The following is a 144,179-nucleotide window of genomic DNA, read 5'->3' as shown; positions in this document are numbered from 1 at the left end:
CATTGGTTTATTTGCATTCTGCTACCTCTGGGTCTTCCTTTGCTGAGAATTCAGTGGTGTTTCAGTCCACTGCAGACCACAAGAGCTCCCAGCACTCACCAGTGGAGCTAAGGAGGCTGAAGCACACTCACTACTGCTTTCATGCTGCCATTTAATGGAATTAGTTTTACATTCATTTCTGGCAAATGAAGTACTTGAGTGTCTGGGGATAGCAAAAATAGTCTCCAGGCCCCTTTTTTAAGTCCATCCACATTTGTGAACAGCAGTTAAGCATATTGATGAAGGAATTAATACCTTTGGGCAGACATTCTGCAAATGCAACTGGGCTGGCTCCAATCACTCTCCAGTTCCACTGCTCTTCCCTGCCCGGAAAAATTAGGCATTCATGTATGTAGGTTAGATTCAGAATATATAATGTGGATAGTTCACACTTTGGCTGGCCCAGTTAAATAACAGTAGATACTGCTCATAAAACCAGGGCTGCTCAGTAGCAATCACTGATTCTTCTGATTGAAGGGTGTATTCCCTGTTTTGATGGGTATACAGTGCCTTCTGAAAAATGCTCCACACTTCAGGCCTCCTGTGGTATCAGCCCGAGTAATGATCACTAGCAACTTCCAAAATCAAGGCTGAGAGGAACAGTTCTTATAAAGAAAATCTCTGAAGTTTACAATCACAGGAATGTTCATTTAAATAGTGCCACATTTTACTCAAAACTGGCAGTGTTTGGTGAATGTCCCTTTTGCTTGTGGCAACTTTCCCTTCTGTTTCTTAGAAATGTCATTCTACTAGCCTGGGTTCTGGCTGGACACATGATGGGGAAAACAAAAATTCCAGCCAAAGAAAACAGAACTGAAAGTAACTGGAGAATCTTTCTCATTTATCTTTTGATCTGTACAATAGATAGATGCATTTCCTTCCAAAGGCTGCATTTCCTTCTAAAGGCTGCATTTCCCAGATGTAAAGCAATGAAGCTCCACCAGTACTTCTGCAATTTCCATCACACAGCTGTGGAGTGTTGTGAACTGATAACATTTGTAAAGAGTAATTGTAAAGTCATAAAAGGAGCTTGAGTGAGTGCCATGAACTGTGGTAAAAGTTTCTGTCCTTGAATTCCAAGCATTTTTCATGTTTTGCAATGTCCTCAAATTACAGTTTATGGTCTGTAATCTTACACGAAATTTGGTTAAATTCCTGGTAGATGAGTAGGAAAGAGTGTATTTGTTTATTATTTCATCAGAAAAGTTGCAGATATATGCCTTAGGAGCAATGCTTTCATCTTTCCTGGTATCTGTCTCTTGCAAGCTCATACTGAAGAACAAGTTTCCATCATGGTTTTCATTTGCTGCTTTTCATTCACACATTTATATTGCCTATAAATGTCTGGATTTGTAATGCCTCAGCTCAATAGCTCTCAAGTTGTATCTTCATGTTGCAGCTCTGCCTAAATGGGCAGACTGTGCATTTCAGATGGTAAGAAATGAACAGGCTTTGCATGAAAAGACCTCTGTAAGGAAAGAAATTATCTCCTGGGTCAATCGCTGTCCTACATCCCACTGAGTGGCAGGAGGGAACTTCTGCTTGTTTTTCCAGCACTTGTTCTAAGTGCTACAGCTTGGCTGGGCACAGTTTGGCCTCTGGAAGCAGGTTAGCTCTGATCATACAAGTATAAGAGTCCTGGGAAGGTGGGGTGAGACCCCTAGACTGCAGACCCAGAAACTCTGCATTGAACTTCAGCATGTCCATGCCTCAGCAGGATGGTGCTCCTGCTGTTGCAGAGCTGACCCTGGTCACCTACTGCCTGGGACAGAAGCACTTCCTGATACCTTTTCCCACCCCCCTTCCTCCCTTCTTCCTTTAGTGTACACAGACCCTGCAATAAAACCTTCTTATTCAGAAGGAAAGGGAACTATTGCATTGAAATTATAAAGCAACAGATGACTTGCACCTGGGAGGTACTGCAGCTGCATTTCATCAGCCAGGAAATGTTGCATAGTCACAAAATGTTGCATACAGGAGAACTGAGACTACTTGTTTTTAACTCTCTGCCTTGTTGGGCATGAGTTTCCAAAGACAGGCTGGGTTTTCTAACTTCCCTAGAACTCAGGGCTACTTCTTTCTGGTCCAAACCTGTTGTTAATTCTAACATTTATTTGACTACTGCAGCTAAGGCTGAATAGTCATTTAACCTTATATCTTGTACTTAGAATATATTCTAGGCAACTTTAATTAGTTCATGTTTTCATCTGAAATACAATTACATTTTTAACATAATATATTTTAACATAGAACACCAATTCAGTATAGTTTTCCTTCCCTCAGTGTTGCTAGTTTGATGTTTATGGAACAATTGTCACTATTTTTTCCATCAGAATCTAATAGGAGAGGCTTGAAGTATTTCTTATCCCTTCAGAGACTTCTTCATTCAATAGAGACATTTTCTTAAAGGGGTATCATTTTTTCAAGCTCCGCCATTTTATCCAGCAGTTTACTAGTGAGATCTTTTGTGGGAATGTGGGTGCTTCAGTTTGGGGACTCAGGCTCAAACCCCTCCCTGGCATGGACTCAAGGACATGCTTCTCAAGCTTATTTTGAAATTAAATTGAAATACCTCACACCACAAACCCATAGAAGGAAACATTCTCTGGTCTTCCTGTGAACTTGCTTTAGTTCACAGAAAGGCTTTCAAGAGCCATTGACCTACAGAAAGAATGGGCCTTGCCTTTAGGCCTGCAGGCTGGGGCTTTGATTTAACAGAGGTGAGCCAGTGACTTCTGTCTCAGCTTCAAATACCACTTCAGTAGCTTGTCTAAGAACTGATTAATGTGCAGTGAGTTAACAGCTCTCAGAGGGGTCACCAGAATCCAGTGTTTCCCAGCCACAAGTGACTCCTCTACATGTTAAATTCTTAAATACTTAACAAATACTCCTCATTCCCTCTCCCTGAGAGGAGACTGCTACTCACTTGTTAGGACAACTGCAAGAAAAGGGAGAAACTGGAGTTTGACTGCTCTCTGCCAAGCAGGGGCACAAGTCTCACTTCTCCACATTCTGAGGAGGTCTAAGTACAAATCAGCTGCCCCAACAATATCCTCTTGGCTTGCTCCATTTTTAAAAGACTGCCTTTCTTCAGAGACCCATTTTTTAACAGTCTCAAGGGAGGAAAAGCTTCAGCTCTGTAGGCAATAGCTCCTCACTGGCTGCTTGCACGGCACACTGGCTGCTTTGGATCTCCTTTCAAAGAAACTCAGCACTCTCAATGTACACCACAGAGGACCGTAAACAGGTCCAGGACTTTGTCTCAGAAACTTCCAACTTTTCTTGGGCAATGCTTAATGTTGTGACACACTTCTTTTCTGGCTTTTAGCCTAATTAACTAGAACAAATTCACCAGGCAGTGTGTTTCAGAGCAGGGCTGAAATCCATGTCCTCATTCAATGCTGAAGCTATTGGCTTGTCTTTCCTTGCTGTGCCTGTTTCCTGATCTGTAAGTGTAAAGCTGGTCCTTGTAAAAGGGTTTGTCACACACAAATGACAAGTGTGGTTTAACCAGCACATCACCTTGTCTTTCACACAGTGATCTGCTCTTGTCACACTTGTGAGAGGAGCAGAGCAGTCAGAAAGACAAAGCACATCTCTGCAGTTTGAATTGCCTTAGAAAAGCCACGTGGGCTTCTTGCAGTCAAACCTTTCCTGTTTGCTGTTGTGAGGTCACTACAACAGAGGGTAATGATTGCTGACAAAGGATGTAAATAATACATACGAGATATAGCAGGGGATGGAGAGGGTGGACACTGCTGAAAATAACTTGGATGATAAAAGAATCAATTGAGAAGATGAATTTTCAACACACTGACTCATTCAGATGGAATAATTTGAACAAATTTGCAGTGATCATCCAAACTCTTCTCTAAAGCATAACTTATGACAGATAATGATAGATAATAATAGAAAGGTGGTAAAGATCTTGTGAACTCTAAGCCTGTAATTACTTGCACAGTAATAAGCTGGAATGCTTTTAGATGTCTTCAGCATGCAGGGATGAAAACAATTTTTCCCTCCAGCAGAGGGGGCTTGGCAGTAAGTTTTCTAAACACAAAACCAAATGATTTCTTCAGAAATTGAGTAATAATAACATTGAAGTGACTTTTGTAGGAACTTGTGTAGTATTATAGGTAAAAACAGAACTTCCTCCAAACGAGAGATTTAAATATAAACAGACACAATTCAAGTGAGTGTTTTTCTGGCTATCTTGGTTTGCCTTATTTCTCAGTGTGGCTTTTCTATTTCAGCAGAAAACCCTTGCAGTTACACCTGACTGGCAGTGTGAAAGTTCCTGTTAAATCTGTCCTGTAAAATACTTCAATACATGCACAAGAAAAAACCAGAGAAGGCACTAAGGTAAAGTCCTGGTGGAAACTTTTCCAAGCCACAACAAAGGTGTGTATTTGAAGGCAGAGCATGTCTTCTGAATAGTCCAGGAGTTTGCAGTACAGTTATTTGAGGCCATAAACAATTGACATAAATCTGGATGGCCAAAGAGACATTGGCAGCCTCACAATATGGATGAGACCAAAACTGTGGATGTAATCCAAGGCTGTACAAAAGCCCATCTGAAGCTAATGCTTAGTGTTAAGTTGCACACACTGTTATGAAAAGACAAAACAGTGACACAAATTTCCCTTTAAATTAAAACAGGCTTGCTAGTCATCTGGTAAATTCCTCTTTTTCATGATTAATTGGACTTGTCCCCCAAGTACTGTTTCCTTGCTTGATTTCAACTCTAATAGGGGAACAGTACAGGCAGGTGCATTTGAATACCTGGGATTATATTCTCTTTATTATTTCTGATGGACAGTCTTACTCCACATGCAACTACTTGAAAATGGCACTGTTTAGAGCTGTTCAAAACCTGATTCTTTTATTTCTAATGAGAACCAGCTGTCAGTTTTAATGACAGATTCTGGCAAATGTAATTTCACCTCTGTGGCTCCAGCTTCTGTTGAAGGAAATATTGAAAATAATGATGCACAGGAGTAACTCAAAATGAAATTCGTGCCATATGTAGCAAAAGGTGCAAATGAGTCACCATGACCAGTAAGGTGCAGCACTTTCCCCCCTGACGTGGGCACAGGCTGTCCTGTCACAGGCACAGGCAGCAGTCACCTTGCAGGATGCTGGGAGGTGCAGCACTCCCAGACTGGGCTCTGCCCACTCACTGCCCTCCCTGGTCATTCTGGTGAGCTCTTCTCAGAAGGCAGGATCACAGCACCCACTCTGCTTGTGGGGCGCCACCCACGTAACCCCACAATCCTCCCTAAGTACTATACTTAAAATGAGAGTATGTGGGGGAGGAAGAGGAGGAGGAGAGTTCTGGTCACCTGGTGAAATAAAATTATCATTTAGCGTGGATATCAGAGTGGTCAGGTTGTCTATTAACCCTCCTATTTGGAAGTGAATGTGGAATGTACTGACACTATTGCTGGTAGAAGAAAAAGAGGTTAGGGCAGTTCATGGGGAGGAAGGGGGATGGGGCAGGTCACTGTGTCCTAGGTCCCCAAGCCAGAGTCTCAGCTGATGGCACCAGCTCTGAAAGATGGTGAGCCCTAGCCCCTCCTGCCTTTGAGTCCCTCATCCATGCCACATCTCCAGCACTTCACCACTGCTGTCAGCTCCCCCTGTCTTTGGACCCGGTGATCTTTGTGTCCCTCACTCCACTTCTCCATTGGCAGGTCCCCAGTGCCAGCTGCCCCTCAGCTCCCTCTGGCCTCTGCAATAATCTGAGTTCCTTCCCCAGCTCCTCAGGTGTACTTGGGCAAACCCTGACTCCTGCTTTTCAGAGGGGAGGGTTGCAAAGCACACCAAGACCTCCATCATTCACTTGGCTGAGGGAAAGCGACTGAGAGCCAGCTTTGGTGAGGCCATGCCCTGCAGAGCACTGCTGTGGGGGGCACTGGAGGGGACTGAGGAAGAGAAAAGAGAAGAAAAGTGGGCAGTTATAGGAATTTGAAAGAAAAAGAAGAATGTACTTTGATGCTAATGACTTGAGTCAGAATACAAGGAGGTTGAACTTCCCAGAAAGGAAGTTCACTAACAAGGAACCACAGACAACCTTCAGATGCCAAACTGAAAACTCTGGAGAAAGTAGACAATTCTCAGAAGGATAAAAGATAAAGCCCTGTACAAACTATACTTAATATAACAGAGAGAGAGAAAGCAAAAGTCCAGCAGACTGGATCTTGAAACTAAAAGAGGTATTTAACAGAAATTAAAGGGTCACTTAGATAACATTGGGCTGGAAAGCAGAAAAAAATCGAGCAGACTAAATTTTAAACCTGGGCCACAGGTATTTGTTCACACAGAGCAAGGTTAGATGGGACAATGTTCCAGCACTATTATGGAGGAAACCAATAAGGAGTAGCTGGAACTAGCACAGAGGGAGTACAATAAATAAAATAAAGGACTGTGGTGGAGAAGAGACAAGGTAGAAACAGAAGTGTAAAGAAAGAAGCAGCATAATAAATATTGTATGGATAAAGAGGGAAAAAGAATAGTTTGTTCTAGGTCAGTTCATGGTAACCTGCAGACCTCCCAAACCTGTTCTATTAATTCCCAATGCCAAGTTTAAAGCTGTGTGTGTACAGAACTTTGAAAAGGCAACTGTCTGTACAAATTCCAAACTGATCATGGAAAGCACTGTCTCAATGGCAAAGGATGTTCCAAAACCATGAGCCCAGAAGAATAAAATGATATGTGACTGCTTCAGACATAAAATATTCTAGTGCAAGTGAGAATTGATGCTGCTGATCTAAAAGCTAGTAGACATTGCTACTGCTGTTACCTTAATATGGGATTCTTCCATCTCAGTTCATCTTTCCATAGGTGTTAATTCTTTGAAGGAACAGTAGGTACATTAGAAAATGTATTATAAACAAATGTATAATTGTCAACAGTCTCCTATTTAGCATATTTACACACATACTCTTAAAAAAAAAGAAGAAAAGTAATTTCTGAATATTCTTGCACATGAAATGAAAGCAAGAAAAATTTGATTTTTAGGCCATCAAGAGATGCATGTAAGAGCCCAGTAAAAGTATGTGAATACAAGTCCTAAGAACTTTCACATGAAGGATCCAAGCAGACACATCATTTTGCAGGTGTGGGTGGGGTCACTGCTAACCAAGAAGTCTGAACAGTCCTGTTGGGTCTACTGTGAGATTGTTACCTTAAGACAATAAAAAGTAATGGGTCATATTTGTCAATTTGATCCCTCCAGGGATGAATGGAGCCCCTCTTGGTATGGTACAAAAAGAGAAGTAAAACCACCCAACCAGAAAGGGTGTCTGTGCCGAGTTCCCAGTGACTGCAAGGGCTGAGTCACAGTGGGTTCTTGGACATGCAGGGGAGTTTTAGCAGGAAACCGCCTACCCTTTATTTACAGCCCTCCTTCAGCTCTGCCATTCCACTCAGCTCAGGAGATGATTTTATCACTCTGCATGTTGTGGATGCAGTTGCACACAGACACTTTCAAAAAGGCCTCATATGTTTAGCGTTGGTTTTTCATGAGGTTTCAATACATTCACTTCAGATGGAAGAAATACTGCCCCTTCTGCCTCCTCTCTATTGACTCAGATTTGTTTGAGTCATCCCTGACCTGCACAGATGCTTTGCATTGCTCAGCTCTGTTTAGAAACCAGCATGCTGGCAGTGTGTGCCTTGTGAGCACAGGCAGATACAGTACCACAAAGGCACTTTTCTTCAACATTTGAACACTTCTGGTGTCTTGTGATTAATTTTAAGTAAAGCAGGAGTTCCAAGATCCAGAAAAGCAGGGGGACCCTCAGTTCTGCCAGCCTATCCTGCCTCTACTCAGTGATTTCCACATTCAGCACCTGGGAGAGTCCTGCACTCCCACGTGCAGCACATTATCTTTTTGGCTATTAACATAATTAAAACAACAGTAAGTTTGTATTAAAAAAACCTGTTCTGGAATGCTAGCAAAGTTTCTTCTTTGTAGAACACAGACTTATCTATAGGAAACCATATTAAAAAAAACTAATTCAAACTCCAGCCCTTAAAATTGAGACAGGGCCTTCCTTGTTTCCTGCCAATTCTGTCCTAGTTTTGTGAGAGTTGAGATCACACATTTCCCCAGCACCCCTGTGTCAGTCAGTGCACACATGTGTGAGTGGGCAGATTTCAGGTTGCATATGCAAATATAAATCTGATATTGCCCAGTTTTTCAGTTCTTGGCTATGTAACCATGGTGTGTGTACCAGGGTACAGGATGGCAGGAAGGCTGTGGTATGTGCTCTACTGAAGTGCAAACTCCTAATTAGGAGAACAGAAGAGGAAATGGGGTAACGATTCTCTGGAAGAGTGATGGGCTCTCTGCACAGCCTCATGACTGCACTGAAATCCCATTTTCAGAGGGGAATGGTTACTAAATCCCCAGTGATGAGGAATTGTCTCCAGTCATGGAGTGCTCCTGAGTGTGGTAAACCCAGAGTAGAAAAATGCACACATCCTCCCAGGTCTGCTTCTGCCTGCACAGGCATGTGTCATATTTCCCCAGCCCTGAGAAGGGGGCTGGGAGGAGATAAGGGAAGAAACAAAACCCAAGAAGATACCCATTTCTGTCTGCATATAGCAGTATGCAGAATAGTTTATGTAAATTAGAATCAGCCACAGGACTTCTGGGAAGTTGGCAGTGACACTGTCAGTGTCTCAAAGTTAAGGTATGAGTGAAATTAGGAGAGGAAAGTCTCTTAAAGCTGTTTCTAAATAACCAGTACAAACATGCAGTTCATTCAGCAAGAATTGCTTTGGCAACCTACACTGGCAGGTTCAGACACTCAGGATCACTTTCTCTTTTTTATGCTGCACAAAACTCTGCTTGTGGGTCACTTTTTGAAGCCAGATTCAGCTTTAGCCCTGCCTTTGAAGGTCACATTTGAGAGATCATCATAGGCAGAGGAGAGATCATCACAGCAGAGGAAGGATGCTGCATGAGTCATGAGAGATGATCTGTTTGCCAAAACCTGCAGGCTGTACCACTCTTAGCATTTTGTGCAGCTGGCCTGTCACATGAAGAGGATTCACACATGCCCTGAAACAACTCAATGAGTGCAACTCCCTAAGAGCCAATGGGTTTTACCTCCCCAGGCTCCAGTCCAGGGTTTCCCTCTCCCCCAGATCACAGCCCTCCTACTCTTCACCCACCATCACAACCACTGAGGGTTCAAAATGAACAGGAAATAGCCACACTCAGATCTGCCTGCCACCCGCTAGAGGAAACTGGGAATTCACTGGAATTCATGGAACTGGAGGCAGGTCACATACACATTATGCCCCTGATGCCACAATTTATCTACACAGTTGATATTTCAGAGTTTCATGTATGTCGTTCAGTTTCCCTGACATTAACTTTTGAAAAAAAGGAAAAAAAAAACAAAGAAAGAAAAAAAAAAAGAAGAAGAAAAACCCACAGCCCTTTGGGGGATCAGAAACCAATTTCAGGAAACATTACCAAGTTTGATGGTAAATGCAGCCACTGAGAGTAAATGCATTCTTGTGTATGTGTGTGTGTGTATTGGACCAAGTTTTTATTGAATTTCCTAGAAACAGAGAAGTAAAAGTGTGGAATGCTATGACTTACTGCTGGAATAAGACAATGCACCATTATCAGTGGTGAGCTATTTTTAGTATGGCCCATAAGCAGGCAACAAGTGAGGGCTTTTTGGATCCAGGCAAGCTGTTTTTTCCAGCCCTGACACCTGGAACCCTCCAGTGCAGGGATCTCTTGGCAGCCCTGCCTGGGGCTGCCCTGGTCTCTGGCCCAATGGTCAATCAATGACTACCCTGGGCAAAATGGGACACTAAGAAAGGAAGGATAAAATATGCAAGGAATAAAAAGCCAGAATTAAACTGGAGGAGTTAGGCAGTGTCCTTTAAGTTAACTCAAAATTTGTAATCCAAGTGTATCTAGAAGAGAGCTTTGAATGTCTTTGTCCTTAATCTCTTCAAAAATAGGCTATTTTTAGCAGTAGATCTAAGGCCAGGACTGCTCTGTTGTGCAATCCTGCTTTTCCATGTTGCTAAAAACATCTCCTTGGAGATGTCTGCCCAACTGCCACGGGCAGCGTTTTGGATGCAGAAGTCAAGTCTGCACGTGAAGTCACATTTGCATTCTCCTATAGCCACAGCACATCCATCACATTCCTCATAACGCAACAGCACCACATACAGAACAAAATGTTCACCGTGCACAACAAAGAAAAGAATTTCTGTGACACTTCCTAAGAACACAGCCACTGTCCTATTGTTGCTGTGTTTATACACCACTGGAACAGGAAATCTTCTGAAGGGCTCTGATGAAACTCCTGCCAAGTCTTCAGCAAAACAGTCTAAACTCGAGGAAATTTCCTCCTGAACAGAGCACAGACTGAGCATGGACTTGGGAAGATACTGGGGCGTTTTTAATGTAGCCAGAAATTCTGGGTGTCTGGCTGGCCTCTGAAGCTCAGCAAACCTCTCAGGATATGCAGGACCTGGTCTGTAGCTGCTCCACCTTTGCCAAAGGTAAGGACCGCATGGTATGAGAATTACAAAGGGTCTAACTGCAAAAAGCAGTAATTTAACCTGTAAGTAATTCAACCTTTCTTACAGATCCAGGAAGAGAGTATGTAAACCTATTTATGTGGGAAGTCATGAGAGAGAGCACAGTATTTAAATTTACATTCATACATTTATTGGTATTTCTTGCCAGTACTGTAGTAGGTGCTTAATTGTATGTATTTGCCTATAAAAGTTCTTGAGGGAAAAGGCCCCAACACTTGGCATGAGAAGAATTATATCTGCTTTTTTTTTACAACTTATCACACAGCTAATCTGAATTTTTAAACTGATGATTAGAGAAATCTAATTATGGAACTTCAGCTTAGATATGGACTAAATCAGCAACTACCTGAGGGCTGTATGAATTTATGTTGGATAAGGCTGCAGTGTCAGCAATATACAGAACATTTTGTTTAGAAGTAAATCCTGAAGGTCACGGACACAGTGTTGGTACTGCCACAAAAACTGAGAGGTAACTCAGTCCATACTCCAGTGGTATAACACAGAGGCAGCACAGGGCAGCTGGAGCAAAGAACTGGGGAGAAATACAAATTTACACTGTTCTCCTATAAGAATAGCTCCAGTTACCTTTCCAAAAGGCTTTTCTGTCAGTAAAGCTGTATTAGAATCACTGAGGGTTTCAGGCAGCACAGGTCACAACCCACATGTCCAGTAAGTTTTAGAAGATAATCTTGGCAAGCTCAATTCAATTAATGTAATTAAGGGTAAGGCTTCCTCCAGACTCATTATCAGAAATTTTGCCAGTATTTTCTTGTGACGTTATTGTGACCTGAAATAGATCTGCAATTGAAATACAGCACAGCACTCATTTCCAGTTTAACACAAGTGACAATAGGACTTCTTGCACTCTCAGAGGACAAAGTGGCCCTGGAAAAGTGAGTCACCACAGACAGAAACCCTCCCTACAAGAGCAACTCTCTCCAGTAAGGTCTCTCCAGAACTCCTGTAGGAAATCCTCCAGGCTGGGCACTCTTCCCACTTTCATATTCTTAATTATCTAATTTACTGATAGAGGACATCAAGGCCTGCATGCTAAGCTACACTAATTTTACATAACATAATATTTCTTCTTAATTAATCCAAAAGTATGTGTGGTGAGGTCTGTATATAACTTATAAAGATATTTCTAAAATTAGAAGATGCTTCATTAATATAGTTGGATGCCAAAATAACATCAGATGCCAAAAATTCTACATTTAAGGGACTTTTTTTATCTTTCATCAGAAACTGTCAGCTTATTCTCCTGATTCCTAGAAATTTTCCTGGAGCTGGAACATGGTGAAACTAATCCATTTTGCACTCAGCTTGTTGAGTTCACATATAAAATTGGCTGAGGTTTGCAATAAATCTGGAGAGGGAAAATGTCTGAAGAAGAAAATCCAATTCTTTTTCCACAAGAGCAATTATGGTGGGGTTTTTTCTTTTTCTTTTCTTGGCAAATGAGGAATTAATATTTGTACTCTGAAGAAAATTATTGATCCACCTATCAGGACTTATCCTTTCTCCAGGGACAGAGGAGGAACAGAAATCTGGATAATTCCTCAATACTTTGAAGAGCAGAAGCCAATAATAAAATCTATATTGGACCAATCTGTACAGTAGAACAAAAGGTGCACATTCAGTAGTTTCTGTTTGTTGGGTATAGGAGTTATTAGATACTGAAGAACCAAATGTATTCCATCATCAGAAGAGTTTGGTGGTTTATGATCTGGGATTTGACTGCAACCATAAAAAATATCTGTCAATGAATGTAGATTACAAACACAGCAGGAATACAGAGGCCAGCATATCATGCCCATGGAAGATCTCTTCTCTGAGTATTAACAGTGATTTATTCAGATTTAGTCATCCATGCTTGATGGATTCAAGTTTTAAAAATCCAACCAAATAATCTGAAAGTGCCTCAGTGAGTCACCCACCTGGATCTGGCTGAGATGCTGCAAAACACTGCTTTGCCATCAGCTTCTCATTTCTCAGTTTCCAGTGTGCTAATTCTGCCTCCTGTAACAGCACCACATCAGTCTTTATTCTCTTTAAGAACAAGACCACTTTTTTCCTTTTAATTTGGACTGTAGAATCTCTGTACATTCAAAGAAATGGAACTGAGATTTGGATCCATTTGACTATATTAAGAATGAATTTTATTCAGTTTCTGTGGACTAAGAACCAAAGATGAGGGAACACTTGAATCATTTCCTTTACCTCACCCCAACCATAAAAATCTCTCCATGTGTTAATTATGCCCAAGAATAAAATGTGTTCCTTTAGCCAGCACTGAAAGCTCTGTGGTCCAGTTCATCTATCTGAAAGCTAAACTAGCTTAATATTCTTCTGCTTTAACATCTCCAGCCCAGTATTTATTGCTGCAGTTCCCCTGAACAGCACGCTGCTACCTCTTCAATTAGCACCTACATTATTTTTAGGGATCCAAAGTTCCTGCATCAGTTGTGGAGTGTGCACATACAGACACACTCACACACAATCCAGCAAGACAAATTTGTCATTTGGATGAAAAAAACCATCACAAAGCAGGCTGCCCTTTCACAATATTTCAACAGCAATTTGAGACTTTCCCTTTTTTTCCCCCCACTCAACTAATTACAAAGAAGGATGTCTAAACTACTGAAATGCAGAAAGCCCAAACCACATTTTCATGTGGTTAAGTGCTCAGCATTTGAATTCATGAGACTAATGTGAATCTTGATTTGACTTAGTTAATATCAACAAGGAACTTCCACTGAACATCAGACGGGATCCATTTAGTCTGGGCTCAAGGAAACCTGAAAAAGTAATTAACACAATTCAAAATAAACAATTCCAGAATAGCCAGCTGAGAAAGAAACCTTTCTCATAGCCTCAGACAGTTAATTTATTGGTTATTTGAAAAACAGCAGTTAATATCTCTTACAGTGAAATATTTCAGACAACATGGACTATTCGAAGGAACTTAAGGGACAGAGAGGCTCAGCTGTTACTCAGCCTTAGTCCACAATTAAGCTTAATTTGCTTACCTTCCAAACCTCACACTTCTCCATTCTAGCCAGCACACACGTGCACATCCTTTTTAGAAAGCAAAACCACTAATTCCTCTCATCCATCCCATCTGGATGGGATCTGACTTGGACATTCTCTGCAAAACAGCACAAATTCCAGTTCAGACAGAATTAATTATTGCTGTACCAACTGGCTTGCCCTTGTCTAGATAGATGCTTACCAAGGCTTGATAACAAATTGATGACATCCTCAAAATGTATTTTGTTCTTGGTATAATGATGAATTTGCTGTGACTGGCAGCCTGGCCAGACATACATTGTTCTTCAGTGATACCTAGCATGATAACCAATACCAGTGTAAAGTGAGTCACATCTGTAGCTGTTTTACCTGGAAGGGTTGACTAAAAGGATAAGAAGATGAGCTGAATTAATCAGGCCCATTTTATTACCTCTTAACTTAGAAAATGATTGATTGGACAGTATGGGAATGGAAATGTGTGAGGCAATGTCACAGTGGCTGTTATCTCTTGGACATGTCCTGTTTAAATGCATCAAACTCTAACCCAAACACTTCATCAAAGTGGGTGACAGGTTCACACCTGGCTCAGTGCTGCTGGTTTCACTGCATCTGAAAGCAGACTCACAGACAGTGTGGTGTCTAATTTACTTGCAAAATCAAAGAATTCCGATTTCAAGGGTTTCGTTTAAATGAAAATTCAGATTCTGGAGAAGAAAACAAAACCCACTAAAACAGGAAGGATGGTATTGTGGTTAAGTTTCTAGTATAGGGCTGTGAAGACCTGAATTATGTTCCATTCCTAGCCCTTCTGCAGATTATCTCACTCTCTGACTTGAAGCAAATCACTGAATCTCTTGGTGCTTCAGTTCCCCTTTTCTAAAGATGATGGTGATTTGATCAGTTTAGACACTGAGCACATTCATGTAAAAGCTATCATGTACAGTATCAGCACAAGAGAGGCTCTAACCTCAAAAGACAAATAGTCAAATATGACTCTATTTACTGAACCATTTCTGCAAGAAAATAGTAATTCTGTATTAATTCCCACACTGATCACCAACTTACTGTACCAAACTCTAAACAACATGCTGTCCTACAGACACATTGGCCTGTCCAGTAATCCAGATTCATAACAGAATCAGTGTCTGCTTCTATTCTCAAAAGCTAGGAAAAAGCTAAAATAGGGAGTGCCTGCTGGTTTCCTAAGCCTTTCAGGTTTTCTGATTTTTTTTTTTTTCTGGAGGACTGTCCCTGCAGTGGGGATGAATTCAGCAGGGTGTGGAATGCCCCATAATGGAATTTATACTGGGGAATATCCCACATGGTATCACAACCTCATCCCTCCTGGTGGTTTCAGATGGTGAGCAAAGGCTTGGAGCACAAATAGAGGAAGCTCTGCCTGCATTATTCTGCTGTTAGCTGGGCTAAGAGTGTGGGCTTTGGAAAACTAACCAACAGGCAAATGTCTCACATATCCCAAACAGAAACAGTACTCTCCCACCTTCAAAACCATCTTCAGAACCACGTTTTATCTCTTACTGCCTCCTGGTAGACCTTGCCTGGCATCCCTATTCCCAGTGCTTTCTAAGGATATTCCCTGTCACCTTTGTCCTGTTTGTAGTCAGTAAGCCATGTTCCTGCTGCACAAGTGCCCAGCAATTCCTGTGAATTTTCTGTCATTTTTCAAAACAATGTTTACAAAATAGGGCTAAGGACTTTCAATTTTAACTAAAGCTGAGTTTGTTCCTTGTCCTAACTTTTGGAGGTTTACTGATACGAACCTTCAGAGCCAAAGCATTTACTTTCCTTCTCTAGAAACAAGGGAGGAAGGAAGATGGGGTGATGTCTCCCAGTAATTTTCTCTCCAGATTTTGCATTTCTTTCCTGAGATCATCAGCAGGGAAAGAAACACAATTTGTTTCACAGGCATTTCACATGGAAGGCTTCACTTACCAAATAGACTCCAAGTCTAATTCACCTTGCAAAAAGCAGCAAGTGCTCCTTAAGCTGCCAGAGCACGGGTCAGAATCACCTGGACTAGTGGCAGGGTTTTTACCTTCAGTCCTTTATCTGGAGCTGTTTCCCTGAGTGCTCTGTCCAGCCGCTGTGCCCGTTCCCCTTTCCGCAGTGCCCTCTGCTGGGTACAGTGACCTGCGGGATCCTGCCGCTCCCGGGGCACAACTGCTGAGGCCGGGGAGAGGATGCAGGAAAGGAAACGGAACGATGGGAATGGAGAGCTGCAAAACCAAAGCATGAGTGGGTAAAACTGAAGATTTCCCAAGAAAGCTCAACTTGTGGGACCCTCACATCTAAACCCTCAACTCCTATCACAGAAACTTCACTCACTGTGCAAATCTCCTTCACACACTACAGCTGAAGCCCATTTCTCCTGGGCAAGCCTTTCTAAGGCACTTCATGGAGCACTCCAGACACTCTCACTGTGGGATGGTGTCAAACTCCATAAGCAGCAGCCTGACACTCTTGGCTTCTGCTGTCCAAGCTGGCAGGTTCACTCCATCACTCTCCTCTGTGACTGGGAGTTCACCTACCCATTCGAGCCTTGCCAAGCTCTGAAGCTTTGCAACAATTATTACCACATTCCTGCTCAATGAACACGACTTATTGGACTGACACTTTGTGAGCTGCACTACTCAGTCCATGGCAGACAGACTGCATGTACACCTGCAGGATCTTTCTTTCCCCTGTGATCTTGCAAAATTAAAAATTACATGAGAGTGAAACAGCTTTCCTGGCACATCTACAGCAACCCTGAGCCAGCTCTGCCTCATGTGAGAAACACGCTCCCCGCTGTGCTGCACTACAGCTGTGAAGGGCTCTGCCCCAAAAGCCACAGGCGGCAGGACAAGGCTGCAGCAGCAGGAGGGAGCTCGCTGGGCGCCCCGGGGGCTGGGGGAGGAGTTAAGAGGCTCTGAGCTGTACTTTTGGTTCTGATTCACTTTATGTTGACAGAGTTAAGCACTTCAGAACCCTTTTCTTTGAAGTGCTGGGGGGAGGAAGGGGACTTTGTCTTGCCTAAGTAGACTTTAAGCTGTTAAGGGCAAGGCCTGGCTGTGCTACCTCTGTGAACACCAACAGTGCCATATCCAGACCAGCCATGGAATCTACTCCTGCATGGAGCACGCTGTGCCAAAGAGTGGCAATACTGCATGTTCAAATTCTAGGGGAAGTTTCAGTTTCAGCAGTCCTTCATGCTTTTGCTATGAGCTTCCCCAGCAGCTTATGCCAAACCTTGACTAAAGCTCTGTTGCTCAAAACTTGAGAGGAGTCTGAGCATAAAGTGAGTCTCTGTGCAAGGTCTTAAAATTAATGGCATACTGCTTCTCCAAATTCATGACAACTATTCTCCTGCATTGCAGAACATAAGCAGTAAACTTTGGTGGCTAAAACATCATGAATATCAAGATTCACCCATTGTACACTGGCTGCACATCACTGTAAGGTGATGTATTGCCATCAGGTTAAGTCAGTCTGTGATCACACTGGATTTTGAAAAGAATATTTAGTCTCAAAGCAAGAAATACATTCCCTGAAGTTCATCCCAACTCACGAGGCATTGCCAGGCCCTCTCCCCTTAATCACTTGACAAAGACAATTCCTTTGCATTGTCACAAAACATCATGTTAACTACAGGGAAACTTCTTGGCCTTTCAGACTTGGTGGTTATTTAAGAAACATCCTCTTTAGAAGAAAGCACACTTTACTGAGCCTGCTGAAGGGAGCACATAAGACACTGGTGTGGTATTTGAGGTTTCAAATCTCCTTCTGGGTGAGCAGGAGAGCATTCAAAGTCTCCTGCACTGGCTGCTGGCAAGGTTATAAATACAGCTGGGATTTGAAAAGCTACTTTTAATTCTGATTACTCTGGAGAAAACCCCAGGGAAATTCTGCTTTAAGAAGTCAAAATCCCAGTGTAACACCTTTACAGTCTTCTCAATGTAAGGATCATAAGCTTTTCTTAATGCTTTTTGCACTTTGAGATTATTGGTCTAATATTTTGTCCTTTCTTTAACATTTAAGTTATACATTAGGTCTTCTTACCTCTTCTGTCCATGCTGACCTGTTAGCTCAAAGGAGAGCAGCTATTTTCACGTCACACCTCCCCGCAGTGGTTGCTTGCTTGCTTTTCCTCCCGTTTCCCCCCACGTTTTGAGGCAGCTGCCATCAGAGCCTCATCCATCACCTACTTCGAATGTCCCCCGACCTCCCTGGGCCCTCAGAGCGCTTCCGTGCTCGGATTTCCCCCGCAGCACCTCTCGACCCTGCCCGCGGCCACCGCCTGCTCCAACGGGGCTGCCCGAAAAAAAAAGCAAAAAAAGCAAAAAAAAGTAAACTCGGATAGAAAAAGACAGGTTGAAGAGCATCCCCAGCGGCGGGGCAGGGAGCTCGCGGGGCGTTCCTCGGCGGCGGCGCCCAGGCAAAGCGAAAGTGAAGGCCAATGTGTTTTCCGAGAAGGAGGGGAGGAGCCGAGGGGAGCTCCGCTTTAAATGCAAAGCCGGCCCGGTGCGCCGCCACAGAGCGCTGGAGGGCCCGGGAGCGCTGGAGGTGCCGCTCGCCCGCCCGCCCCGCGGCAGCCCCGGCTCGCCGCGGCGCCAGGCAGGGGCCCCGCCGGAGGATGCTCGGCCGGCCCCCGGGGCCAGGACCAGGACTAGCAGCGGGACGGGGACTGGCAGCGAGTGCTGCGCTCCGGGGACGGCCCCTACCCGCGGCACCCCGAGGTAAGGGAGGGTGTCTGCCCCGGGGGGGTCGCGCCAACAGCGACGTGCGCCGAGAGGGCTCGGGCGCCGCAGCTCAGATTATCGGAGGAGTTCTGCCAGATGTGCCAAGAGCGCGGTGGCCTCGGGAGTCTTGGCCCTTTATTTTTTTTTTTTAATACATTTTTCCCCTCCCTTTTTGGCTCAGTGCTCGTGCTCGCACAGACCTGTTGTGCCTAGTGTAAAACAGCGGGACAAGCACTACAGGGAGCACGCAGGGGGGTTGCAGGGCCCCGCGCCGGCGGGGGGAGCCGGGGCAGTCCCGGGCCCGCGATGCCCGCTCGGCCGCGCCGCCGCCGGGACCCGCCGGGCAGGGCCGGGACCGGAGCCCGCGGAAGTCTCCGCTCCGCCGCAGTCGTGGCACCCTTGTCCCAGATCCCTGCCTTGGCTTTCGGGCTCCGAACACTGGCGTGTCCCCTATTTGTACGCTTTGGAAAGGCACTCTCGCTTGGCTCCCTACGGCTTCTGCTAGGGAGCCCTTTGATTTTTAGATTGCAGGCTTAGTGCTTATGTCTCCCCAGGGTGTCCTAAAACTAAATTTTTAACTTAAAACACTGAGCGATAATCCTGGCTCAGTAATTGGAAAAAACTGGCATCGGTTTCCGTCTGCTGTGCAAAGCAAGCCGAATGCTACTTTCAGCCTGTTACTTACCAGCTTCAGGATTTTATAACCCTCGTAGGTGCTTGAGGAAGTAATGTGACTTAAATGAAAATAAACATCAAGTTGTTAAATTAGCGCAGACAGGAATCCAGCGGCATACTTTCTTAGAAATTCTCATTAGCATGTTACCCTGAACTGTGAGACGGCTGAGGGATTCATTTCTGAGAATCCTTCAAGGTTTCTCAACAAGCTGCTGCTGCAGATCTATATCTGACTATAGGGATAAATCCTGAAATCTATGCTTGCCAGTAAGGTCAAGGCAGCCAGCGGAGATGTATTGAACCACACTGTCAGAGGCAGACATTTCAGGCCAAACTCATTCCTGGTGCAGCACTGCTAATTCCTTTGAAGTAACACGAGGGATGAATTTAGTCCCTCATGTTGAAAGATATATCAATAGGAAGCAATTTAGATTGGGCCACTTAAAGTGCATGTGATACAAAAAAGAGAGAGAGACTGTGGAGTAATGCTTTAAGGGTTCACAGAGGTTCATTTGTATAAGCTAGTAGGTTGTAGCATTGCTGTCCCAAGGGAAACTTGGGAGAATGGAAATGGCCTTTTATAGCTGAGCCTCAGGTTAACAGGAGAGAGGAAAGAAGTTTTAGGATTACTGTGTAAATTGACCGTGCTACAGGCTGCCCCTCCAAGTTACGCTTTAGTCATACTGTGGCACCTCACCTCACTCTCCTCCCCAGTTATCTGGGAAAACAGCCTTCATCCACTTTCAATTTTTCACACAATGCATGCGCCAAATAACAACACTGTGTACTGAGTTCTGACATTGTAGTTGGGAAGGCAGAAAAAATGGCAATTCATTTGTAAAACCTTGTTGATTTCTTTAAAAACTTGAGAATGGGAGAGGGTGCCCATGAGATGACTTCTCATTGAGAAGTCATTTGAGTTGCTAGGCCTTGAAAGGGCTCATAGCAGGGAAACTTCTTATCTTCTGTAGCTGTTAATGATCCTTGCTAAATATTTTTGGAGCTCTGGAGTTTGCCGTAGTGATAGGCTGCTAATCTTCTCCAACAGAGAGCAGTTGCTTGCCTGGTGCAGACTGCAAAATGTATATTTCATTATTTTATAATGGGTGGGAGGTGTGTCGGTGGAAGAGGCGGTCATTCAGCGATTGCGGCCGCCTGTCCCTGGGGATGGATCTCACATGGTGTCTCTCCTTGGCATTGCAGAGTAGCTGCTGGAAGGCCGCCCCGCCGTAGCCGTGACGCTATGGAAGACCGCATCCGCTGCTCTCGGCTGTAGGATGGTAGCGCACAGCAAGGTGTCAGCAGATAATGCACTTGGAGCAGACCCAAGACGGCTTCTTGACCCTCCGGCACGGGATCGCTCCCAGGCACGAGGCTTCCCGGGCCCCGGCCGGCCCGGCGCTGTGCAGGCACAGGGCAACACGCACTTCAGAACCTTTCGCTCGCAGGCGGATTTCAGCAGCATCACTCGAGCCAGCAGCCTGCTGGATGCCTGTGGCTTCTACTGGGGGCCTCTGAGTGTCAGTGCTGCCCACGAGAAGCTGAAGTCTGAGCCCGAGGGCACCTTCCTCATCAGGGACAGCACACAAAAGAATTGCTTCTTTGCCATCAGTGTTAAGACTGCAACTGGGCCCACCAGTATCCGGATTAATTTTCAGACTGGGCGTTTCAGCCTGGATGGCAGCAAAGAGACTTTTGACTGTCTTTTTAAGCTGCTGGAACATTACCTAAGCTCCCCGAGGAAGGTACTGGTTACCCCGCTTCGCAAGGTCCGGGTGCAGCCGCTGCAGGAGCTCTGCCGGAAAAGCATCGTGAAGACTTTTGGAAGAGAGAACTTAAATCAGATCCCACTCAATCCTGTTTTAAAGGACTACCTGAAATCATTCCCATTTCAGATATAAGTGCAGCATTAACTGTATAGGGACACATTAGACATGTGTAACAAAATCCATCCTCCTGGGTTTTTAATTATGTTTGACAGTGAGCAAACTTATTTTTGTAGCAGTTTACTGTATTTTGTGATGGAACCTGAACACTTGACTTCTTATGTTTACAAAAACTGTTTGCACAAACCTGGGGTTTTAAAACCCTGGCATAATTTTTCTGCCAAGCAGAATATTTTACTATTTTATAATATTTTTAATGATATTAACATAATAAACTTTATTGTCACAGTTTTTAAAAAAATAGCATCTCTGGTTTTAGTTTTAAAGGCTCTGACAGCTATCCTGCTGGCGGATTAACTGCTTAACTGAGTGTGTAAGTGCAGACAGGTCTCCACATGGTGCTGCTTCTTTGCCTTAACAAATTAGTCTTAGTGCTGGTCCAGCAGGCAGAGGATTCCTGCCTGCAAAAGCCTACAACAAAAAAGGGCAAGCAAGTAGAAAATATACTCAGGGTGAATCTGCCCAGGAATCCACCTCTAAACCCATGAGAGCAGAGACAATGTCTTAAGACTGCAGTGGTGCATAGTTTTTGACAGAGTAAATCAAACCCTTGGCTGACCAAGCTGCACCAACACTGGTTTGCCTTATTTCTGTGGAAAGGTGCAAAACCCTGAGCTAGAAGACGTTGCTGTCTGACATAACCAAACCCCATGAACCTCGGTGGGGAAAAATAAAACTGTCCAGAAATGCTCTTCACACACTTTAAAAGTCTGTGAATGCTGTATCATTGTGGTGCATTGGGGAAAGGATAGCTTAGTTCCCTTTGAAAATTTGTATACACAAATGGCAAAGGTGCAGGCATCCTTACACATAAAAAAGACGTTTCTCATCTTAAATTCCTCCTGATTTAAGAGCAGAGATTTGACATGTTAAAAGAATCTATGACTTTGCTCCATGACAGAATCCAGAGAACATAAGCCTCTACATTTGCAGCTGTAATTTCCAGTAGCTAAACTGCATTCAGAGAAAGTTAAACTACGTTAACTGTTCTGTTTCCATCTGCTCATGAAACACAAAAACAGTGCCCCCAGAAACTGCAGCTGTGAATGACTTGAAATGCCTGATTTGGCAAAGTGTCACCTGCATTATGAGAAAGTGATTCTCCTCTCCCCCAAGCATTTCCTGAAATCCATGAAAAGCTGACTTAGAAAAACAGCTGAACCAAATCACTTCAAAGAAGGCACAGAGTCTTTCACAGAAATGTACTCTTATCAGCCTAGATCTACAGGGCTTACAGGAACTGCAAGCAGTAAATGAAGTAATCTTCTTCGGAGTTTGGGAGATAAAAGGTCACTCCCCCTACTGTAATTCACATTCCTTTTAAAGATAAAGCCACTTTTAGGAGACACTGAGTGTATGTTCTATAGTGATCCTTACTGAATCATTTGTTTAATATTTACCAAATCAGCTCTTACTTCATTGACATTTCTTTGGAATAAATAGGTTTCCTCCTCAAACACGACTAAGGATCACTCAGTCAGGACTGGACATGAAAAAAGGGAAAAAGCACACAGGCAGTATCACGTGAGTTTCTGATGTGTTGCTTCCCTAAAAATGTTCTTTGGATCAGTCCTAAAACAGCAGAAAGCATTTCTGCTTAATTCTAAAGCTGGAATTAGTTGTCAAATGATGCATTTTCCCACAGCAGCTGCAAGGATATAAATTTGGGAAGTAGTGAATGCTGTGCTGTGCAGCAGATAGGAGACTGGAGCAAAGTTTCTGCCTGCATGTGAATAGCATTGTTAAATTGGAAAAAAAGTCTTTGTAGGGTGAAGGCTGCCGGACTGGTTTGCTGTCAGCAGGGATTGTTATCCCTTCCCCATACTCTTTCCCAGATCCACACTACTATCTTTTAACCCTTCAGGCTCTGAACTAATGCCTCTTGCCCTGCTATACAGAAGAGTGCCCACATGACAGCATTACTGGTAGAACAAGCACCATGTAACTTAGAAGGTTCTCTGCTACCTCTGAGAAAACCAAGCAAAACTAGACCTAGATATAGAACAAGGGGCTTCCCCCGAGAGGTGTGGAATGAAAAGCATAAGAATTGAGTCAATTTCATTTTCTTCCTGGCAGAAACAAACTGTTTTCTTTCTCTCTTCTATTGCTTTAGAGTAAGTTTAGCAGAAATAAGCCATATCTTCCCACATGAAGTGCGTAAATATCTTCATTTTGTCTTTAGTATGAAATGCAAATATAGGATAACTCAGGATAAAAAAATACATAACCAAAACTAAATAAGGACAAGAAGGTCAGAGTTGTATAAAATGTTTCTTAAGAGGAGACAAAGTTGACTTGTATTTTTAAATTACATTATCTTTACCTGCCTTATTTTTCTTTCCCTTCCTTTCCTTCTCTCTTTCTCCCCAGCATGCAATACAGTGGCCAGGCAGATCCTCTTTCTAATAGGTAAATATGGGTTGCTCCAATGCAGTAAGGAAATCCTAATCACAGGATGTGTGTTCACAATATCACTGTGACTTTCCTTCTATAAGAGCAGGTGGAGGGCTCTCTAAAATGTCTGCTTACCTGTGTACACTGATTTAAGGGTGGTGTCACATCTAAGGAGGACAGCAGGAATCTCCTGAAGATTTCTGTAGTAATTTCAGCTGTCAAATCTCTCATCCTCAGTTTTAATAAAGTAGTAGCAAGGTCAAATAGGGAATTTGCAGTACTCTGCACCTGAAGTAATAGAAACATGCAACAGATTTTACTCCCTCCTGCTAAACAGCACGTGAAGAGTGGTGATTCCAGTCCCTTCCCCTCAACCAGTTCTTTCCTCTGACCTTCTGACTGTGGCTGAAAAGTAAACAGTCAATCTGTTAAAGGACTATGTGAGAATTCGAGCCATGCTCAGGAGCCCAGCAAAGCCATGCTTTGGAAGAGGCTGCAATATTCACAGTTAGTGGGGAAGGACAGCTTTAAGATAATGCCATTTGCACCGTGGCTGTGTGCCCAGAGCAGCAGGGTGGGCTCTGAGCAGGGCCCTGCTCCTGGGACTGCACAGGCTGCAGGACTGAGGCCTCCTCATCCTTTAGGCCGAAACACGTTTTACTTTCTGAGTAGTTCAGTTACATACAATGCAACAGCTGTAAAACACTAATGAGCAAATTAATAGACTTGTAGAAACTCACAAAGCTGTTTTATTTAAGCCGTGGAGAGTTACCGAGTGCTCAGGAGGAGGAGCTTGAACGCCAAGCAGGGCCCGTGTGGTCACACTAATTCTGTTATGATTGAAGTCATTTACAAGAAATGAGGTTCAGCTGCAGTCAGCACTGATGCTATTTTCAACAGACAAGAAAAAAAGTGTCCCCTAGGGCAACACTCTGCCCATATCTAACCATCAACTCTTCACCCTGCTGGTACTGAACCCTCTGTGGAACAGCACATCCACCTCCTGAGCCTTCTCCTCACATCCCGGGGTTGTGCTGGGCTGGCATTCAGGCCCTGCCTCTCCTGCCACCCTCCATTCACAGTGCCAACAGCTGTGAGCAATGCATTCATTCATTGATTCCACTCATTTGAGACAAAGGCATTGTAACAGGGGGTTATTCAGGACTCTCCATGGCTTTCTGTGCCAAGTGTAACAACTGCCTGTGCCCTAAGTTTCCAGGAAGTTTCTCCCAATTGCCACAAAGTGCCATTTTCATTGCCTCTGACTTGTCATATTTCTGCATAACTCAGATCCTGTCACTGTTTCTGTAGTTTTCATCCACAGCTGTTTCCCAGTACAGCAGCCAAATTTGCAACACCCTAGTCTAATTTGTTCCTTGTGTCACCATGGAATAACAGAAACATGGGCCAGCAGGAAGTGTAAAGAGAAGCCCAACTTCTCCCACACAAACCACTGCTCAAGTAGGGCAAACCTGCATAAGCCAGAGTCAGAATATAAACTTCTGACTGACAGACAGCTGAGTTACCCACATGCCAGAAGTATTTCCCCTCTGTCTGCAGCTCAGTGACATGCTTTGGATGTAGCTATTGAAGGCAAGAATGATAGATGATTGTACATAGCAAAACAATTTCTCTATATTCTTCAGCTATGAGAGGAGTACAGATACACTGTGAAGATGGAATATCAGCCAAACAGAATAAAACAAATAACTATCTGCACCATAAGCCCCATTTGCCCAGTTTCTTTCATTCTGCTCTTTTTAGCAAGGCAAAGTAGGATCACCTTTCTGTTGTCATTTTAATCTCAGTTAGTCTTAATTTCATTTATTCTTTGTAGCTCCCAGCCAAGTAAAAGAATGGTAAATCTGGTCATCACTCCTAAAGGGATACAGAGGATACCATCCAAACATCTGTAGCAAAATTTTACGTCCACCAAAATCAATTACCAGGGAATAACCGACTTCTCTGCAGACAGTTTTATTAAATAACAGTAAATATCTTTTTAAAATTAAATGCAAGAGCTATGATTGCATCACAAAGATTTCTTACTTGATAGACCTTCAACAAATTCAGAGGCTGAGAATGGTCTGTTTTGATGCTGTGTGTACATAAGGTTGTGTGCAATTTCCTACCTCTGTTCCTTGCAGCTCTGCAGAGTATTTGCAACCCTGTGCCCTTCAAACTGAAACTGCCCTTCAAATCAAACTTTCCCCAAATCAACTTCCCTACAGCAGAAACTAGTTATTACTGGAATTTGAGTCAGATTGAACTTTCAGGCTGAGATTTTAGGTCTCCTCTCAGGGATTCGAACAACTTCTGGTTCCCAGTCTGAGCACTGAAAACAGAAGATAAAATATTGTCCCCAAAATGTTGCAACATAGACTTGACTGAGGCTTACAGATTTTGTAATTCTCAATGTAATAGTCTCATTTGGCTATTTCTTGACCTGCCTGTGTACCATCACTGTTCAGACTGTCTAGACAGATCTGGAAGTGGAGCTGGTACATCCTAGACTCATGAAACTGAAGTAGGATAGGTATTATTTCTAACATTATCATTAGGATGAATTTGGGAGATAAATCTGCTACCCAACAAGTAAGGTTAGTAGCTATTTTCTTAGCTCTGCCCAGATAAAAAAACAACAAACCTTTTTGCTAGACTTCCAGCATCTATTCTACATACACAATCTGCTCAGAAATAGCTTTGACAAATGTTTCAGAAGTTATTTTGTTTTCTGTCACACATTCTCATTTGCTCTCACCAGCTCAGTTGTTCACACCAGCTAATTTAAACAGCTGAATTAGATTAAAATCAGAAGCTTTCAGAAAGTTACATAACTGCCAGGACCTGCCAACTAGGTGCCTAAAGGACACTGTGTGAACCCTTCCTCACATTTCTCTCTAGTTCCCAGCAAGGCCAGCTATACAAAATAAAATTAAGTGAGCCATGAAAGCTTTACAAGTGTTATATACAACTGCTTTCTGTTTAAAATAAACTGAAACTACCTTTCAGAACCTGGAGCCTTTTTCAGGTTGAGATAGGATCTTTCCTTTACAAGCACAGAATATTCTTTATCTCATCTCTCACAGTCAGTCAACAATGATGTGATTAACGGTAAATCCACCCTGGCCTAAGACTAAATGTGTTATGTATAATTCACTCTCTTATGCAAATACAGGTCTTTTGGTTTTGAAGAAGCAGAAAATACTATGGTTTTGTAGGAAAAGGAGAAAATTCTTGTCCATGTCTGTAAAACTGGCAGTCAACAGAAGTTTTTTCACATTACAACAGCATAGTAGTCCTGAGCACAAGTACACTCCTGTAGCCCAAGCTCTGCAATGTATCACGGACCTGTTATCTCTTGTATGTGTTCAGCATGAACCATATTTGTGTAATTACATGCAAAGTAGATGGTGCCTTTCTTAAAAAAATATTCCAGTTCCAGTATTCTCAGGCCAGTACATTTGACAATGTAATTTTGATTTTCATACAGGTTTCTGGCTACTGTAAATTTTCTCAATACTGTTGCTGCACAGAATAAACTGAGGCTGTGTCAGGCTGAGCTGTGATAACCATACCATCAAACTGCTGCTCAACCTGAGTTTGCTACAGTTTTCCTCTCTAAAGAGCTGATTACAAAAGTTTAGGTGTACAATGGCATTTACAATCAATATTGTTCTGATTTGTCAGCTGTGCTGACAATGATTCCTCTGAGTTTCTGGTCTGTAAAGAAAAGGAGAAAAGGCTGCACTGAGAGAAATGTTTGACCTGGCAGGGAAATCACTGCTGGCCCAGGGGGCAGAGCTATCTAAAGCACCCCAAAACTCATGCAGAGTGTTGGAGCACTCAGTGCTCTGGTGCACGCTCAATACTGGGATGTGCATGTGCTGCTGTAACTCCTCACCTCACTGAACACTTCACTCCTTTCTGGAGTGGTTAACTGAGGCAACAAGAGTCCAGAAGGATGCTCAGAGGTGAGGGTTTGCACACAGGGACAGTGATTCCTCCGTCTTCCTCTAATGCCTGAGAAGTCAGACACAGTTAGCACCTCACAGGGTGGTGTGGGTGACCTCAGCTACCTTGTTTGTCTTTAGGGCCATGGCTATCATGTTCCAGGTCACATTGCCATTTAGGGATGTTGTTAAGGGATTTCTCAATAGGCTACAGTGTCATTTGTCCTTGGGAGTTAAATAAGAACATCTCACCTAATTTGTGTGTTGCAGTTGTAAAAGTCTCAAGCACTGGTGAGACTAAATGTCTTCAACTTTGTGCCAGGGACAACACAGTTCTGAGTACTCCAGCTTAATACAGAACACATGGTAAGTTCTAAAATGCAAAATTGAAAGAGTAGCCCACTCTGCCTTTGAAATTTAGGAATGGGAGCCATGTGCATACTGGTCAGAGGGATTATGTGTGGACCCTAAATGCAAATAAAGGTCAGCTTTTCTTTTAGGAGCAGTGAGAAAGAATGTGAATCAGCAGGGCCTGCTGAAGCTGTAAAGCATAAAGGATGATCCAGTTAGGCACACAAGTACTTGGGACAGGAAAAGAAAATAGGAAAAATCCAGCTCTTGGCTGAAGTGATACTGAAATGAGGCTTAGGACTCTGAACTCCAAACAAGGAAATTTTCTCTTGCCCTGTGATTTTGGAATCTTGCATTATATAGTTTGAGTTTCGTTTTCAACTCTGTCAGCATATTATTCTATACATGATACCGCTTTACTTGCACCAGCTTTTAAAGGGATAATTTAGTCTGATTTTCACAGCACATAACAGAATGTGTACTACCTTTTTATCTTTTTTTTTGGACCCTTAGACAGCACTACAAGTGTCTCAGTAATAGCGTACTCTGTAAAGAGAGGTTTGGCTTTTTTTTTTCCAGTTCATTAAGGCCTATTCTCTTTCTAGTCCTTTTACAGCTGCCCTGCTGAAACAACAGCAAACTTCACATCTTTTTGACAGTAGAATAAAAGTTGCTTGATACAAACCTCCCCATGCATTCACTTCCTTATCAGTGCATGCTCTAGTCCGGGAAGTCTTACTGTAATACACAAATGAATTTAGGAAAAGCCTTTATCTCTAGGGACTAGAAGTAAAAAGAAGTACAAAGGCCAAGCTGGGTATCAAGAAATACTTGCTGATTATTCTCTCATCTATCCAAGTATTATTTTATACCTGCCTTTAAAGCAAATGTGTCTAACAAGGAAGACATTATCCTTGTGAACTGCACTGTGTCTCTTTTTATTATGCTTTAGAACTAATTAAGCCTAGGTAATCTTTCTTCCCAATAAGTGTAATTTATGCACTGTGTGCAAGACCATACTCAACCCTACTGCCAAGGTAAACACAGTGATGATTTCAATCACTGATCCTGAACTAGCTTCCTTCCAAATCTGCATTAAAAGACACAAGTGAAGAGTACAGGTAAAGCTGTTTCTGTATACTGAGTATCAAGGGACGACTACACAGTACAGGGTTGCCTTTCTCAGCTATCTTATTTTCCTCTTGCTCTCCTACATATTTCATTTCCTCTGTAATTCCAATATAGGTTTAAGAAGAGGGTGATTTTAAAATGCAGCATATTTCACATCATTCCAAAATATACATTGGGCCTGGAAGCTCAGATTCAGGTTTTGCCAGTGACATTTCTAACAGGGAAGAACAATCTCTTCTGACCCCCTGGAGTTTAAAATATTACAGTTTATCTGCCAGACATGAACTTCTGATTCATGGTGAGGAAGAGCTGACTGCTGCACACCAATTATTATCTGTTAATGTTGAATATAAGCCCAGCTGAAGCCCAAGGGCAATTGTATATAAAGGCTAAACGCAACCCACATACACATTCCACGCTGGTATAAATAGGCTTTGAGTGAATTTCTGAGTGCATGTGTAATTCCATGAATGTTGTAGCTTGAGTGTTGGTCATAGGTGGAACAAAAAAAAAAAAAAACTGCAGGGCCAGCTTGAAGCAAGTGCCAGGTTTAACTTAGGGCCAGTGGACTTCAGGGTCTAATTAAAGGGGCTTAACTCAATCTCTAATGAAATGAACAGAACTGAGCTGAAAAGTAACTTTGGAAGAAAATATTTTCTTTCTAAAGAAAAAGTCTGTGTGAAATATGGGAAGACTGTAGCATGCCAGAGAAAAGCACTCTGGAAGGCTGTGAAATTTTGGAAGGAGGTCGAGTGTTTGAGAGAGCCAGATAAACTATGAGCTGGGTTTTGAAGGAATTGCACAGGGACTAACAGCTGCAAGGGGATCCAGGTGGTCCTCACAAGTTCTCTCACCAGCTCTAATCTCCATTACAAAAATGGAGTCCTAGGTGCAGAACAGTTCTACACCTAATTTAGAGCTTCTTACTCTAAGATTCAGGCCTGTTAGGTAATCCAGCATAGTCCAAAACTGCTCAGCTTCCACTGACAACAGGGAAAGCCTGAGCCTTTATTGAGGACTTTTATTATTATGTAGACAATTATTTTCCATGCAATTTATGCTACCGTTAGTCCAAATTTTTAAAACCTGAACTGACTGCAAGTCAGTTTTAACAGCCTCTAGTGCTAGAGGTGAAATGAATGTAGTTCCTTTTATTGAAGCTTAATCCACATTAAGGGTACAATTAAAATAATGTGCTGATTGAAGAGGGAAAAAGGAAAAGGAAGAGACACCTTTTAAAGCACCTTCATAAGGAAGCATCTTTTTAAATAACCATTAGCAAAGTATTTATGAAACTCCTCCAGTCTGAGTCATAAAGTGTTTAAGTAGCAGGCAGATTATGAAAATAGCTTGGTCTCAGTAGTTCTAAAACATAACTCAAGTTCTGTTGGGTTATGTGATCATTTGTACATTTGTACTAGAATGGCTCTGGCCAAAAGTAGCTCAGAAAGTTCTTCAAATTAGCACCTTGAAAATTGATTGAGAATCTAGAGCCTTGACCTGTGGAGACCATGTGGTGCCACATCACTAATTAAGAGAAAAGAAACTAAATTCAATGTAAGAGTAGGCACAGGCCACTCACTTTAATTTTCTGCAGGTTTTTCTTTTAGTTAAGTTGCATAATGAGAAGTAAAGATTGTACAGTAAATTACTAGTGCAACAGGCACTGGCATTCAAACACAAGGAAAACAAATCCTTTCCTTTTAATTCAAGTCCATCCGGCTTCCCATGATTTCCTGTTCTCCAGCACAGTTCAGTTCCTAGGAAGACTTGCGCAATACAAATATACTGTTGCCTGTGCTAACAAAATAATTGACGTGCCATGAAAAAACTGGCATAAATATTATCTCCTCCTGGTAACTACTAACAGCTAAATTGCATGTGGTAATCCTTTTTGCTATTAATGTCATTTTAAACAGATATAATGTTTAAAAATCTAAACAGAACAAACAGTAGTATGCCGTATTCCATGCAGGATGTACCATAAATGACACATTTACTGTAAAACAACTATATCAGCATGACCACAGTTAAAGAACATATCTCACAGTCACAGCCATCTAAACTGGCTGGTCAGATATGATTCTCTGGGAAATTAAGGGCTGAGGAGGAAAAGAGCATAATCAAACAATTCTTTCTAATGTTATTGGACTGGGGGGGAGGGGAACAACCATCTTTCCACTGAACTCAGTTTCTGCTTTATGAATCAATTCACGTTTTCTACTCTATATAGTTCAATACAAAGAGGTCTGAGGAGGATAAACTAGTCAATGTTCAAAATCTGGTTCAGTTTTATTAATTTTACTGAAATTAATATACTCATATGAGCAACTTGGAGCTCAGACTAGCAAGCACTAGTCCTGCTTTGGAAATACTCCAGTTTGCGACCTTTGGCTCAGACACTTTAGGAAACAGAGCTGATAACCCAGGAGTAAGTCCAGGAAAATAAATTAAGCATCTGGAAACTGTATAGGAGTGTGCTTATGAGACGGAATAAGAATTTAACAGTAAAAAAATAAAATCCAGAAATATTCCTGGAGCAATGACTAAATCACAGGATTTCTCAGGCACACAGAGCAATTGAAGCACCAGCCTGCAGACCTCCCCTGCTCTCTTCTGCTCAGCCAGAGACGCCCTAGGGATGCCCCACTGTTGCACAGCTTTCAGAGGCCACAGTGCCTTCCCCTCTGCCACAGAAACCTGTGGAGTGCAGGACCTTCACCTCTGAGAGAGGGAACAAGGACTGAAACCAAATCCACTCCTGGCACTGGATCTGTTTGGCTGCTGAGGGAAAATCTTGGCAAATACAACTACTACATCAGGACTGTCATGCTGGATTGTGAAATGCTGTGAAAGGCCAAGCTCATCCATGCACCTAAGACAACCATATCCCAAGACCAAAAGGATGAAAAGGAGAACTTCTCAAGAACTAGCTACTTCCATAAATCTCTGCTTAAGTAGGGGATGTTTTGCTATGGATTGTAGAGGCAGCAAAAGCAGAACTGGGTCACACACGCACACAACAGGTGCTCTCCCTCCTACGACTGGGGAAGAGTCTTGATTTCAGTACAAAGATTTACTCACTGTGTGGCCCATCACATAACATCTCCTGGCCTGCACCAGTCAGTTCTACCTGTGAAATGCCTCTGTAGCTCTGACAGTAACAGAAACAGGGTGCCAGTACTGACAGAAAATTCAGGAGTACAAGAAAGTCAGAAGTGCTTTTTTGCCAATTCTTGCACAGACAGAAAGTGCATGACCTAATTCAGGAGAATCAGTTTGCAGATCAGAACATTAGTCTTCCATTTTCCATTTATCATTCACCAATGATAAACTTGGATGTGGTGGCTCTTATATTCAGGAACTTGCTATTGCTCAGATGCTTAGAGGCTCAGTTCTGATTTTTACCACTTGATATGAGTAACACTGAGATTTCTTTTCAGGATTTTGCTGTTTCCTTTGTTTTATTTTGACAATCCCAAAGGACATAGCTAGAAGCCATAGTCATATCTGGGTCAGGATTTTCACATCTGATTATTGAATCTCTTGGGAAAACTATTTGTCTGGAATTGGAGAGAAATTAATGCATTAATTTCCTTTAATATAGTATAATATCTGCATTTTTGATCAATACCTAGCTACAATTCTTGTGGAAAGGGGCTCAGCTGCTCTACATGAACAAACAGGGCTTTGCAGAGAACTTTCTGTAGAGGCAACACAGGTAAATCATGTCACAACCTCATTCTCTCTTCTCCACCATGTGCCTTCTCTTCAAAACCATGGCACTTAAGGAGTATTTGCACTCACAGACAATCTGGGGGATGGGAGCCTTCTTAAAAAAAACCTCTGCTGGCTTCAGAAGCCTTGTAAAACTCCAACATGGCAACCAGGCTGCAAGTAGGCAAGGAAGTGATAGGAAAAAGTGACAAGTGTGGCTGTCCTGACTCCTTCTCCCTCAAAGAGCTGGAAAATACAGCAGGAGGGCAAGACGATCACGCCCTTTCCCGTAAGAAAAAATTGAGGATTTCCCTCCTTTTGCCAAGGTAAAATCTATAAGGAAACTATTGTGGCATTTCCCCAAATTGCTGTTACACAAGTTGTGGCATCTGCCCTGTCCCCTCCAGTGGGAAGGAGCAAGCACAGACTTGCTGCAGCTGGATGACAGCAAAGGACAGAGGCAGGCAGACTTTATCACCCTGTGTCGTTACTGGCACGAGTAAGGACTTCTGTAGTACAGGAGGAGCTGGTTCTGAGCCAACCTGCTCAGGCTCCCAGCAGGCATTAGTCATTTTGATAATGGTCTAAATGCAGCCACCCAGTTACTGCTTGGCAAGCTTGAATCTCTGCCATGCGCACGCTGATAGAAGGAGCGCCAGGCACCCGTGTCAGCTGAAAGATACTGCCAGTGGCTGGGGGAAAGCCAAACAGAGCAGGTGGGTGTGGTGTGAGCACACAAAGACTCGTGTTGGGTCAATGAATATACTCAGGTAAGTGAGAACCAAAGCAGAGACTGCTGGACTGTTTGACAGTAATGATGGAAATAGTTACCATTGGGAAAGTGGTGCCTGTTCACTCGTTATGATGTTGCTATGTGAAATTTCCATGATTTTCCTTAAAATGGTGTTTGTTACACTTTGAAGTCCTTACTTGGTAGGGCAAATGCATTTACTCACGGAAAGTGAAAAAAGATCTCATTTCATCCAAGGAGCTGTATGGTAATTCCTTTAACCATTCACACATGGCAGATCCTAGTCCTCTTTCTAGCTGTAGCAGATAATTCTTTCCACTTCCCACATAAACATTGCAGTGCCCTCAGTCTGTTCCTGTAACTGAGTGGTTGATCCTCCAAGATGAAAAAAGCTCTGAAAAACCAGACTCATCCATACTGTTCATGTTGTCCCCACCCTTTACCTTACTTTTATGTTTAAAAGTGTTGAAGGTAACCTGAAGGACTTCGACCAAGCAGCTGGGACCCTCAACAGCCAGTAAAACCTTTTTTCAGTTGCTCTAAATGAAAACTGCTCAAGTCTGGTCAGTAAAACCAGTCGCAATCCCTATTTTGCATTTCTGAAAGTTAATTTTTTCTCCATAATTTCATCTATTTTTTTGAGAGCCAGAAACTAGAAGGCTGCTGACTATGTATTTTGCATGATAGAAACGATGCAAGCAGAGCATTTTTAAATAGCTCAAGAGAGTGGTGTCACAGACAGCTGTGACAATCCAGCAGCTTCCCCCTCAGTCTGGAATCTCCATCCCCCTCCAGGGCCATAGAATCCTATGGTGGATCCTTTATGGTGGCTCTTGTGCCAAGACAACTTGTTATTTTATCAGTCATATCACAGTAAGAAGAAAAAGTGGCTAAAAAAAGTCCAAGAAATGTGGGAACTGGTGCAAAGCAGAGCAGGAGCACGTGGCTGGGATGTGCCAGGTCCTGCTTGTTTACAAAATTTGCAAACCCATCATCTGCAGAATATCAATAAAAGACAAACTTCTCATTCCAGACCAGAGTCACTGGACAGCTATTGCAGGAGCCTGCTGTTGAGTTTGGCAGAATCAGACTGGAAATAAAATGCTGAACTGAAAGCACATACCCCGTAGCTGAGAGAAAAATTCAGAGTCTATTAATAATGTGACATGTAGGACCCAAGAAACATGTAAAGTGATTCTGTCACAGAAAGTGCCTTTCTGATATGAAAATCCTGAAGAAAAAGTTGAGTACAAATGTACTATTTCTTAATTCTCTAGGAGGGATAAGTTAAAACTTCAAATACAAAATTTGGATTTCATAGCAAAAAAACCAAACACCCCAAACCCCAACCAACAATCCCAAACTAAAACAAAATGGCTGTAATTAGGGCTGAATACTTATGGAGTAAAATGAAAGACTGCCCAAGAGAAAAAAACATGTCACTGACTAATCAAAGAATATTTCAAATTAGGCAAAATTCTCATTGAATTTGCTGCAGAAAGTTGACAGTGACCACAAAACTGATCTTTAAAGAAATCTCAAAAAAAAAAAAAAAAAGAGTTCTTCCTAAAACATAAGAAATTTCTTTTGTGCAAAAAGTAATTGAGGGGCTGGAGGAAAAGCAGCCAGTTTTATTTGGGTAATTACCCAAATATTGGATTTAATTTGTGATTTCATGGGTAGGGTCACCAGATGTTAACTTTACACAAACCATGCTCTTCTCAAGGGAGAGCTGCAGCTGAGTAAGAGCCCGAGTGTCTGATCCAAAAACTATTGGCAAGGGAGAGAATGTTTCCAATGATCTGTGGAGGTCTAGATCTCAGAAGAGGAAGCAAGAGCAGAGTCTTCTCTGAGTGTACAAAGAACCAAAGCCTCTTGGCCAACAGCAGGCACATGCAGGGGCTAGCACAAGGATTCCTTTGGATGACTGGTACACACACATCATCACTGCTTCAAAGAAGGCATACAGGACAATACTGAGTTCTTGGAAAAATGGGAAGAGGAAGGAAAAAAGGAGGGGAAAAATCAACAGTAATTTTTAACTTACTGGAATCCAAAATTATTTCCACAGAAAATGTGGTTGGTTACTATAATTTGGAAAATTATTTTTGCAATCTGCCTGTTGGTGATTCCTTGAAATGAAAGAGCAGGCTTTAGGCCAGTAGGCTTATTTTCTTGCACAGGAACTGTTAAGTCCTTTCATCTTGCTGCAGAATACTTTTTTAAAACTTTAACTTTCTCAATGTTTGAATCATACATGAGGTAAGAGAGTAGCTCAGGGCAGTAGTTAGTTTCTCCCTGGAGGATGTTCTCCCATGGCAGGGGCTGTGGGCTCAGGCTGGGTGCTGAGCCTGCTGTGCTTTGGTTACTCCTCATTAAATCCACAGCATGGATTTAATGAAGGTTAGAGGGAGAACAAGAGGGGCCATAAACCAACAGCTCTGCTACAACACAGTCTCACCTCAACTCAGTGCAACAGAATCAGCCCTTGGCAGGTCTAGGGCAGGACAAATTAACTTTTTCACTGTTCACTGACTAGCAAAGTGCTTCTGTACCACAGAGACCCCTGCCACGATCATGTGGCTCTGCCTGTAGCAGAACTTGGCACACCTGTGCTTTCTGGAGGTGCTTCAGATGCAGCAGGCACAGCACCAAAGAACTCAGCTGTCCTGGGAAATACTGAGGGAATACACAACAGGGATTTATTTGTTCCCACACATTCACAAAAACACCAGCTCAATCTGCACCAGAAGCAAATCTGAAATGAAAGAGGATATTATGGTGTACATCAACAAACTGTTCCCAGGCATAGTTCTGGAGAAATTATTACTCAGCTAGTAAAAGTATTTTAACGAGATTTGCACAGCTCTTGTCATATATGCTCAAACACGTTTGCAGAGATGCATTCAGTGTGGCACATGCACACTGATGTCAGTTCCAGTGACATGCTCTTTGCACACTTGAATTGCCCTGACAGTACTGTGGCAGCAAGGCTGCGAAAACAGTTGTTTTTAACAGAGGTACAGGAGGTCAGCTCAGCAGAAGTGACTGTAACTTTCAGTAAAGTGCCCGTTTAGTGAACCGAGTCTGGGATAGTTGTGCTTTTGTAGTTCAAAGGGAGCGTCTCTCTACACGTTTGGCTTTTAACACCATCCCTCCATGTGATTAAAGAAAGCCACAAGAAAGAGGTTTCTACATTATTATCTCTTCCTGGAAAACAAACCTGTCTGTTTCCCCGAAGTTTGCTGGTACAGAATTATGCAGCTTTAAACGCAGCCAGACATTTTGGCTGCCCATCCACTTGCTTTCCTTGCAGCTGTCATTATCTCTGTTTTACTTTACCTGAACTTAACAACCCCTCACTCCCTTTCCTCCTCGGTTTCACTAACTCTTCAAAATGAAAATCAATAGTGCTCCTTTTACTCCAAAGTACAGCCTTTCAGATCATCACGTCATATCGTGCAGCAGCTGCTTGGAGCCTGTGTGGCAGAAATAGCCCTTGGATGAAGGGTTTCCAGTAAAAAGCTGCCTTTTTCTAGCATTTCACTCTTAGCCTTTTACATTGTTTTAGATCAACATTGGGTTTTTATCAAGGGATTCAAGTGACATGTTAGTGGCATGGCTAAGACAACTCAGAAAGCTTTTAAAAAGTATTTCATCTAAGAGACACTAAATAAACAAAGATCTGAGTGAGTGGATTCCATTCCTGTCAAATGGTCATTGAATTAAAACAAATTTACCTCAAACCTCTCATTAACAGAAGAACTGCATGTGTAATTTAAGTTTCTGTTTTGCTTTTAACAGTATTGTAAATGGATTATAGTAATCCTACTCCTTTTTAAGAAAGTTGTCCTTATGACAGATACATGAAAGGCCTCAGGAAACCCCCCTCCCTCTTCCTCTAGAAGTGTAAGGTTTGTGAGGAAGAGATGGTATTGCAAAAGTCTGGACATAACGTAACAGATTTTCCCAGCAGACAGGGCAGACCCTGGATCCTCAGGGTGGTCTCCCTGGTGCTGCTGTGCAGATGGGTGGCCTGGTCCCTGCCTGGAAGGGAACAGCACAGACTGAAAGACCTGAGCACTGAAAGCGAAGGTGCTACAGCTGCCAGTTCTCATAATCCAAGTTATCTGAAATACCAGATCACTTCAGAGACAAGCCAGGTTTCTGTCAGCACTGTGGAGTAGCTGACTTCTATAAACTTCTGAAGGAGTTCACAGTATAAGTGACACATGGAAAAGCTGAAAGTGGCAGTTCTGAAAAACACAGTGACAGGGTTGTGGGCAAAGGACTGCAGCAAGGCAAATTTTTGCATTTGTTTTATCTTGAGTCTTTTTTATAAGAAAGTTTGGAATAATTTTTTATACATACATACATACATACATACATACATACATACATATATATATATACACACACACACTACAAATGCTTCTTTTTAGAGACAGTTGCATCCTACAGGAACACTGCAGTTGAGAGTGTGTGAAAGCTTTGCTGCAGCTGCATAGTGACCTCTTTATAACCTTCTTTGTGCCTGCATGAAGGACCAGTCAGCAGCTGTGTCACTCAGCTTGGATTTTAAGATTTCTTCCTTTACATAACCCCAGACAGGTTTTCCCCCATTCCAGAGAAATGTAGCTGGTTTTGTCCCAACTCCCTCCTCCTCACAGACCCTTCCTGTGCAAGCAGACACCCTCATCATGATGCCACTATCAAACAGCAGCAGCTATGACTGCATGGGCTGCATTTGCTTCCTTCCTTCCTTCATTCCCTCCCTCCCTGTGGCAGGCACAAGAACCCTGGATCTCTCTCTCTCTCCCCCTATTATGGTGCTGCCTGGCTGCCCAGGTAATACTTGGTATTTTACTGGGTTTGCAGTGTCTTCTATGGGAAGAAATGACAGAACAGAAGCAAGTGTCCTGCAGGCTAAAGCTGACTCACAAGTGCCCTGTATTACTATTGTAGTAATGTTTCCCTAAGTCCAGAGAAATGAGGCTGAATTCCAGACATGGTGTCCAGGGAGAGCACAGACACTTCATCTTTGTCAAGCAGATGGGAGAAGGCTCAGAGTTGAAAACAATAGAAAGAAAGAGCAAACTTTTCTTTAGCCTACACACAGGCTGGTTGTATGATCTGATATCAGAAATATACATAAAGCCAGAGACAGATGTGGCACTAAGTGACTTGTTGGGTGTCTGTTCATTCAAACCAGAATTACTCTACAGTGCCCACAATCCATTAGAGACAGAGTGCCTTAATTGAAAATAATCTGGTGAGAGAATTATTTAGCCCAGATGTGTGTGGATGATGAGCAGGAGTTCCAGGTTCCAAAATAGCCCCACTAAAGCTCAGCAAACAAAGGAAGAATCTCTCTGATTATTTCTGCCAAATGCAGGACACCAAAGCCACCTCATTGGCAGCCTTCCAGAACTGATGTTCACTAAGAGTAATGATTCATATTTACACTGTTCTTCCTCAAAATACAGGGGAATTTTGAAGCATATCCAGACATGTAAAACTTTTCTTTAAGCAAGTCTCATTGCAAAGTATTTTTATACTGAGAATTCCCCCCTACTTCTGGAAGTATCTGCAACATAGAAAGTAACAAAATGCGTCCCAGTATACTGCAGCCCAGTCTGACTGGGGCAGAGCTGAAATGCTTCTTGTTGGAAGTCTTTAAGACATAGATTCTAAGATGAATCAGGAATTAATTCCAGCTATTTTCAGCCCACATCAAAAATTCATGCCTCACTGAATGCCATCCAGTGTTTCAAAGATAAGCATTTTGAGTAAGTGCCACCTTCACCAACGTTACAAAAGTACTTTATTTTTGACTCACATTTTACTTTCCTCTAGTATTCAAATTCCCTATTCTAATCACCATTTCCAGTGAACCCTTATCCATTTCTGGAGATCTATACTTTTCACTAGTTGGAGAGAAGAAACACTGGACTTAAGCACCAGAATTACTCAGCAATGAAACAAGAGTTTGCTTTATGACCAAAAAAAGCTAGACTGGAAAAAATGTATCCTCTGTGGAACTGACTCAGTGTGATGGAAAGTGGCAGACACACTATTGACAGTATTGTTCTTCTCAGGTCATCCCCTGACAGGCTTTTTCAGTGCTGCAGTACAAATTACAGGAACTGGCCCCAGCCAGACCCACAATCCACATGTTAGCAGCAATAACAAGGTTCAAAGGTGGATTACACATATGTTGATTATGGGAAGAAGGAAATTGATTCATTATTAGAGAACAGAGCATCTTATACAAGCTCTGTTACCAGGAATATTCAGAAATGTATTGCTGCAATGTCCCCCTCAGAAGCCATGTCACTCACCTATTCTGGCACAGGAAGTGAATGACCTCAGATTTTACCTCATCACACACATCCTGTCCCCATGCAAGTCCTTCAGCCAGGTGGGCACTCACAGCACCCACATCCACTCAGCCACAGCACTCTGCTGAGATGCCTGCTGGTGGTGCCAGTTCTGGCTGGCTAATCATTCAGATGGGCATCCCCCAGCTGGGGCTTGAAACTCCCCTTGACTACAGAGCCCTTCCTGTCCTGAACAAATACTCCTGTATTTGTAGTAAACACAAACAAACAATCAGGATGAATAGCATGGAGAGGATATTAAACAGCAATAGAAGAGTTGGCAAAGAATTCAACATCACCAAAGGAAAATATCATTTAATATCACTGAGCTTAACTAGCTCAGGAAAATATCCCAGAATAGCCCTTATTTGGTAGTTAGAGTTATTGGGAAAAGCAGCAGGAAGTATGCTGGAGACAAGGGGAAATCCTGCTGCTAAACCATGAGAAGTTGAACACAATTTCTATTTTCACTCTAGGCTGCACTGTGCCACTCACTCCTACTGACAAAAACCACACACCTTCAGCTTGTATCAAGATCACATTGAGTAGAAAACCTGCCCAAAGTCTAGCTTTGGTAAATCACAAAATGAAAACACTCACATGGTAAATACTCCAATTCAGTTTCCTGAGTCTGTTTAATATAGGTGGATATTTAAATTTCTATCTGACAAATCTCAATTCCTTAAATTATTTATACTTCCTTTGGAAAAAGCTATAACAGCTTTTTATAGAGCATAGTCAATGAAACTAATGTACAGTACTTTTAGTGAACTTATATCTAAAAGGACACCACTTTAATATTTTAAGAGCAGGAAAAATACACATAGGTTGAGAGAAATGAAAAAGAAATGTTTGAAGAGAAAAAAGGGAAGGTGTGAGATTGGAGTGTCTGCAGTGAACCCCACAGCAAAAGGCTAGAGGGGGCTGTAAGCGAATATCAACCCTGCATGGTCAAAATAGAGGCAAGAAGGAACTAAGAAAGAAGGTGAAGAAAAAAATTAAAGTCCATTCATAAGGAAGAAGTGTTTTTACAGCAACACAGCCATTGTACAGCTCTAACCTCTAGTTTACTTTGGCACCTTTACTAGATATGGTTTGATCTGAGATGGGATGAAATCCTATATTGGTTTAAGAACTCTTAGTAAAATGTCCCATCTATGAACCATGCAGAGATTCCCTTTCTACATATATTTTAGTATAAACATGTTACTATTTTATTATTCTAAAAATGTGCTTTATTTGTTTTAGTATAAAAGGAAAATGTACACTGTAGAGTCCTGGAAGAGAATTAACAAAACAATTCTGTCACTGGGGCCCAAACTTAAAAGGGCACAGGCACTTGAGCTGCCTTAAACTTCAGCTTGGTATTAGGTAAGTGACATATAAAAGATTTTGGTGGAGAAAATATATCAGAGTGTAGTTAAATGGAATTTCTGGAATGGTTTATTGGGTTGCTGTGAACTCTATCAGAAGAAATGTGTATACCTGTTAGCAGGATTTTAAAGCACTATTCCACCCAGCAGCCTCCTGAGTGAGGTTGGCTCAGTGGCATCTGCTGAACATGTTGTCCAATTAAGCAAGACACTGCCAGGAATCACAGAGCTGCAAAACATTTTCTTCTCCTTTTAGACATTTCTCTTTTCAAGAACCAACCTTCAAAATTCAGTATGGACAGAGGGTTCTGAGCTCCAGCTCTAAACATAAAACACATTTTGACACAAGTTTGATCACATGCTAGAGGTGACACATGGCTCCAAATCCAGTTCCTAAACTGCTGCTAGGGAGAGGAGAACACAGCAGAGCTTGTGAGCAAGAGCATGAATGGCTCCCACAGCAGCTGTGGCTGGCTCAGCTCCTGGCCTTGCTGCAGTGCTCCCTGCTTCAAGGAGTCTCCTGCTTGGGCTGCAGGGACTACACCACGGCCTGCAGCCTTCAGCTGCCGCCAGGAGCAGCAGCAATAAACACAGGCAGCAGTGTTGTGTGGTGAGGGGAATCCTGTGTGTGACAGCAGTGTCAGATCTCCAGAGGCAAGGTGCTAAGGACCAGTGTTTTAGGCTAAAACTAATGACACCAGCAAACAACCCACTGTTTATAAAGCTTATACTCTTTTGTTGATATTAGGTATGGAAAGCAGGCTTTAGACCTCCCACAGTGAAGATCAAAGTTGTTTTGAAAGGATTCACATATCCCAGGATCTTAAGTCTTACCCTCAAGCCAAACCACTCCTTTAATAACAAGACTGTCAACTGCCAAAGAGCAGGTCAGAGATCTGGTTGTGGGTGAAAAGAGAAAGACTTTAGCACAAACTTGTCATTCATGTGGGACACTTTTTTCTCTTCATCTTCCTGCTCTCAGCTTTGTCTCTTAACAGCTTTGAATCTCTTACCTGTGTTAGGCTTATTCCAGTCCCTACACAGCAACAGACACAATCCCCTCTGTGCCTTGGGGGTGAAAATAGCAAAGAAACCATCTGAATTGCCTCAAAGATAAAAGTATATCAAATGTCTGTCTACATTAAAAATACATTAAGTTCTTGTCTTCTAAGTCTTTGAATTTGGGCCTTATGAACTTTATGAGGTGACAATTGTGCAGGAACCAAGAGTCAAAGCACAAACTGTGCTAAAACGTCTGCCACTACTAATGAATTTCCACACTAACTTTTGGTCTAATCAAGCCTAGTTTTACACTGCTAACATTACCTGGTCAAAATAGTTATACCAGAATATGCCCTAATATGAAGTTCGCTTCCATTCCAGTAGGAATTACCTTAATTACCTTAAGGCACCTCTAACTCAGTTAATTTCTAATCATCTGATGCTGCTGGACTCCATTGTAACCCTACAATCATGAACAAGGACTTCTGCCTTTAGAGAGATAATGGTCTCTATTCTAGTACAAGAGGTAGAAACCAAAAGGAGTTATAGCTTCATACTTCTTGTAAATACCGCCTCTTATTCAAGTATGCTTATGCCTGAGAGCAGCTTTTTCCTTTTAACTTTTGGTACCAATATTTTTAAACTACAAAGCAAGGGCTTTATACTTGCAGAATTAAAGACAGATACAATCTTTAGAAAAAAAACCACATTTATTTTCCCACATCCTGGGCAGCTGCAAGATCCTTTGCATGTTATTAATGACCTTTCTATGTACTTCAGACTCAATCACTCTGGGAGAATACTTTGCTTTAACTGCTTACCTGAACCCCAAATTTTTCTTAATGCTTCTTACTCCTGTGTTCCCCTCCTAAATGTGTCAGGGACTGTCATTCAAAGAACATTTTCTTCACTGCCTGCAGGGCTGTGTATCTGCATCAGTGTGGAATGGATCTTTCTGTTAATGATTTATGGTATAAATTCAAAGCTATTTTCACATTTACAACAACATTCCATACATCCTCTTTCAAAGAGATTCAGGAACAAAAAAAGCACAGGGTTGCCACCAGCTGTCCAATGGGATAGATCTTGCAGGGCATAAGTGCCTTTGAGGCACATGAAGCAGGGTCTGACTACAGGAAACACAGATTGTTCCCAAGTTACACAGAGCTCAGCTGATGTTAACAAGAATTTCAACCAAATGAGTACATTCTGTGCAGGCAACAGCAGCTCACTAGATATTCAAGCACTCTGAACAGATAAGGTAAAAGATACCATATGCAGTGTGTGCTAAATGATTTAGCCAAATGTTTTGCAGGAAAATGTTGATGTATTCTATTCCAGGAATGTTTCCTGAGAAAAACAGCTGTTGATTCAGGACAGAAGATTTCAAGGCTGCCTCCATATACCAGCTGCAGCTTTTCAAGTAGCACTGAGTTATATAATTTAACTTATATTCATAGTTACTATGTTTTCACATAAATGGGAAAGAGGAAAGGCATCTATCAGTATGAGCAGAGTAAATTACACAAGCAGGACTAACTACTGATGTTTAAAATTGGACTCACAAGCTCAAATATAACTGGAGAAAGGACTAACAGACACAGCCTGTCCTGATGCCCACTCCCAAATGATACATGGGAAACTCAGTCACTTTGCTACCTCAAATTTAGGCTGGTTTCAGACTATGTCCTCTTCTTTCATATGTCAAAAATCTGAGGATATAGAAAACACCTTTTTCATCAGCTTTTCCTTTAGCTCTGATACAAAGAACTGCTAGTCAAGTGAGCTAGAAATTGTGTTGGTTTTGACTAGTTAGCTGGTGTGTGTTTTCAATTTGTGCTGAAAATAGTGTTCATAATTCAGGGATGTTTTTGTTATTGCCAAGCAGTGCTTACACAGAGCCAAGGCCTTTTCTGCTCCTCACCCCACCCAAGCAGCCAGGAGGCTGTGGGTGTGCAGGAACTTGGTGGGGGCACAGCCAGGGCAGCTGACCCCAGCTGACCCACAGGATATCCCAGACCATATGGGTGTTATACTCAGCACATAAATCTGGAGAAGAAAAAAGGGGGGATGTTCAGAATGACAGCATTTTCTTCCCAAGTGACTGGCTTGATAGAGCCCTGCTTTCCTGGGATGGCTGAACACCCACCTGCCCATGGCAAGTGGTGAATTAATCCCTTTGTTTCTGCATGGGGCTTCTGCATTTCCTATTAAACTGTCTTTATCTCAACCCACAGGGTTTTCTCACTTTTACTCTTCTAACTCCCTCCCACTGTGAGAGAGTGAGCGAGGGACTGTGTGGGGCTCAGCTGCCAACAACAGAACCATGGGTGGCTTCTCTGTGCTACAATTGCTTTTGTGGTCCTTGCTGTTCTTGCTTGATTTTGCTCAGCTGGTGAGGAGGAAGTGAAAGGAGAGAAGATGTAACCAAAGGGGTTTGCACTGAGAAGCTGTTCTTTCTCATGCAATTTTTTTTCACACCATCACAGCATTAGATTTTTCCAGCAGCACCCTTAGAAAGTTGTAAATCTTGAGGGCAACAAGGGTCAAAGGCTCTGCATATCCAACTGACAAGCTGAGAAGTGCTATCCCACAGTACTGCAAAACATCAGAGCCATCCTGTCTTATTTAAATCTGATGCTCTGACAGGTGAAGGCCACTTTTGTGCTTGTGCTCCATCATACAAGAGCTAGATAGCACCTTGCTAACACAGCACAGCACCTGACTGTGGGCATCAAACTGAACATCTCTCTTGCCTTTTGGGGAGAAGTCAAACAATAGGGAGTCCCTGCAGATGCCTCCACAGACGGCAGGTGGAGGAAGCTGTCACCATAATGATGACTGAGCAAGGTTGTTCCCTGGGTACATCCTGTATACCAAAAGCCAGAAGTGTTTAAGAAAACTAATAACCGGATATCCTGTTCTTTCATCTGTCATGCATGGAACTGAACAGGGGGTTTTTTTTCAAGGACACGACCAGCACCTCTAACCTATAGAGCCTGTGAACCCAACCTGCAAAGGATGAAGGATGAATTGTCCTTCCCTTTATAAGTCAAGATGTTCCCGTGAGGAAATAATGTATGGTAGAAGCAAACCTAGCAGAGAACTGCATGGCAAAATAATTGGGTAAAGCTGTGGGAATTGGGTAAAGCTGTGGGACATAAAAATGAAGAATATTAATGTTGTTGTGTAAAAAGCACAGATGAAAATAGCAGGAGAGTTTCAGTTATGCTGATGTGCAGTTCAATAATTGTGCAAAAGCAAGCACAGTTGCATATGGTGATCTCAGATTTGAGATGCAATCAAAAATGGGATAAATCAGGGAGTGAGACAGAAAATACCATAAGGTGACCTTGATATGTCTCAATATTGCAGAAAACAGAGTAGGCTTGGGAGTGCTCATCATCTATGAATTGGACCCTAAAATTGATAGGATTGCATAAAATTGTGCAACTTCGTAATTAACTTTGGGTCCTGCTGGTCAACAAGTTTTTTTGGTCTGGAGGTTTGAATTTTATGTTTTATACTTGCCAGTTATTTCTCCTTGACAAAAGCTTGGTTCTGCTTGGGCAATTTGTTGTTTTGCTTTTGAAAACAGACTGAGAATTTTATATCACTAAATATTATGGATCCATAATGAAACTGAGAGAGCTGGTAGTGCTGCTAAAGCCACTGCACCAGGCACATTTTCTGCTGAGCCCTTCACCCATGCCTTGTGCTTTGTCTGAGTTCAGGTGCTCTGTGACACTCTGATGCTTCCAGCTGCTCTATCCCCACTTTCCCTCAAGGAGACAAGGACAAAGGGCAGACCCTGGCCTTTACTGCCTCCACCAGTCACAGGCTGGAGGGGCTGTTTTGATGCAGGGAACCTTTCCAGTGCCATCATGCAGCCAGGAAAAGAAACTGCTCCTTAACAGAGGACAGCAATCAACATCCTCTGCTGCTCTGCTCCCCAAAACAGCAGCACCCCTCTGGAGAGAGAGGGGTGAGCTGCTCTCTGGACAAAACTGCTCTCTGGCCTTTACGAGAGGGGTCTTAAACTCCAGCTCTGATCTCTGAGCCTGCAGATGTTGAACCAGCCCTTGCCAATTAAATAAATGGCACAACTTCCTATTGCATAAGAGTCCAAAGGTTAAAAAAGAAGGGTAAGTAATATAGGATAACAGCACTGCACAAAGCCAAATCCTTCTGTAGCCAAAATAAAACTTAACCAAGTTATAGCCTTCAGTAAAATCGCACTAGTATTTCATTTACAGCTTGGTGACTTGCCCAAGTCATTCACCATGTCACTAGCTGACTCAAAGAGTGGCGTTAAACATAAATTTAGTTATATGAAGTCATGCCCCTGATTGATATGGACACTACAGCATCTAGGTGTGTTTCATCTCAACCTAAAGCTAACACTCTTCAGGGCATTTCTGCCCTCAAAATGCTCATTTCTTTCCACTGACTCCAAAGAGAGCTTAGGGTACACACGTCCATGCTGTGTGCCAGGGATGGGACACTGCACTCTCACACTCAAAAAGCTGCACTTTTTGAGAAGGAAAAGAGAAAGAGGGTAAAAAAAGAAATGGGATTAGGAAAAGTGATGCAATTTCCAAGAAGAAAACAAAGAATCAATCCAATTGAAGAAAAAAGCAAAGAAAAAGTAGCCTTAGGAACACTTGGCCTCTGGAAAACAATGCACTGAGATGAAGAAGAAAAACATGGGTAGGAGAGGTATGTGGTGTGCTTAAGTTTTTGTGTTGGAACATGTGATTAACAGGAATTTATATTTCCTTTCCAGGGAAACTGCTATTGCTAACACCGCTCTCACTTCTAAAAAGTTTTCCGAGCTCCTGGCAAAGATGTGTCAATGATCCCCTCCTTAGGTGGCCCCTCCGGACACTGATGATCCCTTGTGTTCCTTGGAAAGCCATTAACAGGTACAGCTGGCACACAGCAACATCCCTCCAGGCAGCGTGATCAGCTCCCGGCTGATAACCCGACTGATCCTCAGCCTCTAATCGCTGCATTTTGGGAAGGTAGGAAGAATATTTTGTTTCTACAAGGACTAAAACTGATGCCTGGAATGCCAAATGAATTTCTCGTTTCCTGAAACTCGAGGTGTCCGTGGCCCATCAGTTACAAAGGCATTGGGCTCCAGGAGCAGGGCTGGAAATGGGCCATCCTGAGAGGGAAGATGCCTGACTGAGGCTCTTGAGCTCTGCAAGGAAATCTTCCCTGCATGCTGCTGGAACAGCGCCAGCAGAACGTGGCACGAGTGACTGAGGGGCCTCCTGCTGCTGGCACTGCCAGAGGATGCTGCTGCAATAATTAGCTGGAAGCACTTGAACCCCTGGCCAGTAGCACAGAGCTGTGGGTGTCTGCTCAGTCACACATCACCGTCACTGATCCTGTGCACAGGCACGCTTAAGCAAGACAGGGGATGTTGAAAACCTCCTGCTCCTTTCCAACCTTGTTTCCTATGCACTCCTGCTTTCAAAAGAGTGCTCATTTAGTGTTTACGATGTCAGTTATCTCTGAATTCCTCCTTTTTAAAAAGTTTAATTGAGAAAGGAAATAAGTGAAAAAAGAAGAGTGCTGCAAAGACAGCCCTTGAAATTGCTGTGCACGAACTCATCTGATGGAGCTTTGTAGTTGTTCCAACAGCTGTTCAGGTGATTGGGATGAAAAAAATGTACCACAAGTCAACACTTATGGTGTGACAACACACCAACACACTCTAACCCTATCTCATGCCTTTTCTCTCCAGAGGAGGGCAAAGTCTTGGCAACCTCCAGCACAGTTATGACACATGTAAATGATTTTTTGAATGCTATTTATAAAATAGCTCATCACAGTCTCTGTGTCCTTAAATCACAAATTAAGGGTGGGGATGTTATTTCATTAGAAGACAAATCACATGTTCTAACATGAAGGCAGTTTTAAAAAAGAAACCACCCTACAGCAGTTGGACCAGCTGATTAGATATTTTGCTCCTGAGTTTATAGGCTTGCCCCAGACAAGAAGCTGCTGAGCAGAACTGAGCCCACGCCAAGTCATTGTTATGCTGGACAAACACAGAATTCTTCTCCCTGCTTATGACATAACATATCCTTGTGAAAACATAGCTGCTTTGAAATCCTGAAAAAGCTGGGATCTCTATCATCAGGGCATCAAGTCTGTTTCATTCACATGACAGGAGATCTGTGCCTGTGTTGGGGGGTGGGGAATGATGAAGCCTCCTCTCTCTCCCCTGCAAGAGAGATTTCTTTAGCCAACTGGTAGAACATGCTTTGAAACCTAAACAGTTTTCTTGTTTTTTTTTAGATGAAGTCATTCACGCTCACACCACCTGAATTGAAGCTGATGCTGTTTTCATTCTTGTGGATAGAGATCTGGAGCACATAAATATGCTTGTTAAAAGTAAGAAAGAAGCCACAGTCTTTTGGGACTGAGTATCACAGAGGAATACTAATGAGTGTATTGCTCCTACTCTTATTTGTGGTCACTATTATCAGCCTCTTGTTTAGAATCTTCATTTGTTGGGCTTGGATCCATTAAAAAAATAAAATATGGAGCCAGATTTTTAATTTGAAATAGAAGAAGGGAGTTTTTGGTGTTTTCTGCATCTGCCACAAAGGAACCATTCCTTGCAGACTGCAGCCAAAGCACAGGGAAACCAGGACCATCCTGTGCCCTGCCCCAGACACTGCACTTGGGCAGGAATTGTGACAGGCAGCCAAGGCCAGTGCTTTCCTTGCTCAGAGGTGTCAACAGGGCTCAAAGCCTTGAGCCAGTGAGAAAAGCATGTTGTTAGTGTGGGACATCCATAAGAGCACAACAGTAAGATGAAGAAAAATGATTCATAGCATTATTTGTATACTCCTCAACATGAAAACTTTAACTTGTCAAATGTGGAGGAAGTGAAGCCTCAGTAATCCTGGAAACCCTTGATTCACTGTTTCTGAGGAGGGGGTCACTTTCAGCCTCACAATGTGAAGGGAAAAGGCTCCATCCCAACCTTCCCTTCTTCCCACACCTCTGTATTTCCCCATCCTCAAACCTGCTGCTCAGCTCTGCCAGGTATGCTGTTGTCAGACTTGTCCTTGAATGACTCCAGTCAACTGAAGCAGACCAGAGCAGGGATAAATCTAACTTGCTGGCCTGGAAAACCAATCTAGCTCCAACATTTGTGTTTGCATGAGGTTCCCAGGTGGGACCAGCTAAGCTAAGCACTGGCTCCACACACTTCTGCTTGGAAACATTCCCAGCTCCCAGGGGAGGTGCTGAGTCAGTGCTGGCTCTGCCACACAACAGGAGGGGGCCTGCAGCTCTCACACAGCTGCTCTCTTCAGATGAAGCTGCTTTTGCTCTCCAGCTACGTTTTGAGAGATACAGCACAAGAATCAAAGGATTTGATGTGCAGTCTTTCTTTAACCTGTGCTCTGCAGGGTCTCAACACGACTGACATTGCTGGCTTCTTCCTGCTTCAAGGAGGAATTAATGCACTGCTTCTCACTACATCCCCTGTTACTGGTACACCGCAGACCAAAGATGCTGCAGGCCAGTCAGCAATTAAATGAATCATCAGACTTTTGTTCCCCAGGAACAATTACTGTACTAATCAGTAGGAAAACACAATTAAATCCCCAGATTTGTCCTTGGTTCAGCCTTTTTGTTCAGAGCCCGGGATGTCCCTTCTACCACCCTGTTTAATTTCTCAATTAAGCTGTCACATATCCCTTGTTTCTGGAGGCAGAAGGTTCAGTCATTGGCCATCAGCAACTTTTGACACCAACACAAAGATATCACATATCACAATAACCAACTTGTCACTGAGATATAACTACATGTACTGAGAAGATGCCATAAAATACCAAAAAAAGTCTAAGTAAGTATTTTAGCTTTTGACCTAATGTACCTCTTTTCAGCATTGTAGTAAACTCTTTAGTACCAATTCTCTAGTAATCCCACACTCCTCTTTCCTATATAACCTATGCTGAGATGCAGAAAACCTACCAGGTTTTGGGTGTAAGATGTTAAAAAAAGTTCTCCATTGAATTCTAAACCTCTCCTTCAGAAAGTTTCATTCACAAATGAAATGTTCCAGGTTTCACATTTGAGCGGCTATAAAGCAAACCATGGCAAGAAGCCTTATAAAATACTTGTTTTCCATTGTGCCACTCAACACAAGGAGGTTTTGCCATGGCTGTGCAATGCTCTGTCCTTACAGCCCTGCATGGCTGTGGTGGCTGAACTGATGCAGCCCCATACTAGTAAATGAAAAGCTTTTTTGTAATTCAGTCTAATTTCAAAGAGTAATCAGAATTTTCTATGGTCCCTTCAAACTCTTCTTAAAAACCTACAAGAATTTTAACAGAAATGTGGCCATCTTACTAACATTTGACTGAGGCAGATGCTCTCAGATGCCATGAGTAAGCAGTGGGGAAAGTGAACATGAGGACACCAGGGTGAAGGAGAGTAATGCGGCCATGCAGGTGGCAGGCAAAGGGCAGCATTGATTGCTAATGCAGAAAAGCCAAGGACACAAAATCTGTCTCCTGTTGCAGCACTGGGAAGAGAAAAGCGCTGCCTTCTGCAGAAAAGCCAGCCAGGTTTCTGTGATTCCCAAAGGTTTCTAAACAATTTGAGTATTAGTTTCCTAGATTTGAAGATAAAGGCAAAAAAATCCCTTTTGTTTCCTTTAGAAACCACAACACTTTTTGGCACTGTGTTGTGTGACTTCTATCATGAAGTGTATGAAGGCAGAGTTAAAAAGATGAAGGCAACAGGATTTAACAAGACAGCAGCATCCAGCAGGCACTCAGGAGACACAAACACACCTGGTCAGTCACACTTTTAGTGCAATCTGTAACACAAAATATACAGTCCCTTGGGGTGGTAGGACATGACACCTCTCAATCTGCTATACACTATTATGTCATGAAGATGTCTGAAATGCAGTGAAATTTCTTCTTCCCAGGGGATGAAGACTCCTTTCAGTGATATAAACTGTAAAGAAGTAAGAAAGATGCTAAGAATGAAAAGAGATTGCCTGAGAAAAAGTTCCTCTGAGAAAAGGTGGATATGATGGAAAGTACTGAGGGTGTTACAAACCTCCAGACTTGCTCTAGATAGTTCTCTCTTATCAGAGACAGACAGAGATAATATAAGGAACCAATTAATCATGGACTGGTTTGATTTCCCAGACAACTGTCATGCAACAACTGCTTCCAGCAGTGACAGATTCCAAATATTTTTGTAGGATACAGTTATTAGTCAATAAAATTTTGGACTTGTTTTGGTAACTCTGAATCATGTGCCACTTTCAATGTGGTATTTCTGGCACCCTGCATCCTGGGGGTGGTTCCACACAGTCATTTTAAGCAACAGTTTGTCTGTCTTATGACATTTCCCACCCCACTACCTTTTTTTTTAACCTGCCCCACAGCCTTTTAGTCTCCCTGATTTGGCTTGGCATGGAATTTTAGCTTTGGATCCCAAGATCTGCATAACACTCAGTCTGTTTCTCCATTCTGTTCTGGGAGTGTATCCTCCTCTGCAGCTCACCAGAGTAAATATGACAGAACCCTGCTAAATTCCAAAAGAAAGCACCTGTAAGCAGCCTGATCTGGGAATATTGAAACAGGATGGTAATGCCTACAGACACAATTCCAGCAGAGCAGATGCATGGCAGTGTTAACATACACCCAATATCACACCACAAAGTGTTTTATATCCTGATTTTATGTATGGTGGTACCAAAGAGTCTATCAAGCTTCTCAGAAAACTGCTGTACCCTCAACAAAAGCTAAGAGAGCCAAATAATGCAATTACCTTTAGAATGAACTTAAGTTAAAATACTTATGGGTACTGTCAAGGCTGAGAACCCAAAAATTTGTACATAGAGAAGATTACAGATATCCATCCATGAATGTTTGGATAACAGGCTTTACTAGTTTCTAGGGGAATTTCATCCATCTGCTAATTTCCTTACCAGGAAAACACCTCCGCAACAAAAGTAGGTCATTGGGACTGCAGGGATCCCTTCAGCTGCTGTGAGGCAGCAGGAAGGTGTGAGGCAGCAGCATCCACTTGTCCTTGGCACAATTTCTGACTGAAGTGCTGCACCATCAGCACTCTATTAACAATGGCACAATGGCTCTTTGGAATTGTCTGGACACTCTCCTGGTTTTTAGGCAATGACAATACAGGACTAACTGCTGGAGGGTGGCTGCAGACTGAATGGTTTTGGGGCAAGTTAATAGATGAGTTGTACATAAGAGAGAACAGTCTGAGGATCAGCAAGGTGCTGGGTGGTACCAAACAGCACTAATTTACCGAGCAGGTTACTGAACCCAAGCACGGGCTCTCAGGAGGGTGGGGAAGTCCCATGGCCAGCACAAAGAACTTCCCAGCTATCTTGGCTTAGTGTGAATTGCACAGTTTGCACTGATTTCTTTATCAAGATACCAGAGCTCCCACTTATGGGAAGTAACTCCTGTTGAATTCACAGGAATTAATTCACTTCCTTCAGACACTTAACAGTGCTCAGCATAACTGAAAGGAAAGCTAGGTGGGAAATTTTCTGTGAACTTTAACAGAAGCAGCTTGACCACTGCTGCCAAGTTCAAGGCTCCTTCCTGATAAACAATTCAGCACAATATGGAATATCAAGTTTACAAGATAACAGCCTGCAACAAGCTGCCCACTGACTTTGCTCAGTAGTTTATATCCACCACTTTCTACTCAAGAGAATGTTAGAAGTAGGTTGATTTTTTTTTCCATTAATCTACTAAGGAAAGAAGCTTAAGGAAAAACTATCCTTGATGACAGTCAAATAATTTCTCAGTAACTTTATGGGGTTCTCCTGATCATTGCTTTTGCTAAAATGCTTTGCTGAAAAGAGAGAAATGTGCACATATGCAGATCTCCTATTCGTGTAGGCCAATGTTACATGCTCTACTCTCCAGCAGTCTTTCTGGCACAGCTTCTCCCCTAAAAACAATTTGAGAAACATCCTTTGCATTATTCTCTGTGATTTCTGCTGGCTTACTTCCAAAATCCAAAATAAGCAGGCAGGAAAAAAAATCAGAAGAAAACTGGTCCATGTTTCAAAATTAATTCTTTCTTTTCTCTGGAAGTGCAATTACAGCTCATGAGCATTTGTGAGGCCACTAAAGGGCTGTGGGAGCCCAAGGAATGCTCACACAGTGGGAGGAAGATCACCCCAGAGCAAACACAGAAGATTATTGGAGCCAGGAGGATCCTGAAGGGAACTGTAACATGCCCAGAGCACTTTCATTTGTTTTGTGAAGAACTGGAACTCTTTTCCTCCCTTATTCACAATGCTTACACTGAGCTCAGCTTTGGGATCTGGGAGTGCATCATGAAGAGCATTGCCAGCAGGTCAGGGAGGTGACCCTGCCCCTCTGCTCAATGGCGTGCTGGGTCCAGTTCTGGGCAGCTCAGGACAAAAGGGACACGGAGCTGCGGGAGCAGAGGGTGACAAAGAGAATGAGGGGACTGGAGCCTCTCTCTTGTGAGGAAAGGCTGAAGGAGCTGGGGCTGCTCAGCCTCCAGAGGAGATGGCTCAGAGGAGCCCTCAGCAGTGCCTGTGCCAGTGTGAGCAGGGAGGGCTCAGAGCAGGGACCGGGCTCTGCTCCCTGGCCCAGCAATGGCACAGCAGGAACGGGCAGGAGCTGATGCCCGGGCAGTTCCACCTGAGCACCGGGAAGAACTTCTTCCCTGAGAGTGCCCGAGCCCTGGGACAGATTGTCCAGAGAGGCTGGGGAGTCTCCCTCGCTGCAGATACTCCAGACCCATCTGGACACAATCCTGTGCTGCGTGCTGTGGAACGACCCTGCCTGAGCAGGGAAGCGGCACCAGATGAGCACTGTGCTCCCAGCCTGACCCGTTCCGTGGTTCTGTCTCAGCACTGTCCTGACCATGTCATGAACCATTACAAACCGCTGAGCTGTACCAGCTTTAACAAGAAAACCATTTCCTTATCATTCCAGGAAAAGACAGCCTAAACCTCCAACAATTCCCTGGCCTTCCCCCATTTGCTTATCCTGGAATGGGATTTGCTTACAAAGACTTTAACAGTCACATTTTATTGCACAACAGCAATTAAGAAAAGCAAATTTCACCTTCTGATTAATCAGATATTACTTTCATGGTTCCAACTGCTTCAGTTAAGCAACTAATTAACTGCTTATTTCATTGAAGGAAAACAATGAGCAGAAACAGAAACCAGATAGCCCTTTTTTGTGAAACATTTCCTAGGAAATTTTGGTGATATTAACCAGAAAAGAGGAAGCAGCAGCAATGATTCAATTTTGAAATAATGAAAGCCTCTGTATTTTTACGTTGAAGTCTCACCAAGTGACAGCCAAACAATCTCCTAAAATAGATTTACTTTCTGGGTATGAGGATGAGCCTGCCTTTCTCCACACACTTCTCATCACAGTCTATTGTTTCCTTCTTCCAGGTCACCTGATTGCTGAACCTTCTCCCCTGCTCCTGATGCAAACCAGAAGTGGGAAAATACATTGTAAGAGAGCCTGGAGTACATCTTCCTGCTGTGTTCAAGATATAGGCAAAGTATGAGTGGCTTTGGTGCAGTCCAAAGCTGATCAAAGATGACACAGCTGGGAGAAAGGAGGTGGCAGCTCATACAGCTCTGGAAAGCAACAGGAGGGGGCATCTGGAAATCAGCTTTACTGAGCTCATGAAGATTTTGAAAGTACTGGGCCATAAATCACCATATGCATGTACTGACCTGATTTTCACATGCATGCTTCATGTTATTTGTGCTTCAGATTTCTGAAGTTTAATATGGGGCAGAGAAAAGGGGTTCTAGTTCTAACAAGGACTGTTGTTTGACTATGCTCAAATCTGATTAAAGCCTAACTATCAACCTAATGTTTAGCATTTCATTTCAAGGTTGTTTCCTTTTGTTTCCAGAAGCACAGAAATAATTATCTAAGTTTACAAGGAACTTTTGGTTATATCCAAACTACAAACTTTTTTCAGGCTGGAATCCTGACTAAACTGGAGAATATGTTTGAACTATTTGCTCCTTGCACATTTTTTGAAGTAACAACAGAAAAACCAGCTTTGAATATCTATGGTGATATGTAACTGAAAATCCAAGATCAGCTTCCATGTAACAAGGAGAGGTCAGAGGTGTCAAACTCAGTAACTTACATATAAACTATGGCTGTTTAAGTGCTAGTACCATTGAATTATATTTAGACAGAGAACAGGAAGAAAACCCATCTGACAAAGATGTAATTAACTTTGGTACTTCATCTTTTAACTTTTAAAGGTGTAAGAAGGCCATTTACATGAAGCTATTGTGACTATTTCAGTCTAATTTAGAGTTTTGGAACTCAAGAGCCTTTAAAAAGACTATTTTTATGACCCTAATACCACATCCTAATCTGTGATGCAGTAATACTAACCAGATCAGGCTGTTTTAGAAAAACAGCATGAGTGCAACTAAGAAATCAACAGGACAAGATGTGGGAAGTAGGCATTGTTTTCTGGATGCCCAGCTGGCCAGAACAGACTTCTGCACAATTTCAGTTCCTAGGCATGAGCAAGTAAAGATAACTAGTGGCAGTGAGCTGACCAGCTATGTTTTCAACCATGACATCAACACACACTCATCAACAATCTGTGCTTTGCACACAGGCACACGAGTTTTCTGCTGGATTATTTTTGTGCACAGTTACAATGGCATGACAGACATATTCCATAGGTGAACATCACAAAACTCTCAGGCCTACTGGGCTCCTCATTCTAAGTAAGTGTGGTGGTGCAGCTGAAGCACTGAGCCAAGGAAGAGGCAGGCTTAGGCTCTGCAGATGAGAAGTTCTGAGTCCCAGCACCTGGAGCTCCCAGCACACACAAAAACCTGGCACTGCTCTCTGTGCTCTGGCTGCTGTTGCTTGGCTCTCAGGTACTGCCAGAAAGGACCATCCTCAGCTTTACAGTGGATAAAAGGGATTGAGAAGTGTTTATGGCTGCAGCATTAAAGCCTGTCCATGCCTGCTTATACAGGAAGATAAACAAGTCTCTGTTCCTTTCCCTTTAAACAGCAAACACAATACAGTGAGGTTTTGAATGTGTTTGGTTTTTTTGTTGTTGGTTTGGTTTGTTGCCTAAACTAACATTAGACATGTTCCTAGGGAAGCTCAGCATTGACATACAGCCAATAGGCCCCTACTGGGTAGCAGCCAGATGACAATATCTCCTCTCAAAAGAGGTTTCCCTTTTCAGATATCTCTGTGTTATTTATAGGCAACAAGCAATGCATACAAAACATCAGGAGAAAAGGGAGGGGCAGCATCAAGCATCTTGAGACTTTATTCAATTACTGCCTGACAGAGAAATAGTTGCCAAAGTCTTTTTGAATAGTTTTAAAAACTTTTTGTTATAGGAAAAAAGATCCATTAGTCAAAGATCTGTCAGCCCAGAGATAAGGAAAAGGCTTTAATTTCTAAATAGAAGGACACTTAGTATTTAGACCACCTGCAGTGTACTTGCTTCTAGAAAATGATGGAGGATTTGTTTGTTTTTGGGAGGGGACTGAGGAAGGAAGTGTTAGCTTACTTTAGAAAGAATGCCTAGGATAGAAAAGCAGCTGGAGTAGAATACAGTGGAGGCAGAATTGTGGTTCCAGGGACAGCCAGGAAATTTCAGTGGAACAGCTCCTTTGCTTTAAATCCAGCTGCTGTTGATGCACATAGCAGAATTCTCTCAAAGCACCCTGGGTTTTGTCTTGATTTTTTGAGAAAATATAGTTCACATTCACGTGCCTCTCCTGCCTCCTATTCCAGCCATGAAGGCTTCAATGGATTGGTTGATTCTAATCCAGTTTGCTACAAACCTTGAAACACCAGAGTTACCCACTCTCTCCAGACTTCTGCATATGCACAGTTGAGAAGAGAGGAGAAACTACTTTCATTTTCTCTGCTCATCTAATCTCAGAGGAAAAAGTACAAACAGCTCCACTTGGATTTGTCTGGGATGACCCATCTCCTGCCTGGGAGGCCAGACAGGATGTGCTGCTCCCTGCCCTGTCAGCAGGTGAAATAAAAGAAGGTGGAGGCTTGGCCACTATGTACTGACAGGAAGGGAGTTAAAAATACATCTGTGTAGGAATTTATACATGACCTAAGGAGCAGCTCAGAAATGCAGGACAAAGTCACAGAAATATGCAATTGTGTAAGGTCTGCTGTTAATAGCTGAGCTGCTCTCCCACTGCACTCATCACTGAAAAGGCAGAGGGCCAGTCTCTTTCTTAATTAGCCCTGAAAAGTTAATGACCCATCACCTTGGCTGTGTTACAACTTCTGCTCACAAACAATACATTAACCACTCAGGGACCAGCACCAACAGCAAAAATCTTAGTTCAGCAATCATGAAAGACCAAACCATCAAACAGGACAGTGCTAAAAGGAGGATGTGTCAGGAACACCTGAACTCACAGACTACAGGGAGCCCACGTGCTCCCAGTTTGCCATCACAGGCCATTAGTAATGGAAATTAAACTAACTACAAGTGATGGAAAGCCTTCCAAGTGATGTACTGACTTCCTCTCTAGTGCTGGATTTAAACTCCTAGGTTTTTACATTAGAAGGCAAGCTAAAAGCAAACATCAGAAACAAGGCTATGGAGCAATCAGTGAAATTTCTGATAAGGGCACTGAAATCCAGGAGAAGCAAAATGTCAACGTTTTGTCATCTCAATGTACTCAAGTCTAAAACAACTAAATATAGTCATTGTATATGGCCTTTTCATAACAATCTGTAGCTCAGTTATTTTGCTCTGCAAATATAGAGGAAAAATGGGGAAGGGAAGGAAATTAGGGATGAGATATTAGGGGGGAGGGAAAAAGGGAATTAACATTGGATTTGCAAAGCAAAACTCCAAATCCCAGTAAACAAGATTTGATACCATTTTTACTTTGAACACTAAAGTTCTTGGCACATTAAACTTCTTTTAGGGTTAAGTAAATTACAATAATTTGAATCAAACCAGGCAATTCCTGCATTTACACAAGTCTGACATTGTTTCAGTTGAAGGTAGAAAATGTACAACTAGAGTCCATGCCCCTGGCTGTGCTGCTTAACCTCCTGGAGGTAGGAGCACCCTCCTGCCCCCTGCAAATGTTTTACTGCAGCAAATTGCACTGATTGTTCAGTTAGCTGGGGAAAAGAGCTGTCCTCTCTCCAGAGGCTGTGATGGACAGTGAGGGTGATCAGGTCCACCCAGATTTTGCTAGTAATTGAACTGAATAAAGCTCTTCCCCAGCCAGCTCTTTGGCCAGTGAGGCTTAGAACCCTGGTGACATCTTAAGTGTATTCAATTTAGATCTGCCTGAGAATTTTGTATATTATTTATGAGAATTGATTGATTTTTTTTTTCTGTGAGGGAATAATATAGCCTGTATCCCTCCCTCCCCATCATATGTATTTCTGGTAAAATAGTTCCTACATAAATACCAATGCATCACTGTCAGAAGAATTGTACACTTTTAAAAGACTGCCTCATTTTGTAGTTCCTTACTTTACCAGGGTAACAAAAAACTAATGGAGAGGAAAAAATACCTGCATACACAGAAAATTCACAATTACCTTTCCTGTTTGCTGTTGATAGTCCATTACAGAATAAGGTTAAGTTCTCCAGCTACTTCCCTTCAGTTACACGTTATACAGATATTAATTTAACCTTGTCCCAAAATATGTTAAAACTGAGAAGGAAAAAAAGCATGGAGATAGGTCGTAATATCATCTTACTTTGTCTCAGAATAAAATTCACATAATTGCTCTTTCCTGGCTTATACCTGAAAAATAAGAATTCTTACAAAATGTATGTCCATGTTTTTCTTCCACAGGATGAGGTTTTCATTTTCATAAGACATTTAAATACACTCCCCCCAGCAAGCTGGATAAGAGATATAGGTTTATGAAAGAAGATTATGGCAGATTTTGAGTTCCTAAAACTGTGCTCGCAAATATGTAATTGTGCTGAGCAATTTTTGGGCTCTGGAGATTCTCTTAACTCTAGAGATCACTTTTGGGTTTATTGCCAAAGACTTAAATGCTCTCCAGACAGCATGCTGGCTTTGGATGTGGTTCTAAGGGTGGGATTATAAAGAGTTCTGAATTATTGCTAGTGCTGTCAGTCTAGCAGGGGGAGAGTGTTTATAGTTAGGCACCAGTGGATTTATTTCTCTGGAGCACTTGATCTCCTGTGATCCATCCTACATCAGCCATTTTCCACAAGGTTGTCCCTTTTCAAGCAAGTCTTTGCCCCATATCCTATCAGTAATTTGTGTGTCATTGTTTATGTCAAAGGTTATCTACTGCCTTCTCTTGATGAAGTTGTCTCTGTGTTCTCCACCTGCTTTCTCCCACAGCTATGAAGATATCAGTATTTCCATCAATTCCCTCAAGGAGACTGAAGGAGGGAATGGAAGAGTGGGAGATGGGCCTCAGCCAAAGCAAAGTTTATTCAGAAATTTCCTATTGGGAAAAAAAAAGGCTACAAAAGTTTGTTTAAATTCTGAGTCAGTTGGCAATAGATATTTCTAAACTTTAAAAGAAAAAAAAATACAATGTGCATGCTGAACTCAGAAGAGGTCCATCTTTATCCTTCATAAAAGCAAATTTTTATTTATTTAAACTAAACTGAAAAATTTAGGATTACTACTTCTGTTTCAAAACTGGAGAATAAAAGTTATGTTTCAATTTCCCAGATGCATTCACTGCATCGGGGAAAAGCAGTAAATCCATAAACCTGAAAGTGAAACAGTCTCATAAAATATCACCTGACTCCACTGAGCTATCTTATCTCAAGGTCCAACACAACCTGGGGCATTTACTAGAAAGAACACTGTCACAGCTCTGAACAGCAGCAAAGGAGCTCACACGGCTTCTTGTCCCAAAGCTGCTGTACAACACTTCAGTGGTGACACGAAGGTACACCTTAAATTGATCAGTGGGTAAGGAAGAAAACACTTGGAAAAACAATTCTCCCCTCAGCTGTGGGAAAAACTGCATAGAAGCAGCCTTGCTTGGTGCTGAGGGAGAAAACAGGGTTGGACAGAAAAGCCTCCAATGATGAGATCAGTTCAGCTGCTGCAAAATCAGTTTGGCAAATTTCCATGGATATGGTTGTACTGAGGCTGCCCAAGGGCCAGTACTGAAACTACTCTGCTAAAAAATCCTGCAATTCCTTCTTGTCCAACACTGCCTTCCGCCTGTGTGCCAATGCCAGTCTGCCAGGAGCCCTGGAAATAAAACAGCACTGCAGATCACAACACCTGGGATGGGGTCAAGTACTCACTGGGGGAAGAGCTTCACCCCATTAGGAACAAAAAGAGGACTAAGTGTGATTTATGGGCACAGTGGTAAAAGCCTGGCCTCCAGTCAGTAGCACATGCATTACTGATGTGCCCATATTGCCACTCCTGCATTTAGTTCTGCAAAATACTTGTTATGACCTGCCAGACACCTCCAGTGCCCATGTACAGGCAGCATGGCATAGGGGTGCTCTGTAACCCAGCACACTTCATGCCCTGGGCCTGTACTCTGTGGCCAACACACCCAGGGACACTGCTCAGACTACAGAGGGAAAAGCCTGAATGGAGCTGCACAGCCCAGTCACATCTCTTGTGTTAGTGCAGAAATGAGCATTGGAGAACAGATGATTTTTGCACTTGGAACTGAGCCCCTGGACCACAAACCCTGCATGTACTGAGCCACTGTCTTCCCTCCCCAGAGCATCCCTCATGCTCCAAAGAAGGAAACAAACCAGAAAGAGCAGAAGAATATAGACCCTGCTCTGATGCTGGATACAGTGATTCAAAAATAAGATGTTTTGCTTTTCTCAGTCCCCCTTCTAGGCATTTAGAAGAAATTTATTTCATATGTTCTGAGCCCTCATTTTAAATGGAAAGGATCCTGTGATCATGGCATTAAGGACTGATTGCAAATACAGTGTTGATCCCCAAGTGCAAATCCCACAGATCTGCTCAGCACCTTTCACTCGGCACTTCAGACTAAGAAGAGAACAGGATTACCTGTTCCTTTCTATACAAATATTTGTATAATAGATAAAACCAAAAGGAAACTACAGGCTATAGTACTGCGGCACATATCAAGTCCTGACAAGGGCTAAATCATATTTCTGAAGGGTTTCTTTTGAACTGGACACAGATGAAGGAGTCACAAGGTGAATGACTGGCTTTATCATAGAGATAAGAAGGCAGCAGAGAGCAGTGGCAGCAAAGGCTGTAGCTCAGAGAAAGCACGTGCCTGGCACTTGACCTGGGACATGCTGAGAGCTTTGAGTAAGATTTCATGGAAGTTTAAGTAAATTTCAGACTGGATGCTGTGGTCCTGTGCCTGTCCCTCCCTCCCCAGCTCTCTTGTGCCAGCAGTAAAGCTCATGTGGCTCTGTAACAAAAATGTCTGGCAAAGAAAGATGAAATTAAGTATTTTGGAACTTTATTTCTTCCAGTTAGAGTTCAGACAGATTATTTCCCTCACCACAGTCACATGAGCACTATTTGCTAGTAAACAAGTTCACTCAAACAAACTCCTCACCTCAGTCCTTTGCAACCTTCTAGAAAAGTATAAAAAAAACCTCAAACACTGCCAACCCACTTGGCAGTAATAAACTGAACACTGGAACATTTTATCTTTAGACTCACCAGTTTGAGTGCAGAAAAGCTTTTCATCTGAGTTGTACAGGTTGGCTCTCAATACCAAATGGACACTGACGTGAGGGGAGAAGAATTTCTACTATGGGAAGATCTACCTAGAAAATGTCAAAAGCTTGGAAGCCAGTTCTTAGGAAACAAGCTGTAAGACATGGAAGATGCTAAATTATGCTTGTCAAATGCATGTCAAGAGAGAGGAAAACAAAAACACAGTTGACAGAAAGCAATCATGTCTTGATGCTTCTGCCTGAGAGCAGAAAGTGGTTGATGGCTACAAACATCCTAGATCATCAGCCAAAATAAATGAAGGAGATTCCCACTTTATAAATGGTGAGGCTGAGTAGAAATCTACTCAGCCACACCTAGAGAAAGTGTACTTCAAGCCTCTGTCAGCCCCTCTTCCCAGCAGTGTGACTATGTCCTCCATATCAAACCATTTCAAGCCTATGAAAGTGTTCCCTAAGTGACCTCCTGTCAAAACACAAAAGTGTTCTGCACTGGGAAGGAACAAATGGTACAGGTAAGGTGGCTTGGCAATGCCTGTTAAATAGGCAAGGGAGGGGGAGAGAACATCCTTCTCTGCAAGGTCTTCAGGCACTATCAAACTCTGGAAAGAGTTTGGGTAGTCTGCAGTAAATCCAAGCACTGCATACTACCTCCTTCAATCTGGTATTCTTCACTTTCCATTTTGCTGTCTCCATGGGATTATTGGCTGGAAACAGACACACTTGATCATTTCTGAGATCTCAGATTCCATTATTCTGCCACAACATTTACTAATTATAAATGCTTTGCCAAATATCCAATGTTTTCACTGGCTGAAAGCCCACACTTAATGGGCTGATAAAGAACAAATGCTGTCAGAGAATGGCATGTAACTGGTTACACAGGTCAACTGAAACTATGCACTCAGGGGGTGCCTGCCTGAGCAAACAGCATAAATGAACTTTTCCTGGATAAGAAGCTGAATGAACTCTACTCCTAGAAGGGAATTTAATATGTTTAACTATTCCCACTGCTATTAAGCCTTTCCCTTTAGTGATGAAAGTTGTACATGTCATGCATGCTACTCTCCCAAGAATGCTGTGACCTATGCTGTGACTAGAAAACAAATGGAGAGAATTGACTCAGAGTGTGTGCTGGGCATGCATAAATAGGCATTCCTCTCTTTCCTGGGCACACTGATCATACAGGAGGATGCTTCCAACACTAATCTGCACATGCTGGCTGGCATATAACAATAAGACATTGTCTTTTTAAATCCTGCTGTTCTGCTTCCTCCCTTGTTTGCCTGAAGTCCACAATTCCCTCACTCTGTCCTCTCCCTTTCCTGCATTACCACTCCAGACCATTGTCAATTCACATCCACAAACCTGCAAAAAACCAAAGAGAAATGAAAGTTCCATTTTTCTCCATTCCATGCTACCCCCTCCTCCCTGATCACTCAGAGCCCTGTTTCTTGGAGCAGGACCAAGGCCCCAAACCATCACAGGCCAGAGCAGCTGCAGTACCAGCAGTGTCCCAGCCCAGCAGGCAGAACAGCCTCGGGCTGGGGAAGGGGCACAAGATAAGCAGTGTCCATGTGACAGTGCCCACGTGCTCCAAGGACATTTTGGTTTTAGGATTAAATGCTTCCTGTGAAACCATGTCAATGCATTAGCTAACAGAGTGGGGAAGTGAGCGTACAGAAGACCAAGCAGCTAAAGTAAGATGATGATCAGTGAGAAAAGCTGCGGAGGACAACTCAGGGATGTGAGAGATATCAAAGGGCTGTTTTCCAAAAAGTTTCAACAGTTGTTCTTCTGACTTCAGACTTTAGTTGGCTTCCTTAGCTTGGCTATTTCACTTTCCAAAAAAGCTTAGTGCTGGTGGAAAGGGGGACAATACTGAGTGAGTATTAATATATCTGTTTTCTAGATTTCTCAGATATTTATTATCTAAACCCTCTCAATAGCTAAAAATGCTCTTCTCAGCTTCTGGAGGTTACATTGAAGACATGTCTTTAATTTGACTTGTCAGCTGAGTGAATGCTCATTCAGTCATCTGATGGCAGGCATTTGTAGGAAAATATCCAGAAAAACAACCCCAAATAAGAATTTTCCTTGCAATCAATCAATCTGGTTTCCAATTAAAATCACTCATTCCTTTAACTTTCTTCCATGAAGTCTTTGCTTCTACTGTGCCAAATTCAGGGAGTTAACCCTGTGAATACAGGGTGAGGGGAAAACAAAGCCAGACCCACCACCTGTCCTGTCACCCAAACTTTCAGAAGTTTTAGGAACTGTGGTTGGGATCCACAGGAGAATTACAGGAAAAGCAATGGCACAGGTGTGCAGAACACTCTGGAAATTAGTAACTCCAGGGATAGCTTCGTAGACACAGTTCCTGACTTTTGCTGTATTGATTGTGCCCTTACACCTTTCCACTTATTTATCATTCATTTTACTTAGTTTATTCCATTTTGACAAAGAAGGGAAACAGAAGCTGCCACCACCTGAGTAATTAATCTCTTGAAGGTATTTGCAACATTACAGACCTGGGCTTAACAGGTACCTTGTAGGGCTGTCCTTCTTTTAGCTAGACTGTTATTAACTCAACTCTGTATATTTCAACAGTAAGCTCTGTTTACTTCCGTAACATGTGTTAAATGGATATTTTGGTATCACCACATCAGGATACTGAGTACTATAAAAGTGAAAGCAACTTAGGCAAAGGCTGCAAGGGAGGGGAAATTAGACTGTTTAATTGCATCAGCCTGACCCCTCCAGGTTAAAAGGCCTCTGTCTAGCTGGTAGGAAATTGAAACACCACTTTTAAAATGAATATATGTTTTAATACCTTATCATAGGTGGTTTAAGAAAAGCCCCAATTTTGAACTAAGCTAACTTTGAAAAGCCTCACCTATTTCAGTGGTGGGCATGCAAGAGCCCAGTCTGCAGACAGGTTTTTACCACCTGTCGATTCCTGTGTTCAGGGTCCTCACCTGGTGCATTAGCAGGGAGCCAGAGGTGGAAGAATTAAATAACCAGCTGTGAAAGTTGAGCCAGAGCTGAGTTCCAACTCGGGTAACACCCCAAACTGCTGTTCTACACCATGTTGAAATCTCTGAGGGGATAGTGGTAGTTTCACTTTTGGTTCTGCCGGTGGAAGGGAGGAGCTCAGTTTCTGTTTCCCAGAAATGCTCTCTTTACCCGTAGGTCTCGTGCAGTCTTGTCAAGGACTTATTACCTCCCCCCGCCCCGAGGAATCCTCAAACATTCCCAGGAGCCAGCACATTCCTGACCATATGCACTGTGTCCAAAGACCAGGAATACGTAAGTCAGACTTCCCCCTGCTCTGGTCCTCCTTCAAAACACAGAAATTATGGTATTTTAGTTCTGGACACAGTTTCACCTATTTAACCTAAATTTGTTTCTGTTGTTTAATTTGTTCTGACTAGTGGACCAAATACAGCAAAAATACTCCTATCAACAATTTCATATTAGCTACTTCTACCTTTTTTCCCCTCCATCTAGTATATTTTACGTTTCTGTACTTTCAAATCCATCTCATTTAATCAAAACTGGTTGCAACACATACAACGCAAAATAAATTGCATCAATATAAACAAGGAATAGAAATTTACAGGATAAAGACAGAAGCAAATGACCTCTTAGACCATTTTCTGCATGGAAAAATATATTTGAATGATACAGTCCTGAGAGCAAGCAATTTAAGCTTTTGCATGGCTAACTTGACATTAAATTTCCAACTCTGGACCACAGATAGTGAAATAGTCACCCATAGGATGAGTTTGCAGGCATGGCTTGTCTCACCAATGGCTAAAAAGCATATTTTTTCAGACATTTTTTCCATTGAAAAAAATGGTTTGAGGTTTCTTAACTAATTTATTTTGGCAGGCCAAGGAGCCTGTAGTGGGTATTACTGTCTTGATGCTTTGAAGAACTGTTTTTTTCATGTTCCCACAGAAAATCATTTGAAGGACAAAAAAAAAATCCTTTGCCTCTTTGTATAACAAATGGCTATGGTCTAAACCAATAAAAGAGTTTAAAATTAGTATTTCTAATGCGACCACTGAGACATTTCAGACTTAATTACATCTGAGGCAGACTTAACCACCCATTTCTCTCCAGTTTCACACAAACAGTAATTGCCCTGCAGCCACACTGCAACACTGGAGAATTAACCACATCCTAGAGGAGCTGCAACAGATCAAGGGAAACCAAGGAGACTACAGAGTGGCTGTGCAGGCAGAACAGGCTCCCAGATCAGTCCCACAGGTCTCCATTCTGCAGTGAGAACCAGAACCAGGCCACTGGTGTTCTGTACCAAACACCTACACCAGGTAATGCTCCACTTCCTCTCTTGGCTTTCTACTTTAGCTCTTGTTGAATTAACATGGAATCAGAGACACAAAGTGAACATTCCTGAGTCCATATGCATACATGTACTGATGCTCATCCTAATTAAACTACTTGTTAAAAAACCCCACTATTTTTACTGGAAGCAGCTGTGCAGATTTTCCTGCAAGCACCAAATGATATATAACCCCTAGGCAAAAATATAAGTGCTACTCAAGTTAGTGCACTAATATAAACACAAATAAATGCTCTCTATTAATAAAACTGTCGAAATTAATGTTCCCACAAAAATCTTACACCTGGATCTCACTCTGGAGGCCAGCAACCAAACCATGGATGCAGGAATATGGTTCTACTGTTCCAGTATGGCTGGATCACTCCAAATATGCTGCTCTGTGGCAGGCAACAAATCTTCAGTGAAGGAAAAAAGACAGCAAAGTGCTTTTTTACATACTTAGCTACTGTGAGCAAAAGTGCAAAGTACTAACTTAGGTACTGTAATCAGTGGAGCTATAAACAAGATTATCTGTCAGCCACAGAGCTTGGAAACTGCAGAACCAAAGCCAAAAAAGCAGCAGAAAAGTCCAGGAGTTCCCTGGCAGGGTAGGTAGTACAATTCAGGATGCCTCTTCCTTGCTGCAGTGCTGCTCAGCACTGTGGTAACTCTTGCACAGGGAGAGATTTCCTCTTACTTTACAAACCAGCCACTGCACACTGTTCAGACAGCAGAGCTCCCAACCAGCCTCCCAATGCCACGTGTTCCAGACTGACTCTGGAAGCAGCAGGGAGCAACAAGCTGTTTGCTTTGCTCCAAGACTGAGAGTTCATTGAGGGCCCCTCACTTATTTTATGCCTTGCACATCCAGGCTTTGGTTAGCTGTCTTGGCTCAACCAGGTTCAATTACATTTTCACTTTATTATCTTTCTTCACTGCCCGTTTTAATATAAAGAATAGTATTCCACATTGCACACTGAGCTGAGAATCCATCCTCCCAAGCCTCCTGGAATGGAGGAGGAAAGCTAAGAAAACAAGGAGCAGCTGCTCCCATTTGCCTGTCAGATTAGACTTCATAGAGATCCTCTGGGTTCACCACACAGAGGTGTACTGGATCTACCACCTAAAAATGAAACATCTTACAAGGAAATGTTACTGTGCACAGATTGGGAATTGCTCCAGAATGAACGCTCCACACCATGGGCTCACTCTGACAAACGAGTGTCCAAGTGAAGAGGTGCAAGTTTCCTTTTCCTGGCAGACTGAAGCTGGATACAGCTGCAGATGCAAACCCCAGAGCACAGGAGTGGCTTTGCAAGGACCAGCTCATACTTGTCAAAGTCAGTCACAGCTTTCTGCTTTCAGGTGAGATAGATGATGTTTTTAAGTTCTCTTTCTTACAATGAGAATAAACAAGCCAAACCAAAACAACAAAAACCATGACAATGGTAAATTAATAACTGCCCCAGAACTCCAGCTCAAGGCACATCTCAAACACGGACAAAGGCTGAGTATTTGCACTGCAACGTCTGAAAATTGCCCATTTGAGGAACTTCATTTCTGGGAGTTGAGAAATACTGTGGTTTTCTTTCTTATTGTTTCCTTAATCTAGAAGCAATTCAGAAACATCACAGCTTCTTGGGTAAAGCAGAATAATAAGAGCTAACGGTGACAAATCCCCAGTCAGCACTGAATCTGTGTGTCTGTGGCCTTTCCCCTGAACTAGCTCTTCAGAGGAAAAGCCATCCTACTGAACTCTGAAAGACACCTTGTGTCTGTGCTTGCTTGAGCAGAAGAGATAACTTCTTGCAAGATTTCTAGTAATTCTGGCTAAGGAAGGCTTGCATGGAGATTTGTTAATGCACTTTTGAATTAAATATTCCCATTAAAAAAATCTGAAATATAATTTTTTTCATTCTCATTTTCTCTTATGAATAAGTTTGAAATCAGAGTTTTTTCACTTAATGTCCCCAAAAATTTGTTGGTTTTGATAGTTCACATGTAACCAAACCATGCAAAACTGCTCTTCTATCATCTCTTGTTGACAGCTGAGGCAATATTCCAGATGATTCTCATCCAGACTGGCTGAACAATCATTCTGGGTTTGTCCTATTACTTTTCTTAAAACATCTCTTTAGTCATCACATTATTCTGAGGACTAGCATTACATGGAAAAGTCTCCTCATACATACTAGTAAAAAGATCTTGTCTAGAAGATGTATTTTAAGATCAGATATTACATATAATCTGTCTTGCCACTGGAAATTCAAGCCAGTCATCAGTAAAGGCTTTGTGTTCAGTTCTTGAGTCATCCACAGACTCCACATACATTCTGAGCCATCAGTGTGATATGCTTTTCTTATCTCTAACAGAGAAACAGTGCCACTGCCTTGCACAAGTCACACACCTGCCCTACACACAAGTCATCCCTACACACTGTAAACTCATTGTAACAGGGTTTGACTCAATTCACATCTGGCTCTTGGTTGCATTTTCAGAGTGAGGAGGGATATCTGTGACATACCATGGTGGGGAATGAGGAGTTCCTGAATCAACTTCTGGTTACCCAACTCAGAGTCAGTAAGTAATTAAAAAAAAATAAATCATTCAGTGTTTCACATTAACAAGGTTAGTCACAGGACTACTCAGAAATTTCAGTTTCCAGAATGAATGGTTATCATTACCAACCAGGGAGCTGAGGAAATCCTACCAAGGGTACATTCTAGCACCAGGATGCAGTGACTTCTGTGTTTGATTTCTCAGTATTTTCAAGAAAACAACAGTCTCCCTCAGATACATTCCTTTCATTCACTCAGGTAATATTTAATTTACTGTTATAAGAAATACTTAATGAGTCTTGGTTAGGTCTCATTGTTGTAGTGCCTTATAGGACCCACACTACTGGCCCCTTCTGGTTCTTCATTTTGGGATACCTAAAAAAGCTTCAGAGGGAATTATCTGTTTCTTTCTGCATACAGACTTTCTATTCCCATTCCAGCTAGTTCTCAGCTAGTTCCTGATAAATCTTTTTCTAACAAACAGGCTCCACATGAAAAATTGTACCAAAACCAAGCTTCCTATGGTCTTTGACAGATTCTCTGTACAAGAGACAGACCAATGGGGATTGTTGAATTATTCTGATAAATGGTTCTACATTGGGTTTGACCTTTGTTGGAGGCTCTTAGGCTCACAGGTACCTTGTTTGCAGTGGTGTAACTGATAACTCAAGCAGTTAAGGATTTCTTCATGACTACTAACACATAACATTTCCCTCTACCAGAGCAAAGGAGAAAAGTTTGTCATGTCCCAACTCAGAGATGGCAAAAGGGAACTTCTCACCTACACTAATCCCTCCACATTATTTCAGATTACACTTCCTATCAGTTTCAGAGAAGACACCAGGCTGTCACTGAAGCAGATGAAAAGTGTTCCTTTTTAATCACTTGGCATTTTACTGTCACATCTTAGATGATGCCAATCTTCCATTTTTTCCCCAAATAATTGTGCTACTAATACCTGAGACTTTTACAGAGGTGGTCTGTGCATCATATTGCTATGGTTAAATTGAAGGAAAACTCTTCACTTTCTTGCTTTTCTTAGCAATTTCTTTCTATTTCTTAAGTCTTGCATTTCTTTTAGCGTATGTATAAATAGATGCTTAAAACAGTTTCAACATTCTAAGACTGACTCACACATTCAATTTGATTTCTAAGAGAGGTAGTAAATTTCCTTACTATCATCGCTATGAAGCAGAAAAGATTGAAAAGGTTTTAAATATACTGACTTTTCCCCCTTTGTTGTTGTTGTTTGTTGGGTTTTTTTTCCTAAATTTAAAGGAAACCAGGCTTCTTTTCAGACAAACCCATTCCTGTGAACTAATCATTCTGGACAATAGTGAACAATTACAAATTATGACCAAATCCTAAATCAAACATTCCCAGAAGCTAGGAAAAATACTTATTTTCTTATAGTCTTAAAGTTGCTCAGATGACACAGAGATATAGTGCAAACAAAAAACTAAAAAGTATTTGCTCTAAAAGTTACAGGTATTCAGCAGGAACTATGTTAACTGGAACAAGGAGTAAGACTGGAATGATGCCTTTAATTACAGTTCTTCATGACAACGTGATAAAAAGATTAATGCTTAACATCAACCTCAAAGCCCTTTACAAACATGAATTAGGCTTCCCAAGTACACCACTAATCTGTTTAAAAAGGGTGAACTCAGGAACAGGAAGGACCTGTCCAATGTCCTGTTAAGGTGAAGCTGCTGATACCAGCCCGAGACAGTGTGCAGTGTGAGCTGACCTGAACACAGCAAGGGAAAAGGCACCTCTGATTTCCCCTAACAGGTCTGGTTTTCTCTGCACATTCAGACAAAACAAGAGGAAGCTTAGCTCCACGATTGTCCTTCAAAGAGATCTGTGGTTTGACAAAATTTGAGAAACATCCCTCCCTCCCTCCCAAAACATCTCATCTGAAGATCTGTTCAGAAACTCTCTAAGAGGCTCACAAGACCTGTTTTCACCAAAACCTAGTGTGCTGAGTGAGCCTATCTCACTCCAAAGCACTGTGGCAGCAGTAAGAACGACAATTATCTAACAGACAGTGGTTACCAACACCACTTTCGCAGGAAAGCCTTGAAGCTGATAAACTGTGATAAGCAAATTCAAGTGAACTGCACGGTGGAGAAGTAGCAAAGCAAAGCTGCTCACATCTTGTTCCCAAGAACTCTGGAATTAGCTACGCCCCTCTCACATCAGCAACTGGGTTTGCACAGGATAATATGGTGGTGGAGAAAGAGTAAGAGTTAAACACAAGTCTGGATATGGACAGTTGTATTTGATATTCCTACAGGTGATGAGCTTTTTGTAGTATCAGTTAAGCAACTGATATCCTGAACAGAGGTCATGATCTCATATAAAATACTATAAAATGATGTTTCTTCTCTCTTGTCCCTCAAATTAGCTATTAGAAAGAGCAAGACTACTTTCTTCCTTTGCAGACCCCATCTCTCTCTGCAGACTAGAAATTCTTTTTCCTAAGACATTATGGTTACATGCCTCTCTCCTTCTTCAGAAACTCCTTTTTCTATCTCTGGTAGCTCTGGCTGCTGAGGCAGAAACAGCTCTGAGCACCACTGTAGTGGTAACCCAGTCTGGCTCTCTTCCTTCTCAATGCACTGCTCCATCAACAATGCAGTTTCAAGCAGCTGCCTAAAACGGCTTCAAATAAATGACGCCTAAATGAGGACAAATTTACACAAAGATGTCTTCAGTCAATTAACCAAAAGACAAAATTTGTTTCTGTAATAAAGTAACAGCTTGTTTTCCCATCCGGTGTCATGATGTTTATTCCATACTAAAGCTGAGAAAAATGTTGTGGAACTAAGAAACAGGGACCAAGAATTCATCTGTCCTTAGCAGTCATCCAAATAGGCCAAAAAAAAAAATTAAACTGTGGCCTATGTGAAATATAAACCTTCATTTGGGGACAAGACAGTGAGAATGGAATGCTGAGATCAGTATTTTCCACTCAACAAGCACAACATTTCTCAACTTTGTAGAGTTGAGTGTCTGAGGACATGCAACTTTCAACTTATTTCAGAAAATCCCCAGTCTGAATAATAAGGCACTTAATCAAACACTTCACCTTATAAAATCCATTCTCTAATGACATCAAAAATCAGTAATAATTTTGAACTGGGATCAAAAATCAGTAATAATTTTAAGACATTTGCAGATAAGATGATGGCAAAATCCTTCAGCTAAAAGCAGACATGTTGTCACCTTATTCCAGGGGTTCCACACTGTTGTCTCCTTATCACAACAGTTCCACACCTTCTGGGTGTTTCTCATGGGCAGCTCCTCACAGCACTGACTCTTTCTCTTTCTCAAAGCAGCCACTGACTCCAGTTCCCTTCTCACCCAGCCACCCCACTCTTTTATAGCACTCTGCTGCTCATTGCTTACAGCTGTGGCCTGTTAAAGTCAGGCCTGCTCCTGATCTTTGCTAATTGGCCCAGCTGCAACTCCTTAGGGGTAAGATACTTTCTACACTAGCTTTAGTTTCTTATATTCTATCCCCCTACACAGACACACAGCTGAGCACCACCCAACCAGACTGCCTTACTCCCCCCATCAGCTCAACTACCTTAACTGTATGTGAACATTTGTCTGAAACCTTTCTTCCAATTTTTCTACTGGAAATTTGCAATTCCAGGTGCTGCAACTCCCTCTGCTTCTCCTTGAGAGACTAAATGTATGAGTTTAAAATTCAATTGAATTTTCAGGGAACACATTCATATAAACAGCCATCTCTCATTGCCAGTTGTATGCAGCACATATTCAAGATTACCAGAAAGTACCAAGACAGCTTTTTTCACAAAAAACTCTAGCACAGCAGAATAGAAATGCTGTTTCTTCTGCCCCAACAGCTGCATCCATGAAATCACAAAGAACTCCCTCCTTGACATGGAAATAAAGGTTAAGTGTCAAAGAACAAAGAGGTATCTCCAAATGCTGTATCTTTATTTAGCCATTACTTTGACAAAGACTTATGTATTGACAGAGTTTCACTTATTTTTATAACTATGCTGAAATGATCTTGCTGATAAAGATGTGGATTTACCCACTATAGGACTGTTCAAATTGCTATTCTTAGATATTTCTGGGGAAAAGAGTGGACTAATGCAGCAGTGCATTTCTGTCCAGGTAATTTTCAACCCAGTCAGCATGAGAAGAGGTTTGGAGGCTGCGCTTTCATTCCCTCTCTGATCATTGTTAACTCAGGTCAAGAGGCTCAATCTGACTCTAGAGCAGTTTAGAGTCTAGAAAGGTTTAGTAGAGATACAGGAAAAATGACAAAAGGCTGCAAGAGTTCTGAAGCATCAGGATACAGAATCACAAAGCAGTTTCAAACATGGAGGAAGGGACCTTCCTGGCCACAAATTGGCATCCTTAAAGCAGCGTTACTGGCAAAACTCAGGAGGTTTGGCTGCCAGGAGCAGATTCTAGGTCATTTTCCACACCGTGATTTAATATCTGCATCTTAGGAGACAACACTGTGATTTACTCTATCTCTGATACCTAGCTTGCTTATCTGATGTACAATGTAATTGAATTTCTTCCAAAGAAAGCTTTTGGAGCAATGACTATTTTGAGAAATAACATTTCCCAAGGAACGTATATTGACAGTGATGAATTTCTACAGATGTAGAGGCTAATTAACAAGAACTTAACTAATAACTTCGTTGGATTTAATCCATATACTGAACTGGCAACATGCACCAGAGAAGGAGGCAGAGGGTGAAAGCATGTAGTTGGGGAAGAAATCACACATGACAGGCACTTTCAAAGTGGTTCACAGATATTTCAAATGTTGCCTAGGCTCTCTTAACCCTTGGTCTCATCTACTTTCCATCACCCTTCCAGGCCTGTTTCTGCTCCCCCTCCTCCTATGTCTTTCCTGCATACTCAGGGCAAATTACCCTGACCTAAAGATGGAAATGCCCAACAGTCACATATGCACAACATTCTTCTAAATAAAAGCAAGGTTCTGCAAATGTTGTCTTTCATTGCTCATGGATATCCTTGTGCATGAAATGCATGCAGCAGCACATGAAAGGGAAGAAGTTCTCTTAGTAACACCATTTTTATTGCCAAGTTCCATTTACAAAGAAAGGTCTCTTCCTTGTTCTTGTCCAGGTCTTCAATAGCCACAACAAATTCTCAATGCCAGCAAATACAGACTCAGAAGTCTGGATTTCAGAAACATACACCAATATTTTCTAATTCCACTCCCTTCCCAGATGCTTAGTTACATTGTTCTTTAAATTAACATAAGATATCACATTTACTCCAAGTGTCTAACATAACTTACATTAAATAATTAATACTTATTGCCTGTAGAAAGACATTTCAGAATTCAATTCACACCATGTTTGGGCTTTTTTCCATGTACATCTAAGTGCAGGTTCAGGACCTTTTTTTCCCTCAAATGAACTACATTTCAGAAAACTTTACTGAAATACATTTCATAGGAGGACAGTCCATGTTCATAAAATGCTTTTTGTAGTGCTTAAATCCCAGGTACATTCATTCTTCTAGAAAAATACATTTCTACCTCTTTGCACTGAAAATAATCAAACTTACAAAACAGCTAAAAATGAAGGAAAAAGTTGGCAACAAAAATATCAACACAGCTATTTACAAGTGGAGATGTCTAAAATTATCTTCTAAAGTTTGTAATGCTACCAGAATGTTTCCTGAAGTTGTGACAATGTATAGTTAGTGCTGTCCCTGGGCAAAACAAAGCTCCTTTATGTCTTTATAGACATAATAGTCTATAAATTTCACACTTGAATCTATGCTCAATCTTTAAAAAATTTATCTTCATGTTCATTGTAAGTACTTTTGCCACAGTTAGTCCTTAAATACAGCCAAACACTAACCCTCAGATCTCATACAGACTATAAGATTGCAATTACTGTGTCTTAAACTCACTTTAGTATAAGTATCCATAACCAAAAGTAATGGGAAACAAGATTTAAAAAATCTCATGAATCTTCAGATTATGATCTTAAAAGAATCCTGTGAACTAGTCTGGACCTTAACTTTTGTTATCAAGTATTCTTAGTCATTACCTGCTTAAGCCATTTTTGGTTACTTTTAAAATAAATGAACTCCACACATTTATTTATGCTAACAAGACAGCCCCAACAATGACAAGTTTTTCCTTTTCATATTAAGAACCAATCAATTCAAGTTAACAAAACAATAAACCAGATACCACCACAGTGCACATTTATTAGACAACCAAAATTTAGCTTTACATTTATAATACATTAACAAACACAAAATATATATTTTATAACACCTTGCAAAAGAAATCAAAACTGAGCAACGTGCAAATCTAAAAATGCGGGGAGATCAAAATAGGGAAAATTCTGTACAAATGTAATATAAAAATATGTTTCCATATGAAAGAACCCTCTGTTTGAGACTCAGTCAAGAACTGCATCTCCTATGTCTTTGTTGCTGCTCAAGTATTGAGCAGCAGAAAAACCCCAAAGAACTACTCCCCTCCCAACCCCTAAAAACATCCCACCCTAGCAAGCCCTGCTTGGATCACCCTCTGCTTTTCAGAATTCAATAGGAGATGGCAAGAGTTATTCTATTTGTTTCTAATTCATGCTGCAAATGCTGGGGAAGGTCAAGAGAAACACAGCAGGCAAGCACAGGAGAACTTCTCCAAAGATTGCTAGATAATAGAAGAGCAGTGCCCAGGTGAGTGATATCTTAAGGTAGGTCAGTGTGGTGAACCAGGGACACACCAAAAAACTCTTTCAAGAAGGACAGCAGCAGTTAAGAAGAGACTTTTCAACATATATTTAGATGGCTACATTAGGCTGTCTGAAAGAAGATCAATTACCTTGGAGGCAAAAGGCCTTGATCTCCTGCCCCCAGCTGATGTCTCTGCAGATCTGATCCAACTACAGGACTAAACCATTTCTTTTCCCAGGCAGCAGCTGCCTGCCTGGGCAATGCTCTTTTAAAAGCAAGTTTCACTTCAACTGGTTAGTGGAGACAAGGGCAGAATGTTTACTTTGGTGGGGGTTTTCTGACCACTACTCCCTGGTGGTCAGTGCCCCTGCTCCTAAGGCTGTTCTGGAGCTCCCTGTCTCCTGCAGGAGTGACAGCAGCACCCCAGAGTGACTGACAGCACCCCAAGAGTGACTTACAGCAGCACCCCAGAGTGACTGACAGCAGCACCCCAAGAGTGACAGCAGCACAGCAGGGAAATGTTTACTCTTAGGAAGTGGCTTCATCCTTACACACTCAGTTCCACCTGCTTGTCTGATAGCTTACCTACATCTTCAAGCATAAAGTTTATTTTACTGCTAGTGAAATGACACAATTCCAGGGCAATTACTGAATTCCTGGATTGCTTGAAGTAATCACAAATTAACAGCACACCTATTCTTCTATTTTCCTAATAACAGTATTTAGGTCATTTCCTGTGAAGCTCTCACTAGACAAGTGATCATGAGACTGAAAAGCCACTCAAAGGTAATAAAAAGTACAAAGTCACCTTTCTTTCCCTTTGCCCCATTTCTTGTGCAGTACAGCTCAGGGGTGAGATTATTCATATGCATTGAAGAGACTCCTTGTGCATGGGTCTAATCTTGCTAGAACTGAATTTGAAATGAAATAAATTAAGATCAAGGTTTTCCAGTCTAAAATTACTTCTGTTTAAGGGAACTCAGCCTGCACAGTGATATTTTCTGTAATCTAGGTCAAGAATCTAAGGTTAATAACTAACATAAAATGCTTTCTAATTAAGTGAGGCATTTTTTATAATGGTCTCCAGAATATTACTAAGACTACAGTGTAATGCTGCACCATTTTAGAGAGAGTCTAGACTTCAATCAGTTCAGCTAATAAAAATTCATGTGGTTCTTGCACCCAGATTGCTACTGATGTGTCTAGGCCTGTTCAGGTACATGCACATTAGCTGCAAGAGTGACTGCATGAGTGCAAATTCATCTTCAGCATGAGACAAAAAACCCAAAAAGGCAGGCTCTTATTCTAGTAACGCCAGATTTTCACACAAAATCCACTGCAGTGCTGAGGACACCTAACTCTGAATTCATTTAGAGTTTGGGCCACTCTGGAATGATCAGAGTATCACAGTTAATTCAATTTGAGACAAAGCAGAAGTCACAGAAAATTAGAAATCAAAACTGCATGAAAAAGTAAACAGGGAAAAAATTACTGGCATTCAGTAGCAGATACCTCATATACCCAGTTGGCAAAGATTCAATTATTATGTGAAGGAGAAGACAGAAAAAGTGAGAAAAGTGGTACCTGTGAATTAGTCAATCTCATATATGTGTATATATATATGAATATATACCTATATATACACCTATATGTATATACACACACATATATATGACAGCCAGGAAGAGGTACAATAAGCAACTGGGAAGGGGTAAAAACGTTGCAGATTCACCCATTTGGTAAGAACTCAATGCCAGTAGAGTGCAGTGGTGACTGAAATCAATGCCAAGTAAACAGCAGCCCTCCTCTGAGGAACTGCCAACTCAGGGTTGAGAACAGACCAGCAATGGCAAGCTACTCAATTTACTATTAACTTAAATTAACTTACTTGGAAACTGATGAAAAATCTGAAATTCCTTTCATGTTAAATTTTGTATCAAATCAGCAAAGAACATTCCAAGCTTTAAGAAACATCTTTCCCTTTTCTGTCAGCTTGGTGTCAGGATCTAGGAAGTAATGTTAACTCAGAGTCACTTTTATGTATGTTTAATGTTGTTTAACTGAGATACCATCCCAGACAGGAAAAAAAATTAAACAATACCTTTTAAGATCAGACTTGCAAAGGAATTATCAGTTAGATATGGTGACCTTCTTCCTACATGACTATGAAAAATCTGAAAAACCTCTTTAGAGTAAAACTGCTTCTGTCTGCTTCTTGAAGTTGCCTTTCAGTTGCAGGGATATCACCATTCCTCAGATGTGTAGCAATTTGACTGTCAGAAGTGAACAAACAAGCTATAGCAATCTTGTAAAATATTTTACATTCCTCTCTAGGTGTCTAAGCAAAGACTAAAGTAGTCTCAAAAATCCCTTATGTTAATTTGAACAAGCATTCTGTTTCAACTTTGAATCAAACCTTGAAATAAATAAATATGGAAAGCATAGTATTTAAGTCTGGAGTCCTACAAAGACAATACTGAATGTGGCCAAGCCTGCTGGTATTGTGCAGACCTCCAAAAGATTAACAAGGTTAGGATTAAAAAAAACAAAACAACCAACCAACCAAAAAAAACCCAAATAAAACCCCAAAACCCCTCCTCCACAAATAAAACCCCGAACCAAACACCAAACTGAAAAAACACACCCTGACTCAAATGGGAATTTTACCTCTGTCCTATAATATATAATTTTTTTCTGGTCAATGGCACGTCTCCCATTTTAGAGACGTAACAATGCAGTACCATGAAGCTGGGTATCCAAAAGTCTCTTCACTTTGCCGTAATACTGTAGACCTTTTACAATAAATTAGTTCCTATTACAAAGACAGTAGGTTCTCTGAAACATGTTCATGTTCTTGTATAACATAAACTGGTAGGAAAGAACCAATCCAGATTCACAAGTCTGGGTTTTTCTCTCTTCCCCAGTTCAGATATGCTGAGTATGCGATGTTGGCTCTAAAAACTGCTGACATTCTCTGTCACCACTTGGTCCCTTCATGTGGGCCTGAGGCCTCTCAGGCCTCCAGAAGTATCTGCACTCCCAGAGGGAAAAAAAAATAATCACAATTTGGTTGCACTTCCTTCACTGTTTATTACAGTCTGCATGGTGGCTTTAGTCAGAACTTTCCTCCTCTACCTCTTTCACCTTGTCAACCTCATCTTCAGGCTGCAAAGAGGCCTGAGGGATGCAGCTGAATGTTCGGATGCTGTGCGGATCCACTGGTGGCACCAGTGTGAGCGACTCCACGCTCAGCGTGTCCGTGCTGTCATCTGTGAGTAAGGATATGGTGGGCTGCTGGGCAGGAATCAGGCTGGGAGACAGGTTGGCTGTTTCTGTGTCACTGGGTTTTACAGCATTTCTGCTGGACTTGGAAACAGCTGCAAGGGTTTCATCAGTCAACATCGTCTGACCGGAACTGGCCATCAGAGGCTGCTCTGGAGCTGAAGCATCATCTGAGAAAAGAAAACACCAAGAACAATCAATACTCAAGGCAGTATGCACATTAACCTAACAATACACCATTATTCAAGAATAACTGGGTAGAAAATACAGCACTATGAAGCACTATGCTTACACATCCACATTTTAGTAATTAGAAATAGACCAAAATATACCAAGGCATAACCTAAAATGCCAGCAGGATTATGTTCTAATTAGGAACCATTTAGTATTAGAATATGTATCGATATTAGAAATATTCTTAGAGAGAGCAAATTGAGGGAAAGAAAACCTCTCCAGTATTTAGTATGAACTAAAATGAACCCGCTACCCCTTACCAGGAAGATCTTCAGAAATAAAAGAAAAAACTAAAGAACCACTCTACAGCCAGCTCTCCCAAAAGGTGGCCTGTTTCTTACAAAAATTGAGAAGGCATTCTCTCAATTCATCCTCCAGGTTCATATTTAAGTGATGCCTCAACCACAGAAAGCAGAATTATGGCAAAAGAGGAAGGAGGATCATTTCCTTGCTGCAACTGAAAGGTGCTGCAAGAGGCCTGCTTTACACAGCCTTCTGAGACATGGGGGTCTTGTCCTCCTAAGCAAGGAGCATCCAACACTCAAATTGGGAATAAGCATAAATGCTACAGAAAACTGATATGCTGCTGCACCTCCTACTTCATGAAAAAACCCTCCAACATTATTAGCTATTTGTGCTGTCCTCTCCCCCTAAAAATCCTAGTGAACTGTCAAGCAAGCTGTTCATTTGGCTCAGGATGGAGAGGGAATGGACAGGATGAGGTGATACAGCCTTAGATGATCAAATATGCCCAGAAAAGTCAGGTTTTTTTCTTTTCAGACTACAATAATAGATGCCATTAAAGTAACAGGTATCCAGCTTCAAGACAGACCAGTTTTAAAGCTTTTGTAAGAAACAGCATGTGTTCAAGTGTACAGGAATCTGCAGAAAAGCTTACAAGGCAATGTAGTGAATACATAAGCTAAGAATTAAATTATGGTTTTAATACACAGTGACCTTAAAAAATTTTCCGTTTCATTATGATTCCAATTAGTCCTGGAAAAGAACAGAAAGTATGAACATAAGACAAAGGGAAAAAAAAAAAGGAAAGGCAAAGTAGAGAATGGAATGGGTATCAGTAAGGTATAAATGGATTACACTAAAATTACTGGTTTTTTTACCTTTCTGGTAAGATAACCCAAACAATGGTGTACTCTCACTCCAGAAACCACTCATTTACTTTTTGTTGAATTGGAGGCTAAAGCTTCTTGCTTTGATAGAAACAAGATTTATAGATGGTAAAAAAGTCTACTATTAAATAAAAGAGGTATCAGTGGTTATTTTTGAACTATAAGGACGGATTCAAAGTAACCCTACAGATTCTTCATCTGTCAAGAAGCTTTAGTGAGAATGTAGCAACTGATAACAGAGGAAGTGATGCAAGAATCACATGGAAAATGAACTGCTCAAACAATGAAATACAGGCTCATTTCTCTGAATTCCAAGCTGAACACTAACATTTCAGTATGCACACAACAGTGAGTTCCTGCTTTTTCAACCTATACAATCTTCAAATGCTATCAAATGCTCTTTGCCAAGGTAACTTTTAAATCTTATTTATACTACAACATGAATAGTCACCCAAATTCAGATTCAGAAACCTGAGGCATTCTGGTAAGTAAAGTATTATCAACCAATGGCATTCTGCTCAGAATGTTGCATATAGCACATTTCTATTTAACTTCTGAATCCACACTTCAGTTCTTAAATAATTCCTTCCCCTCTCTCAATAGAATATCAATGTCTTAATACTTGCATTTACTGAAATGATGAAAGACATGATATTCTTTTGTTATGCTGGATGTTTTGGTCCCAAAATCCTTCCAGGTAGGTTCTAAGTTAATGCTAAAGTGACTCCTTTCTTAATGCCACAAACAAAAAGTATATGGAAAAAGTCTTCATAAAAAAAAGTATCTGGAGTTAACAAGTCCAAATTTTCTACACCAAAGTCTCAAAAAAACCCATTAAAAAGAATGACAAAAGTATCAAAAACTGTGAGCAAAATACGCTGCCCAGTATTTCAGTGGCAGCATTTGTAGAGAACACAAGATCAGAGCTCTCCTGTGCTTCCCTCCAGCTGTTATTGATATTGCTAGAAGCCAGTCTCTCTCCTCTCAGGATGTCTTTTGTCACTGCCAGCCTGGTTTCCATCACTGTGGCATTGAATTTCAGGGAACAGTGGCCAATTGCTGTAACCCAGGGTGGCACCACTGTCAAAATGATCAGAAAGCAAATCCCAACACACAAAAGGGTGGAGGGGAGAGAGTTCTTAACACTGTCTAGAGCTCACAAGCATGTCTATCCTTAAGCAGGTACCAAGCTCTTGCTCCTAAAGAGTTTCACACACTCAGCATATTTACAGATTAATTTCTCTACTTATTATCTGGAATTTCCCTTTATACTATATTTAAAAATACTAACTGGCTTTCAAAATCCAAACTCCCAACATTTTGTTGCAGTTTGACTTTTGGATAGAAAGAAAATTTGTAATTTTTCCCTGGATAAAACCACCAGTCACCGAGATATGCTCTGCTCTTAAATATCAAAAGGTTATCACCTAATACTAGAAAACAGCATTTCTATTTATCTTTCCCCAGCCTCAATGTATTTAGGCAAGAGTGTTCTGGCACAAAATATATGCCAAATCTACAACAAAACCAGGGAGAGAGAAGTCAGTTTCTTAAAATGGTTTTGATCTTAATACTGAGCTCTAACAAACAGCCTTCCATACCTCCAAACTTATTGTACTTACTGAAAACAAGGTGTAATTTTGCAAGTTCTGGGGTATTATTAGCTCTCTTTGGATGCAGAGCCTTCAACAGCCTCACATGTTTTTCAGCACTTCTTTAATACTACAAAGATTATTGTTACAACAAAAAAAAAAACAACTAAAACATTCAACTTGTTATATTAACTTATGCTAAGAAGGGTTATCGTGAAAGAAGTTTGAAAAGAACAGAAAAAGGAAAGAATAGACATCTACAGTGAAGTGTCCTAAGCTGTACAGCAACGTACTATGAAAGGATAACAAAAATACAAATTACAAGACATTAGGCAAAAAGTTGCAAATTAAATCTATAATGATGAAAAAGGGTGTTTATATAATATTAGCAGAGTAAAGTGGCTTCATGCCATGACAGGAACAAAAGAAAAGAACATTAGATACAGGTTCAAACAGATTATATAACAAAGGTCATCTGGAGCGTATTTCCATATTTTTTTGCATCTGCTCCTCCTCCTCACCTCCTCAGGTAAGGACAATCAAACAGTCCATAAAGTTATCTGCCAGAATCTGATGATCACAGAAATATTAAGCTTGTGCCATCAGAGTCCAGGGACAGTCTTATGCTGAATGCCTGTCCATTTGACCTGTGCTATAAAGAGATTTCTTGCTGCTGGCCAAGGACCTGCATTACTGTCCACTCAGGAGCCTGTGTTTACTGAATTTCACTACAGCCAGGGCTGCCCTGTGCAAATGAAGACATGGCTGCTTTGAAGCTGGAGGCTTGATAGCACAATTTCCACCTTTGGCACGAGTGCCCAGAGACATGGGAGAAGCTGCAGATAAGGCTTTCAGGAACAGCTCATTATTGATTTACAGTTCTCCCAAAACAAAACGCAGAGGCAAATATTATAACGCTTTCTTCAGTTTCCTACCTCACTGTCACTGCTGTCAGCATGGAAAGCAAATATGTTCTACTGATTATTATGGGCTTGTGAAGGCTTATGGAGGAACCTGCCTGAGTGGGTATTGCGGGAGTTTCTGCTGCAGCTGCTGCTGGAAGGCCTAAACCCAGTGTCCACCGTGACTGTCAGCCTCCGACAGACTAAACACCCGCCGGCGTCCTTTCCTGCCAGACCTTACTAGAGGGAAACACAGCCAGAAATCATACAGAGCCTTCAACAATGACACAGGGGAGGGAAACTGGAATGGAGACAAAGGATAAATGTTAGAGCAGCAACAAGAATAAGTGACAAGGACACACCCGTAACTGCTGGTATCTTGAATACAATTTGACACCACACCAAGAGCCTTCTACGTTTGGGAAATACTTCTGAAGCAGGAAGTATTCATTCTTTAGAAATAAATGAGTTTATATGAATTTAATGCTTTGCTTCCTATCTCAAAATGTTTGTAAGTTTGGGCTATGTCTGGCAATATCAACATCAAGGAGGGCTGGCAGGTATTTATTTGCATTATAATCTACTCACCTGCTTTAGAAACTTTGAGAGAAGTTCTTTACCACAAATTCTGGTGACACAGAATTATTCTCCTTTCCCCTGGCCATGAATTATATGCAGTGCAGTACTGTGCACGTGACAACACTTCAGATCACTCAGCCCTAGTATTCTGAAACCCAACAGTAGCATTTACATTTGGTTTATGATAAAGCCAAACACAGGGTTTGAAAAGATAACAGCAGTTCAGATGATGATGCTTGGTGCATAGAAAGTTCCTAGAAAAGAAACTTTCTAAGAACAAAAGTACTTCCTCACCTAGTCAGAAAATTACTAGAGCTTCACAGAACAGGAGGTCAAACCACATTTACATTACTGATTATAGAGGGAAGAGACAGAGATGGTTTCAATAGGAAGGCAGACACTGCTCTTCTAAGCTTGATTAATCACCCTCTCCTTGGAATGGAAATTTAATTTCAGACTGGAATCCAATATGTTCTCTGCAACAAGGGACAGTTCTTGGTACTTACTTTAGATCTTTTATCATCAATACCTGCCAGAAGCACAAAATACAGCTTAAGTGGCACAGATCAGTGCCTTCTGAAGTCCTCATTACCTATTGCTCTGATGTAAACATTTTCTTAAGTACTGAAGCCAATTGCTTTTTAAAAGTTAAGACAGCTTAAAAAGTAATAAAATACAGCACAGATTACATTAATACATTCATAATTCTGGAAGACTGCTAACTTACAGTAAGAGAGCTTCTATATCTAATCCTTGGCATATATGACAGTAAGCACTTTAAAGAAGTGTACAGTTCCAGCAGGAGTAGCCAAGACATGACTGTATTCTAAGCTCTGAAACTTGATGATTAAAATCTGTCTAACGAGAACATTTCTACCGTATGCACAGTAACATTTCAAAAGCACATGATAATTAAAAAAAAAACTAAATACAAAGAAAAAACCAACCTGATAGCAGGACTTGCAGAACCCGACACTGATTTTTCTGTCTTGCTAAGCATTCTGCTTTCTTTAAGGGATGATTTCTGCTTTTTCAATTTTAAAGAACAATAATCTTGTAAAGGGCTAAGTTTAATCCCCAAACACTGCAAGTGGGGGAGCTGCCAGTCTTTAAAATATCTGTGCCATAAAGCAGCTTGACAACTACTAGGTAGGATAGCCAATGAACTTGGGAGTCATAGGAGTTTATTTCACTCATGACAAAGCAACTGATGCAATGCTGTGGGACTGTTTGATGCAGGTATGAGTGATAACAAGGAAATTATTTTTACAAAACATTGAAGTAATATAACTTTTCCCTGGTGACACATTTTTGAAAGCTCTTTTGCTGTTTAATCATCAATATATCCTCTATGTTGTAACATTTTCTCTTAATTAACATGCAATTTGTCTTTATTTTGTTCTCATCTATCACTGTTTTATGTAAAAATTGGTGTCTATGTTCCAGATCTCATTTTCTGAGACAACTCTGTGAAGATTTACAAGTATTATCTAAAATATATCAAACCCTGACCAGTTTAAATCTGTCAACAGACTGTAACTTAGGACACTATAATCACAAGTTCACAGTATAAAAAGCTGTGTGGTTTAAGATGTTGCTCCTAAGGAAGGTAGTTGAGGTAGTTTCCTTGAAGTCCAGATAGGCATCTCCCCTTTATCTAGTCTGGGCTTCTTGTCTCAAGTTCCTGAGCAATGCAGGATGCTTTTCATGCTCAACAGTTTGAGCAGGTGCCAGAACAAACAGGGGAGCAGGGAAGGAGGGGCAGAGAGGGGCACAGACATTTGTGTGTGTGTTCAAAATGGAATGGGAAATGAGAGAGTCAAATGTGACAGATGGCAGCAGCATTCAGGGGCTACCTTGGGACATAAAACAGATTTTGGTAACTGCTTGCTGCTCATCACACACTGGTTACTTCCTCCTCAAAGGAGCTACTTCACATCATGCAAGTCACTGCTGAGAAGCAGAAGAGGAAAAGCATTTTAGCTTCAACTGTCCTCAAGTGGTTAAGCTAAGGGAAAACCACTGCTTTACACAGAAGTGGGTGAATACCAACAGCTGTTCCCACATCCCAGCTGAGTGGTCAGCATAACCTGATCTAACACAGACTGTGCTCATGGCACTGTCACCTCCTTCAGCAGAGTTCTGTTCATGCACAAGCCCATAGAACACCCCCTTGCACATGCCAAACAGAGCCCCACTTTCATGCCACATCCCTGGCAAGTTTCCACTACAGATCACAATTCCACGTAAGTATTACAAAAGGGAGAATATTCAAACTCACAGTAACCTGGTCAATCAGTTAATGCAGAGACACTGATCCCAAGAATGCCACTACTGAACATACACTGAGATTGGCAAAGAGTGTCAAAAGGGCTCTGGGGGGTGGGGAAAACCCTTCCTACATTCACACCTCCCAAAAGACCTAGGGAGTCCAGAATTCTCACTAGTCTATAATAAGGACACTCAGACACAGGTTTTAAACCACTACTTGTGTTCATTATTGCCTGCAACTACACTAAGCAGTTTGGTACAGACCAGGGCAGCAACTTTGAAGAATTATGCACACTTATTGCTTTAGTCTGATTTTAGGAACAGTTTCTGTGCATTAATGAGATTCTTCTAGAAAGAAACTAAACTATTAGATATGCTGCAGCTATGCACCAAATACACTTCTAACACTAACAGCCAACATATTAGTCTGACCTCACCACTGGTCCTTTGAACAGCCACATACATGGCAGGGATTCTTGGTCCTACAGGCCAGAGCAAATACGGTCCAGCAAAATCCCTAAGCCACATGCATGCACCTCAGTACCAACTGTGCATTATCCTACTGCAATAAAATACCTGCTCATGCACATAAAGCCACTGCCTTCCTCTCTGTAACTGCCCTCTGAGGAGAACAAAAGTCATCCCTGCAGCAGGTCAGTGCAAGTTCTGATTTGGGACTGGAGCAGCTGATGCACATTGTCAGGTTCCTTCCCTCTGACTTGGCTGAAGGGTAGGACCCAGAATTGGACCCTCACAGCTACACTTGCTAGAGCATCACATTAAAAAAAAAAAATCAAAGCACACCCAAAGACAGTTTTCCTGCACGATACGTGACATTTTGCACATACTTTATGATTAAGTCACAGTGAAGGTCAAGGTGGGCAGTTCATGCAACCTAACTGGCAAAGTGCATACTGAAATCAGGCACTCCAAAATACTTTCCCTCTGGCTTTGGTCAGGGTTTTTTTCATAATTTTTATCTTTATTTTCAGGGGTGAGGAGGGTAGGGAATAGTTTGGTGTTTATTGTTGTTTGTTTTTCTTTTTTTTTTGGAAATCATTGAGCAGCCTCCTGTCATCAAGCTTTTTAAAATGCAGGAAAAACAAACAATTTTATGTTACACAAATGCCAACATACTGTGTAAGCAGACTGCAGTTTTGTTCACTACAGCCTGTGATGATACTTCAATAATTCACTATCTTTTCATACTTGATGAGTAATTGTATGTTCTGGATCTATGCATTTTTTCATAGAAATCAGATTATGTGTGCTTGAAAGACCTCAGTCTGAAACAAAGCATAGTCCTGCTTGATATTTTTGTCAACTAGCTTGAATTGCTTATACCTACAGAAATAATATAGATTCTTTATTTTCATTTCCTTTACCACAGTTCTCTTAGATACTTTTGGTAAGAACCTGTAGCTGCATTTCTCTTTCTGACCATAGAGGATTCAAATACAGCAGAGGACACTGTACATGAGCATTTTTACACTGCTAAGGAGAAACATGTCATCAAATTCATGTTTTCTTGTAGTGCCAATCCAGCCTGAGGATTCTGACAAATGACAGCACTTCTCTGTGCAATAACTACATATTACCTGGGCCATGAAGAGACTGGGTAACAGCAATCACTTGCCAACAGAGGAAATAAATTTTTGAATAGATGGTATATAAAAAAAATCCAAATTTTATTCTGAAATTACACATACTGCAGGACTATTTTGACTATGTGTTAATCTCTCAAGGTAATAGATGCTTTTTAATCTAGAGTCTGGCTGCTAGAATGCTTTAAATACTTATTGTTCCTTAACTTCATCAGCACCCTTTCATTACCCTTTCCAGCAGTATTTCTTTCAGGGACACTCACTTGAAATATATTGGTCTGCTGACACTCTTCAGTGAAACCTAAAAACACTCAATACCTAAAGAAGTTGCATCATTTCCTGTAGGACTGCAACTAATTTTAGATATAGATGGGCTTTCCAAATAAAGGCAAAATGGCATATCTTAGAAGGGGCAGCCAGATCAACCCTCTCAAGGAATGATCAACATTGTAAGTGACCATTAAAATGAGGGCTTGCTTGAAAAGGTCTTGAGAATCAAGTTCCCTCTATTGTTTTATAACCAAAATGAGGTAGAGTAGGTCACTTCTAGCATGAAAGCATTTCAGGATGCACCCTTGTCTAGTCTCCAGCCTCAGGCTTTGCCTCACACAATCTGCACTCACAAGAGACACTGCTACAAGATTTTCTACAAATACTACATGAAAGGGAGGAATAATGCAAAAAGAAGTTCCAGTTTAAGCATACCCACTAAATATACTGACCAATGCAAACACATGCAACCTACATTTGTGAAAGTTACACTGTCAGTCTATTTATATTGCAGCCTCTTCTGCACCAATGAAACAGCCTCCTGAAACGTGGAGGTGTTCAGCCACAAGAGTGTTATTGCAAAAACTTTGCAATATTAACATCCTAAATTATTTTCAAATATTTCATATTTGGCCCATTGTTACAAAGTACCCTGAGGATCAGATAAACACACAAAAGCAAATGTCACCCAGCTCAAAAAAAAGCAATACTTCAGTTAAAACAAACCACTGACCAAAAAAAAAAAAAATCCTCAACATTCTAAACTGTTTGTGCTAGGAGAGAAGTCAGACAAGCAGGACATTTTTTCACCAATACTTAAAGTCTCTACTGAAAGAAGCCAAGTATCTAGAGTTCTAGAAAGCTGAAGAGATCACTGCAATTTATACTACAATTTACTTTTAACTGGCTTAGTTGATTAAGTAATCTAAAAGCATAAAAGCCCTACTCTTTGAATCCAGTAACAAAGCAACTTAATTTTACAATGAACTGCTCTGTATCCCTTAGTGCCTAGGCTGACGGTGGTGAGTGAATACCTGCTGGGCTCTGAGCAGCAGAAGGAGTGGATGTCGAGCTTGCGGTCACTGAGTCACAGCGCCCTGTACTGCCACTGCCACTGGAAGGGGACGGTGACGAGAGCGGGGATGGATGGTGCTGATTTATGCACTGGGCTACAGCAAAGCCTGCAAAACAGGACAGTGAAGTTTACAAGTTAAATAGCAATCTTAAAAGAGTTAAGCTGTTGAACAAACTGGGAAAGGGTAAAAGCAAATCCTGTATCAAGGTGATGCCAACCTCATGTAGTGACCCGGAGGATGTGCCCTTTCCCACCTTCATCCTGGAAACCAGAGAAATCTGAATGTACCTTACTGAAAACAGGCTACAAGTGCTGATCAATGAATAAGGAAAGAGAGTTTAAGGGATTAAAAGCATTTTGAAACTTAGAGATTGCACAAACAGTCAAAATATATTGAAACTTTTTGATTTTTGATATAGTCAATATATTCACAGGTCACAGACCGTAACATGATAAGGAAAACAATTAAGTCAAAAGCGAACAAAAAACCCTCTTGGATATAAGACCTACATTTTTTTACTAGACACAGCTTCAGAAAATTTTAATCAATCACATCTAATGCTGGCACTGAATTTCATCCAGCCTCTCACAAACTGAATTTTTTCCAGTCTGAAGACTGGAAAGGTCTATGCAGTGTCTGACAGCACCTCTTAGATGAGTCATTTTCTGGCTTCTAGTGTAATTCTCCTTCAATCTCTTTGCAGGGTAGCATCCTTTTCTTTCCTAACCACCTTGCATTCATTCCTTTCTCCTTCTATAAGTACACATCTATAGCCACCTCTTCAGGTTTTGCTAGCAAGCAGCTTTTCAGAAGTTGATGCACTTCTTACAGCAAAAGAAGTGCCTTCACCACGGGCTGCAGGTCAGGTGAGGTACACCACGTTTCTGCTTCTGCAGCTCTCCTCCCTCTCTCCCATGGGACAGTGCTAATGCAGAAGTTTTTTTGGCAGTCCTGTGAAGTACTGAAAGTAGCCACAATGTGGACTACAAAACACCTAACAATACTCTAGTTGCTCCCTTCACTGAACAGCCAACACTGAAGGGGAAAGTATCTGACAATCAGGTAAGACTGAAAACACACCACACAGTTCTTTATCCTTTTATACAGGGAATCTCCCTTGGCAGTGAATGGATGATTCACTCAGAGAATCTCCTATATAGTGAAGATGCTGGTGCCATACAGGATGCAACCACTCAAAACTCAGCTTAAATGGACATGTTACAAGAAGCTCTGAAAGTTTTGAAATGTAGATATACCAAGTCAGGAAAATGCTGTTAGCAGCAACACACTGACAGGCTGCGCTACAAGTGAAAACAACAGTGATGAAAGCACAGAAGAAAGCTCACAAACATCTGTCCTGTTAATAATCTGACTTGATCTGTAATCCCACCTCCTACATTCTACCTCCCACGCTTACCCAAGAATTAGACTCAAAACCACTTGCAGAAACACAATGCCACCTGAATTTCTGTAGCACTGCAGCATAGCTTTAGATAGGTATCTAAATGTCATTTTTACCAAGTTAAATTACATTCATTATGTTCAAGATGAACACCACTTGAAAGAACTAAATCACTACCAAGGAAGGAGAGATGTCTTTCAGTGAAAAACAAAATATTTGGTAAGGAAGTAATTGTCCTACAAATGTAAATACATCCATGCATTTTATTTCAGAAACTAAACTGATTGATCTACAATCATTTAGGTAAGTTAAACTAAGTTTACACAGTGACACCTGACAGTCTGCAAAAAGTTAACCACAAACTGAACCACCTCAAATGTGAAAGACTTCCACATGTATCACTGGCCCTGAGTGCTATAGTTTTTAATCACAGAACATGTACATTAGATTTTTCATACACAGTTTGTAGTTTGAAATATCAGTTAGGATGGGGCAACAAGGAATAACCAACCAGTGGACTTACAACCACAGAAGTGAGGCAAAGCCAACCGGAAATTAAGAACAGTTCCTAAAGCCACTGCTACAGAAGAGCTTACATCAACATATTTAGCTTCCCTTACACTGCTGGTAAAAGCTGTACCTGTGGATAAAGCATTCTATATCCACAGAGTTTGCACTTCAAGGGAGAAGAAACCTTCCACCCTCAGCAGAATAGCAGAAAACAGTAAACAAGGTCTCCCATGACTGTCATAGGGAAAACTGGTCTGATTTAGCAGGATTGCCAGCCCAAAGCTTCTGCAAAACAGCACTCATGGATTCATGTCCTTACATAGGAGCATTTGCTTCAAAATGACCTCAACATATTTTCTCTCCCCAAACAACTGCAAAGGAAGAATTTTAAATGCGCTAACGGAAGCTAATTTAGATAGGAAGGAAAGGTAAGCCTGAATAATTCAAAACACTGTAACTGGGAAACTACTGACCACAGAAAAAACTTCTAATCAGGAAACTCCTATAGGAAATACCTGCAAAGAAAATGTGAGCAGAATTAATCCTAGCTACAGAAAGCAAAATAACAGTTAGGAAGTTAATCTGATGATGACAGGAATGTTAGTTCGTATTACATAAAGGGTTCCAAACCTATGGATGATTTTTTTTTTCTTCAGACTTTAAAATGAAGATGGTTATAACTTGCTTGTCATGCTAATGTTAACAAGCTTTCCTCCTACTTTTTTCCTCTCAAAACCTTATTATCATCTACTAAGATATTAACAATGGATAAAATAGTAAGAGAAATCTATTGATTTTTGAATCTTGTGCTTTTCAAAATAAATTTACTTAGTAGGTAAGCAACCACACTTATTAAAATATTTAGATGTACCTTTTGCTGGAAATCGTTAACATTTCCCTTAAGACAGGCAGGGTATATAAATCTATCAGAATAGAGCTGATACTTGAAACTAATTCTTGAGTTTGCTTGAAGAGGAAGTCATTATTTATTTACTTTCAATGGAAGACATCTGTACAGGGCCCCTACCAAATCTGCTGGTTTCTTTAAAAACAGTGTTCTTTATTTACATAGATTGCTTCAGAAGTACAATATGTTCATACATAGCTAATAGATGAGATGGTGAAGACTCCAGCCAGCTACACTATCCCTAAAATGCTCTAACATTCTAGCAAAGGTCAGAAACTTTAAATAGACCTTGGAGTATACTCATAGCCATGACTTCATGGTGATAAAATTGATCAAGTGAGGGATTTTGCTTACGTTGTTCTCTACTGAGAACTGTCCAGTCCAGCAGACGATCACAGCATGTCCCTGCACTTGTCACAGGGGGGATGTTCTGAAGCATGGTCTGTGACATTCTCATCACCCTTCACGTGCCCTGCACAAAATCCAGTTTCAAGCTATAACAATCCTCACTCTCTTTCCCCCAGACACCAAGATTTTAACTTTGCACTGTGGAACAATGAAGTCCAGTTTGACAACAATAAGGGAACACAGAAGTTAACTGCAGGCTCTCTAGTGACATATGCAGAGCTTTATGTAGGCACCATGAGAGAAACTGAACCAGATAACTGCAATGAGTGTTCTTGAAAATTCTAAATTCATTGACAATAGGAATTAGGGAACTGAATAGCTGTATCAAAGTTCACAGACTGAAACTTGCAGGAGGAATGAAAACATTGATATGAGTGTTAATTTCTTAAAAACCATGCTGGATTGTACAGCACTGACAGCCAACATGGTCCTAACAAAAGTAGTAATTAGTCTTCTAAAAATGTTGCCATAAAAACAGCTCTGCTTTAAATCTACAAAGGACATCACCAAGGGAAAGCATAATTTGAGTATTAAAAGTACAACCAAATTAACTGACTGTGCGAGCTCTGCAGAACTCAAACACCAGTTGGAGCTGTAACAGTTTAGAAATGCATACATGAAGCCAGTAATTTAATTGCAACTTGTTCAGTAATTTTTTCAAAGCCACAAAATTCTCCTCTTGAAGTAAAAATCATTGTAAGCCTGATTAAGGGATAAACACACACAGATTCCTACAAAAATCACTAGGAACAAGGAAAGCTTATTCATTCCTCAGCAAAGATAAGATAACAAGTGCATGTTTGATACTGGTTTTGTAATCAGATGTAAACACAGGATATTAATCAATTTTTATTTTATTACTACCTGTCATAAAACGCATTTCAATGATGCTGTATTTGATATACTTCCAGTTGCCTGTCTCATTTCTTATGCTTTGTATCAAATAAAAGCTTTAAAATACTTTCCCCTCTGGATCTGCAAGTGGAACTCTACATTTCCTGGATTCAAATAAAGGATGTCATTGCTTGAACAACGACTATGTTGCATCATCCCCAGTATTCCCCTTCGAATTAGCAGATGAAGTCATTCGTTAGGAACACAAAAGCACTCTTAGAGAAAGCTGAAGCAGTAACACTGGTCTCTTTACAACCACACCTTTTCCATGGAAGTCTGGTCAAATAAGGAAAACACTCCCCTCACACATCATACACTGGTCTTTGACGCACCTGACTGACAATACCTATGGTCTTATAATTTCTGTTCCCCAGTCAGGACTCAGGTAACTGAGCTCCAATTCTAAAGCAGTAAAACATCTGCGTTCTAAGTAATCTGAATTGTGTGCATTTGAATTCTGAATCACATTTAAAGAGAAATGCTGAGTTCTGTGAAATGACTGACAGTAAGAGGTAATGAAATCTTTTGTATAATACAGCACAATTAAGTACTTTCAGCAGTATGAGATTTCCCTTTAAAATGACTCAACCCAAAAGGAAAATAATCATCTGGAAAAGAATTTCTGCAGAGAAGTCAATTTGTGAAACAGACAATAAAGAGGAGAAAAAAGCAAAGAGCTCATTGATTTAGAATCATTCCTTTAATCCCAGTTCCAAGCTAATGTAGCTGTGGCCCTTTTCTGTCTTGGTCACTCTGAGGGAAATGTGGCAGTGCAAAACATTCCAGCTGTTTTCACAATCCAGCATGAAAACATTAATAACCAAATTAAAGGAGGAAATACACACAACTGACTGGGACTGCTCATAGAATCTAAATGGGAGGTGCTGGGCTGCAGCTCCAGAGCTGTGTCCAAAACCTGTAACTTCAGCTGAAGGCTGAACAGGAAGATCCAGATGTGTTGCATAAATACTGAGTATGCAAAGCATGATTTAAACTAACTTGATTTGTAAGGACGGCAAGGTATTAAGACATCTGGGGAAACTGCCATGGAAGCATTGCTCACAACACACCCACAATACACACCCAGGTATTATTTGTTTCTCTCAGAGTAAATTTTGCCATAAGCCTCATCCTGGAGTTGTGTGCTCAGGAACACACCACAATAAGCTTTTCACTGCTTGTACAAGTTACAGTACAGTTTTTGCAGACAGAAATCACAAAGCAAAACCTGCTTGTTAATGAATGCTAATCTTACCTGGGACTTTGTCAACAGATGCAAAGACAGAGCGCTGCACTGTGGGGTCACTGCTCCCACGCCGGGACTGGTCATAGAATCTAAATGGGAGGTGCTGGGCTGCAGCTCCAGAGCTGTGTCCAAAACCCATAACTTCAGTTGAAGGCTGAACAGGAAGATCCAGGAGAGCTATGTTTAATCACAATTGATAGTTTTTGTTACTCAAATACATAAAAGGAAAAAGAGGTGACAAGAAAATTGATAGTTTGCTCAGGACCTAAGACTAAACCAGATTTTAACATAACTTGCTTTCATTTGCCTCTTAATTATGGCTACAAATGCTCTGACAAACTAAAGAGTCAGTGCTTCTGGCAACCTTTTCTACATTGCTGTCTACACCACATTCACACTAGGGAAACCTCAAAATTTCAGCGGAGAAGAAAAAAACCCCAGGATTACAGGAAGTCCCTTTCACTAAAAAACCATAGGAGTTATTAACAATAAAAAACCCCTTTTGCTTTTCCCTGCAGAAATAAAGTAATTCATTAGTTAAAACAGAACACTGCAGAAAGTCATTTAAAGAGACAATGAGCTTTAAGATGGAAAATAAATGCCTTTGCAGTCATTCAATCTAAAAGCTTTAATATCAAGTACTAATATCCTCAAACTTGCTTTTATGCCTTGCTTCATGTAAAAAAAATTAAAGTGTCACATATCCACTTTATAAATTCTAAGTTAAATATGGAAGTAAATCCATTCCTTGGAAACTCAGCCCTGTTTTAGAGCTTTCTGTAGTCCACCACTCCTCAGTGTGCCTCAGCCTGACATTACAGAGTGACTTGCCATGACAGCCCAGTGCTGTCTCCCAGAGCCATTGCAGGACACCACCCACCTGCTATCCTCTGCATTTTGGTGCGCCGGGCCTGGATGCGGCCCTTGGCCAGGCGCTGCTTGGCGATGATGCAGCGAATGTGATCGGCAAAGATGAACGTGGCCTGCAGGATGGGGAAGGGCTTCGAGTGAGGGCTGGAGGCAGGCTTGTGGATGGTGATGTTCAGGGCTCTGCTGTCATCCTCTACTCCGGTCACCTGCATATCCTAAAGAGAAGCAGAAGGCAAACAGTTACAATAAGCTTTTCTAAACTACAGATTAAATATTAACATTGACAGAAAGTATTATGAAAATGTTTCATTAAAGCTCTTACTAAGACAGTTTCCATGTTAAAAAACCCAACAATATAAAACCAAACCAGACTCTGCAAGTTGTACAACTTGGACTTATTTCTTCAGAAATTAGTATTCATAGAGATTGAGTTAAATTATTTGAGCACAGCAAATTTTCAGGAAATACAAACAGCAACAGCTAAGGCAATAAAGAGACAAATGAGAAAAAATTCCTTAGATAAGCACACATCATTTCAAAATTACAACCTGTCACCTTCTCCACCTGTGTCGGAAAATCAGAACTCTAAGTGAGTTCATTAACTACTTGAGTAAAGTGCTTGGAACACAATCCTAACCAGATGTGACTTCAGTCTTCAAATGAGCATAGCCCAGCAGATGTTAAGGAAGTTACCCCATCTGCAATTGTGTCTCTGGTTACCTACGTAAACTTCTTCAGAAATTCAGAATTGTTTTAAAAGGCAGGAAGCAGAAAAAAGACCAAAGAAACAAGGAAGCATAGTACAAAGCTTAAATATATAAGCTAATACTGGTATTACTATTTATCCAACATAAAATGTAGATTTTCAGCTCAGAAAAGCTGGCCACCCAAACTACAACTTCCCTTACCTGCAGAAGGCCTGCAAACTTAACTACTCCCCATCCAAGTCTGGCAACATCTGGTTCAACCAAACTCATCTGGTAAATATCCACAGCCAGGAATCTTTGAACTTGGCCCCCATCCTTTGTTACGACTGTACAAGCAATCAGATCACTGTTATCTAAAGGAAGGAAGGAAAAAGGTTACATAACACTGAAGTTGAGGATTCTGGGGGGTGGGTAGTCTACGTAACAGAAAACGTTAACATATAAAAATATAACAACCTTGATAACACATGGTTAAAGCTTCTGTTTACATTTTTAATAGATATTTTAACTTTCCTATCATAGTTACATAGAAAGGGCAGGAGAGATTTTAACAACAGCGGTTCAGACATACAAGTTAAATATAAGATGGGTACTATATACACCTTGCTTACTCTTACCACCTTCACTACCTTTCTGAAAAGGCTCCTTTCATCTCAGGGGTAAAATTGCAACATTCTTATTTCTCTCACTACGTGGAGTCTCAAATTGTTAACAACCCAACACCACTGCAGGCCATGGCTTCTACCTTGTTATAAACTTTGTCTCCTGACACAAGCTACTTTTCTACAGGTCTGAAACCTATGCTGGCTCTTGGACTCACTTCAATTTCAAGATTATTTGGACTCTCCAGGTAAATTGTAGCAGTATTTTGACAATGTTTGATATTTCATTGACTTATATTGAACAAACAGATTCTTACTCCAGAAACCCCTCCAACAAACCCCAAAATACATTCCCCACCATTTCCTCACTGCCCCGTTCAAACCCATTATTAATGAAAAGGGACTAAATCACCCTGTTCACACCAGCTGAAATCTACCAAGCAGCCCTTAAACTGGCAGTGCAACCCCTAGCAGGGCGCTGCTAACTCTGCTAAGAGTTGCTTTTTCCTTTGCTTCATACTGATACTTTCATTCATATATTTGATGCACACAGGTCTTTTCCTCTCTCTCATCTAGTACAACTTACAGCAAGTAAAATATTGTGAAAGCTATACAAATCAGTAGAACTTATTTACTCATCCAGACATCTAAACAAGCATGTAACACCACTTTTCACACTAGAAACATCTGCAGGATAAACTACAAGTGGATGTGTACAGCTCTTCACAGTGGCAGGTCACATAACCATAGACAACAGCCATAAATTATGGTCAGGAGGTGGAAGAAATTCTTTTGTGCAGCTGATTACCCAGAGATGATGTGGAATTTACATCACCAAAGGTTTTCAGGCTTCAAAAATCAAACCAACTTCCTCTTCGCCACAAAAAACCCCCCACAATACAAGTGAGAGATCCTGTCCAACTAACATTTCTGTGAATCTACCAATTACCCTTTACCAGCAGGATCCATTCAAAATTCATTGGGTGGTAGGAAAGAAAGGCATGAAATACAGAACCCTAACACAATTAAGAGGATAATTAATGCTAACCAGTGTGAATCTACTGTCAGCTTTTGAAATTTGAGAAAACAAGTTTAATCAATAAATGCAATACATACAGGACATGATTCAGTTAACATGAGAATTGATTGCATTAACCTTCTCACAGCCCTGGAAGACTCAAGAAATCCATAAAGGATTGGCAAATATTACTGTAAGAACCTGTGGAGGATTTATTCCTGTTTAAAGAAGGAGCTCAGACACCAGGCAGAACTGGATATTTCTTATTTTGGTATGCTTCATTTCTTGCCTCTTTTATTCTTTAACCAAATGAATCCATCAACAGTTATTTCAGTTGACTTGAATTCCTGGAGCACTCCTGCTCTTCTCAAGACAAAGTGCTTGGATTGGGACTCCTTCAAACAGGAGATCTCAGGCTGATGACTCTTTTGGGAGATTCTCAACTAACAGGCCACAACACCAAACAGAAATGAGGAGTTCTCAAATGCTAGTTTTTGACCAGTATTTACAAAGTTTTTAGTGCAACAGTAAGCAGGTTAAAATACTTGCTATACAAATTCAACTGCTCAAGTACAGAAATGCACTACTTCAGGAACTCAAAGGGCAGAATGCCTTCCAGAACAGAAAGTTTTTATTTCAAACCTGACAACACCTTGAAGTAAAGCATTACTGTAAAAGTCTTTAAAAGAAACAGAAAGGAAAGTTACTCATTTATTAGGCAACTGTTACAGGAATCCTTTGAGCCTATACAACTGAATGTAGTTCATTTACATGACTGTTTCTAGTTCACAGCTGCTGAAGAGTCAAACTGCCATCCTTGATGACAAAAACAGAAGAGAAAGTGTGGTCAAACACATTTTCAGTGAACTGCTATAATACTTAACAGCTATGCTATGAAACAGCTAGAGATACTCAACCACATTCAGATGAAAATATCAAGCCCAGTAAACTTCAGTACTATTCAAATTTGGTCTGATTACAGTGAACCACAGGCTGAACGGCTTCCTGGTGTGACACTGCTGCAGAGAACTGGAGTGCCTCTTCTGAGATTAACAGCAATGGCTAATTTCTCCCCATGCAAAATGAAGCTTGTAACCAGTTTGGATGCTACACCTCCATTACTTGGATCCAAAATTTCTGTGAATTTTCTCCAAGAAAAACCCAAGTTTTGGGAAATACAGCCAAGGAAGGAGAGTTCATAGACCTCAGGTGCTTGCAGTGCTGAAGATGTAAATTCAGGGAAAATAGTTCTCTGTGTTTATAAAAATATTTGCCTGAAAAGACTGTATTGTAAGAAATATTCATGAATATAACAGCTACTCAATACGGTCTAAATGCACCTGACCTGTCTTGGGGCTTGATCTTTAATGATTTTATAATTTCCAGCCATCATCTGCAGACATTAAAAGCTCTTACAGAAAACTTTCAGCCCTTTGTAAGCACAGCTGGCAGCCCAAGATAAGCATTAGGCTGGAGACAGTGAATGCAGCACCTCCCACTTCACAGGAAGAACTCTTCCCAACAGCAGGCACCCTTCTGGGATAATATCCAGCTTTACTAAACAAGAAACCAACCAATCATGGATCCACCTTGTTCCCATGAAGTACATTTAGTTCATGTTAGAGGAGGTGTCCCTGGTTATACATCTGCACCACATTCTGGGTTACTCTCTTTGCCACAAATATGACAAACTGTCCTGGACACCTTTTTTAGCTGACCCTGCTTTGAGCAGAGGGGTTAGACTGGATGATCTACTGAAGTTCCTTACAACCTCAATTATTCTACCATAAACTTTTCTGAAGTCTTTTTAAAAAAATGTTGACTGTGATGGCCTTTTAGAACCTGCTCACTCTGTCTGCCACGTATGCAAAGAAACTTAACTATAATGTTACTTTTTTTCTATTTCAGCAAAGAAATAACAGCTTCAAATGTATCCTCATTTACCTCTTGGCCATGGCATTTAAAACATTAAACAGAATCCTGTTACCACCTGAAAACAAGCACCGAGGCTGTTCATTTGAGCTGCCAGTGACTTCACACAGTGAGCTGCTAAACAAGACTGAAAACACCTCCAGCCTCACAGGCAGTCTAAGTGAGACAGTTATCACAAAATATGTAATTGCTTCAAAACTACTGACAGTAGAAAAACACTGCAAAGTAACAGCTGATTAATTCTGGTGACAGCATATCCAGCAGTATGGAATGAACCTTTTGTGGAATTACCTGACTCTCTGTTCATACATTTATATATATTCATATATATTGGTGACAACCTTGTAACTACACCTAAAGGTTTGCATTTAACATATGTGCATCAAATATTAAATATGGTTCTTCACAAGAAACTTGAATCTCCCTCATCAAGCTCACATAAAACATGATCATTACATTCAGGCAAAAGGAAAAAAATAGAGCTATTTTGATACAGTTCTGTGGGATTTTTCCAAATCAAAACAGTAGCTGAAACCATTACTGGATCATCTTAACCTCTACCCCCCTCTTAAAAGGATTTGTATACAAACAAGCATAAACACTGAAGGCATCTTAATGTTCCCAAGAATTTTAAAAGCCTTGTATTAATAGAGATTGAGGAAAATTTGTCAAATCAACAACACCTCCAAAGTGATATTTAAAAAAGACACACAAATGTAATTTTTTGGGTCATGCTTTTGCCCACTGCACAGTCTCCTCCCAAGGTATGGCACCTCTGCAATCCTGTGCATCCTGCGTGCTTTGTGTGATGTTCTCCTTGATATCCTCCTGTCTCTCTTGTTTGGGCAAAGACTCCAACTGCAAAATACATTTTTATGCCACAACACACAGTGGAACCTCAACACTGTGCTACTTCAATTCAGGTAGTTTAAGGAAGAACAGCAGTAACAAGCAGTTTAGGAGAAAAAAGAGTCAATAATTTTTGTATCAGACTATTTAGGAAACTGAGGGGCTACTTACTCAAATCCAGAACATCATCTGCCTTTATCAGATCTCCCTCCCTCGTGAGTGGTAACTGAGTTTCCAGCTCACCTTGCAAGTGCAGGGACAGTGAACGGAGCATAAAGAAAACTCTGATTGCCTTGAGAAAATAAAGAAAAGATTATCAGAATCTTTTTACACCCAATACTACATATTTTAACAGAATCTTACAAACAAATACTGGCTTGTACAATTCCCAAGTTTGCTGTCCTGTAGTAAATATTTTTAATACATTTAAAATTGAAATTAAAATTGTAATACCTTTTACATTGGAAAAGTAGAATGTAATTTCTAACTTAGTTAAAAAGAAGACATGAAAGAAGCTGAAACCTGCCATTTATTTTCAGTGAAGTAGAAGCAGCAGAGCCTTTGTCTCACTGGCACACTTACACAGACTGGGACTGACAGGGAAACAATTACAGGAGCTTTTTATGCAAAAACAACCTTGGAATATTTTTATTTAATCATTATTTAAGACTGATTGTATTTGCAATACTTCTATGCTATAGACACCTACACAACCAACCTTCAGAGACTCTCACATTTGGGACTTAGAACAGTAATAACTTTTCTGGCCAAGTCTAGCTAATATGTCTACAAGTTAAGACAGAAACAGAGGGAATTTCTGCATTTTAATTTGCTGTTCTCACTAAAACTAGCCACATGTAAGTTTCTCAGAGCACTTAATTTATATTCTCAGAAGGTCTTCATCAGGGCAAAGCATTCTGAAAGCTGTAACAGTCCCAAGAAACTTTCAACAGCTGCTCTGTGAAATGAATATGCTAGTTTTGATTTACAAATTCATGACATATGGTATGCAAAGACCCAAAGTGTCAAAGAACAATCATTTTATTAGCCACATTTTGAAAGGCCCCATTTATAATCCTCTTTCCCTACAAGAGCTGCATTTTCAGTACAGCAAATGAAAAATCATTTTTTATTACTTCCGGTGTTCTGCTTTTTAAGAGTTTCCTACACAGTAATTCTGTGGTGTACTGTAAATTAACTGCTGCTTTACAGTAACAGCATTGAATTCATGAACAGCTGCAGTGCCCAGAAACTCCCAGATTGCAGGAAGTACTAGGAAAAACAAATCTAAAGTGCTTTAAGGGAAAACTCTTCACTCCTCTATTTTTAAAATCAACAGAACAGTGGCTCCTGTGAAGTAGAACTGTGAGTGTTTGAGCTCTCTACTGGCAGTGCTTCCAGGAATTTCTGACACAACAGAGATGAAGAGAGGGAAGCCATGTATCAGGTTCTTCCATGAAATTACCCCAAAGCAATGGCTTTGGGATGCAGCTGAAATTTAAGAGGGTAATCTCATTATGTGGAGCAAAGGACACCAAGGGTATCTAACAAAAATATCATGATAATACTATTTAATTCATGAGAGCACAGTCACTTTAGAATGTGAGATGATCACTCCTGTTTAGGCAGACTGCACTCTAATGCATTGTGGATTTACTGAAATTATACAGGATTACTACAAAGCAGTTTTCCTACGAAGTGCTTCAAGAAGAATTCACAGTATTTGGTTTAATATTTGCCAAATTCAATCAAGAAGAGGAAAATCTTGCCATTTTTGGTAACCCAAAAGTTAAACCCAACAAGGATTTTGTTTGGATTTTTTTTTTTAATTTGGAGGGCAACCATCACTCAGCTTTCACTTATCTGCTCCCTCAAACCTCTTCGTCCTAGACTGCATTAATTTTTATCACATTTATTTCCTATAAAACGAACGACACTCCTCTCCAAACATGAAATCACATTTAGTGCAGAATGAAGTACAGGAGTAGAAAATAAAATTAGAACTTTAGCCTTTGCAAAAAAAAAAAAAAAATGAACAAGAACATCAGATGAAATGGAAACTGCTGTGCTTCCTACAATACTAATAGCCCACAGCTGGTTACAGTACCAATATATTGTGCCTAATGTATTTTATCAGATCTCAACGAAACAACAGAAAAGTTCTGTGGCCTAGAATTTTTTTGGCTGACTTTTAGTTTTTTGGTTAACTTGGAATAAATATGGATTTCTATCCACATTAAAGTATTATGCAACTATGATCCTGATTTCCTCATCTATATACAAGTTCTGTGTGCAAAGACACATCAATTTGCACGGAAGCCTACCACTATCTTATTATATTCCCAAGAAAGTGTTCTTAGTAATTCAAAAACTTCTCACAAAGTGAGATTTTTGAGGGCTTCTCCTAAAGTTGTTAAAGAGAAGAACTGTCACTTACAGGGACTTTCCATAGCAAGGAAGTAAGATCCTAACAGTTAAGAACTCATAATATAATCAAAGTTCACTTGCTAGTGAAATAAAACTTGAGAACTTTTTTGAATCGTGTCAGAGCATGTTCAGAACCAAATCTTTTTGCATTTGAAACCATCCTTAGAACCTCAGCAGGTTGAGTGGCAGCAGCAATGTCACAAGGGACACCTGAGTCCAGCATTTTGCCATGGCAGGTCAGCCAGGGCAAGGCAGTAGCACAGGAAATGAGGAGATACCAAACCAGTGCAATGTGACTGGGGAAGGAGCACCAACAAGGAATCATTCTGGGAATTCTTGCTTATGATAGAGACCCTTTCATCCCAAAGGATCAACAGGAATATTTGTATTGATTTTTTTATTTCCACCAACAGAAGTTAAGCTAGTCCTTATTTAGCACATGAAAATCCTGGAACAGTCATTTCCCACTAATGTGCATTTCTAAGTATCTTTCTGTTAAATGCCTCAGAGAATTTCAGGAAGCATTTCTGCTTTCTAAGAATAATACTTTTCAAAATAATTCACTGTATTGTATCCAACAACTTGCTGTGATAACAAAAGCTGTGTGGCTTATAAGCAATGAAAATGAACCTTCTCAGAAGATTGCTGGAAGTATGTTACTGCACAAAATCATCATTTGGGAAGTGCTGTTCTCTACGTTTCTTTGCATTTATATAATTGTATTATCTAAGTATATTCAAGTACTCTTGAAGGAAAAAAACATCTCTTAGATTTACTGACACTGCAAGGCTTCTGGGACATAGCCAGATAAAGGCCAAGAACTGATTAATCAAGAATGAAAATGAGGATGTTGTCATTCAGGCCAGTATCACCTCTAAAGATTGTGTCAGTCACAAAAATACTTTGCTGGTTCTCTCTTCATTCTCAAATCTCTACCACAAATTACCTTAGCAAGATGAACTCTCAAGTAAAATTAAATTTTTTGCCATGTCTAGAAATATGAGTGATACAAAGCCAGTAGATTCTTACTACAGGAATATAACTGAGATTGCAGATCACAAAAGAAGTTGACAATATATTGTTATCAAAATGCCTTTGCATGTAGCTTTCTGTATGGTCTGAAAATTTAAACCCCAGTGCAAGAACACGCTGCATTGACTAGACACAAGAAATCAGAGAAAAAGCTTCTCCACTGGGGCAGACAATTATTATTTATGCTCTACACAGATCTGTCTTCAGCAAGTTTTATGATTTTATGGATGAACCTTCCAATCGAGCAGTTTTCTAAGAAAAGTATTTGTACTCCTAGAATTGCTCAATGATTTTGACATCACTTTGTCATGAGCAGATGGAAGGAAAACAGTCTTACTCACTCTTCGTGTTCTTTCTACATCTCCACAAGGCAACCTCTTCACAAAGTCAATCCCGGTCAGAGGAGTCCCCGTTGGGGGCAGCAAGATGGAGGCATCCATCATCAAGTATTCTACATTCATAGGTTTCATCTACAGAAATATTTCAGCACTGGTTAGTATACAGAACAAAAAGCATTTGTCTCTAGTTTCAAATATAACTCATTGTTGTGTATTTTAAAATTCTGAGAATTTTTAATACAGTGTCTCATTTAAGGGCCTTACATGCAATCTTTCATTTAACTCCATGCAACCTCTCGTTGTTCCCAGACACACTGCCGAAGTTCTCATACAAATAAAACACAGGAAAAACTCCAGAAGATTACAGAAAAGGTATTTGCAAATACTAAAAACCAAATTCTGCCAGGTTTGATTTCAAGTTTTGACTTAAATTTGTTGTTACTTCAATCACAAGGAAGTTTCTCATAACTTTTTCTCTCCAAACAGAACTTTCTCAGAAGAGAGAACATGCTGAGCTTCAGACAGGTATAGGAAGATTTTCATATTGTTTAGGGAAAAATAATAAATCCAGTGTCCCATTTAGGGACACTGAATGTAGGCTGAAGCAATTTTTTAATACTCAATTTTATAAGTTATGGAATTTTTTCAAATAAAGAGCTGTGAATTTTCACATAAATAATTTATATAAATACAGACAACTTCTCAGAGACAAAAACACCACTGACATTTTGTTATCCTACTCCCAGTAACAAGGACCCCAGTGTGCTCAGTAGCTATCAACACTTTTTCTTATCCCTGTGCTGTATCTGGGTTTGAGAATTTGCCAGGGCAGAAGAGATCTCACTTACTGTCATAGTCCTGTATTCATCTTCAAACATATCCAGAAAGATTTCTTCTCCCTTCCAAAAGAAAGAACATGGACATACCATGAGCCTTGCTGTTTGGGGCTCTGTCAGGTTTGTTCTGTACAGTGTCTGTGAAGGGAGGCCAGGGCTGCAGGGCACTGCTGAGCCCTTCAGCAGCACTGCTCACATCTCTGGGAAAACACACTTAGCAAAGGGAGAGATTTCTCTGCAGCCCCTGCAGGACCGTGGTGGAGCAGGTACCAACACTGCAGCAGGCAGATGTGCTCTGAAGGAGCTGCAGTCTGCAGGAGCCACACTGGGGCAGGGGAAGGTGTGAGGAACAACAGACAGAAGCTGTTCTGGACTGACATCAAATCCCTAATTCCCACTGCCCCCGCATGACTCACAGGAGAGAAGATTGAAGAGCCAGGAATGAAGCTGAGCCTGGGAAAAGGGAGAGCTGGGGGACAGTTTTAATTTGTCTTTGTTTCTCACTATCTAAATTTATTTTTCTTGGTAATAAACTAATTTCTGTGAAGTTGAGACTGTTTTGCCCAAGACTGTAATTGCAAGTGACCTCCCTGTTCTTTATCTTGACATAATATTCTATTCTCCCTTCATCCTGTTGAGGAAGGGCAGTGAGAGAGCAGCTGAGTGGACCTCTAGCAGGCAGCCAAGGTCAACCCACCACAAGCTACTTATTTTTTGTAAGCCACATTGAGCAAACATCCTTCAAGAGAATTCTAAGAAAAACAGGAAGATATTTCAGCCACTTGAAATCTGTCACGGATTTACTGCTCCTTATGTAGAAGTTAATGCCTGGGGCTAAAAAATTTAATTTCTTTCATTGTTTACAACACATGTGAAAGTAAAAAGCTGCAAAGGTTTCCAATAAGGAAAAAAAATTAGACAAAACTTTAGATGATCATTTCAGATATGATACAAACAAAAAGCAATGTCAAAATCAAACATATTCCACATTAGTGTCAATGATAAACTTGATCTCCAGTACAAACCCTGGGAGTATTCCAACAGCCCTTTGTGACATGGGTCAGGGTGGTACGGGAAGGGTGGAAAAGAGAGAAATTCTCCAAGGAAACACTTCCTTCCCTATCACAAATTTGGAGTTCCCATCTTAAAAAAGGTGCTTCTTTGGTCACTATGTAAAGACTGGGCTGCAGACATTCCCCATAGGTAAAGGACTTTCTTCTCACAGCATTCTGCATATTTACCTTATAGAAACGGCGAAGGAGATGAACACTTTCCTCCCTTGCACCCTAGGAAAGAGAAAATGCATTTCAGGGAATACACTTACTTATTAGTCACATTAAAAAACCCACCCAAACACTCATACAGAACAGACTGTCTAATAATTCATGGCCTTAATCCTAGAATTTGACAGAAAACAGTTCTTGCACCTATGAAAATGCAGCTCATTTGAGTTTATTATTTATTATTTCAAAAGCACTTTTCTTTACATTATAGAGATGGATAACATACAAGTTTCAGACACACAATGAAACACAAAACTGCTGGAGAAGTTACAAGTTAAAATAGCAGAGATGAGAACAGAGCATAGGTTATGACATTCACAGCACAGAGCTACCAATGCAAAGAAGTTCTAGAAGCTCAAATTTCACATCAAGGCTGACTGCAACCAGAAATGAAACAAATTGATTCAACTATACTCCAAGACTGAGACACCAGTAATGGAGTGACTGGGAATTTGAAAGAAAATACTCACCTCCAGACAATCAAGGTGTACATTTTTTATGATCCTGCCATTTTTGGAAAACACAAGCTGCTTCAGCAATAGGCAGCCAAGTTCTAAAGTTGCCAAACGAATTTTTCCATCTGTGAAAAGAAAATTTCAACATACAAAATAGCAGCAGTTTAGTTACAGCTCTTGTGATCATTCCACGTCCTTAAATGTTTCTACTCTTCCTGCAATTGTCAAACTTTCCCCCTTTGAGTGCTGGTGCTGCCTTACTATGCTGATGGCTATAAAGAAAAAACTGGAAGAGTATTTTAAAGCAGAAGAAAATTTAAAGCAGAGCCATTCAGTAAGAAGGGAAAGATTAATACTATTAAACAGTGAGCCCAACATTGGGTTTTGCTGCCTTTATCAATCTGCAGCACAGGTTGAATTACTCTAAAATTACACAAGGATCCCAGACATTTGGGATGGATGAAGTTACAAGGTGAAAGGAAGCTTTGTATGTAGTACACTAATAAGGCACAGCTTTCCCTTGAAGGGAGAAAAGGAGATGTTCTACACAGCATGCAGCAAGTTGAATAAAAAATACCCCATTTCCATCCTTCCCCAGCACCTCCCTCCCCAGACATGCCTTTATTTAAATAAATACGTATCCTCACTTGCACTCCTTCCTGCTGCTGCAGGTACAAACTCTTCATATATAAACATGTTTTCCATCTCTGACACATCAGCACAAGTTAACATGCTGTAGAGCAGTTTTGCAAGTCAAACAAACAGATTTTTATTCTACAGACATTCAAAAATTTGATAGGGTGTCAGTTTCTGGGGAAATCCAACTCTACCCATTTACAGTTTTAAGGGGGCAAGGGCAAGGAGGAGAGGTGTGGCTTGAACAAAGATCATTTTCATGGAATAGGTCATGGAACACTGGAACATTGTAACCCTTGTTTCACAAAAAAAAAGGGAAGAAAACCCCCAACATTTTCTGCAGAACAGTTCAGAACTGAAAATACAACCTGAAATAAAAAAAAAAAAGGAGAAAATTTGCTACCACCTAGAGCTGACAGATAAAGGACTGCTATAAGCAAAGCACACCATAGTTTTCAAGATTATTTCTCAACGGAAATTATTTCTACAAGCAAAGGTGAGACAGATCACATTTTCAGGATGAAATCAATAAATGTAAAACCCCTCAAAATCTCAATTTTTGTTTATTCAGAAGTGCACACAGTAGGAATTTAGACAACAGATCCTTGTATAGTTCTGAGTATAAAAACAACTACTCAGCACAAATCCAGAATTTCTGATTCCTCACCAACCAAGAAAAAGCCAATATTTGTCTTTCACAAACCATATCTACATACTGCTCATCAAAGAGCAGCTGAACAATCATTTTCTCCTCAAAGACAAGAGGCTAAGTAGCTTCTTTCTATCTTCAAAAACTTCACCTTGGAAGGAAAAACAAACCCTGGAAAAGCAATACCTGGTTGTGCAGCATAATTCATTATCCTGATGAGCCCTTCTGCAAGGACATGATTATAGGAATTTCTCTCTTCAGCATTTTGAGCTGGAAGTTGAATTCTCTCCAACTTGACTGAGTCAAGTCCTTTCATGAGGGTGAAGGAAAAAATTGCAAATTAGAAAACAGGAGTGTGCTCTGAGGCAAGCATTTAATAGACCACAGCAGTTCTTTCGGAAGAGAACAATTAGCAATAGGAAACTAAGCAAGATAGTTTTGACTTTGCATGACAAGGAAAAGGAGGAACAACAAAGACCAAACACACTGATGAATCCCTGAAAATTCTCAGCCTTAAATGGGGCCTACTGGGTGGCAACACTCAAATCTCAAAGTTGTTGGTGAAATGCAAATGATTTTGCTGTTTCTGAAATTCTCAGATTATTTGTTTGCATCCAAATCAAATCAAAGTCAAGCCATACATCTGGAGAGCATAATGGCTAAAGGGGAGAATATCCAAGTCTGATTTTAAATTCTGCTTTGGTAGTTAAGTAATCTGTTCATATATGTTTAAACTAAATAGGAATTTTATTTTGTAGTAGTCCTATTTAGTATCCTCCCCAGCACAAATAAAAGTTTCACTGACTTGTTATATAAGGAAACTAATCCCATCTTTCTTTAATATATTCCTCTAAAATATCAAAGTTCTTTCTCAGGAAAGGCTGGTTTGCTGGGAAACCTCTTAGAACAATAAACAATTATGGATTGTGGGGATCTTCCTGTCCCATTCTAAAGAACAGCAATAAACAACCCCATAAAGCCGAAGATGACTCTACTGAGGTTCTTCCAATCCTGGCCTTGCAGTTAACTCTACATAACTGCACTTACCTTTGTTGTGTGACATTGCATACAAAAGACAGAGAACAAAGAGGGCGTAGTAATCATCTTCAGGACAGTCCAGGGCATTGTAGACCATATCAAGGAAAGGCCTGTGGAAAGGAGTAATTTAGAAACAATTTTAAAAATCTATAGAAAAATGGGTAACCATCTTATTGTACACGTAGCTAATGGAAGAGGCAAATTCACAGTAATGCATATTTTCAGCCATTTTAACAAAAGAGTTCTGTTACAGAGTTTCTGTTGCAGAGTACTCAGATTACAGCCATGCTTTGTATTTACATACTGACAATAATTCTGAGTTTTAACTGGATTCATTACATAATACTTTCCCAAGAACTGCTTGTTCAAACAGTTACTGGGTTGTTTGTAGCCTGTTTAGTAAGTACACAGAATCATTGCAGAGCTTGCTTTAAGTGCATACCTAAGTAAACTCAAGGAGCTGCTATCACTGTTGTATGAAACAGACTCCTTCAAAACTCATGTGCTAAACACAATTGAAAAGCTCTTACTATTACAAGTAAGCATTTTTACCAGAAGTTTGCAGGAAGCCAGGTTTTTCTAAAACAAGAGTTTCACTGTCCAACAGTTATAGGAAAGAAATATTAACTAGGAGGGAATATCTGAAGAGAAAAAAAAGGTTTGGATTGTAGATGGGTTTTGTTTTCCTGAGTTTAAACACTTATGACCTATGACACATACACAGAAAGTTACAAACAGTGCTAAGTTCACCTTTTCTTTACCTGAACCTTGGAAAGACAACAAAAGTCAGCGTAATCCAGAAGGCATTTGGACAGATCAGATGCTGCTGAGATTAACCTGATATTAGCACAGGCCTGATGGCAAGGCAGCTTCACTTCTGGTCCTAGGATGGCTTGCATCCAGTCAGTAGTTCAAGTTCAGAGCACATTCAAAAACTAAACATATTTTCACAACTGGCCCAGCTAAACAAATGATGTGTCAGGGTAGTGTCACAGTCATCAGGAGATGACACTGTGTGTGGAAGCCCAAGTGGAAAGGGTTTATTCCTATCGGCTAAACTATACTTTAACAGTGAAAGGAAAAATATCCTTACATTATCTAAATTATATTTTAAAAAATACACTAAAAGAACAGTAAACAACCTAAACCCTAAACAACCTAAACCCTAAACTGTAAAAGTACTATTTAATATAATTTCATTAAAGCCAAAGTTTTACCAGGTGGAAGCTGCTGAGGTATCAGTAGTTATTCCATTAACACCAATATTACACAGTATTAAATTACTTCTCTGATGCCTAATACATTTTTCATTGTTTCCCCCCACATACTAATTAGATTAATGAAATTATGAAACTTGAAAAAAATCATTACAGAGCAGCAAGAGATACCATTTTCATTCCAGATGCTTCTTCAAAGCATCTTATCGGCATTGTCTGTCTCAGCCACAATAATCTGAGGCTGAAACAGCTTCCAAGAATCCCCCTCACCAATGTTCCTCATTTAGATTAAATACACAACAGACCCAGAAAATTTCAGCCTAAGAAAATAGCAACAGAAGCCACAACATAGCATGAGGATTTGACATGCTTTGGAAAAAGGCTTTGCTGTGCAGCATTACATAAAGCGAAGCTAATTTAAAACATGTCTTTAAGCTTAAACTTTCCAGTAGTGAGGCCTATCAAAATAAAATAACACCTAAAATACTTAAGCTTTTTCTTTTGTTTTTCACAGTAGGAAAAGGGCTAAGGGAAATTAAAAGCTTGACTTAGCTTTTACAGCTGCAGATTTTAAACTGCCAACTGTGCTGTTTTCCATTTATTTTTCAACAAGTATTGGACTGTTTTAAAAAGAACCAAACAGTTTTCACAGTAAAGGCTATATGGTAAGTATTTTCAAATGTATTTCTTAACTCTGTAAGCCTTTGCTTCCTTTAATTCTTCTACTAAGGGCTTGATAGAAGCAGCAGATCAAATGCCATACAAGTGTTCCTCAGATTATTTATTCTTGTGGAGTATGTCCACAACTGAAAACTGGCACCCACTAGGAACCACTGTCACCACAGGCATTAATGACTATTGCAGGTGTGGAAGCTTCAGTTCCAGTATGGCACAGAGGTCCCTGCATTTTCCACTCCCACATGGTGCCTTATCCACAAGGCTCAGTGATTCCAACCAGTGTAGGACAGAAACTACACATACTGAGGCAAGTCTCTTGAGAAATTTAGCTGCTGCTTCAAATGCTAGGCATAATAATACATCTTAAGCTACAGCAGCTAATCCACTGACATTTAAAAAAAAAAATCACATATAAAACAAAGGCCAGAATTGCCCTATACAAGGTATATCCTTATTTTAAAACTATTTTTAGCTCTGCACATTCTTTGATGTTGCTTATTTTTAGAAAAGATGCAGAATTCTGCGAGACCACATCTGCAGATCAAGAGAGGCCTGAACTGCAGACATTTGCCAAATGCACTGGCAGCTCACTTGCATTCTGCTCTTCTCAAGACCTGAGCATCCCAGTCACTTTAGTATTCCATGCACTCACTGCCAATTTCTTTCTAAAAGCCATTTGGCACATATTTTAGTCAAATTATCAATAATATAGAACAGTGTGTTTTAAAGCCAGTTCAAGTCAAGGTTCAATTTCACTTTTACAATGAAATTAAATGTTATCTTTATTAATGAATGTAATCTAAACTACAAAGCTATAATGGAGACAGAATGAAATTCTGGGAATACCAGGCAGCATTTCCCAAGTTTAAAAATAAATTTAAAATCCTATCAAACATGTGCATTTCCCCACTGGACACATTTGCAATTACTTTTGTGTCAGGCACATTTGGTTTCTTAACATTCTATTAACAGGAATGCAAAATCCCTAGTGAGAAGGTATCTTAGGGGTATTCATTACATCCAAGCTTAAATTTTGAAGTCAGGGCAATTTCTGCTCCCAGAAACACTTATAAACTGTATTTCCAGTAGAAGTTTCCAATAACCCTAAAACATAATAATGGACCCTGGAAACAGTAAAAGGTCACAAGGGTTTGCCTATAACTACTGTTACTAAAATTCTGCCCAACTCATCTCTGAACTGATGAATTTTCCTTGTTTTTTACTTATTGGTGCATACAAAAATGGACAAATGCAACTATAAATATAATAAATAAAACTTCCATCTTAATTTAGAGGTTTAGAAAATTACATTCTATTTTTGTCATGTTAATATTCTGTAATTTAACTGTATCAACTTAATGCATCACAACTGCCTAAAGGAAAGCACAAACTAAAAAGGAACAGGATCATTTCCAAAACCAAGCAGTAGAGAGACTACACTCCACTTTTGTATTGATTCACTCACTTGTGATCCAGAAAAAAAACCCTGTAATTTTAACTTGAAGCAGATTTGAAACATCCCTTTAAGAAAAGCAAAAGATTTAAGATGAGGAGAGGTAAGGAAACAATTCAGCAACATCTTTTCCAGTTCCTTTATACCTGTTCCAGTTTGTCATGTCACTCCCAGAAGCAGCTGCACTCTTTTCTTCATCTGTTGTATTCTGTTCTGTCACAGCAGAGATGGACAGCTCTGACAGCTTACACCTCTCCATGATTACCATCTCTATTTCTAAAAAAACCAAAACATACAACCAACATTTGCTATTTTCAACAAGATTATCACAAGCTCATCTGTATTTTCTGTTTGGTATTAAAAGCATTTCATGCATCTATATGTAAGAGGTGTAACTATTACTTGAGAAAGGTGATTGGGAGATGTGGGCAAATTTTCTTCCCAGTAAAGTCAAGAATCTGGCTTACATTTCTTTAAGGAATCTAACACTATAAAAATATATACATATACATAAAATATGTAAAGAAAATATACATATCATTTTGGCAAATAAGCCACAGTCAGCTCCCTTCCCACGCAAACCACAAGAAGAAAAGCCATAGAACCTCTTTCTGAAAAAATAAAAAGATTTGTGAAAAAGCTGGTGAGACTGGGGCATGGGTGGACATCAAGTTTCACTGAGGGTGCAAACAGCCTCCACAACTGCAGCAAACAGGACACCCGGTCCCCAGTGCTTCTCACCTACTGAGCTTCAGCAGAACAAACAAATCTAGCCTTCCCTTAGGAAGCTGAACAAAGATTACAACTAAATGCACCAGTTCAAATAGTAGATTACTTAATATTTTCTTCAAATTATGGAGGAAAATATACCATCAGTTATTTGGCACCATTTAAGAAAGCCTTCTCAAAAAGACTGTTTACCTAAATCTAAACTCAGTCACGTTTGGACAGGACTGTCAAAGAATAACATCCTTTCTTTCAATTGCTTGCAGGCAATCCTGCCACATTTTTCTCATTTTATGTTTAATTCTCAATTTACATTTAATGTAAGTACTAGGACTTATTATCCTTCTAAATGTTAGTAACCCTAAAATAAACAGTTATAATATGCTGTAAGACCACTTATCCTATAAAAGCAGTTCTTAAGTTTGGGCTACAACATAAATGCTGAAAAAGTCCAAGTAAAAAAAAAAAAAAAATCTAAGAGCCAAAGATATTTTCAATTATGAACTACTTAATATCATCTTCCATCACGTACTGTCACTTCTAGCACACCAGTTAAATTTTACCATTGAAACACAGATAAAATACTGCTGATTATCTTGCAAAGGTGAAGTGGCTACAGCTCTCCCTTACCACAAAAGGACAAGTTACAAAGCTGTCAAGCTTGCTTATCAAGTCATGCACACTGAGGTGCAAGGCATGCATTGTGATAAGGGCCAGGGCCTACAGGCAGATATGAACACACTTCCATAGCTTTAATGAGATTAGAAGTACATGTTCTCACAGCTTGACTTAACGTGAGAAAAAATCCAGCCAAAGCCTTAAACAAATGTCATAGTCCCATGCTCACCTAGTGCAGCAAGAGAACAAATCATGGAACTAATCACAACCAGCTCCATCAGTAAACAAAAGTACCTAAATTGTAAGCACCCTTTTCTTGCTGGAATACTCACCTTCATTTTCAGTGCTTGTCCTTACACCCTTTGAACTTGCTTCTGTACCTCTACTTTTATCAAGGTCATCTTGGTTATCTTCAGATCCTCTCTCCTCTTCATCTTCTTCACCAACATTTTTATAGTTGGGTCTTTTCTGCATCCTCTTCTTCCCTTTCTGTTTGTTAATTTCAAGGGACCTCTCAAGTGTTTCTGTGGGTTTTATGAAACATCTGATACTTGACTTTGCCTGTAAATTTGAACAGTGTACACTGAGTTCCAGCACAGAATTTTTAATTGAAATTGATAAAGAAACTTCAATTTATATAAAATGTAAATCAGCACACTATCCACAAATCTCAAATCCATTTTAAAATACAGAAAATTAATACCAAATCATCAGTAGCACAACTTTCCCCAAAGTAACTACCCCAAATATCTATCATTAAAAAGTAGGCCTTCTTGAGACAAGACAATGCAGAACTACCTAGTTCATCACCACAAGTTTTATATTGAAGGTGTGAGACATATTGCAGATAAAATTCAGACACCTTTTGTAAAAAGGATAAAGGCAGCAAAATCCTACATGTATGTTGACAGCAGCTATTGATATAAATAACACCCCTTTTAAAGGTGCAAGGACTTTTTTAAAGCAGCAAGGACAAAATCCAATGCTCTATGCTGTGAGATTTTTAGGTTGGTTGCATTTTTGGAGTCGCATGCTTCCCTCAATATCAAACTAATTCCTGTATCAACCAGGAAGAAATGACAGTCATTAACCTTTTTGGGGCCTCCAGATTGACTTATCAAGTCTGGAAAACACAACTTCATTTATTAGACTTAATTTACTTGTGTTTTACACAAAGTTATCACAGGATAAGATGGCAAACCAACACCTCATTTTCTTAAATGAAACTTAATTTTCTTAAGTATTAATTAATTTCAGAACAAGTAAATAAATTTATCTAAATTTCTCCCAGAAGAAATGAAGTATTTCCAATAATGTGTCCTAACAACACAGAACAATGGATTCTTATAGAAAGTGACCAAGATGCTACAAGAAGCTCTGCAAATAAAAGGAGTAACAAATTTGGTTTTTAACAATTCTGCAGCTTGTTTCTGAGCTGTGCTGTTTGAACTCTCCTCTGCCTGCCAGCTGATCACCAGAGTACAAAATAAGCACTAATCAGCCAAACCTCACTGTTACTGAGAAGTGAAACACATGGTTTGGAGCTTTCTGCCAGGTTTGACCCAAACAGGACAGTTAGAGAAACCCCATTAACTTCCAGAGCTCAAAACCTCAAACAGATGCAGCTCTCACTGCCTAAAGAGTTAAAAACTCAAGGGCAAGCAAGAGAAAGAAGTAAGACTAGAGTAAATACCAAACTGATTACAGTCTTTGCCTTAGGTGACTCAGTACAATAAGCACTCAAGATCACTGCATCAAACAAACTCTGGGGAAAAAGTTTGAAAAAATCCTTCCCTTCACTTAGTTAGGAATATCTATACATAAGAGATTAGGAAAATATCAGGGAAAAAGCTGTCTACAAGTTAAAAGGCCAAAATGATTCTCTGAATCTGATATTTTGCAAATGCTTTATAGAAATACTGCGTAAGTGAATTTACACTTGGCACTGAAACAAACCACATAGTGGGAAGACTATTTTACAATACCAAAAGATCCCCAAAAATACCAAATTCACTACACTTATATCCCCCGATAACCTCTTGGATGCATTTTTTGTGTGATCCAACTGCAACACAGGAAGGTTATAAAATGACCAGGCTACCTTTATTGATGGCTTCTGGCCAGAAAAGTCATAAGAAAAGGGAAGAGCACCTTAAGTCCTATTATTTAGGGGAAAAACAGAAAAGTAGCATGCAACTTGCATAACACATTTTCCCCTTTCTGCATTCACTTCTTACTTCTGCATTGCTTCCTAGAATCTTGTAGCTACTTCTTTATGGAGAAAACATGTACTTAATAACCTTGCATTTCTCATGTGCTCAAGAGCAAAGTACCACAAGACACCAGCAGACAGTGATGTGCTTGTAAACATTGAGCCATAGTTTGCTCCAAGAAGGAATGCTGTAGAAAAAACCCTACACAAATATTCTGTTCTGCTAAAGGCAACAAGGCTGTATCATTAAAACGTTCTAAAATTAGATTTAAAATTATTTTAGATAGCATTTGGTTTATAAGTTGATCATACAGGTTGAGGTACTGCTGGTTTATATCTTTAAAATGTCTTTTAACCACATTTTCAATAATGGTTTACCTTGTGCAATGTGTGATGGTAAAATAAGGCAATAGCAGTAACACCTTTTACGGGAAGGAGAAAGTAGGTTAAAGAAGAAACATGCACTAGGTAGAAGTGGCTCACATGCGAATGATGCAGGAAAACAGATCTCACAGGAAGTAAGGTAAACCTTAGTGTGAGATCTGAGAACTTTAAATACATTCTGCTGTCTATACATATTCAGCTCTCATTGTGACATAAGAGTATTTCTTCTGATGATGCCTAAAACCAGAAATACAGGGAAAAAATATGGAATGATGTGGAGAACTTGTTCAATGGAGCCTAGGCAATCACTACTGCCCAGTGATGTTCAGCAGATCTCCATGGGTAGGTTATTGCCAATTTGTAAGATATCACCAGTTACAACTGCTGGTCATTTTTTCCATAAATTGATTTACAGTAAACAGTATCACTTGTTCCTCTTGTGAGAACTACCACTGCTCTTTGCCCTAAATAACTCAGGGTATTTTGCATTTTTACACAGCAACTGTGATGTTTCTCAGCTTTTATTTTTGTGAAGTGTTCTTTACTCAGTGTCCCAGCAAGAGGACTCTGTGTGTAATGAACTCAGTCCTTACTCCTTATCTCATTCCACTTTACTTTATCTTATTAGAAAGATGAACATAGATATGAGGTTCTACTTCTGGGTTTAGAAACTATGTGCTAGTTAGAAACTGACAGTTACATTTCAACTTAAACATATCAAGACATCTCAGTTACAACAGATGAGCAGTGATAGGTACAGAGCGAGGGTTTAGAAATAGCTGCAGTTCACCACAATACACAGATTCCCCACAACAACAAGCTTAGGACAGTATCAGAACAGTTATCAAGATAAATTAGAACACAAAGGAAGTAGTAAATGATAAATTTGAGTCTGATTTAATTAAAAAAAATTTCTACACTCAGACTAAAAATAAATTTTAAAAATTGCTCATCACTTCTATTTAACAATTCTAAACTAACTTCTGAAGTAACTTTCAGTATTCAATAGAAGTTGGCAATTTCTTTGCAACAGAAAATACCACAGCAATAACCCTGCAAGGATCCTGATGTGCCTTCATTTGCACAGCTGACCTGAGCCCCCCTGCACTGAGCTCTATCAGCAGGGAAGCTCAAGCAAAGCCTGCAGCAGTTCCCACACAGCCCTGCAGAGCAGCTCCCCCCGTGGCTCCCCTCCCTGGCAGCCACAGAAGCCATGGAGCTCTTCTGCTGGACACTGCACCCCACTCCTGCACATGACCAACTCCCCCAGTGGGCAGTCTGGGCTTTCCTCTCCATGGTCTCACTGAACAATATGGTTGAAGTTACTACAAATTAAGGTTTCTCCCATGGAAGTTTTTCCCTTTACCCACTGCTCTGCACTCCCTGGAACACAGCTTCACCTCTGGCAGCTTCTCCAAGGGTCTATTGCAGAAGGCCAACACCTTCCTGTTGAGTACCTGCTCAGGTACAACAGAAACCCCAGTTTACATGTTAAGAGGACACATCTTTAAGGCCAGTAAGGAGCTGCAACCTAAATAGCATTACAAAATTAAGAGATGAACAGCAGTCTATAGGAAACCCCTAATATTCCTGACATAAGTGCAAGCACACAAAGACATGCTATAGGTATTTTGTAATTCTGTACAGTAACCATGACAGGAAAAGAAAATCTCACTTCTGTAACAACTGGTACTCCACCCTCTTGCCACAAATTTCCTAGCAACAAAGCTTCTTCTGCACAAGTGACACACAACATTCAGTATGCACCTAGCAGAACGTCAGACATTTCCTAACATAAGTGATTGCTTTATCTTAAAGCAATCAGCCACTCTATCATTCTAACACAGTTTTTTCTAAAAAAGCTTAGATTCTAAATATCAAGGTCAACAGAACAAAACACCAGAACCCAAAAGCTACCAGCTAAGATCAATCCACACAGTTTCCAATGCCCAGTGGGAAGAAATCTGGAAAAGTTGATGTATCTTGGAGGAGTTGAAACATATCTCCGTCCTTGAAACTCCCAGAGATACAGCCAGTGCTAGGAAGGAGGTGAGTAAGAACCAATCTATTGCTTGTTATACATTAAACATTCAGTCAGCAACTGCTGGCCAGTCAGCCAGTAGAGGACACATTCAATTTTTGGACAGAACTACAGTCAGGTGCCTGTTACAGTAAGGTCATGCCCTCCCTACTCGTTACCATGCCCAAAATAAGGCCTCTAAAAGGTAACAAGCATTACACAAACTGTGAAAGCCACAACAAAAGGGAAAATATAAAAAACATGACACCTAGAAAACCAGTAGCAACAGCATCAGCATCTAGCAACATCTCCTATGGTTAAATGTGAAGGTAGAAGGCCAATGACAGAGCAACACTCTCCCTTCTCTCTGTGGCTGGTCTCCCTTCTCACATGCTCACTGATGCACAGCTTCCAGAGATGATCAGTTTTACTGCTAAAACACTGGGAATATTCAGATGAAAATCCTAAGCCCGGTATTTTTTTAAGTCTCCCAATTCTGCTACAACTTGCACAAGGAAATTTCACAGGAAAGGTGTGCTGAATCATTTTTATTTCACTACCAAAGGGCAGATAAAAACTGAACACAGAAGACTGCATTACAGAGCATCAAAATGATGGTCCAACAACAAAAAGTCTGCTGCTGCTCTCATCTCCTAAACATAAACACCTTGGCTTACCATTTTCCAGATACCTGCCTTTAGTTTTTGAAAATTTTCTTTGCCTTAAAAAAAAAAAAAAGAATTACAAACAGCTGGCCACTTACTGAGTTTTTCTGTATATCTTGCTCAACCTTAGAAGAAAACACTGAGAGGTCCCCATTGAGTATAACCTCAGCCAAGGAGTTCACCAAAGGAGCATAATGTATAATTAGAAAAACCTGTTGAAAGAAGAGCAGAAAAAACATCAGACATATTTATACAATACAGTTTCACAATTTCACTAGCTGAACATACTTTAGACCTTGTTAAGTGCTATCTTTAGTTTACATATAAGTACAACTGGTAACAAAGAGCTCATTAAATCAACTTAAAACAAAGGAGACAAGGGTATCTGACCTGTCTCTACCTTTGAAACTACCTAGCTTTACTAATGCTTCATATTCTTTCCTCCTTCTGAGAAGTGTAAATTCTCTCTCTTCAACACCTTTGAATGGGAAGTTGTGTGATATTCCAGCAAGGAACTCATTAAAACCATTCCAGAAATTTATTTTTGTTTTAGAAACAACAAACTGATTATGGTGCACAGCATCCCCAGACCTTCCTGTGTGCCAACAACTGGCCAGACTCCAGAAAGTTTTGTGCACACAATCACTGTGCAGTGATTCATGACTAAAGGCCATGCACCAGGCTGAGCTGGATCAGAAGCAGCTTTTCTGGCTCTGAAATTGCAGCAAATCAGTGTCAGCTACACAATGGCTGCAGAACACAGGAGTAAGGACCATAATGCCTGGAGCACTGAAGCATTTGACCACAAGTGCTTTGGTGCTTTACCAGAGTTCTGTGTTTACACTGACTACTCCATTTTGAGCCAAGGCTTACATGTCTGGGCCAGCAAACAACTGGCTCCTGGACAGAACCAGCTCAGGTTCAGCTGCAATAGCTTTCTGTCAGCTTAAATCCATTCTCTTCACAGGAATATCAAGGCTGGATCCTTTATCAGTGGTTCTAGCTGAAAAATTCCCAAATAATTCCTAAGGCATTAAACCTAATCACTGCTTTGAAAATATTTAGCTAAATGTTCTCCACAGGTTTTTTGATTAAAGTCAGAAGCATTCCAGACCTCCAAAAGGGAAGTGATTATTAGCATGTAGTGGAGATCTACATAAAACTTTAAAGTCACAGCACACTTCAAAAGTGCTTTGAACAACCTCCAAATCACTCGAGCTTCTGCCAATTCACCAAGTGTTGCTTGACTGTCCACAGGCCTGCTCTGGTTCAAGAACAGCACAAAATCCCTTTGTCACAGTGGCTGAGAAATCCCAGCAGTGCATTTCCAGGTGCTGGCATCAGTCTCTCAAGCACTTGTGTCTAATATAAGAGTAGTGCCTAGAGCATATGCCAGGTGTCAGGAACAGAAACACTCAGCAAGGTCTGGCAGATCTCATCCCACCCCAGACAAACTCCAGGTTAAAAAAGGTGGGAGAAGATGTTTTTCTGCCAGTCACAGCAACAGTCATTTCATTTTCTATATCACATCCCATTCTGATACACAAAATTTGTTCTCAGTTCTTTATGACTACTTCCATTTTCTTCTTTAAAGAGAATGAAGAACATAGATACAAATCCTGAAGTGATACCTTGTCCATACTTCCACTGAAAATGAAGACTTTAAAAGAGATCACAACTGCATGATGCAGATCCCTTTGGTTACAAGCAGCTGCTGCTCCCACAGTTTTATCTGTGGTAAATAACCCTCACACACCACAATATTTTAGGTTTAAATTAAGGAGCATCAAATATTTTCCTAGGGAAAAAACTCCAACCCCATGCTTCCAGCAAAAAGATGAAATTATGGGCCAGATCACAGCAAAATGAGTACTAAAAAAAATTCTAAGATCAAAGAAAAAGAAGTACAAATTCTATGAACGTAAGCCAAAACTATTTTCACACAATGTAATTTAGGTAAATCAATCTCACAGTAATGCACTGAAGACTACAGGGACAACAGATGAATTTTCCCTACAAAACGAAAAAAATCTACTGTAGAATTCTTAATTTGAAAATTAATTCCAGAAGGAAAAGGAGGTGGAACTGATATGAGTAAGAAATAAGTACTTAATTACAGATTTCAGCTATAGGCATAATGAAATTCATATTGTGAATTGTGAGAAAGTGAGATTTTGGTAGTGGTGGTTTTTGGGGTTTGGGTTTTCAAAGAGGAAAATTCAAACCCGAGATTTTCCATAGCTTAAGCAGATTCAAAATGCAATCAGCATCTGGGTAAATTTCATCTGCCATTGTACCAAGCTCTGACCCAGCATGCTGCTTATCTATTACACTTTATTTGTCAGGGCGTGTACACAATTTGAAATGCTCTGAAAGTTACCCTGGGCAATGGGATCCACAGGAAAATGACATTAACTCAAATTGTCTGCCAAAAATGTTTTACTTTCTTTTTCTTAATGAAAACTGAAAGGCTAGAAATTTGATTTGATAAATTTTCTTTTATGGTTTTGCCAATATGATGAAAACACACTATTTTATAATCACAAGAGTACTGCAAAATTTGTTCTGAAACAGGACAAATATTAAAATACTTACTTGAGAAAGAAGATAGAGAGAAACCTGGAGACTTATTTTTGGACGCTCTCCACCCTACAGAAAAAGTTATGAAAAATGCTTATTTGTACAAAGAATTTATATGGCTTAATGTTTTATTTAAAATCAAACTTGTGTTGTTCCACATCCTGCTACAAAATATTCAGAAAGCATCAAGTTCTTTATCTTTAACATTCACTACTTGTAAACTATTTGAAATGGAGACTCTCTGAATAATCATATCTCTCACTCTTCCTTGATTAAAAAATTGCAATTAATTACTGTCTCTTGTGGTCACTTCAGTAATTTAAACAGGTGAGCATCTGAGAAGTACATTGGTTTTCACAATGCTACTAGTTCAAAAACTTTTCAGTTAACATTCATTAAAGACTCCTAATTAGCTATTCAGATAGCATGAAATATTACCCACAACAGACAAATGAATGCAGGAACCTGTGCACGTTTAAAAAATACTTTCTATTTCACAAAACCCAGTTTTAGTGAAACCACCACTTAATTTAAAGGCTATGCTTTAAACATAAATTCAGCTTCATCACACTAAAACACAGCTTCTCTACAAATAGAAGAAATGAGTATCAAACCCAGAAGTCTGTATTTTCTACATGGATAGATTTTTAGACCATGGCAAATTTGCTTTTTCTGTTTTTGCCAGAAGACAAGTTAGCTTATCAGAAAAGGAAATCACACATCTCCCAGTGTCACAGAAATTTAAACCCTGTTCCAAATTTGCAGTTCTTCTTGGTCTCCAATACTGTGAGCTTTTAACCACCATGTCACCCAAAGCAGCATTTCTTTGGTGTGCTCTTGAATGCTGTGCTGTGCTCTTGAATTGCATTTCAGGTTATTTCCTCTACAGCCACCCTCTTTAAGCTATTTCATGTAAACCACACATCATATACCCAACTGCCCAAATCACTCTGCACACTGAAAGCAAGCAGCACCTTTGAGAATTCACTGTTTGCAGGTATTAGCTTACCTTGTCTTGATTTACTAAGGAATACACGTAGAGGGGAAGAAAGAGCCTATTAAGTAGGTGGTCTGTCAGCACATCATTTAAAAATTCACAGTTAATGATAAGGATATCATTAAGGTAATGCAAATGATCAAGATGTTCTGCTACCAGGTCACTCAGTTTGCCCCTATTTCTGTGCCTGAAAAGAGAGCAGAAATAAAAAATTACACATGACCAATTGTGATAAGGAAAAAATGAACATACATCCCTGCCACAGATCAGCTGGCTGAGGTAGACTGCCCAAAGAAGATGTTTCAGTGAAGCCAACTAATGCAACTGTTAAACAGCTGCCTGTATTTTCTTTAGGATGCACACATCAAGTTTTTGCCCCAAGTTTTCACAAGAAAACTTCGTTTTTACAAAGCTTTGCTTCCATTGCCAGTGTTTTCATAAGCCAACTACAAAAATGAGAAGATTTCTTTTCCAAAAATGAAAGAAGAATTAGGTGTTGTATTTAACACCTACCTCTTCACTTTAGGAAAGCAAGAAGCACACAGCCACTCTAAGGTGGGGATGGCAAGACAAACCAAGAACAACTTGAATCAACAAAGTATTTCTGTAGCCGACAGTGGAATATTACACTGTCATGTCAGGTCTGACAGCTCACAATCAAGTTCATATTTCTAGTTTAAATCTTTTTCCTAGAACCTTTTCAGAAAGCTCTTCTAATGAGATGACACAAAGAAAAAAGGATGTTAGAAAGACAAAGTTTATAAGATTGAGAAGCACAAAATGCCTGTTGTGTCTTCTGGATATCTGCTATTTTTAGCAGAACAAAACAAAGACAAAAAAAGGGCTTGGTGCAAACACTAACTTACTTGTAGGGATAGCAGCACAGATCAGGCACACAGCACTGTTTCCTTGAAGAATCACTAAAAAACTTTAAAGAGTGAAAAGTCTGAACTGCCTACATGGGAATATATCTAGAAACTAACTTAACTGGACTACTACAGACAAAATAAGGACACCATTGACATCTGGGAAAAGCATTTGCATTCAAGAGGCAGCATTGTAAAAGCTTACTCTTCATCAGTCTGCACACAGTTATCCAGCTCTATCACGTGGCTGCCAATAAACCAGACGAGGTTGGAGAAATAAGGAACTGCAGTTTTATCTCGAATGTAATGCAGCATAGGCTGGTTGTCCACTGAAGAGAAATCATTAAAAAGAAAAAATCAGTTGCCAATACTTTTTATTGCTTTTTAAGAAATATAATAAAATATCTTTTGAATTTGATTACATGCTAGTTTTCCATATGAGTATACACCTGACACAATCTTAGGCATGAAATGGAAATCTACAAAAATGCCACATCAATTCTTATCTGGCTTGAATGAGCCTAATGTTGATATATGTACAGATGTCTGAAAAGAAACAAATCTAGTGGAATTCAGAAAGGTTCTTTTAGCATATTATTTATTAAAAAGAAGAGAGAAGCGCAAGAATAAAGCAGTAATGCTGAGAGTCAAGCTAGTTAGACTTACATGACACTGCATTAAGGAACACAGGAATCATCAGTGAAGGAAGGGCAAAAGAAACAGACAACAGTTAACAGGATTAGGAACTGGGATAGTGACATCCTCTAAAAGGGTTTAAAATGCTAAAGCACAAAGCATCTAAACTAAAACATACGGGGTAGCAGTTAGAGCAGAATATATGCAAACAGGTAGTCAGAAAATTATCAAACCTGAACATCTGAGCTCTGCCTTTAAACTCTAACCATTATATCACTACAACATTCAATGAAAATTCTAGAAAAGTAATTTTTAAAATAAAAATACTTAGTCGCAAAAATATATCACAAATAGGATATGAAGCCTATAATCTAGTCTTTTTTTTTTTGAGCTCATATTTGCATTTAAACAGTTCCTTCAAGTAGAAGTACCAAGTGCTCATTTCTTATACAAGGAAAAGTGTTGCAGCCAACACTGTAAAGATCCTATTTGCTATGCAGACTATCTAGTCATGTGCAAAGCAAACAGCTCATTGTTTTACAAAAGACCTCATATGCTTCTCTGAAGACTGTCAAACCACTTCTTCTCTTAACTGACAGAAAGTTGTGTAAATTCAACATGTAATTTAACTTAAAATGGACTAAAGAACAAGAAATCCTGCATGAACATATTGCATAATACATATTACCTTATAGCATGCTGATTTCAGAGGTAGAAGTTCAGAATAAACAATTTTTTTAAAGAGAACACTGTGAACAGTTCATTAAAAATCTTAAATATCCCAAGAAAAATTTAGGGGGAAGTGACTTTTGGACATTGGGTTTTAGAGAACACATTCTCAAAGCAGTGCTAACTTCAAAGTTCAGCCAGGTTTCTGATGTTCCTGCTGAGTTTTGAAGACCTCCAACAATAGAGATGCCTCAGTTTCTCTGGAAAAATCATTGCAGGGCTCAACTACTCTCACAGTGAAGCTTTAGGTTTTTTCCTCATGTCCTACTGGAATGCCCAGCAGAGGAGTTTGAGGCTGCAGCCTCCTGGCCTTCACTGAGCACCTCTGGGAATGGTCCAGCTCCTCTTGAGACTGGAGTGACTGCAGCACCTACCAGTTCTACAGTCATTTTAATGCACTTCCAATCCAAAAGGGAGTGATGCTGGTTACTGCTTCATGCACCAGAAAGCTCAATTTCATGAGTAAAAGATAATTTGTATTCATTCACATTCTGACCTCTCTTAGAAAGGAAGCTAAAGTTCCTTGTGTATGCCTGACACTTTTGGGGTTTTTTTAAAACCAGTTTCATTGGTGAGAAAATACTATTTACAAGTACCTACTGCAGGTTTGGGATAGTTGTCACAAAACTAAAAAATGTATATCTGAAACTTGTCAACATGCTAAGCTTTTCAGTCTCACAAAACAGACAGAAAACCCTCACAAATAAATAAGTGAAAATCAAACTTCAATGAAACCAGATTTGCACACATACCTTTTTTAATATATAAAAAGCATACCTTTATAGACATTTAAGGTTATAGTCCTAACAGCAATCCTGACCATGCTTTCGGGGTGGTTAAAAAATTTAATAGCTTCGGTGTACAAAGCAAAGTCATTAGTGTGCTGCAACAAGAGGAAAGAAAATATTTGATTATTAAACATGTACAGAATGTGGCTTGGGATTCTGTATAAATTATGTTTTCCCTATATCAACTTGGTATCTTTACCTTCTACTTAAGTAATCAAAATGATTTTACAATGCACATTCAGCTGCATGTGTAGCTCTGCATTAAAATGAGCTGCTTTAAGCACCAGAGCTTCCCAGGATAACTGCACACATAGCCAGTGTTTTCATGCCCTCTTCTGGCAGAAAGCAGAGTGCAGAGAGGAAAAACCCAGCTCAACTTTGCCCTTTGAATCAGCTTTTTGGACTTTGACTAAACCTCTTAGAACCAAGTGATGCAATAGAAAAGATCCTGTTCATGAAAGCACAAGAAAAGAAAGCATAAGCAAGTTCAATTCTCAAGGAAGCAGACTTTAAAACTACTGAAATGACCCAATATAACACTAACTTCCAGATTTTTAGTTTATTATAGTTGTAAGAGGACAAAGCCATGCTTGTGCAGAGATTCTCACAAACAAATTTACAACCACTAGTATGGCCATTATAAAAATAAAAGCAAGACATTATGAGACAAGAGACTAAACAGAGTATGTGCCACACTCCCATCAATTTCTAATTCAAGTCCTCTTATCATTATACTGCAGCTTTCTTTACTTACCTCATTATAAAAGAAATGTACAGTATGATTATTGAGTTTCAGGGAAAGAGTTTTCAAAAATGATATGTAATATGCCATGATCTCTTCATCAGAAAAATCAAATTTGTGGACAATAATAGAATTCACATGGTTATTAGAGAGCAGGTAGTCTGAAAAAAAAAGTATTTACACAGGTTTAACAAAAAAAAAAATCACAGTGGTAACAGGCTGTATTTAAAGTGCCAGCTAGAAAACAACAACCTGATGCTCGAAGATCACAATTTTGAGCCAAACAAGTGATGCCTTTGAGCATTAATATAAAGGATCTGCTCCCTACAAAGGTCTTTGCTACCAAGACAACTGAGAATATACTTCATCTTCCTCAATTCAGGTAAACTCTGCAGCTAACAACATTTAACTCCTTTCCTCCCCAAGTCCCAACTGTCCAAGGCTTGATGATGACTTTCATAACAGTTGTCAAATACTTCAAATTATTAATTTTCCATCCTCTAGGTATTTTGCCAAAAACCTCAAAGGAACCTCCTGTGGCTGACTGCCAGCACCAATAATGTCAGAACAGTTACAGTACAAATTACACACCAGAGTTTCACCACATGACCTATGGCAGCAAGTGAACATTTCAGATCACAACTATTTTGACTAAAGGAATCCCTTGGAATGTGCTAAATGCTTGTTGTACCAAAAAACTACTTTTGCACCACGGAAAATTTACATTCAAAGGTATTGTGGAATCAGTTTACACCACATTTTTGGTAGTGTTCAATTTAAAAGACTGTCAGTAATTCATAGTTCTGTGCAGGGGTACTAGGACTAAATTTCATTGAATGAAAGGGAATCCAATCTAGATCACTTCATCCTAAGCAGTTTGGAAGCGTGTCCTTACACAGCGATGTTTCATGGCTGATGTTCTCAAAAAGGATGTTCAGAGTCTGCAGCAGCTGCACACACACATAACGACCTGACTTCTGACGCAGGATGTTCAGGAAGAACTCAAACATATTCTTCTCCAAGAAAAAGCTGAAAGAAAATCAAGATGTCGTTAAGTCACATGTTGTAAGTAACAGGAACATAATTTGGCTAGGAGCAGGGATAATTCAAGGCAACTTTGACGAACAGCATGTTTTGCTTTTATGAAGAATTACTTTGCAAAGTTGCACGTGCAAAACAAAAGAATATCTTTCAAAACCCTTAAATACTAAACAAGAGGGCTTAAAATTGAAATTATGCAGAAAAAAAGGTATCAAGTAGTCAGGGCTTTTCCTACTGTATTTTTAGTACATTCAATTTATCAGTCAGCTCTAAATAGCACAGCTAGAATTTGTGATATCTTAGGTAAATTGAAGCAATGTGATGTTAGATGTACTGAGTAAATCTGGACCCTAAAATATGTTAGAGTTCATATTTATATCAAAAGAATGGAGAGTCAAACAAAAGCAGTACTTGAAAGGGGCTCTGGAATCCAAACACTTAGAAGCAGCAAATTCCTGTATGACATGAATATGAACCTGCTCACACATCTACTACAGGAAAAATTTTTTTACATACAGTCATGAAATGCAGTCTTGGAGGAGTTCACAGAAACAGGAACAGAACTCCTTGGAGGAGTTAACTGGAACAGAACTCTGTACAACTCCAAGCATTCTTCAAGCACAAAAGCAGAGTGCCAGAGAGAAGTGGCTGGGGATACTCACTCAAACACTGAGCTGTCATTCTGATCCCCCCAGATCAGGATCTCCGTTATGGAACGAATGGTCTCCACCAGCAGGTTGCGGTTGTGATCTGTCACGATCGTGTTTTTACTCAAAATATGGTACATGTACCTAAAAGAGAAAAGAAGCACAAGTGATGAGCTATCCTGCCACTCCCACGTGCACCATGTTTGTCTTTCACCACTGCACCAACACAGACACACACATATGCACACACCAAGTGTAACAGTTGGACAATTTTAAACCCCTAAAATTTCCTTCTAATACTGATGCAGAGAGAAAAGTAATTGTTAAACAGAGTGACAAAGGGAACAAATATCCCCCAGCCAGGTGAGTTATGGGTGCTTATGCAGATGTTAACACAGAACTAGAAACTGTGCAACTGGTCCCAAGGTGCTTCTTCTGTGAATTTCTTTGGAATATGTTGAAGTCCAAGGAGTGATGAACAACAGAAAGAGAAGAAGCAGGTAAGCATGCAGTAGCTGATACAGAAAAGTGGCAGTGAGGTCTAACCCTTCTCCTGAGTGACACATGAGTTCAATCCCTTCTCCTGCCTGCAGAGCCCCTCACAGACTCACATCTATTCTGATGTTTAGTATCAGGACCCTCAAAGACTATTCATTCACCTTGGCAAAACTTCATCAGGTCTCTGGTCCTCTGAGCACTCCCAGAAATCAGTATTGCCCAGAAACACTGATTGGAAAGGGGGTAAAGTCCAGCTTTATCATTTCAAAAGGCAAGAGTTTAAGAGTGTCTAGTGAAGCTTTAAAAAGGGTATGTCTATACCACAGGTGACAGGAAGCTATAGACAATTTAAGTCTCAGAATGTTACTCTTCAAGGAAGCACTTTTTTTGCCCAAGTAAGTTGTTACATCAAATTCTAATAAAAGCACAAAAATCAGCACTGCTTTTCTCCCTCTTTTTTTTTTCTTTTATATAGTGATTAAAAAAGGGTAAATATAAGAAAGGTGTACAGTTTTGAAAATAAATAAAAAAACGTGAGGGAAATTTCATGTCATTTTTGAACTGCACAAGTTTGGATTCCTAAACACAGCTTCTATATTATTATGTTATGATTGTACTGAAAACCAGTAGTAACACCTCAGCATTTCTGTGCAAATACTCACAAGTGTCTGGAAAGGATGACAGATTTCCCATATTATTAATCTTGCCATGAATCGTGGAGTTAATCAAGCTTCCAGGATCTAATTCTGTGAAAACAGCCTGAGTCCTGACCCTGGGGCAGCCTTCATTATTGTTCTGGATTCCATGAGAGTTTGTTCAGTGATACAGACTAAAATTTTAGGAATCTCATTAGTAGAATTTTGCCAAGCTTTTGTAAGGTTCCAAAAAACACAGTGCATTTCTAAAAATAAATTTTGGGGTGTCTGGTTTATGGCTTAAAGTAAAATGTTTAGGTCAAAAAACAGATTTGAAATTATGTTCCAAAAAACAAGATTCCCATCAATTTTATCAACACTAAAAAACTGAATCATTGCACTGGGCAAGCATGCAGCTAGAGACTAAACTGCCATTTAATTGAACACTCACATGAGGCTGCTCCCAATATTTATCAAACTTCCAAAGACAAGACAAGATATTACCCAGTTTCAGAACCTTTTGCTTGAACTCAGGAAATCTCTCACAAGCACACAAGATCTTTGATCATATTTACAATTTATTAAAAATCTGTCAAATTTGGTTTTGGGAGCCTTCAACCACTGAGCTGCCAGAGTTGGGCAGAGTTTCACAGGACTTGCAGCAAGAAAGTCTGTCCTCACAAGCCATGCAGGGAACAGGTGCTGTTTCAGAGAAGCTGAGGGTAAAATACTGTGTGCTCACTGCTCTTGATATTACTTCACCCTCAAACAACAATTCTGCTGTGTTGAGTACTGCACAAGGACACAAGAGGTAAACAGCCCTCAGGAGTCCACAGCTTTCCCAAACCTGAAACCACACGCTCCCTTCCCTCACTCCCCTCATCAGCAAAGCCTGCACTACATTCCCAAAGGCATTACCACATTATAGATATCACCAGCCAGCAAAAAGGAGGAAAAAGGGAATAGGTGGCAGGGGGGGAGAGGTGGAGGGGGAATTGTCTTTTCTTTATCTTTCTCTTCAGTAAAAAAAAAAAAAATTCTCTCCCTCTTCATGGTGTTTTCTTTCCCCCCTCCTAAATCAACACTCATTTTCAAACCCAAAACAATCACTGATCCCATTGAAACCACTCTAGGAAAAGCTGATTCTCAGCTGCGTCCTACAGTCACAACGGCCTGGTCATGTGCTGTACCAGAATAGTCATTCAACAGCAAAGAGAGCACCTGCAAATCCTCTTCCACTAATCTGAGATCACAGCTCCAGATTCCTTCTGTGCACACTGACAGTGGGACAGCTCACAGTGAAGATGTGAGAATTCCTGGGGTTTCTAAATCAGCACAAAGCACACAAACCCTGGAAAAGCTTCCCATTAGGGCACTTGGTGCATCATCAGGACAGTGAATCAAAAGACAAAGCACAAACTCAGTCCCTGCTCTGAGGATGCAGCAGTTAATGGAACAGAGAACAGAGAAGAGATGGCAATTAGATCACTTCATTCCACAATCATTTTAACAACTTCCTGAAACAGTTAGTAATTAATACTATATTACTTCACATATTTTGGACTATTAATTTGAAGTCACATAGAAATCACTGCATCTGTGAACATGTATTTCTCATTAACAAGTTATATTATACAAATTTGGGATTAAAGTTTACTCCAGCAGTAGGATTTTGGGTATGGGATGCAGTGGAAGAATGACAAGCTATTATTTCATTTTGGGAGCCTATGGAATATAAAGCATTACAAACACAAAAACCAAGAAGCATTTAATAATCAGGAATACATTACCTCAAAATTTATTTATTTAGTAGAAGCATTACTGCAAATTCCTTATTCTGCTAAGGCACTGATGCACTTAGAGGAAACTTGGGCTTCACCTTCAAGCTATTCCTTTTTATTTCATTTTTTATTTATCCTGTTTGCTTGAAAATGTACAAGAAAACATACACATACTTGCTTCTCTTTACAGACATGTGAAATACCATATTATGAGAACATGAAGCATCACACAAACCCAGTATCTTTGTATTTAGGTAAGTCTTTAAAGGCTGTCTCTAAATGCTGATTACAGAGGGATCAGGTTTGTGCTTCAAAACACAAAACTATCAAAGAGGAGACTTTTGTCTTCTCTATATCTGAAGACTGGGTTTAAACAAAAATACATCATGCAGGAAGTGCCAAAGCACTCAATACCATCAGAATCAGTGGGAGAAGTTGCCAGCAACTCAACAAACCCAATAAAATTCTGAACATTTTTCTGGTTAGAACTCATGCTCAAAGGGGCAACATAGTAACTTGTGAATATTGTAAGTGCATATTAATGACTTTCCTACTCAATACTTACAAAAATTCACTAGAACAGGTAAGAGTTGAAGGAGTCAAGCACTCAAGTTTTAAAAGCCCAGACCTGCCCATAGCAGGCTTGCTCCTTCACTGCCTGTGACCAGGTAATTGCATATCGTTCTCACACAGGACACCTGATGCATGGCACAGACAGTGCCTCAGGAAATGAATCACCCATGGAAAAGGACTTCAAGCACACCTTTATGGACACTGCATCTGACCAAGGCATGGCATATGCTCAGCACCCAATTTTAGTGGCATGGAACCTTTGTGCAATCACAATGCAATTAAAATACCAAGTGCAGAAGCAGCCATGGGAAATGTGCTTGACAGTAGCAACAGGGCTGTGTAAAATACCACAGAAAAGTAGGGGGAAAGTCTGACTTAGAAATAAAGACACACAAAAAGATCAAGTTCTCTGAGAAGTACCCAGGCAGTGAGTAGCACTGTGTCATCCTCCTCTAGATGGCATTTCAGAAGTTAGATCAAATTTTAACTGTTTTCCCTAGATCAAGAGACTGTATAAAAACACCCAATGCAAGGAGTGTCACAATTTTCCTTCAGCCAATCCACTCTCTGGTGTGTTTGCAGGAAGACTGAATAGCAAAATTTCAAAAGCAAACCTCAAACAAACTGCATTAAAGCTGATGGGAAAGATCCAGCACTCACTGACAAAAAGCAGTAATGCTGCTGGTATCACTAAGCATGTGGAATGTTTACAATTTAGACTAAACTCTGCCTTACGCATGTTAAAAATTAAAAATGCTCCCACAAGGCCAGCCCAGACTGATTTCACCCCTGTAACACAGCATAATGTACCTTTGGCAGGCTGAGCTAACCTGTAATGGCAAGGCAGGTGTGTTGTACTCAGCTCCTTCATATGGAACACAAAATGGGGCTTTGATGAGTTGAAAATATGAGAAGATAAACAGTTTATCTAGTGTGCTTACTGAGACTTTCTTTCTTTCTTGACCCCAAAACAAAGGCTCTCTGACCTTTTCCTTCTGTTACTTTACCCACTTCAACACTTGGAAATGACTTCAATTTCACCTTTCCTGTTGGCATCCAGCTAGAAGCTGAAATTCACACAGCCTGGATAAACAAACACTTAAAATATACATAGTATAAACAGATCCAAGTCTTATCTGTCCTTTACATACGACCATTTCAGATTCATCATTATAGAAATCACATGCAAAAAAGCAAACAGACCAAAGCTTGTACTTCAGTAGATAAATATATACTCCAACTCTCTGATAACAAGCCACAACACTTACAGCCCAATTCCCCATTGCTACAAATGAGGCAGGGTGCTATTTTTCTATTCTCTGCGGCCCCAACAGATCATATGGACACATTTTTCTGACATGTGAAAGTAAGTCTCAAGTCTCACTCTTTTTTTTCCTAAACTTAAATTCAGTTTTTTCAAATTTCATCACGCACCAGCATTCTTGCTCTATCTTCACGTCAAACATCAAAGTCAGGAAGAGCTAAAGCCCCACTAATGCTGAGCAGTACACAAAATCCACTCCTTGGATGTTCAGCAGAACATTCCTATGTTTACATCTGACCACGACTTTTCCCCCTTTTCCCTGTAAAACCAGACTACACTGGCGTGCTAGTCTGACCTACAATACTTTCAAAATTATTTCTGCAATGCTACTGCCTCATTAGTTTTGTATTCATGGGCTTGAGTTCCGTGTCTTTGGTAAAAAGCATTGCATTTCAGATAGTCTTGCTCATTTTGAACATTTCTCCGGTTTAGAGACAAGGACCAGCATCCATAAATCATCTTGATAAAACAACTGCAAGATCCAAATCCCGTACAGGGCATCCTGCTCGTTACTGTCAGAACCCATTCATGTCCTCCCTTGCAAGATGACTGAAAACTACAAAGCACTTTTTCTCAATGAGCTACATAGTCACAGTGATTTCATTTAGAAAATGCTTCATGTCTCAATGACCTCCTTTTCTCGTTCAGTACAAAGAGAAGCTATCAAGGTGGTTCTCATTTTTCTTCCAAGAGCGGAACACTTAAAATGGAACAGGGAAATTAAATTTTTTATCCCTTGCCACCCTTCCAACTCTCCAGCGGCAGAGCTGGGAAAAAACTATTCTACCTTCTGCGGGCAGCAGTAACACACGGCTGTGGGGCTGCAGAACACATCACAGCTCTCAAGCTCAGAGCTTTCCTTCTGCAGCAGCTGCCGCGTCCCGCAGCGCAGGGCACACCCCGGCCCGCCGTGACTCACGGCTGCCATGGACCTCCCCTCACGCCGGGAGCTGCACTGCCCACACCCCGGCTCCAGCCCCTCGCCTCAGCCGCCAGCAGGAAACAAACAAAGTTCTCCCTCTAAAGGAATGCGGTATTTCTTGTATTTATCACGCCTTGCACTCTACCCTCCCGAAGACTCCGTGGCATTGCTAAAAACAAAACAAACACGTATGGCAGCCGGAGTGTGACATTACGTGACGAACTACGTCTGCCCTGAGGACCTTCTGGGACGGAGAGGCCGGTTTCCGTGAGGCGGACACCAGACCTCAGAGCCTCCGCCAACCGGGGAGTGCTCCGGGCGCGTTCCCCTCAGGAGAGCTGCGGCAAAACGCCCCGGCGAGGGCAGCGAGCGCCGGGGGAGCGCCGTCCGCCGAGCCGCCCTCTCCTCTCCCGGCCCCGCAGCCGGCTCCGAGGGAAACCTGCCCCGAGCAGCTCTGCGGACGGAGCCCGGCCACAACCGCCCCCTCCGAGTCCCCTCCCGGCCCCGCCACCCTCCGCCCTCACCGCCGCCCCGAGCCCGCGGCCGCCCTTCGCTCACTTGAGGTGGTCCAAGGAGTGGATGCTGCGGGAGGCCTTCCCGTGCCCGCCGCCCACCCAGCTGCGGGAGCGGCCGAACATGCTGGCGGCGGAAGGCTGCTCCGGCCCGCGGGCCCTACGGCCTCATAACCCCGCGGGGCGAGCGGGCGACCGGCGGGCGGGGACCGGCCCGGAGCCTCGGCGGCGGAACCGGCGCGCAAAGCGCATGCGCGACCAGGGCACGCCGGAAATCGCCGACCCGGCCCCGCCCCCGGCCCGCGGACTGCGAGTCCCAGGGAGCACCGCGGGGGGCGGGGCCAAGCCCTCACACGGGCGGGGCGGGGCCTGCGCCGGGCGCGCTCTGGGGCCGGCTTGCTTAGAACAACATAAGAGAACCAGAAAAAAACCCCAAAACATATTAAACGTCTTACGTGTACCTCCTAAATGTGTTGTAATTTGAGGTAAAATTTGGCCCCTGCCTGACATTCCTTGTTTGGCTTCCATAGCCCAAACGAAGCTGTTCTGTGGGGTCACTCCTATGATGCAAGACGCAGCGTCAGAAATACAGCTGCTGGAATTTCCCTTGCTGAGGTTCTTCCAGTAAGGATTTTAAATCGGCCTAAAAATTGAGGAAAAACAAAGAGAAGGGGACTCTTGACTGTCTTGACCTAGTTTTGAATTTTTAATTTTTTTTTTGCTTTAGCCAGAGAAATAAACTAAATCTATGTAAAAGCTGAAGAGTTTGTCAGGCAGTGTCAAAAATGGACCGAGTTTAAAATCCCGCCTTCGGTAATATTTTGGTATAGATAAAGCCTTGGTCAGCAAAGAAGCACCTGCACCGCAGCCAAGAGGGGCCGGGCCCGCAGTGCCGCTCCAGGAGGGCCTCGGTCACAGCAGAGGTCGTGAAACAACTTCCAGGGGCGAAGGCACAGCCCCAGCCTGCCCGCGCTGCCCCGCTCCGCAGGCTGCGGGCTGCGGCAGAGCTCGGCAGGCAGGAGCGCGCAGCCGAGGGTCGCGCAAGCGGCCCCTGTCCCCTGCAGCCCCCGTGCAGCCGCAGCGGGACCCCAGTGCCGCCAACGAGGCGGAGGCGGCGGCGTCCGTCACGGCCGCCCCGCGCCAGCAGCAGCGCGGCGCTGGTAAACAACGGCGGCGTGCGGCAGGACAGGCGCGGGGCGGGGAGCGAGGGGCGGGCGGGCAGCACGGTCCTGCCGCGCAGGCCGGGCTCGCTGGCAGGTGCTCCGACCCCAGCTCCCAACGCGCCTGCGGGCTCCTTCCGCAAAGTTTGCGGGCGGCAGGAGTAGGAGGAGGGAGCCGCGGCGGGACTGCAGTAGCCGGGCTGGACATGCCGCTCAGCACCCTCCTGCCAGCAGCGGGGCTGCGGCAGCGCCGCTGAACCCGCGCTGGCCGCTCGCCCGCCCGCCGGGCGCCTCTTCCTCCGGGGACTGAAGGGACCGAGCCGGCCGCTCCGCGCCCCTGCGGGGCTCGCCTCTTCCCGGAGTCCGGATCCAGCTCCTCAGAGATTCTGCCCTTTGCTGCCACCGGGGCTGCGGCGTACAGTCCTGCCCCGCTCCCAGCTCCGCCGCTGCCGTCCGCCCCCCCGTGCCGGCCGGGCGGGTCGGTGCCCGCTGCCCCCGCAGCCCCCACGGCTGCATGACCGCCGCGGTCTCCGCACGTCTGGATTCGGTGGAGTCCTGGGCCTTCCATGCGCTGCTGGTGCTGCCCTATATGTTTTACGTGGGCTTGTTCTTTGTCAATGTGCTGATCCTGTACTATGCCTTCCTGATGGAGTACATCGTCCTCAATGTGGGCATCGTCTTCCTGCCCGAGGATATGGACCAGGCTCTGGTGGATCTGGGGATGCTTTCCGACCCTGGCTCCGTGCTCTACGAGACGGACAGCGAGCTGGATGTGTTTGACGGGTACTTGGAGTGACGCCCCCGGGCGCTCCAAAGCGACTGAGCTCCGCCGCCGCCTGGCCCGGGGCAGGGGCCCGGCGTGCCCGCATGGCCTCAGCTCGGGGACTGCCGCGGCCCCGCTGCGCGACCCCGTCGCGACTCCTCCTGCGCAACATCTTCCCTTCCAAATGGCACCCGCCCCGCCGGTGCAGGGGCCAGAGGGGCGGCCGGGACCCGCTGCCGCCGGGCAGGCCCGCGGAGAGGCAGAGGGCTCGCCAGTGAAGTAAGTAATTCCTCAGTGTCCGGCCGGGCACAGCGGGCACGGCGCCGGGACACGCTCCGCCGCAGCTCCGGCACGGGCGAGCGCTGCGGGCAAAGGGCCGGGGCCGCCCCCGCCGCTTCCCTGCCCCGCAGCGCCCGGGGACAGCGGGGACAGCGACCCTGTCCCCCGGGACTCATCCCCGAGCCACTGCAGCTCTGCATGGGGGGCTGCCTGTACTGCCGGGCAGAAACTTTGCTGATCCGGTCCTGAAAGGAGCCCTGAATCGAAACGAGCATCTCGGTTAACATTTATTACAATTCGGAGACCTTCCTCGAGCCAGAAATACATCTTAATTTGCTGCCCTTTAAAACCACTCTCTTGGATAGTGACAAACTACCCAGCTCACCATTTTAATTGTAGCACGAGGGTTTTGCTTGATCAGTTTTTTTTGTGGTAGTTTTGAGTGATTCTAAAAGTCTGGAAATGTAAGGATTTAGCATTTTAAAACACTGAAATGCATTTGGGAAGAAAAATCACTATTTCTAGCTAGGACTTTCTGTGCCAAATGTATGTTAATGAAAACATTCACAGTTTAAATTAAAATGTGTTAGCAAATCTGCCAGCAGATTTTTTTAGCAAAATATTGTCTGTAAATCTGAAACCAGTTCAGGATATATTTATTTTTCTGTTTGAAATGATGGAAATAGGAAATTCAGTTATAAGGTTACAAGTATGAATTCAGTGACCACACTACAGTTAATATCAAACTATTTTAACCAGTCTTCTAATTTAACAAACCCAAACAAACCTTTCTTGTAGTTCTGTCCTTCATATAGGTTAAAATTATCTCCTGAATATTTCTAGTCAGATTATTTTTAAAGAATTAGCTGATTTTGGTCAGTAATTTAGAAGGAAAAATTGGACATTTTTGGTGTTGGAGTAACATTGATTGCACAAACACAGCTGAACAAGGCTTGGCCCAAGGCATGTGGGAGCCTAACAGGGGAGTGAACAGATTTTGTTGCTACTGAAGAAATCTCACTGCATATAGTCACTGCAAATGGAAGTGTCTATGCCTACATCTGGTGGTCCATCCCAAGCAACTGGGATGAGAGTCCCTTCTGCTAGAATAGAAAGTGTGGAGCAGCACAATCCTCCCTGCAAAACACCATTGACTACTTTTGTGGTTGTCTTCTTCTTCAGCTGGACAAATAACACACATGATCTGCATTCCAGGAAAGGATTTCCTAAAAATTGATAGTAATTCAAGTAAAATCTTTGGTGCTAAAAACTGTATCCATTTTCTTCCTCAAAATACCTTTCCCTAAACTCCAAATCTTAGTGCTCCAATGCTATTTAGTATAGGGATTAAAAATACTTTTTTTAAATAACTTTTTTTTTCTGTCTAGAATTTGTTTTGATGAGTTGTGTCTATTTTTCAGGAAGACCCAATGAGAGCATCAGACACAATTTTCCTCAGTGGGAAAAAAAAATTCCTACTATACAAATATCATTTGTTATGAGCACATTCAGTTCCATGTAGATTATTGGGCTTCTTAAAATTTTATTTCTTATTAATAAGATAAGCAGCTCTGGAAACTTCTTGATATTCCAACTATAAACCCCTCCATATGCAGAAACCAAAATGCAGAGGTTTTCTCAAAGCTCAGAAGTAAGGCTCCACTTTTACCCACCAAGAGCTCATGGAGCTCTGCACAGGTACCAGCTCCACCCTTGACCTTTCATCTTTTGGAAACTGTCAAGGTAGATGGTGGTTTCCATTGAGAATCAAATCACAAATCCCAAAAGTTTGATCAATTCTTAGGCAGCAAAAAAATTACTGTGTTTCATCTATTTATATATTTAATTATACTTACAGACATAGCAACCAGGCTACAAATTGCATGATTATTTAGCTACCAGGCAAAGCCACAGTGTTACCACCATGATGAGGGATTTGAGTTCATATCCTCTTACAGGTTTCTTCACTGTTCTGTGCCATTCCTCCTCAGCAGTTCTGTAGCAGCAAAGCAGGCAGAGGAGGGCCCTAATTTGGAGCTGTGTTTTCTGCTTTGGGAGCAGCACTAAGGCCCTGAAAGGGAAGATTTAGATTCTTGTGGTGCCTTGCCTGCAGAGACCCGAGTGCTGTGTGAGTGTTAACCCCTGCCCTCCTGGCCTAGGGAGGTTTCCCTTGCACCCAGAAGTGCTGAGGATTCACAAGACACTGCAGGAAGAATGGGTCTGTTTTGCCAGCAGTGATGAAGAATATGTAGGCCTACTCTTTGCATTAAAGAGCAGGGTTCTTCATGTGACTCACCAGTGATTTCTGAGAGCAAGCAGAGAGCTGTGATTATCCTGAGCTGAAACCTTGCAGCGTCCTCTGCCTCGCACCCTGCGTGAGTGACGTGTGACGGGAAAACAGAGGGGGCAAATCCCAGGAGGCCCTTCTGCAGTGTGAGGAAAGGCTGATTTAGATGTAAAAATAAAAGAACTCATGGATCAGAACAGCTCTGTGCTCTCTGGCAGCAAACCCCTCACTTGAATAAACTCAGTAGAAACGAAATGATGTTCAAGTTCCTGAGCAAAACTGGTGGCAGAGATTGAAGGCAGACAGATAAGTAAGCAGCTGAAAAATGTTTCCTGGCTTATTCAAATGAAGAAATTAAATCTGTGTAACCTGAACAGAATTGAGCTTGTTTGTGTCATCGGCTGTTTTTGTGTGAGTGTTTCAGGTTATTTAGGATATATTTGAAGACCCCTGGAATAAGGTCATATGACTATTCTCATACTTTCAGAAAATCAGATGTGACTCATCACAAAGTACTCCTATCAGAAAGAAAATGGGCAAAAGTAATCAATAATGAGAACTGAATAAGAAGACAATTGATGTAATCTTGCAGTACATGCTTTACCTGTATTTTTTCATAAGATGAATTATGATGAATATCTTCAGTGAGCAGAATCCAGCTCTCAAAACCTGTGACTCAGCACTTCCAATGAATGCCAGTATCTAAATTCTGAATCAAAAAACCCCAACATAGCTTAACTCTCCAGCTCATCAATATAGTGCCAATTAGAACTGCAGCTCAGTGTCTGTGGGACAGCCACCCCCTGTGCCTGTGCTCTGAAGCAGAGATGTCCTGCAAAGGACAGATCAGAAGAATGATGTCACTAGCACTGTCAGGATACATTTAAATGGATCAGAATCTACTTCCTGACTTCAGTCTTTTCAGACTTTAAATATTAAAAATACTGAACAGAGTGGTTTGTTACTTATTTTACCTTGCCATTTTTCACAATTTTTCCTCTTTTGGTAGAGATCACCAAGGTGATTTGTTGACTCCATGATACAGCTCAGTTGGCTGTTTTATGAGTTACAGTAGCAACAGGATTAAGAACAATTGCTCTGATTTTTAGAACCATGTTTTGAATTTTTAGCTGTTACTAAAATTAAAAGAAGTCCAGTGTTCAAACTCACCTGACAGCTCTGCTTTAAAGAAATGTATACTTAACAGGAGTTCCATTGTAGATGGAAGGAAGACAAAATCAAGGTTAATTGTTCAGCTGTCCATGCAGACTCATTAACCACAGCCATGGACAGTTTTCTACCAAATGCATTTATTTATATAATGTCAAGAGAGTAAGCAGATTTTTTGTTTCCAAATGGTGCTGTAAATAATGTGAATTAAAATGAGGCGCAGAAATTAGAGATATGTTCAATTTTTGATAGACATAGTTTGGGCCTAAGTATTGCATGTGTTAAGAGCCTCGGCCACAAGTAACTTTAAAGAATAATTTTTTTAACAGCCTGTGGTTCTTTCCTATAAAAATCAAGCTTTCTGTAATAAACTTGCTTCAATAGGTGGCAATAGCCAATTACTACTTTTAAGCTGTCAAATGGATTAAGAAACAAATCCAGTTTAATTCTTCATGTTTGTTTCCTCTGGAGGAGAGACAAAGTGACACTATAGTTCAGCTAATAACTATAAATCCTAAAATAGAAGAAAAGAATAATTTGTTTAGAGACATTTAGTCTCTAACTCATTGCATTTGCCCCTCATAATGATCCTAGCTTATAAGGAGTACAGCTATCCCAAAGGATTAAATATGCACAAGTTGCTAAAATCTTTTCAGTTGCTCAGGGAAACTGTCTTACTGTCTTTCTTTTCAGAGTTGAATTTTATTACTTTGGCTACAGATTAGGAAAGAAAAAATAGCTGAATAGTTTGAATGATGCTCTCTGAAGACACAAGCATGTGTCTAATATATGTGATGAAAAGGGCAAAGACAAATAGAAGCCATGTATGGGAAATAATGGTATAATGGAAAATGATGATGTGCACTGAGTGAGGGATTGCTGGGGAACCTCCAGGTCAGTTCACAACTGAAGGCTAAATACTCTTTTGTAGGGCCAGAAAGAAAGACCCAAGGGTTGCTCAGGCAGTGGAGCCTAAATAGGCCACAAGAGCTGAAACACTGCTGCAGAAAGTGAGGAAACAGAAAGCAGACAGTGTCAGGGTGTGAAACAGTCACACCATGTGCCCTTAGCTCCAGCCTGCATTGTGAGGAACAGTAACTTCAAAGGCAGAATTAACAAAGATATCGTGACTGAGCTGTTAATGCTAGAGTCATCCTACAGCCATACTGTTCAGGGCTTGCAGGTATGTTGTAGGCTGTTCAAAGTTCTAGCTCTGAGATGTAAAAAATATTTTAAAATATTTTCTATCTCTTCATTTTCCAGTTTTCTGAAATTTTTGAAGTTTTCTGTTAAAAATAGGTTCTCATGAAATTTGAGGGACAGATTTCTAATCTGAAAATAAGAAAGGCAGGATTGAATATCCTGGCCAATTGTATAATTTACACCCCATTTAATATCTGCCACAACAAATTACAGTCTTGGAGTAGCAGCCCTACAGCAGTGTTTGGAACTACCATTAGACAGCTTTACCCTTTGCTTTGGAGCCCAATACATTTTGCTGTGCTATTTTTAAGTCAGCCTAGAATCCGATCTACAGTGCAGAATACTAACAACTACACTGAACTGTCTGCTTAGATCAGTTTTAGTTCCACTTGGAAAGCAATCAGATAAACATGAAATGAGTAACCTGGTAGAGCTGCTGTTCCCCCTTTTCATGTCCTCATTTTGAGAGAAAGGATTTTGAGCAGTGTGTTCTGCTGACAGACATTTGACAGAAATGCCTCACTGGACACAAAAGTGCCTCTTGTTTTGACCCAGTATCTGCAGTAAGTGGCACACAGGAACATGGAAGTGTTGTGATGAGTCAGACCACAATCTCACAGCCCTGTGTTCCACCTCTGGGAGAGCTCCTGTCCCTGACCAAAATCTGCAGGCTGCTCTCTGTTCTTTCCAAGGCAGAATGCAGGATGTTGGATGGCACATTGCTGCCCAGCCCTTCAGCAAATGTTTTCCAAACTCATCACCCATTGCCCACTCTGTGTTATGAAATCCCTCTGGATTTCCTTCCTATCAGTACATGATCTGAATACTTGAAAGAGCTTATTTTCTGCAGCCTGGAAGATTTCTCTATTCATCCTCTTCTTTGAGTCAGTAATAGTGATGAATAAAAATTGGCCCCTGGTATACTCTGCTACTGAGTTCTTTCCTACCAATTTGTATTCTTTGCTTCCAATCTTTTAATCTGCTTTCAATCCATAAAAGAACCTTTCCCCCAGTCCTGTATCAACCTGTTTGCTTTTGGCCTCCTGTAACACCTGTGTTAATGACACTGTTGCTGTGTCTGTCCAAGCTCATGCAGAACTGTGACGTCTGATTCCATTCTTCATTCAGGCCCAGAAAGGGGAGGGAGGGAGGAGCTGTCCACTCAGAGGTTGCTGCACACAACACAGGAATGTCCTGAGCTGCAGGCACCCAGGGGACCTGCCCATGGTCTGTACCTCAGCTCCTCCTCAGCACACACTCACGCCAGCCTCCCTCCCATTCTACACTACACTAATTAGCTTTCTGTAAAATCACAAGACCAGATAAATGCTGTCACTAGTGCCCAGCACCTTTGTAATCCACAGCTCTGGTTCTGCTTAAAGGAATCTTCTCAGCTTTGTATTTACCCCTGATGATTGTAAACAATCACCTCCTAATAGCAGTGGGATACTTTGAATCAGTCAAGGCAACTAAGATAAACTGGGGTAAAGCAATATAACAGCAATTTATTCTTGGCAGTAAGACCAAGAAGTTACCCCAAAATGTTCTTTAGTTCTGTAACTACTTACCAGTGGATCCAAAATAGTTAGAACAATGCAACTCTGAAGCAGAAGAGAAAGTGACCAAAATCAGACACTACATCAAATGTAGGCAATACTTAATTAACACCATGATCCAAACAATAAAAACACTCTAATGAACAGTATCCAGTCAAGATAATGTAGCCATTCAAACATCAGTTTTAGTTAGTAAGTCTAATGATATCAAATCTGGATAAAATAGGTTACCCCACTGTATGCCACAGCTGTTTTTACTCTTAAGAACATCCCCTAGTGATTGATGTGATGCACTGTGGCTCTTACTCTCACACCCCTCACACTGGTATCTTCATGGCTCTGTTAAAATTCCTAAGGACTGGTGGGCTCTGACATGAACAGAGTCTGTGACATTGATTTTTCTGAAAGGTTGTGCAGGTCTTTACTTCTCAAAGAATTATTACCTAGAGTCACAAAAGGGTTTGATTTTTAATTTTTTTTTCTAATAAGTCAACAACATGGTGCTGTATGTCACATACTCAGTGACTTTTCCGTTCATTTTAGGCATGGAGGGTTACTCTGTATTTATGTGTTTTCTTTTAAACAGATTCATTAAACACCTGAAATGGATTATGACCAGGCCAATGGATCAAGTCCTGGAAAGAAACTGTACTCTGAAATGTAGAGATGAAAATAAGGACAAGAGAACCAGAAGAGGAGTTGTCATCAGACCTTGTCAGTTGTGACTTCCCTTCACGGACTTCCCCTCTTGTGTGTGCACTTAGTGCAGTGATTCATGCACCATACTGGGCTTCCATGGGTAATTCTGGGATGGACTGTATGAAAAAATAAGATAAACTATGTTCCATTGTAACAGAAAATCAAGATGTTACCCAGATTTGATAAACTTTTGAATGAATACCATGTCACCCAAATGGACACACTCTACATTTAGCTTAAGCCAGTTTTACAATCACATGTTGAAAATTCTACCAGCCAGTAGTTCAAAAGCAATGCTTTCTCAGGGGAAAATATGCAGGAGTGACTGAAGGAGGTTCTGTTCAGGGAGTATAATGGCAAAAACTGTGCTAGTAAGATATTTTATTTAAAAAGAGAGTTTTGAAATAGATCAGAGAGTGAATTTTATATAAGTCAGGTGGATTCATTATTTAACACAGGATACTTTGCAGATTGTTTAAGCTCACGTTCCTAGGTACAGATGTAAAAGCAATACAATAAAGACTGACCTTTTCCATGAAAAATTAAGCAGTTGTGTTGGAGTTGTTCTTCAGTTTGAAAAGAAAATAATTGAAATATGCTTTCAAGGAAATTCCAGTTTTCCTGCAGGTACATGCAAGTAGTTCCAGATTGCTGAGATGGCCAGGAGATAGGAAACCCTTCTCATGAACAGCTACTTAAAAAATCAGACCTGAACTGAAGCATCAGTGTATGGGGAAGGGGGGGTAACCCACACGTTATTAGGGCAGGCATTAGACTGGTTTTGTTTTATTGTCATTATACTTTTTAGAAAAGACTGATTTTTGTAACTCTGCAATTTTTAAACCGAGTTGATGTATCAAGAACGTTTTGGATAAAGCAGAATTGAAAACAATTCTGCTGACACTCTCTGCATGATGTGTGTCCTCTGCAGTCTGTGGCTGCCATCTGCTCCCAGCGTGGGCTCCCTGCTGCACACAGATGGTGTCAGAGTCTCTTCTCAGCCAGTATGAGGAACAAGAGGGTGATGGCTTAGATCCCCCATGAAACAATGACAAACTTGTGTATCCTGATACTCCCAGTGTGTTGCATTCAAATAGCACATTCTGGCTCCTAGGCAGTAGAAATTAGCTCCCAGTTCCCAAAATTCTGTGCTCCAAATGCAATTTTCAGCTGCTCCTGCAGGAGGAGAAGCACTGACACCAAACCAAATAGCATTTCTCCAAGATAGGATTCATCAGGTGCAGTTCAGGACTGGCAAGTGTTTTGTGCCACACAGTCCCTGGACAGCAATTCAGGAATAAAGTCACTTAGGGCACAATATTCTAACACATAAAGATACATTTAGGGAAGCCAAGTCCCCATTTAGGTACCTATAGAAAGAATAACCAAGTTTACAAACTTGTCAAGCCCA

The 144,179-nt window shown here is 41.0% G+C and overlaps 3 protein-coding genes across 8 annotated transcripts; 2 read left to right on the top strand and 1 right to left on the bottom strand.

Annotated features, from left to right (window-relative positions):
* The first annotated feature begins 18,297 nt into the window (after nucleotides 1–18,297).
* SOCS1 (suppressor of cytokine signaling 1) lies at nucleotides 18,298–21,162 on the top strand. The gene is made up of 2 exons (XM_054271128.1): nucleotides 18,298–18,386; nucleotides 20,268–21,162. Exon 2 carries the CDS (start codon nucleotides 20,342–20,344, stop codon nucleotides 20,963–20,965), a length of 624 nt encoding a protein of 207 aa, XP_054127103.1. The 5' UTR covers nucleotides 18,298–18,386; nucleotides 20,268–20,341; the 3' UTR covers nucleotides 20,966–21,162.
* A 53,769-nt stretch (nucleotides 21,163–74,931) lies between these two features.
* Nucleotides 74,932–133,865, bottom strand: CLEC16A (C-type lectin domain containing 16A). 5 transcript variants are annotated; one of them, XM_054270672.1, is made up of 24 exons: nucleotides 133,698–133,865; nucleotides 127,422–127,550; nucleotides 126,614–126,747; nucleotides 125,731–125,879; nucleotides 124,966–125,071; nucleotides 123,029–123,152; nucleotides 121,970–122,144; nucleotides 120,976–121,029; nucleotides 118,479–118,592; nucleotides 113,432–113,660; nucleotides 111,902–112,031; nucleotides 108,417–108,517; nucleotides 107,556–107,678; nucleotides 106,100–106,209; nucleotides 105,588–105,632; nucleotides 104,359–104,409; nucleotides 103,514–103,642; nucleotides 99,885–100,005; nucleotides 95,514–95,665; nucleotides 94,616–94,820; nucleotides 93,745–93,912; nucleotides 88,327–88,473; nucleotides 82,685–82,804; nucleotides 74,932–78,880 (listed from the first exon to the last, which is right to left on the bottom strand). In XM_054270672.1, the coding sequence occupies exons 1-24, from the start codon at nucleotides 133,775–133,777 to the stop codon at nucleotides 78,540–78,542; spliced, it is 3,237 nt and encodes a 1,078-aa protein (XP_054126647.1). In that variant the 5' UTR covers nucleotides 133,778–133,865; the 3' UTR covers nucleotides 74,932–78,539. The 5 variants fall into 5 exon arrangements, with proteins under 5 accessions (XP_054126647.1, XP_054126643.1, XP_054126645.1 ...); XM_054270669.1 differs by having other exon boundaries at nucleotides 78,795–78,880; nucleotides 82,685–82,808; XM_054270668.1 differs by lacking the exon at nucleotides 82,685–82,804.
* A 1,027-nt stretch (nucleotides 133,866–134,892) lies between these two features.
* DEXI (Dexi homolog) lies at nucleotides 134,893–143,314 on the top strand. Of its 2 annotated transcripts, none has more exons than XM_054270808.1 (2): nucleotides 134,893–135,853; nucleotides 142,656–143,314. In XM_054270808.1, exon 1 carries the CDS (start codon nucleotides 135,326–135,328, stop codon nucleotides 135,605–135,607), a length of 282 nt encoding a protein of 93 aa, XP_054126783.1. In that variant the 5' UTR covers nucleotides 134,893–135,325; the 3' UTR covers nucleotides 135,608–135,853; nucleotides 142,656–143,314. The 2 variants fall into 2 exon arrangements, with proteins under 2 accessions (XP_054126783.1, XP_054126784.1); XM_054270809.1 differs by lacking the exon at nucleotides 142,656–143,314 and adding an exon at nucleotides 141,642–141,748.
* Nucleotides 143,315–144,179: the final 865 nt, after the last annotated feature.

The sequence above is a fragment of the Melozone crissalis genome, unplaced genomic scaffold, assembly GCF_028551555.1.
Source record: "Melozone crissalis strain CALT ecotype California unplaced genomic scaffold, PUWL_Pcris_2 ptg000012l_1, whole genome shotgun sequence".
Classification (NCBI taxonomy): domain Eukaryota; kingdom Metazoa; phylum Chordata; class Aves; order Passeriformes; family Passerellidae; genus Melozone; species Melozone crissalis.
Note: the sequence above shows the minus strand (reverse complement) of the source record. Positions and strands in the feature narration are given on the sequence as shown.

Bases quoted from the DNA above. Each gene is read 5' to 3' on its own strand.
- SOCS1 (XM_054271128.1), top strand. From the start codon at position 20,342: ATGGTAGCGCACAGCAAGGTGTCAGCAGATAATGCACTTGGAGCAGAC.
- CLEC16A (XM_054270672.1), bottom strand. From the start codon at position 133,777: ATGTTCGGCCGCTCCCGCAGCTGGGTGGGCGGCGGGCACGGGAAGGCC. The intron at 125,072-125,730 runs GTAAGTAAAGAA...CTCTTGTTGCAG, and splicing joins TACATTTCTTTTATAATGAG to CACACTAATGACTTTGCTTT. The intron at 104,410-105,587 runs GTAAATATGCAG...TTCTTTTGGAAG, and splicing joins TCCTTCGCCGTTTCTATAAG to GGAGAAGAAATCTTTCTGGA.
- DEXI (XM_054270808.1), top strand. From the start codon at position 135,326: ATGACCGCCGCGGTCTCCGCACGTCTGGATTCGGTGGAGTCCTGGGCC.